The sequence below is a fragment of the Haliotis cracherodii genome, unplaced genomic scaffold (genome assembly GCF_022045235.1).
Source record: "Haliotis cracherodii isolate W230 unplaced genomic scaffold, xgHalCrac1.p SCAF_11, whole genome shotgun sequence".
NCBI classification, from domain to species: domain Eukaryota; kingdom Metazoa; phylum Mollusca; class Gastropoda; order Lepetellida; family Haliotidae; genus Haliotis; species Haliotis cracherodii.
The window spans coordinates 45,183,392-45,305,287 of NW_027266266.1; the positions used below are offsets into that span (position 1 = coordinate 45,183,392).

Sequence of the window (121,896 nt, forward strand, 5' to 3'; positions counted from 1 at the left end):
GACTGCTTGTGTGAGGACATCCAGTGTTAAGGACTGCCAGTGTGAGGACAGTCAGTGTTCAGGACTGCTAGTGTGAGGACAGCCAGTGTTAAGGACTGCTTGTGTGAGGACAACCAGTGTTAAGGACTCCTAGTGTGAGGACAACCAGTGTTAAGGACTGCTAGTGTGAGGACAGCCAATGTTAAGGACTGCTAGTGTGAGGACAGACAATGTTAAGGACTGCTAGTGTGAGGACAGCCAGTGTTAAGGACTGCTAGTGTGAGGACAGCCAGTGTTAAGGACTGCTAGTGTGAGGACAGCCAATGTTAAGGACTGCTTGTGTGAGGACAGACAGTGTTAAGGACTGCCAGTGTGAGGACAGTCAGTGTTAAGGACTGCTTGTGTGAGGACAGCCAGTGTTAAGGACTGCTTGTGTGAGGACAACCAGTGTTAAGGACTCCTAGTGTGAGGACAACCAGTGTTAAGGACTCTTAGTGTGAGGACAACCAGTGTTAAGGACTGCCAGTGTGAGGACAGTCAGTGTTCAGGACTGCTAGTGTGAGGACAGCCAGTGTTAAGGACTGCTTGTGTGAGGACAACCAGTGTTAAGGACTGCTAGTGTGAGGACAGCCAATGTTAAGGACTGCTTGTGTGAGGACAGACAGTGTTAAGGACTGCCAGTGTGAGGACAGTCAGTGTTAAGGACTGCTTGTGTGAGGACAGCCAGTGTTAAGGACTGCTTGTGTGAGGACAACCAGTGTTAAGGACTCCTAGTGTGAGGACAACCAGTGTTAAGGACTCTTAGTGTGAGGACAACCAGTGTTAAGGACTGCTAGTGTGAGGACAGCCAATGTTAAGGACTGCTTGTGTGAGGACATCCAGTGTTAAGGACTGCTAGTGTGAGGACAGTCAGTGTTAAGGAAACCTAGTGTGAGGACAGTCAGTGTTAAGGACAGTTAGAGTGCGGACAGCCATGGTTAATGACACTTTTGTGTGAGGACACTTAGTGTTAAGGACTCCTAGTGTGAGGACAGCCACGTGTAAGGGTCTCCAGTATTAGGACATCCACTGTTTAATAAACCTATTGCAGCAGTATAATGGAATTATTTGAGTGTGGGTATGTGGTACTAAACGGATTTACTTTCATTGTCAGCTTCCTGTATAAGAGGGGCGGTCGGGTAGCCTAGTGGTTAAAGTGTTCGCTCGTCACGCCGAGGACCCGTGTTCGATTCCCGACATGGGTACAATGTGTGAAGCCCATTTCTGGTGTCCCCCGCCGTGATATTGCTGGAACATTGCTAAAAGCGGCGTAAAACCATATTCACTCACTCACCCCCTTATATATTACTTTATTTCATGGCGTTAGCTTCATCTGTCGCCAAGAGGAATCCCATGCTAAATATATCAATGTAATCGTTGTGAAAACAGGATGTTATTGCAGTTAAAATTACAACGCTCGGGCAATATTGTATTGATTTGGTTTTGTAAGCTATTGACGTTACGTTGTGAACTCGCCTGTACGTCATTTCCAATAATCAATCGATTCTAGTCGGGTGTAAATGTGTTATAATTACCACAATATTGTGACACGCGAGACACTGTAGGTGTCCTGACATTGTGGCTAATTATTGATTCCGTGGCATGCCGCAGGTCATGTGACGACGGCGGAACAAGTGCCCGACCACATCCTGTAAACAACGTTGTCCCTTTATAGCGTTACGGCGTTGCAACGGGTTATTAATTAGTTTTGCGATTGGACACCACCTATTTCAATTACGCCTCGTTAAGATCGACTATGGAATCTCGATAAAACGAACGCTTGACTTAACACGTAAGTCAAACTGAGTAATGAATTTCCGGATCTTACGAAACATGGAGTGGCATGAGATTATTTCTACCTTTAATCGTCAGAAGATTTGATTTTGGCTTATGTTCTTTTGTGCGAATTTAGAGATCGCTAGTAGTTTATTCTACATTAAATCTATCATCAATTAGATTATTTTTTTTCTTGATAACACTGTAAAACAAGTGTCTAAATCATAAACAAGTTCACCCTTGTCCAACAGCTAAACGAAGCATACGGACAGACGTGGAACAGTTGCACGGGGAAGCATACGGACAGACGTGGAACAGTTGCACGGGGAAGCATACGGACAGACGTGGAACAGTTGCACGGGGAAGCCTACGGACAGACGTGGAACAGTTGCACGGGGAAGCCTACGGACAGACGTGGAACAGTTGCATGGGGAAGCATACGGACAGACGTGGAACAGTTGCATGGGGAAGCATACGGACAGACGTGGAACAGTTGCACGGGGAAGCATACGGACAGACGTGGAACAGTTGCACGGGGAAGCCTACGGACAGACGTGGAACAGTTGCATGGGGAAGCATACGGACAGACGTGGAACAGTTGCATGGGGAAGCATACGGACAGACGTGGAACAGTTGCATGGGGAAGCATACGGACAGACGTGGAACAGTTGCACGGGGAAGCATACGGACAGACGTGGGGCAGTTGCACGGGGAAGCATACGGACAGACGTTTGACAATTGCACATGGAAGCCTACGGACAGACGTGGAACAGTTGCACGGGGAAGCATACGGACAGACGTGGAACAGTTGCACGGGGAAGCATACGGACAGACGTGGAACAGTTGCATGGGGAAGCATACGGACAGACGTGGAACAGTTGCACGGGGAAGCATACGGACAGACGTGGAACAGTTGCATGGGGAAGCATACGGACAGACGTGGGGCAGTTGCACGGGGAAGCATACGGACAGACGTTTGACAATTGCACATGGAAGCCTACGGACAGACGTAGGACATTTGCACGGGGAAGCATACGGACAGACGTAGGACCGTTGCACGGGGAAGCATACTGACAGACGTTTGACAATTGCACATGGAAGCCTACGGACAGACGTAGGACATTTGCACGGGGAAGCATACGGACAGACGTAGGACCGTTGCACGGGGAAGCATTCTGACAGACGTGGAACAGTTGCACGGGGAAGCACACGGACAAACGTGGGACAGTTGCACGGGGAAGCATACTGACAGAAGTTTGACAATTGTACACGGACAGACATAGGACAGTTGCACGGGGATACATACGGACAGACGTGGAACAGTTGCACGAGGTAGCAAACGGTTGGTTGGTTGCTTGGTTGGTTTATTGTTTAACGCCTATATGACGGCGATCTGTAAATAATCGAGTCTGGACCAGACAAGCCAGTGCTTGATATCATGAGCGTATACAAGCATAGTCGCCTTTTACGGCAAGCATGGGTTGCTGAAGACCTTTTCTACCCCGGATCTTCACGGGTCGAAAGCATACGGACAGACGTACGAGGGCTGGCTGAAAAGTTCTAAACCTAACTGTGAAAGACCCGTACCAAGTCGATGGTTTTCATTTATTTCTCCACATAGTCGCCTTCCAGGTTTACACACTTTTGCCAGCGATGCTGCAAGGCCTGGATGCCGGTCAAGAAAAAATTTTCTTTAGCCACCCTAAAAAAGTCATTCACAGCGGAAATGACGTCATCATTACTGAGAAAATGGCGACCGGCCAGTTCCGAGTTCGAAGCCACAATCATGGATCGCTGACATGGCAACCACCGATTTGTGAACAGGAGCATTGTCTTGGTGGAACAGGACCCCTTTAGTGAGCATTCCCCGTCGCTTAGCTTTGATAGCTTCACGCAACTGTCTCAGTAGGTCAGCATAATATCTTCCATTGATAGTTTGGCCTTTTTCAAGATAGTCAATCAGCAGAATACCCTTGGAATCCCAAAAGACTGAAGCCATCACCTTTCCAGCAGAAGGAACCGACTTGGCTTTTGGGGGGCTGGTGATTCCGGATGCTTCCATTGGTTAGACTGAATTTTGGTTTCTGGTTGAAAATGATGAATCCAGGTCTCATCCATGGTTACAAATCGGGCCAAAAAATCATCGGGATCTGCTTCAAAACGGCATAAATTGTCACGGGACGTCAGGAATCTGACACGTTTCTGATCCGCTGTCAAGAGCTTTGGCACCCATCTTGCAGAAACTTCATTCCCATTTCGTTGGTGATAATGTGCTCAACCCTCTCATGAGAGATGCCCACAACACTGGCAATATGTCGAGTGGTCAATCGTCGATCAGCCATCACCATGTCATGCACGCGGGTAATGTTTTCCGGAATGGTTGCTGGTCATCGTCAAGGCTCTCTCTGCCACGCTTGAATTCCGCAGCCCACTTCTTTACAGTGGAAAAGGAAGGGGCATCATCCCCTAAAGTGGAGACCTTGTCAGCATGTATCTGTGTTGGAGTTGGCTCTTTCAGTTGCAGGTACTTGATGACTGCCCTATAGCCAGTTTTGTCCATTTCTGGTGATTTCAATGGGTACGTTCACAAGATGGTCTGGTACAAAGACAATAATAACACTACAGTTGCAGTTCTTATGTCTATGATTCATTAAATGATTGTACTTGTTGGTGGCAAAAGTTTGTTTCAATCCGATTGAGGATACGGACAGACGCACGGAAGGACGCACGGGAAAGTATATGGACAGTTGCGAGGGGAAACGCATGGACAGTTGCATTAGCAGACAGACGCACTTTCAGATATAGGCACGACTGGACACACAGACGAGCTGGTGAATATATTCCGATTGTAAAAAAACAGCACACATTAAATAAGATATAGCAAGATTTAAGTGGTGCTTACAAACAGAAAATGACACTTAACATGTCAAAAGTAGTATTGACGTACACCCCTATCAAAACACTTCTGGAGTGACACAATTCACTCTTATCTTACTAAGTGTTTACGCAATATTAATCCATATCTGCAGCCGACACAGTAACAATGATGATAATGCATCACTCTGTACGGCCAAATTGCCACTTACGACTCATTGCTGGGGGACACAGGTGCGTGAACCAGCTTAATGTCACCAGGGTCAGAACGTGCAGGTTGTTGTGTCTGTTCGTTGGTATGGTATTGCAGTCGTTCTATTAAACCCAGATCAATGGTTGGTCATTAACTCCACAGGGAGGAAATGCGAGGTCATGCGGAATTGCATATATGTTAATCGATTAATCGATTATAATGTTTAAGCCAAAACAAATTGATTTGATTAAAAGTGGTCTTACTGAGTATTTTACGTGGCTTTTAGCTAAATACTGGGGATGGGTGGCACTATTGCAACCCTAATGCAAAACTTACTCTTAATGAAAACATAATGACATTTAGGCCTGGTTAATTCTTGATGTAAAAATTAATCTTTAACTAAGGGTTGCAACCGGGCACTAAGAATAGGCTTCACAAATGGGATCGAGTGGTCAGGCTCGCTGACTTGGTTGATGCATGTCATCGTATCCAGTTGCGTGGATAGATCCTCATGATGTCAATCACTGGTTTGTTTGGTCGAGAATCGATTATTTACAGACCGCCGTCTTACAGCTTGAATATTTCTGAGTGCGGCGATAAACAACAAACAAACAGAGAAATCACACAGTGTACTCCATGGGGGGATCGAAACTGGATATTGGCGGCTCAGGTAAACGTGTTTACCACTGGGCTACCAACTTGCACGTATTTTCCACTTGCGGCTACACGTTCCGTGATCGTTCTTGGGAACCATGCACGATCTGCACGCTTTTTTCTTAACTTGGATCAGAGCCAACGTATTACAGCTGCTTTGACGTGAACATTGTACACATTGGCAACAGCTGTATGTATTCAGTAGTTACAGTAAGTGTGTGTTTTGTATTGGTCTGTTGTCATCGTTATGTAAAAACACATTAGAATGATCCTCTTAATAACACTTATCTCACTTTTATGTCTCATCATATCAATGCTATTTGTCTCTCGAGGGCGCACGGGTGGCCCAGTCGTCTGTGCAGAGTTGCGTCCCTTGGGCACCCCAGAAACCTATGATCGTGGGTTCGAATCCCGGTTCGCCCCGATTATGTTTCTAGGTTTGTCAGCACCATACCCGTGCTCGTGGGTTTCACCAAAGTGGTAAACGTCTCAGACCTGCATTACTTGGGGCTTTCCTCCCACCTTAAGCTGACACGCCGCGTAATAACTGGAATACTGTTAAAAGCGGCGTTAAACCCAACTCACTCACTCACTAAACACAGATCTGCAGACATGTCACGTCAGAACGACCTGTCATCCAACCAATCGGGGAATCGTTTATCAGACTGGGCTAAAGCCCCGGGTATCTTTACCGTAGTCTCCATCGGTTACAGCAATTATATTTTCACGATATTTCACTTCATTTTATAAAGTGTTTCAGTTTTCTTTTATGTTTACATCTTAAATTCAAATTATGAAGTATATAAGTTTGTAAATGTTCTGAATTAAATAAATAAGGTGGAAGTGAGAATAAGTATAGCATTATTACTGATGCTGTACGTGTATTATCTCATTGTGATACCAGCTTTACCGTATTTATGATGATGTAATATTGGCATCATTGATGAAAAAGAGTATTTTAAGCGATCATGTTAGTTGACTACGTCAAATTGAATATATCAATGATGTAAGTTATTGAATGTGTCTCATTTTCTCGAAATTGCGATTTTTCTCTCGTTATTTCAAAAACTCGAAATTTCGAGAAAATAGCTGAAATAACGAGAATTATCTTTTGAAATTTCGAGAAAATTATTGAAATAACGAGAACAAATATAGAAATAACGAGATAACTATCGAAGCAAACAGAAAAAAGCTCTTTATTTCGAGAAGATAATTGACATAACGAGAAAATAATCTCAGTAACGAGAAAGAACTCGAAATTTCGAGAAATAATTGAAATAACGAAAAATGTCGATTTAACCAAAAAAATACTACTACCAAAGTGCCACTATTAGGCTTTCGTAATAACGTTGTATCGTAATGAGTTTGACCAGTTGATGAATGTATGTTTGTTGCCTTTTAGTAGAGTTTATTTCCTCCAAGTTTCAGGCCATAGGCCCATAGAACATACATGATATCAATATAGTGTAGGCATAAATACATGAGAGGAATATAACACATAAATAATATATCAGTGAATTGTGAGTGACTCGCGTAATCTAAAAGCGTGGTAGATATATTTAGCAAGTTGTGTAATAGTGTATTTACATTTAGAAGACATAAGATTTACAATTTTTTCATATGATGGATTAGTGTGAAAATATGTATCAATAAAATGTAAACGTAATGTTGAATATGAAGTACAAATAAGAAGGAAATGATATTCATTTTCAATGTAGTTGAAGTCCAATTTTTGACATTGTGGGCAAAATCTTTTGTTTTCTTCTGTATTGGTATGACGTCCAGTTTCGATCATAAGTTTATGGCAGCTGCATCTGAATCTTGTTAAGGTTTCTTTATGGATCTTCTTGTTTACTTACTGAAGGTACATTTCTATTGTTAATACCGATTTGAAAGTTAAATATGTTAAATATGTTTTGATTTTTGAGATAGGTTTTCAATCCAACGTTGTTGACCACAGTCCACGATACGTTGTTTGAACTGTGAAATGAATATTTGCGGATCTCCAACATCTTGAATTATCCAGACGTAGCCAAATCCATACTTGAAAAGAATGTTTTTTTTATATATATGTTGCCCAGTATATATGGCCAGCTTCTAATTTGTACATCATTAAATACGTTTGCTTCGGTAGACGATCAGGGTTCATAGAGATTAATTTTGTCCAGTATTTAATACATTTATTAATATAATACACATATAATCGTTGTCTTCCAGTTTCACCAAGAACAGCGTCATTGCTTGCATTATTTGGTAGGTTAAGAATCCGTTTGTAATATTTAGTCTCTACCATCTCTATAGTTTCGTAGTATTGGAACCCCCAGACTTCAGAGCCATATGTTAATATTGGTAAAACCATGGATTCGAACATCTTGATTGCAGTAGTGATTGCAGTAGTGATTGGTAATGACATACTTTTTCTGCTTGTTGTGCAAGTGTTGCCGTTGCTTTTGTTCATAGCAATTTAGGAGTGAAAAATAGTCCCAAATATTTATAAGATGAAACAGTCTCTATCTTTTCTTCTCTGTAAGTCCAATTTTCATAGTTCCTTAAACGTCCACCATTTCTAAAAACGATTATCTTTGATTTGTTCATATTAAGAGACAGTCCCCATTTTTTACAAAATTCACTTATACAGTTGATCTGTTGTTGTAATCTTCCTTCCAGTGGTATCGGCAGTGTTGGCAACATCATCGGCGTATAATAAAGAACAAATATTTGGTGCTTCTTCTGAGATGAATATTCCACGACAGTGAGATTGATTTAGTTCGTTGACCAATTCATTTATAAACAGGCAAAAGAGTGTCGAGCTGATCATGCATCCTTGTCGCGTTCCAATAAAACAGTTAAAATATTCAGTTAAACCGTTTTCAGTTCTCACACAAGCTTTTAGTTTCGAATACATATCTCGTAGAATTTTTAGAACGTTTCCATGGATACCATATTTCATAAGCTGATGCCAAAGCAAGTTATGGTGAACACAGTCAAACGCTTTGTTGCCTTTTCTTATCATACATAATGCATTTTCCTGCTTTGCCTGACATCATCTGTTTTTGAAGGCGTGGAGATTCCGGAGCTAATTCCAATGCTAGGTTATAACGCTCCTTAAATCAGAGACCCGTGAAGATTCCGGGGTAGAATAGGTCTTCAGCAGCCCATGCTTGCCGTAAAGGGTGACTATGCTTGTCGTAAAAGGCGACTAACGGGATCGGGTGGTCAGGCTTGCTGACTTGGTTGATGCATGTCATCGATCCCAATTGAGTGGATCGATGCTCATGATATTAATCACTGGATTGTCTGGTCCAGACTCGATTATTTACACACCGCTGTCATATAGCTGGAATATTGCTGAGTGCGGCGTTAAACAACAAACCAACCAACCAACCTTAAATCAGACTTTCAGTATTTACAAAATCATGTTTGCAGAGTTTACTTTTTAGACCCACACACATTTACACAGTACATACAAAGAGAATGATGTGATGGCGATCTATGTACAGATGCGGCACTGACACGTCAAAATTAGAAATGTCCTGAACATGTCTATCGTCATTTCTTTTTGAAAGCTTTACTGAGGCCTTGAATGTTGTAACCCTGAACAAATAACGTTTGACGCTTTTTCTGAAATCTTGGTAGAAAGAACCTACTCGAAAGTACCTTAAAAACTGTGTACTGAAGACTGGAAACACCAAGGATGAAACTGTTGGGATTTTGCTCGATATAAAGGGACTATTGAAAAGTGTCAAAGATTGATAGTTTTGATGCAAATGCACGTCCACATTGTTTCACACTCTATTCGCGATTAACGCGACCCGTGAAGGTCTTGGTTGATGCATGTCATCGTATCCCAATTGCTTGGATCGATGCTCATGATGTCAATCACTGGATTGTCCAGTCCAGACTTGATTATTTACAAACCGCCGTCATATAGCAGTAATATTGCTGAGCGCGGCGTTAAACAACAACCAAACAAACGATTAACGCAGCATGGACAAGCATGCACATGCTACTGTAGTCAGGTGTATATACAGTAAAGTATGGTTAAAACAAACACGCTTATAACGAACTGACGGATATAACGAACTTACTTTTTGGTTTTGGTCCTGACTACTTGCCATAGTCATGCTGTAGATGTACTTACAACGAACTACGTCTTGGACGCGACGTTAAACCCCATTTCACCTCACCTTACAACGAACTACGGTTATAACGAACTAAAATTAGTAGTCCCTTTGAGTTCGTTATAACCGTAGTTTACTGTATACTACCTTGTGTTTCTGTCATCTTGTTTCAGTCCCATCCCGCCAGATGTCGCGTGTGAAGGTTCTAGACGCGGGAGGTGATGCGCTCCCAATGTTTCAGCACCAGGGCCAGAACTATCCCAACTACGCCCAGGCAGACTCCATTGTCAACATACACAAGGTTCCTATCAGGGATGGCGATATCTGCATCTGCGGCTTCCCTAAGTCAGGTACAGAATCCGGGCCCTGTTCCTCGCAGCCATCGTTGTGCTGAGATGATCCTAACTCCCATACTTTAACAAAGTGTGTGGGTGAGTATGGTTTTACGCCGCTTTTAGCAATATTCCAGCAATATCACGGCGGAGGACACCAGAAACCTTAACATAGACCCACGACAGTCGTAGCGATAAGGGGCTAGCCAGTTGATATTCTGTGGGTACCTGGGGTTTTATCGAAAAAATAAATTGACCCCGAACATTCTTGAAGAAAATAATTATGCTTCAGACTGTGGAAAATAACAATAATTGCCTGCCACAAAACCTACATTGTTGCAAGTTGTCTTTTTTAAAGAAATGCTGGGTAATAGTATTAAATAAACAATTATCTGGTTTTGTACCTGAAGCTGAAAAAATATCTAATACCGATACAAAATCCCGATAACCATTCCTTGTCTATTTCATTTTTTGCCACCACCAAACATGGCTGTATACTTTCTTTACCCCAGCAGTTTCCATCTTCCAGAGTCTGAGGAGTTAACTGACTGTAAAAGTCCAGTTTCCACCCTTGTCCACATTCGTTGTAAACATTATATCTTACGCAGTAACAATTTGTATCTATCGATGTGCTTATTTTGTAATTTCTGCTTTGAAGTTTCATACGGGTCGTGGTTTGACTTCGTCTTGGACTGGGAAGAAGAAAAACTAAAGCATCCGGAGTTACCTGTCCTTACTCTTCACTACGAGGACATGAAGGAGGTACGATTGATGAATGTGATTGTTTCCAGGCCGCTTTCGTATGGCGGGAGTACAATATTACTTTTTAGTCCAAATTGTTGGGAGTAATTCAGCCAATAACCACATACTTTTTATACAAATTGTGTTAGTGGCGGGTTCTGCCGGCAGAGCGGGACATGCTTGCCCTTTCGAGAACACCTGTTGCCTGCGATCCATTCATATAATTTTCATCACCCAATGCAATTTGTTTCGGCAGAAAATAGAGACTGGTTATTCTATTTAGTTTCACACTTTATCCATGTCTGTATTAGAACTATTCCGGTACACGAAAATGACCTACACAATTGGCTACATTCACACTAAGCCAGGGTGTACGGGCGGCCCAGTCGTCTAAGGCGCAGCTATTAGCTGTACAGAATTGCTTCCCTTAGGAGTGCCAGAAACCTATGATCCCACATCGGCTATAGAAATGTTCCAACGTTTGTCGGGGCGGTCGGGTAGCCTAGTGGTTAAACCGTTCGCTCGTCACACCGAAGACCCGGGATCGATTCCCAACATGGGTACAATGTGTGAAGCCCATTTGTGGTGTCCCCCGCCGTGATATTGCTGGAATATTGCTAAAAGTGGCGTAAAACCAAACTCACTCACTCACTCACCCTACGTTTGTAGCCCTGTCTGTCTATCAGAACAGAAGTACATTTTCGTAATTTGGGCCTAAGTGCCAATGTTACTGGTGTGAAGGCATGTTGGATATAAACAGCTGTGAACAAGATACAATGTTCATCTTCTTTTTTCTCTTCATTTTCTTCATGTTCTTTATCTTCTTTGTCTCTTTTTTTATCTTCTCTATCGTCTTCTTCCTCTTCATCTCCACCTTAATAGTAAAATATGGGCGGTTGGGTAGCCTAGTGGTTAAAGCGTTCGCTCGTCACGCTGTAGATCCGGGTTCGATTCCAGACATGGGTACATTGTGTCCCCCGGCGTGATATTGCTAAAAGCGGCGTAAAATCATACTCACTCACTCACTCTTCATCTCCATCGTCTTTACCTTCATCATCTTCAGTTTCTTAATCATCCTCTTCTTCATCATTTTCATCTTCTCTATCTTCATCATCTTTATCTTCCTCTTATTTTTCTTCAGTTTTTTCTTCATCGTCTTCTTTACCTTCTTCTTTTTCATCAGGACCGCCTTCGTGGTCTAGTGTTAGAGCGTCCGCCCGAAGTGCGGAAGGTCCGGGGTTCGATTCCCCGGCCGCGTTATACAAAGAGACGTTAAAAGATGGTACTTGTTGTTACCCTGTCTGGCGCTCGGCATTAAGGAGCTAAAACAAGGACTGGTCGGCGCTCGGAGTAGGTAAACTGAGTGGGAAATTCATGTTAAACTGTGGCATGGTATCTCAGTGAGCTGGCACTATACCTCGGCATCAGTCCGGACACATACAAACAGCCACACCCACATGCATGCACGTCGCTATATATAAGTGCAATAATCTTGGACGCCACATTAAACCCAATTTCACCTCACCTTCACCTCTGTTTTATTCACGTTATCTTTGTTATTATTATTATTATTATTATTAATAGTAGTAGTAGTAGTAGTAGTAGTAGTAGTAGTCGTAGTAATTTGTTTGTTGTTGATTCATGTCATCGCATCCCAATTGCGTGGATCGATGTTCAAAGTATCAATCATTGGATTGTCTGGTCCAGACTCGATTATTTACAGACCGCCGTCAAATGGAATAGTTCGGCGTTAAATGAACAAATCATATAATTCGTTTGTTTCAGGTACTGTCGGGGACTGGAAGAACTGGTTCAATCCGGAACAAAATGAATGGTTCGACAAATATTACACGGACAGAATGAAAGGGAGCGACCTGAATATAAGATTTACTTTGCCCTGACGGGCGACTCTCTGTATCACTAGCATTTGATTCAAACAAATTGGCGGCGCCAAGTCAAGACGATAATCAAGATCTATATTGTGATAAAACGGGATTTACATCGCAAATTGCATCAAATCACGGGAGCACCTTGTTTAAAATCATGAAAAGATTTGAAAAATGTCTGTTGACAACGTGTTAGTGGTTCACATGCTTTGCAAACCCTGCAATCGACCGAAATCAGCACGACAGTTTACGAACCGCGATTTTGATTGGACTATGCATAGACTGGTTAGTCCAGCCAAAATGTAACTCCATAATACCAGCCTAGTTCGGCAAGGGTGGAAACTGGACTTTTATAGTCAGTTAACTCCCTTGCCTCGGGAAGATGCTCCGGGTCATGCTGATGTGGGTGTTTCAGTCAAGTTGAAATTAGCAACCCAGCCGACGAATATCCGGGTTAAACTTAGTCCTCAGCAACCCATGCTGATAGTGAGGTGGTCAGACTTGGTAACTTGATTGATAGCATATCATCGTACTCCGAGGGCGTGGCTCGTTGCTCCTAATATCAATCACTGGATCATCTGTTCCAGACTCGATTATTTGCAGGCAACGGTCATATAGCTGAAATAGTGCGGTTTTGATATATTTGTTTGGTTGTAGTTGTTTAAACAGCACTCAACACTATTCCAGCAATATGACAGCGAACTGTAAAGAGTCGAGTCTGGACCGGACAATGCAGTGATTGATACTGTGAGAAACGACCACGCGCTGTCAACCAAGTCACTGAGTCCAATTGGTTGCCACTGACGACCAGCCTCTGACGACCAGCCTCTGACGACCAGATTCTGACGACCAGCCTCTGGCGACCAGCCTCTCACGACCAGCATAAGTGGCTGGACACCAGGATTCCACGCGAAGCTCTTAATTAGCAGTTTGCACTGGCCAGATATTGTAGAAATATAAGACCATTATTCTGACGTCCCGCAGTTGTTGCAGTCGATTTGGAGCCAGGATTACAATGGCCCTTAAGGAAGATAATTTTAACAAGTAAAACTGACGCAACTATAGGTCATTGTTTAAAATTATATATCAACAGTACCGTGGTGTAATAGGAGAAATCCCTTAGGGCAAGTTAGGGGCTCGTTGATTCTTCTAGAGTGAAAAACAACGCCTAATCTGACTGGTCACTTACAATAGGGGAGTAAATATCCCGAAATTGCCCGAATGTTTGGTGACTCAAAAAGTGAAATTTCTCCATTGTGGGGCAAGTTCCATCAGTGAGTGAGTATGGTTTTACGCCGCTTTTTAGCAATATTCCAGCAATATCGCGGCGGGGGACACAAGAAATGGGCTTCACACATTGTACCCATGTCGGGAATCGAACGTGACGTGCGAAGGCTTTAACCAGTAGGCCACCCGACCGCCCCACACGTTCTAACAAACAGGCGTGGTTGCAATAAGACTTGATTGTAGCAGGCGTAAAAAACGAAACCTCCACAAGATCGTCTCATTACATTAATTGCACTACGCAATACAACTAAATCTGCTCCTGTTATCAACAGAGAATTCCGTACAATATAAGAAAGGCAAATTTCAATCGTTGAAAACCGGCCCCATGCAGCCCCCCTGATAGCAAGGCGTCCTATAAAGGGTGTGACCCCAACACCTTCCCAGAGGCAGCAACGATTAAGGTCGGCAAGGCAACACCAGTTACGGGATGTGGGGAGTGGTATGCCAGGGTAACATTTCTTTTATTATACTGTACATTGATATACCACAGGTATCCAGATACTAGTACCTGCTCCCCGTGAAGATCCGGGGTAGAATAGGTCTTCAGCTTCCCATGCTTGCTGTAAAAGGCGACTAACGGGATCGGGTGGTCAGGCTCGCTGACTTGGTTGATGCACGTCATCGTATCCCAGTTGCGTGGATCGATGCTCATGATGTCAATCACTGGATTGTCTGGTCCAGAATCGATTATGTACAGACCGCCGTTAGTCGCCTCTTTAATAAAGTGTTTCAGTTTTCTTTTATGTTTACATCTTAAATTCAAATTATGAAGTATATAAGTTTGTAAATGTTCTGAATTAAATAAATAAGGTGGAGGTGAGAATAAGTATAGCATTATTACTGATGCTGTACGTGTATTATCTCATTGTGATACCAGCTTTACCTTATTTATTATGATGTAATGTTGGCATCATTGATGAAAAATAGTATTTTAAGCGATCATGTAAGTTGACTACGTCAAATTGAATATATCAATGATGTAAGTTATTGAATGTGTCTAATTTTCTCGAAATTGCGTTTTTTCTCTCGTTATTTCAAGTTTATTTCAAAAACTCGAAATTTCGAGAAAATAGCTGAAATAACGAGAATTATCTTTTGAAATTTCGAGAAAATTATTGAAATAACGAGAAAAAATATAGAAATAACGAGAAAACTATCGAAGCAAACAGAAAAAAGCTCTTTATTTCGAGAAGATAATTGACATAACGAGAAAATAATCTCAGCAACGAGAAAGAACTCGAAATTTCGAGAAATAATTGAAATAACGAAAAATGTCGATTTAACCAAAAAAATACTACTACCAAAGTGCCACTATTAGGCTTTCGTAATAACGTTGTATCGTAATGAGTTTGACCAGTTGATGAATGTATGTTTGTTGCCTTTTAGTAGAGTTTATTTCCTCCAAGTTTCAGGCCATAGGCCCATAGAACATACATGATATCAATATAGTGTAGGCATAAATACATGAAAGGAATATAACACATAAATAATATATCAGTGAATTGTGAGTGACTCGCGTAATCTAAAAGCGTGGTAGATATATTTAGCAAGTTGTGTAATAGTGTATTTACATTTAGAAGACATAAGATTTACAATTTTTTCATATGATGGATTAGTGTGAAAATATGTATCAACAAAATGTAAACGTAATGTTGAATATGAAGTACAAATAAGAAGGAAATGATGTTCATTTTCAATGTAGTTGAAGTCCAATTTTTGACATTGTGGGCAAAATCTTTGGTTTTCTTCTATATTGGTATGACGTCCAGTTTCGATCATAAGTTTATGGCAGCTGCATCTGAATCTTGTTAAGGTTTCTTTATGGATCTTCTTGTTTACTTACAGAAGGTACATTTCTATTGTTAATACCGATTTGAAAGTTAAATATGTTAAATAAGTTTTGATTTTTGAGATAGGTTTTCAATCCAACGTTGTTGACCACAGTCCACGATACGTTGTTTGAATTTGAAATGAATATTTGCGGATCTCCAACATCTTGAATTATCCAGGCGTAGCCAAATCCATACTTGAAAAGAATGGGTTTTTTTTATATATATGTTGCCCAGTATATATGGCCAGCTTCATCTAATTTGTACATCATTAAATACGTTTGCTTCGGTAGACGATCAGTGTTCATAGAGATTAATTTTGTCCAGTATTTAATACATTTATTAATATAATACACATATAATCGTTGTCTTCCAGTTTCACCAAGAACAGCGTCATTGCTTGCATTATTTGGTAGGTTAAGAATCCGTTTGTAATATTTAGTCTGTACCATCTCTATAGTTTCGTAGTATTGGAACCCCCAGACTTCAGAGCCATATGTTAATATTGGTAAAACCATGGATTCGAACATCTTGATTGCAGTAGTGATTGGTAATCCTCCACATAGATAGTTTATTTTATAGATATAATGACATACTTTTTCTGCTTGTTGTGCAAGTGTTGCCGTTGCTTTTGTTCATAGCAATTTAGGAGTGAAAAATAGTCCCAAATATTTATAAGATGAAACAGTCTCTATCTTTTCTTCTCTGTAAGTCCAATTTTCATAGTTCCTTAAACGTCCACCATTTCTAAAAACGATTATCTTTGATTTGTTCATATTAAGAGACAGTCCCCATTTTTTACAAAATTCACTTATACAGTTGATCTGTTGTTGTAATCTTCCTTCCAGTGGTATCGGCAGTGTTGGCAACATCATCGGCGTATAATAAAGAACAAATATTTGGTGCTTCTTCTGAGATGAATATTCCACGACAGTGAGATTGATTTAGTTCGTTGACCAATTCATTTATAAACAGGCAAAAGAGTGTCGAGCTGATCATGCATCCTTGTCGCGTTCCAATAAAACAGTTAAAATATTCAGTTAAACCGTTTTCAGTTCTCACATAAGCTTTTAGTTTCGAATACATATCTCGTAGAATTTTTAGAACGTTTCCATGGATACCATATTTCATAAGCTGATGCCAAAGCAAGTTATGGTGAACACAGTCAAACGCTTTGTTGCCTTTTCTTATCATACATAATGCATTTTCCTGCTTTGCCTGACATCATCTGTTTTTGAAGGCGTGGAGATTCCGGAGCTAATTCCAATGCTAGGTTATAACGCTCCTTAAATCAGAGACCCGTGAAGATTCCGGGGTAGAATAGGTCTTCAGCAGCCCATGCTTGCCGTAAAGGGTGACTATGCTTGTCGTAAAAGGCGACTAACGGGATCGGGTGGTCAGGCTTGCTGACTTGGTTGATGCATGCCATCGATCCCAATTGAGTGGATCGATGCTCATGATATTAATCACTGGATTGTCTGGTCCAGACTCGATTATTTACACACCGCTTTCATGTAGCTGGAATATTGCTGAGTGCGGCGTTAAACCTTAAATCAGACTTTCAGTATTTACAAAATCATGTTTGCAGAGTTTACTTTTTAGACCCACACACATTTACACAGTACATACAAAGAGAATGATGTGATGGCGATCTATGTACAGATGCGGCACTGACACGTCAAAATTAGAAATTTCCTGAACATGTCTATCGTCATTTCTTTTTGAAAGCTTTACTGAGGCCTTGAATGTTGTAACCCTGAACAAATAACGTTAGACGCTTTTTCTGAAATCTTGGTAGAAAGAACCTACTCGAAAGTACCTTAAAAGCTGTGTACTGAAGACTGGAAACACCAAGGATGAAACTGTTGGGATTTTGCTCGATATAAAGGGACTATTGAAAAGTGTCAAAGATTGATAGTTTTGATGCAAATGCACGTCCACATTGTTTCACACTCTATTCGCGATTAACGCGACCCGTGAAGGTCTTGGTTGATGCATGGCATCGTATCCCAATTGCTTGGATCGATGCTCATGATGTCAATCACTGGATTGTCCAGTCCAGACTTGATTATTTACAAACCGCCGTCATATAGCAGTAATATTGCTGAGCGCGGCGTTAAACAACAACCAACCAAACGATTAACGCAGCATGGACAAGCATGCACGTGCTACTGTAGTCAGGTGTATATACAGTAAAGTATGGTTAAAACAAACACGCTTATAACGAACTGACGGATATAACGAACTTACTTTTTGGTTTTGGTCCTGACTACTTGCCATAGTCATGCTGTATATGCACTTACAACGAACTACGTCTTGGACGCGACGTTAAACCCCATTTCACCTCACCTTACAACGAACTACGGTTATAACGAACTAAAATTAGTAGTCCCTTTGAGTTCGTTATAACCGTAGTTTACTGTATACTACCTTGTGTTTCTGTCATCTTGTTTCAGTCCCATCCCGCCAGATGTCGCGTGTGAAGGTTCTAGACGCGGGAGGTGATGCGCTCCCAATGTTTCAGCACCAGGGCCAGAACTATCCCAACTACGCCCAGGCAGACTCCATTGTCAACATACACAAGGTTCCTATCAGGGATGGCGATATCTGCATCTGCGGCTTCCCTAAGTCAGGTACAGAATCCGGGCCCTGTTCCTCGCAGCCATCGTTGTGCTGAGATGATCCTAACTCCCATACTTTAACATAGTGTGTGAGAGAGTATGGTTTTACGCCGCTTTTAGCAATATTCCAGCAATATCACGGCGGAGGACACCAGAAACCTTAACATAGACCCACGACAGTCGTAGCGATAAGGGGCTAGCCAGTTGATATTCTGTGGGTACCTGGGGTTTTATCGAAAAAATAAATTGACCCCGAACATTCTTGAAGAAAATAATTATGCTTCAGACTGTGGAAAATAAAAATAATTGCCTGCCACAAAACCTACATTGTTGCAAGTTGTCTTTTTAAAGAAATGCTGGGTAATAGTATTAAATAAACAATTATCTGGTTTTGTACCTGAAGCTGAAAAAATATCTAATACCGATACAAAATCCCGATAACCATTCCTTGTCTATTTCATTTTTTGCCACCACCAAACATGGCTGTATACTTTCTTTACCCCAGCAGTTTCCATCTTCCAGAGTCTGAGGAGTTAACTGACTGTAAAAGTCCAGTTTCCACCCTTGTCCACATTCGTTGTAAACATTATATCTTACGCAGTAACAATTTGTATCTATCGATGTGCTTATTTTGTAATTTCTGCTTTGAAGTTTCATACGGGTCGTGGTTTGACTTCGTCTTGGACTGGGAAGAAGAAAAACTAAAGCATCCGGAGTTACCTGTCCTTACTCTTCACTACGAGGACATGAAGGAGGTACGATTGATGAATGTGATTGTTTCCAGGCCGCTTTCGTATGGCGGGAGTACAATATTACTTTTTAGTCCAAATTGTTGGGAGTAATTCAGCCAATAACCACATACTTTTTATACAAATTGTGTTAGTGGCGGGTTCTGCCGGCAGAGCGGGACATGCTTGCCCTTTCGAGAACACCTGTTGCCTGCGATCCATTCATATAATTTTCATCACCCAATGCAATTTGTTTCGGCAGAAAATAGAGACTGGTTATTCTATTTAGTTTCACACTTTATCCATGTCTGTATTAGAACTATTCCGGTACACGAAAATGACCTACACAATTGGCTACATTCACACTAAGCCAGGGTGTACGGGCGGCCCAGTCGTCTAAGGCGCAGCTATTAGCTGTACAGAATTGCTTCCCTTAGGAGTGCCAGAAACCTATGATCCCACATCGGCTATAGAAATGTTCCAACGTTTGTCGGGGCGGTCGGGTAGCCTAGTGGTTAAACCGTTCGCTCGTCACACCGAAGACCCGGGATCGATTCCCAACATGGGTACAATGTGTGAAGCCCATTTGTGGTGTCCCCCGCCGTGATATTGCTGGAATATTGCTAAAAGTGGCGTAAAACCAAACTCACTCACTCACTCACCCTACGTTTGTAGCCCTGTCTGTCTATCAGAACAGAAGTACATTTTCGTAATTTGGGCCTAAGTGCCAATGTTACTGGTGTGAAGGCATGTTGGATATAAACAGCTGTGAACAAGATACAATGTTCATCTTCTTTTTTCTCTTCATTTTCTTCATGTTCTTTATCTTCTTTGTCTCTTTTTTTATCTTCTCTATCGTCTTCTTCTTCTTCATCTCCACCTTAATAGTAAAATATGGGCGGTTGGGTAGCCTAGTGGTTAAAGCGTTCGCTCGTCACGCTGTAGATCCGGGTTCGATTCCAGACATGGGTACATTGTGTCCCCCGGCGTGATATTGCTAAAAGCGGCGTAAAATCATACTCACTCACTCACTCTTCATCTCCATCGTCTTTACCTTCATCATCTTCAGTTTCTTAATCATCCTCTTCTTCATCATTTTCATCTTCTCTATCTTCATCATCTTTATCTTCCTCTTATTTTTCTTCAGTTTTTTCTTCATCGTCTTCTTTACCTTCTTCTTTTTCATCAGGACCGCCTTCGTGGTCTAGTGTTAGAGCGTCCGCCCGAAGTGCGGAAGGTCCGGGGTTCGATTCCCCGGCCGCGTTATACAAAGAGACGTTAAAAGATGGTACTTGTTGTTACCCTGTCTGGCGCTCGGCATTAAGGAGCTAAAACAAGGACTGGTCGGCGCTCGGAGTAGGTAAACTGAGTGGGAAATTCATGTTAAACTGTGGCATGGTATCTCAGTGAGCTGGCACTATACCTCGGCATCAGTCCGGACACATACAAACAGCCACACCCACATGCATACACGTCGCTATATATAAGTGCAATAATCTTGGACGCCACATTAAACCCAATTTCACCTCACCTTCACCTCTGTTTTATTCACGTTATCTTTGTTATTATTATTATTATTATTAATAGTAGTAGTAGTAGTAGTAGTAGTAGTAGTCGTAGTAATTTGTTTGTTGTTGATTCATGTCATCGCATCCCAATTGCGTGGATCGATGTTCAAAGTATCAATCATTGGATTGTCTGGTCCAGACTCGATTATTTACAGACCGCCGTCAAATGGAATAGTTCGGCGTTAAATGAACAAATCATATAATTCGTTTGTTTCAGGTACTGTCGGGGACTGGAAGAACTGGTTCAATCCGGAACAAAATGAATGGTTCGACAAATATTACACGGACAGAATGAAAGGGAGCGACCTGAATATAAGATTTACTTTGCCCTGACGGGCGACTCTCTGTATCACTAGCATTTGATTCAAACAAATTGGCGGCGCCAAGTCAAGACGATAATCAAGATCTATATTGTGATAAAACGGGATTTACATCGCAAATTGCATCAAATCACGGGAGCACCTTGTTTAAAATCATGAAAAGATTTGAAAAATGTCTGTTGACAACGTGTTAGTGGTTCACATGCTTTGCAAACCCTGCAATCGACCGAAATCAGCACGACAGTTTACGAACCGCGATTTTGATTGGACTATGCATAGACTGGTTAGTCCAGCCAAAATGTAACTCCATAATACCAGCCTAGTTCGGCAAGGGTGGAAACTGGACTTTTATAGTCAGTTAACTCCCTTGCCTCGGGAAGATGCTCCGGGTCATGCTGATGTGGGTGTTTCAGTCAAGTTGAAATTAGCAACCCAGCCGACGAATATCCGGGTTAAACTTAGTCCTCAGCAACCCATGCTGATAGTGAGGTGGTCAGACTTGGTAACTTGATTGATAGCATATCATCGTACTCCGAGGGCGTGGCTCGTTGCTCCTAATATCAATCACTGGATCATCTGTTCCAGACTCGATTATTTGCAGGCAACGGTCATATAGCTGAAATAGTGCGGTTTTGATATATTTGTTTGGTTGTAGTTGTTTAAACAGCACTCAACACTATTCCAGCAATATGACAGCGAACTGTAAAGAGTCGAGTCTGGACCGGACAATGCAGTGATTGATACTGTGAGAAACGACCACGCGCTGTCAACCAAGTCACTGAGTCCAATTGGTTGCCACTGACGACCAGCCTCTGACGACCAGCCTCTGACGACCAGATTCTGACGACCAGCCTCTGGCGACCAGCCTCTCACGACCAGCATAAGTGGCTGGACACCAGGATTCCACGCGAAGCTCTTAATTAGCAGTTTGCACTGGCCAGATATTGTAGAAATATAAGACCATTATTCTGACGTCCCGCAGTTGTTGCAGTCGATTTGGAGCCAGGATTACAATGGCCCTTAAGGAAGATAATTTTAACAAGTAAAACTGACGCAACTATAGGTCATTGTTTAAAATTATATATCAACAGTACCGTGGTGTAATAGGAGAAATCCCTTAGGGCAAGTTAGGGGCTCGTTGATTCTTCTAGAGTGAAAAACAACGCCTAATCTGACTGGTCACTTACAATAGGGGAGTAAATATCCCGAAATTGCCCGAATGTTTGGTGACTCAAAAAGTGAAATTTCTCCATTGTGGGGCAAGTTCCATCAGTGAGTGAGTATGGTTTTACGCCGCTTTTTAGCAATATTCCAGCAATATCGCGGCGGGGGACACCAGAAATGGGCTTCACACATTGTACCCATGTCGGGAATCGAACGTGACGTGCGAAGGCTTTAACCAGTAGGCCACCCGACCGCCCCACACGTTCTAACAAACAGGCGTGGTTGCAATAAGACTTGATTGTAGCAGGCGTAAAAAACGAAACCTCCACAAGATCGTCTCATTACATTAATTGCACTACGCAATACAACTAAATCTGCTCCTGTTATCAACAGAGAATTCCGTACAATATAAGAAAGGCAAATTTCAATCGTTGAAAACCGGCCCCATGCAGCCCCCCTGATAGCAAGGCGTCCTATAAAGGGTGTGACCCCAACACCTTCCCAGAGGCAGCAACGATTAAGGTCGGCAAGGCAACACCAGTTACGGGATGTGGGGAGTGGTATGCCAGGGTAACATTTCTTTTATTATACTGTACATTGATATACCACAGGTATCCAGATACTAGTACCTGCTCCCCGTGAAGATCCAGGGTAGAATAGGTCTTCAGCTTCCCATGCTTGCTGTAAAAGGCGACTAACGGGATCGGGTGGTCAGGCTCGCTGACTTGGTTGATGCACGTCATCGTATCCCAGTTGCGTGGATCGATGCTCATGATGTCAATCACTGGATTGTCTGGTCCAGAATCGATTATGTACAGACCGCCGTTAGTCGCCTCTTACGACAAGCACAGTCGCCTTTTACGGCAAGCGTGTGTTGCTGAAGTCCTATTCTACCCCGGGTCAGATTTTTTCATGAATACAGGGGCCAGAAAATCCAAATGTTTCTCCTTTTCTTTCATAACATTCACGTCACTGACATTGTTTTAGATAATTGAGCCTTATATTCTCCCGAGGACTTGGTAGGTTTGTTAGTTTATTGTTTAACATCCCGTCATTATTATTCAAGTTATATGACTGCGGCATGTAAATAATCGCGTGAGGATTGGACAATCCAGTGATTATGAGCACCGTATCACACCATCGGGGTACGATGACACGCAATTCACTGAGCATGACTACCCGGTCCATTCAGCAACATATGACGATCAGCATGGCTTGCTGGGGGCCTTACACGGTATCGGGGTCACAGGTGGCCTTGCCGTCCAAGGCGCTGCAGTTCGCTGTGCAGAGTTGCGTCCCTTGGCCACACGAAACCAACGATCGTATATTAGTTTACCGCTTCCAACCGATTAGACTTCTATGTTTGTCAGCGCCATACACGTGCTCGTGGGTTTCACCAAGTGGTAAACGTCTGAGACCTGCATCACTTCGGACTTTCCTCCCACATTAAGCTGACACGCCGTGTTATAACTGGCGTTAAACCCAACTCGCTCACTAATTCGGAATCGCCAGAGGTGGTACGAACATCTTGTATTTCCCGCTAAGTAATTCAGAATCTTGATTAGAAAAAAGCTTATCTGGAGAGCATCATCATCGATGGTGATTTCACTTCTTTAGGATCTGGGGAGGTCGGGTAGTCTAGTGGTTAAAGCGTTCGCTCGTCACGCCGAAGACCCGGGTTCGATTCCCGACATGGGTACAATGTGTGAAGCCCATTTCTGGTGTCTCCCGCCGTGATATTGCTGGACTATTGCTAAAAGCGGCGTAAAACCATACTCACTCATTCACTCACTCTTTAGGCGTCCGCCCGGAGAGCGGAAGGTCCAGGGTTCGATCCCGGGCCGCGTCATACAAAAAGACGTTAAAAGATTGTACTTGTTGTTACCCTGTCTGGCGCTCGGCATTAAAGGGCTAAAACAAGGACTGGTCGGCTCGGAGTCAGTATACTGTGTCTGAGTGGGGTATTCATGTTAAACTGCGGCATGGTATCTCAGTGAGCTAGCACTATAAATCGGCATCAGTCCGGACTAGTACAAGCAGCCACACACACACATACACGTGCATGCACGTCGCTATATAAGTGCAATAATCTTGGACGCGACGTTAAACCCAATTTCACCTCACCTCACTCACTCTTTAGGATCTATATTTTATGTTTTCCAAATCCTAATTTTGTAAAAAAAGATGTCATTATTTGAAACGCTGGTTAAATTTTAACATGTACTGTACTTTCAATATCACCGTTTGTTGATGAAGTGTTTAAGAACATTGTGTTTAACTTTTCTTACAGCACAAATATGTTCAGTCAGTCGGTCGGAAAGGAAACTGGGTCGATTAAAACTCGACGCACTATTGACGTGCGCTGTACGTACCTCGCCCGACGAATGATTGATGGGGATATAATCTTAACATCCGAGGTCCTGGCTATATAAGAAATATCATTATGTGCCCCGGAAAAGTATTGTATTGGGCTTACCGCCAGCTTATGCCAAACAAAACTTGACACGAGATAAGGAAATCATTAGATTGTGACTTCGTTATTAGGTATAATTACTTATATCGATTGTTATATATTTAGGATAGCATCTAAAAGTTAAAGGGAAAATATAAAGTACGTATCAATAATTGATAGGGCGTGGCATAACTGAGAAGAATGTCAGATGTAGTTTGATCTATTTAATAAGCAATATGTCTTAATTATAGGTCCGCCTACGTGGTCTAGTGGATAGATTTACTGGAGAGAGGAAGGTTGTGGTCCGTTACGAGGCCGCACCAACCAAAGAGAAGTTGAAAAATGGTACTTGTTGTTACCCTGCCTGGCTTCGGTATTAACGGGATAAACAAAGACTGGTCAGTGTGTTGTGTGTGAGTAAGGTATCCATGGTAATCTGCAGCTTGGCATCAGCTTGGAGTAAAAGGCGACTATGCTTGTCGTAAGAGGCGACTAACGGGATCAGGTGGTCAGGCTCGCTGACTTGGTTGATGCATGCCGTCGATCCCAATTGCGTGGATCGATACTCATGATATCAATGACTGGATTGTCTGGTCCAGACTCGATTATTTACAGGCCGCCGTTATATAGCTGGAATATTGCTGAGTGCGGCGTTAAACAACAAACAAACAAACAAACATCAGCTTGGTATCCTGTCACGTCAGGTTCAATATTATTGCACTCATATAGCGGAGTGCATGCTCGACTACGAGCCGACAAGTCTTGGTTTTATCCCCCTAATTACGAGCGCCAGGAAGGGTAACAACAAGTACCATCTTTGAACGTATTTTACGACGTGACTTTTTTGGGAATGACGCGGCCGGGGATCGAACCACCGACCTTCCGCTCTGCGGGAACACGCTCTCTCCATTAGATCGCACATGCGGTCTGACTGCAATATGTTTCAGCATTTTCAGGTTTAGGACTACACCCAATGAAGAAACGGCCCATTTGAGTGATTTCGGGTGTTTTCTCATATTTGAACATTAGCAGGTCTTTGACATAGAATTGCTAGGCTGTCTTCCCTCGTTCTGGCTATACTAGATCGTTGATCATGTTACATATAGGAGTCAGTCCTCGGTCACAAGAACATGTCCAGTGAAAATCATAAGACACGTTTAATACTTTGCCATTTGCCATTTCCAGTTGGTCAAAGAGTCAGCCACGCAGACCAGCAAGTGACACAAGGCTTCACACGATCCCCATTCAGTCAGCTAGTACGGCAATCAGTCTTTATTTCCCCACTGAAGATCGAAAGAAGATAAATATTATTATTAAAGAGTAGTAGAGTCTATAAAAAGCATCATGGTTTGATGAATAAATATTGACAATTGTTGCAAAGATACACTGCAAGAGGAATTTAACAGAGTCAAATTAAAACACATTGGGATGGACATTTTTTTCTCATAAACTGCCTGTCAAAAGAAACAATACAGTTAAAAATTGGATTTGACCTAAGCAACACAAACGTTATCGGAACGTTAACACTGCAAAGTGAAGGTTCAAAACAACCGTGAACCTGTTTCAAATACATCACGATCGATTAACCAATTTCCTGCTTGTTTCATTTTTAGCCACAACAAAACATGGATGTTTACTTTCTTTTGCCCGGCAGTTTATATACTTTATTCCTACTTTGCATGAGGCAGAGAGACAATAAATATTCACGGATTATAAAAATAAATACCATGGACGTTTTCCTTAATTAAACAAATGGCCATGAACTATACCAAATGCGTAAAAAATCATGTCTTTCAGTCCACGCACAAACGCCTCCGTGGTCTAGAGGTAGAGCGTCCATCCGGAGAGCGGAAGGTCCGGGGTTCGATCCCCAGCCGCGTCATACCAAAAGACGTTAAAAGATGGTACTTGTTGTTACCCTGTCTGGCGCTCGGCATTTAGGGGCTAAAACAAGGACTGGTCGGCTCGGAGTCAGTATACAGTGTCTGAGTGGGGTATTCATGTTAAACTGCGGCATGGTATCTCAGTGAGCTAGCACTATATATCGGCATCAGTCCGGACTAGTACAAGCAGCCACACAAACACACACACGTACATGCACGTCGCTATATAAGTGCAATAATCTTGGACGCGACGTTAAACCCCATTTCACATCGCCTCATATGGGAGATCTCTCCCGAAAACAGCCCATCGTACGATTCCAACTGTATCAAATTGTGATGATGCCAGGTGTTTGCGAAAAGGTGAGCGTGTCCTGCTCTACAAGTTTCACCCATCACCAACACATACAAAGACAAAATATATGAAAAATATAAGCAGGACTTCCTGATCCCGTTAGTCGCCTCTTGTGACAATCATATTTCTAGCCTGGGTCTTCACGGCGGTTACTAATATTAACTTGGCTGAAACAACCACACCACTGTGGTCAAAACATGAGTGTGAGTGAGTGAGTTTGGTTTAACGCCGCTTTTAACAGTATTCCAGATATATCACGGCGTGTCAGCTTAATGTGGGAGGAAAGCCCGAAGTGATGCAGGTCTAAGACGTTTACCACTTCGGTGAAACCCACGAGCACGGGTATGGTGCTGACAAACCTAGAAAACATAATCGGGGCGAACCGGGATTCGAACCCACAATCATAGGTTTCTGGCGTGCCCAAGGGACGCAACTCTGCACAGCGAATCTCGGCGCCTTAGACGACTGGGCCACCCGTGCCCCCCTGACCCAAACACAGGGAGGATGGACAACCAGGCAATGACATAGTTCCAGTTGACTTTTGGTCAAGAGTTCACAATTGAGGTCCGTATAAATATGTTAACCGTCCCATGTTAAGTCAATTTGATAACTGTCTTCAGTTGAGCGATTCTTGGCATATGTGATGTTTTCTCAGGTCGAGTTGCCTATGGTCGCACGTCAGGGCAATGTAAATCTTATATTCAGGTCGCTCCCCTTCATTCTCTCTCTGTAATATGCGTCGAACCATTCGTTTTGTTCCTGGCTGAACCAATTCTTCCAGTCCCCGACAATACCTGAAAGACACGACATGAGATAAACCGAACCGTACCGTACCGTACCGTACCGTACCGTACCGTACCACTGGTCCTTAACAATTTCGTCCTGCATATCAGTAGTTAACATAACCGCCGAACGCTACCTATATTACAGGAAGGGGTAATCAAATGCAAAAACAATATGTTTTACCATTTACTTTTACTTTGATCCAAAATTCACCTTGTTTAAGGGGGCACGGATGGCCCAGTCGTCTAAGGCGCAGCGATTTGTTGTGCAGAGTTGGGTCCCTTGGGCACGCCAGAAACCTGGGTTTCACCGAAGTGGTAAACGTCTTAGACCTGCATCACTTGGGGCTTTCCTCCCACATTAAGCTGACATGCTGTGATATAACTGGAGTACTATTAAAAGCGGCGTTAAACCCAACTCACTTACTCACTCACCTTGTTTTAAGAAATATATGATTATACATTCAGAACATGTTGACATTTTAATATGCGACAAGAATCAGAGATACCCTCCTTTACCCCTGACTCCTTCCTCATCAACAATGACCTGAATCTAGGAATAAGCGCGCGTCAGGATTTGTCACCCTGCCGGATATGGCAAACAAATTTACGCTGGGGGAAAATTATTAAGTATTTATGAAACAGTGCAAAACTATGGCAATTGTTGCACATAATTATATTGCAATAGGTTCAAAATTATATTTTTTATCTATCTTAATAGCATTGTTGTTCGGTTGTTCGTGCAAAAAAGTGATCACTAAGATTTGTGACCTAATATGCGGGAACACACAGTAGGTGTTGACCTCTTGATCTCTTGATTGACCATTGGCTCTCCAATGGAGGAGTTCCGAAGCGAGACCGGAGCTAGGCTTTCTCTGGCTTTGAAAACCAATACAAAACCCATGTATTCCATTCTGACAGCGACCTTAAGCCAGTGGACCGGAGATATTTTAAACCAGGATACTGGGTTTCCAGCAGCGTGTTAGTCTCCACATGGCCCACCCCCCTAGCTCAGATAACTGGTATCTGGTAATACCTCACATGCAAGGGATTCCATGCCAGTTGATTGGCTAACAATGCAAATTTGTTTGTGAGTCCATAAAAGCGAAAATACTTAGGCCACGCCTATTAGCGGACTACTGTTTCCTAATTGGCTGATTATAGAGTGGACAGGGCTTGGCTTGACATCATGAGCATCGATCCACGCAATTGGGATACGATGACATGCATCCAACAAGTCATTGAGCCTGACCACCCGATCACGTTAGTCGCCTCTAACGACAAGCATAGTCGCCTTTTATGGCAGGCATGGGTTGCTGAAGACCTATTCTACCCCGGATCTTCAAGGGTCTGTTGACTTATTTTTTATAGAATTGGGTGTGTGCACACCGGTTTTCACGTATAGTAGTATGTTGAAGAAAATTCATAAATGAATTAAAAGACCTAAATAAATTCTCACAATTTTCTATTTATAAACTGGTAAGACAAAGCCTCGATTGGATGAGTTGGGTTTTACACAACTTTTAGAAATATTCTAGCAACTGCTCGAAGGAGGACACCAGGGAGGGTCTTCAGCGTCAAGATTGAACCCCTATACTTCCCTACGCCAAGACATAACACAGTAGGTAGTATGTATAACCTCAAGTCCAAACCAAAGTATAACTCAAGCCCCGGCTTCTTGAGTATATGTCGTTATTTTATGTAGATGTGTCCATGTAACACACATTGATGAATAAATGGTCAGTTGGTTGTTGAAGGAAAGACCACATTATACTGTCATCGTGTTAAATTGTTATCGACATCCGTACTCTGGTTGTCATAGAAACATGTAAATATTCTACCTTTGCGGTACAGTCCAGGAAACGCGCCCTGGTCAGAAGATGTCCGTGCCTTTCGCTGGTTCATCCCTGTGAAGTTTGTGTGTTCATACAACGCAGTCAAGAAGTCTTCACCCCGGTCGGTCCCAAGAAACCGGTCGAGTTTCCTTAATTCACGTAGATTGTTCTGATGGTAAAACAAAAACGATAATTATCTCAAGGTATTTTTCACATGTGTATATTGATAAAGCTCCAATTCCACACCCTAAAGCCCTATATTGTTATCCCGGCCATTAGAAGAGTGTCCACTCGAGTCTCATTTTCAGCTCCCTGGGGAGTGTACAACCCAACGTTATGAAGGTTACCAGTCACACATCTCATCCTACTGGGTATCCTTTACCTGTTAGGTGAAACAGAAGCATATTTCTCCTGCCTCTGGAGATACCACACATAACACCAAGCTCCTTCCCAGCCAGTGACACCTTCGTTACACTCTCGGTAACATCGCTGCCACCAGTGTGGGCGCGGCCATTACAAGAATCTTGAAATTTGCCCTCTAACCCCATATGTAGTAACGTTTATACTTTTGTTTATGTCTTTGGGAATGCCATCATATTTCATTTTGAAAAGGTTCATGACTGACCATGTTTTCGAGATGAATTTACTTTGTTGTTTTAATAATCAGATTGGGTCGAGATTGCAGACTAACGGAAAATCAACCAACTTCTCCCTTACATTCTTACTATATCAATTGAAGATGATCGTTTTAATGAAATAGAAATTCAAATTGACAAACAAAGAAAGTAATTTATCAGCGGTAATTGTATTCGGCGTGACGACAGTCGTCACTTGTTTGTAAACATAACGGTCATTCGGTTGCAAGTTCAACTCCAAGCATGGTTGGGGACACCTATAACAGTGGGGAGTTTTGACTGGTGGCAACGATAGTATAGAGACTTCAGCGAACGGACTATCGCTGTGAGGAGCTTGATATAACACATGTTTCATTATGGGTCACGACCGAAGCCCCAGAAACGCTCGGGCCACTCTCCTACCCAGGGTTCCATGCGGCTTGTCACCACTGTTCCGTAGTGTGCTCTCATGCCTAACATATACATAAGGCTATATTCTCTTTTTAAGTCATAATTACAATTTGTTGACTATTATTGTACAGCTGCAATCAAAACCTTTGATAAACTCTAGGTGAACATTTAGGATACATTAGCCTTTGAGAAAAGGTGAATTTATTCTGCAAGAAGAAACGTCAGCTATTTTTGTTTGTGAAAAATAAAGATCCCGTTGGTTTCTGGCCCACTTAAGGGAGGGGAGGGGCACCTCTGTACAGTGAATAGCGGTAGCTTAGACGACCCGGCCATCCGTGCATTGTAATAAACTGATTGTGAAGGTCATTTTCAAGTACTTGAATAGTTTAAATAAAGACATGGGTGAACATGAAACGATACAAATACACCACTCGTACCTCCTTCATGTCCTCGTAGTGAAGAGTATGGACAGGTAACTCCGGATGCTTGAGTTTTTCTTCCTCCCAGTCCAAGACGAAGTCAAACCACGACCCGTATGAAACTTCAAAGCAGATATTACAAATAAACACATCGGTAGATACATATTGGTACTGAGTAAGATTTAATGTAATACAACGAATTTAATACAACGAATGCATTTCAAACGTATCTCACGAGTTGTAATAGAATATGTGGTGTATAAATTATACGTCTTTATATATTTCCCATGCTTTAATAATGAAATAAACGACGTAATGACATATGCCTATTACATTCGTCGTTCATTTACTTCAACCTACCGACCTATTTTTTCCAACAATAAACCCAGTAAACCAAAAACAACAATGGCCTGAAAATATCCTCAAACTTCACTTTTACTCACACTTTCCAAGCACATGGTATTTCATGAAGTTGTCCCACTTGCCCCTGTAGTTGTAGTAGGGGAGTTTGAGCATGAAGTTGTAGTAGCTGACGGCGACGTCCTTAGGGTTCCGCAACAGGTACACGATCTTGCATCTCTTCTTTACAATGTCCGGTGGGAGTAGACTTAGCTTGAAGTGAGTGTTGAGGAGGCGTGGGGATGACATTGCCTGAATGGCGTCATGGGGAGCATATTCCATCATCCCGACTCCCTTCTCCACCACATCGTCCATCTGATGGCCTGCCAGAAGCATTCGCGACGCCTCCCAAACCCAGTGTGTCCCTGCAGCGACAATAATGATAATGATAATAATAATAGTGATTGACAACATGCTGGAAAAACATTGCAAATATGCGGACCTCGCGTTCGAAATGTCACGCTTGCATCCCAAGTACCAAGTTGTCCGACTCCCCATTGTTCTCGGTGCCTTAGGTTTGGTACCTCCCAATCTGTTGACTGACATTGGGAGAGTACACGGGTTTGCTACCAGGAATACAGCCCTTTTGACAATCTGGGTAATGCAGAAGGCTGCAGTGTTTGGGAGTCTTCACATTCTCCAAAATGTTTTTTGTGGGTTCGACTAGGAAACGTTTCCTGGGAGAAGTCCCATTCGCTGTCTGGCCTGCGTGTAGAGGGGGCAAGGGCCCTGAGCAGATGATGAGCCTTACCAGCCTGACTGCCAGGATCAGCCAAACCCCCTTTGCTGCATTTCTTAAATTTTAATCTGTATATAATTATGATGATAATAATGACGAATTCATGGGATGTTCCTCCCTTGGTTAGACAGATCGCAAATGTCAGCCACCAAAAACATTCCGTCTTATCACTTGTTTAAATGTACACAATACGGAATATTTACAGGGTGTTGAAAAACTCTTTTCTTGGTCATCGTACTATTTTTCTAAACGGAGTAATATTCTAGCTGAATGACGGCGGTTTGAAGAAAAGCCAGTGATTGACATCATGAGCATTAATCTACGCAAGTGGGATACGATGACATCATCGAGTCTGACCATCCGATCCACCGGAGTCATCATTGGCTGCTCAAGACCAGTTCTAACCCCGAACTCCACGGGGTGAAAATAGCTGTATACAGAACGTTATTTTAAGAGGCAGAATGAGCATTTGTAATTTAACAAAGTGCATTTAAAAAATTTAAAAATAGAAATGTACAACGATAATATTGTAATTAAGCACAGCTGCGCAATTTCTGTTTCAACATGCATATGTACATAGACCAATTATATGCGAATACACGTCCTTCATGCGCCAGATCCATTATCAGTGTGCAATAAAACACATCTTATCAAGAAATCATTAAACAACATCTGGAGTTGTTAGTAAGTGAATATTTTTCACTGCACTCAGCAACATTACAGCACTGCGAATGTCAATATTCGAGTCTAGGCCAAGTCAAGTGGTCAAGTCAAGTGGTCAAGTCAAGTGGTTGACTGTACGGACAATGGTCAACGTCGTTGGTGCCCGACGCACAATTATCAAGACATTGTATCCAACCAATCCACTTTAGTGGCCTTCTACCACAAACATGGGTATTGTCTCACTCCCCCACCATTGTTACAGGTACACAGCTGTTCGTAACAGTCAATATCACGGCGGGGGACACTAGAAATGGGCTTCACGCGTGAGGGGAATTGAACCGGGGTTCGGCGTGACGAGCGAACGCTTGAACCACTAGACTACCCCACCATCCTTTTCATAATGGATAATGTGAGCTAACGTTCATTCCTTTCAAAACGGACTGGCTCCGTTGTCTAGTGGTAGAGCGTCCGCCCGGAGAACGGAAGGTCCGGGGTTCGATCCCAGGCCGCGTCATACCAAAAGACGTTAAAAGATGGTACTTGTTGTTACCCTGTCTGGCGCTCGGCATTAAGGGGCTAAAACAAGGACTGGTCGGCTCGGAGTCGGTAGACTGTGTCGGAGTGGGGTATTCATGTTAAACTGCGGCATGGTATCTCAGTGAGCTAGCACTATAAATCGGCATCAGTCCGGACTAGTACAAGCAGCCACACAAACACACACACGTACATGCACGTCGCTATATACATGTAAGTGCAATAATCTTGGACGCGACGTTAAACCCCATTTCACCTCACCTCCTTTCAAAACACCTAACATAATTACAAGCATACCCGTGCCTCAAAGCGATCTCAGCGCTACGACTATCGTCAGCCTATGTTAAGGTATTGGAGTTAGGATTTCCTTCGCGCTAAGATGTCTTTGAGGAACGGGACTCTGATTCTTTACCTGACTTAGGGAAGCCGCAGATGAAGATATCGTCATCCCTGATAGGAACCTTGTGTATGTTGACAATGGAGTCTGTCTGGGCGTAGTTGGGATAGTTCTGGCCCTGGTGCCGAAACATTGGGAGCGCATCACCTCCAGCGTCTAGAACCTTCACAAGCGACATCTGGCGGGATGGGACTGAAACAAGATGACAGAAACACGCTGTTTTTTATACACCTGACTACAGTAGCATGTGTATGTTTTAAACGTTAATCGTGAATGAGAGTGGGACACAATGTGGACGTGCATTTGCATTATAATGAAACACGCGTGACAGCTCGCTTTGGACAGCAGCCTGAAATTAGTATACAAGACTGGCTGGAATATTGCTGAGTGCGACGTTAAACAACAAACAAACAAGCAAGACGAATGGAATATCTTCACAAAAGGGGTAAGTGTCAGAACAAAACTGAGTTTTTTTACACGGTTTTACAGCGGCACATGGACATACATTTGGATGGGTGAGTTAACATTTCCAGTCACATCGGCAATATTTTAGCCTTATCGTGATTGGAAATACAAAATAAAATATCCATGTATAAACATATTCAAACACAGACGTACATGTTTGTACAATATGTATACAAAATACAGTTTTAAGATTTGTTTGTTGTTTAACGCCGGCGTTCTGTAAATAATCCAATGTGGATCAGGCAATTCAGTGATTGGTATCATGAGCATCGATCCACGCAGTTGGATACGATGACATGCACCATGCGAGCATGACCACCCGATCCCATTAGTCGCCTCTTACGACAAGCATGGGTGAGTGAGTGAGTTGGGGTTAACGCCGCTTTTAACAGTATTCCAGTTATATCACGGCGTGTCAGCTTAATGTGTGAGGAAAGCCCGAAGTGATGCTGGTCTCAGACGTTTACCACTTCGGTTAAACCCACGAGCACGGGTACGGTGCTGACAAACCTAGAAACATAATCGGGGCGAACCGGGATATGAACCCACAATCATAGGTTTTCTGGCGTGCTCAAGGGACGCAACTCTGCACAACGAATCGCGGCGCCTTAGACGACTGGGCCACCCGTGCCCCCACGGCAAGCATGGGTTGCTGAAGACCTATTCTACCCGCGATCTCCACGGGTCACATTTTGAATATACTACTGTAAGCGAGATTCTGCTTTAAAGTGTTGATGATGGCACATAAAGTATGTCACTTAATATAGGTATAATCTGACGACCCGATACACTTACGCTTCTTACAGTTGAATGATCCGATGCATGAAAATTAAAATGATTACTTAAGTCTTGAAACCTGCATCCCCATCCCTTCCCTCACCATCCTACATATACTTGTTTTTGTTTTTTTGTTTGTTTGTTGTTTAACGCCGCACTCAGCAATATTGCAGCTATATGACGGCGGCCATATACTTGTGAATTGTTGACATCCTCTAAAACACTATTTTAATTTGTAAAAGCGAACCCTGCCAGTTGTATAGTAAAGAACCCTACTATCCGGAAGTGGTTCTGCGGATGCGCGAAGGGGGCATGCTGGGTAATGCGTGTGCATCCAAGATGGCCTTCAAGATGGTGGCACTTCCGGTTCCGGGAGGCGTGCGCCTCCAAGAGGGCGAGGAGAAGGAGAAGCGCACGTACAATTATCCACTGAAGCAAGGAAGGCTATCATGGGCATCAGGGTGTTGGCAAGCAGAGTGAGGAGGAGGAGGAGGAGGAGGAGGAGGAGGAGGAGGAGGAGGAAGAGGAGGAGGAGGAGGAGGAGGAGGAGGAGGGAGGATTCTTTTTTTCTTTTTTTTTCTTTTTTTGCAAAGCAATGATGAAAGTGTTTTTTCGGGAGAGTTGGGTGGCCCTGACAAGAAGAAATAAAACACCAACACTGGAACTGGAACTGGAACGGAAACAGGAACAGCCACCGTCGCCCCATCTACACTTTGAAAGAAGACTAGCCTCGTTTGAGGGGTGGCCGATGCAGATGAACCAGACCGCTGAAGAGTTGGCCCATGCGGGCGTCGTGTACACGAAAAGTGCCGATGGCGTTTACTGAATTCATTGCGGCGTGCGGCTGAGAAGATGGGCTCCCTTGGCTGGAACACCTCAAGTGGTCCTCTCCCTGCGCCTACCACAAGCTGGCCGGGCTGGTGAGACACAAGAAGAAGAACGTGACAGCTACTACTTTCTGGCACTATCTGTGCGAGGAGAATGCGAATCAGAGCAACGCGAATGAGGAAGCTTCCCCCACCTTCCTAGGATGAAGTTTCCGTTCCCGTTCCCGTTCCAGTGTTGGTGTTTTTTTCTTCTCCAAACGGCCCTTTTCAGGGCCACCAACTCTCCCGAAAGAACACTTTCATCAATTATTTATAAAACTAGTGATGCGGTGGGACATTCGAGTATGTCACTTTGACAGCTGTTCCAGCATTTCTATACCGACTATTCCGCATCCCGGTCCGGAACCATATTTTTTTCCCTTTTGCCCAGCCCTTACTGTAAGGCATTGTTCTGGAACGACTGATCATAAGCGTCAAAGGCCATTTCCATATTCAGCATTAATGCGATGTATTTCCATGTTTCCATATTCAACATTGATGCAGTGCACACAAAAAACAAAGTATCAGCCGTATTCATCAAACTCACAACAATGAGTTGAGTTTCCAGCTCAGACAAACACACAACAATATGAGCTGAGTCCAAGCTCAGACAAACGCACAATAATATGAGCTGAGTCCAAGCTCAGACAAACGCACAACAATATTAGCTGAGTTCTAGCTAAAACAAACGCACAATAATATGAGCGAAGTCCCAGCTCAGACAAACGCACAATAATATGAGCGGAGTCCCAGCTCAGACAAACGCACAATAATATGAGCGAAGTCCCAGCTCAGACAAACGCACAATAATATGAGCTGAGTCCCAGCTCAGACAAACGCACAACAATGTGAGCGAAGTCCAAGCTCCAACATACATAAGGTAAGCGAAGCTCCAGCTCAGACATACTTGAGGTGAGCGGAGTTTCCAGCATGAAATTAATCGGGCATTTCTCTGACAATGATGTCTCCAGCAAGAAATATAGATTGATTACCTTTGTATTTCGGAAGTATCCCGGGTTATCTGTTGGTCTTCACACACACACACGAGTCCATCTTTGGGTCCACAAGACTTTTATTGAAGAGTTAGACCAAATACATAGTTGTAACAGGACACTGATGGATAGACGGCTTCTTGGAATCGTAAGTTACCCAACCTGCCGAGCCGCTGCCCCAAGGTCAAGTGTATACTTATAGTATAAGAACTAGGATATACCGTATTCGACGTAATAAGCGCCCCGCTCTAATAAGCGCCCACGGCGTTATTTGCTAACATATTGTCTAGTGAACAATCCCAATTAGCACCCCTTCCGATTGATCAATGTACACAAAACTTATTTATTCGTGTATAATACGCACTCGTGTGTTATATGCACCCTTAATTATGGGCAATTAAATTCTGGAAAAATATATCTGTCGTATATAAACATTTCAGGCTGTCAGCATAAACCACGAAATTTATCCTTTAACTCACCAAAATAATATTCTAATAAGAGCCCCCTATTTCTAATTTTGGGGCTTATTACGTCGAATACAGTAACTGTATTTGACCCAAAGTGAATCAAGATCAGACTGCCACGCATTGTGTTAAGATACCTGTATAGTAAGCCTGCAATTCCCCGCACCTCATCCACAACGCCAAACATCAGTGCCCACCTGACATTCTCTTACGTAAATGACAGCCAGCTGACCCGCGTATGACATGGTAGACCTACTCAGTCCACTTGATGATGTCTTGTTACGTTGTGCTGATTGTGTTGGGAGTTACAAGAACACGCTAGTTTACTGTGGTTTCAATCAGTGTCTCAGTACTACCGTCTTAATGGGATCCTCACATGTTAGAAATGCAGCTGTAGGGACGATAATTTAGTCCACGCTAATGTTGCTTTAAGAGTGAGTGATTTACATGTAACAGATGCAGATATTAGGACGATGAGTTGGTCGACCTGAATGTTGTGTTTAGAGTGAGTGAGTGATTTACATGTAACAGATGCATACGTAAGGACGATGAGTTGGTCGACCTGAATGTTGCGTTTAGAGTGAGTGAGTGATTTACATGTAACAGATGCATACGTAAGGACGATGAGTTGGTCGACCTGAATGTTGCTTTTAGAGTGAATGAGTGATTTACAATGTAACAGATGCATTCGTTAGGACGATGAGTTGGTCGACCTGAATGTTGTGTTTAGAGTGAGTGAGTGATTTACATGTAACAGATGCATATGGAAGGACGATGAGTTGGTCGACCTGAATGTTGCTTTTAGAGTGAGTTAGAGAGTTACGTGTAACAGATGCAGACGTCAGGACGATGAGTTGGTCGACCTGAATGTTGCTTTTAGAGTGAGTGAGTGATTTATATGTAACAGATGCAGACGTAAGGACGGTGATTTGGTCGACCTGAATGTTGCTTTTAGAGTGAGTGAGTGATTTATGTGTAACAGATGCATACGTAAGGACGATGAGTTGGTCGACCTGAATGTTGTGTTTAGAGTGAGTGAGTGATTTACATGTAACAGATGCATACGTAAGGACGATGAGTTGGTCGACCTGAATGTTGCTTTTAGAGTGAGTTAGAGAGTTACGTGTAACAGATGCATACGTAAGGACGATGAGTTGGTCGACCTGAATGTTGCTTTTAGAGTGAGTGAGTGGGTGGGTGGGTGAGTGAGTGAGTGAGTGAGTGAGTGAGTGAGTGAGTGAGTGGGTGAGTGAGTGAGTGAGTGAGTGGGTGAGTGAGTGAGTGAGTGAGTGAGTGAGTGTAACAGTTGCAGCTGTAAGGACGATGAGTAGGTCCACCTGAATGTTGCTGTTACAGCAGAATGGCGATGTCTAATATATCGCTATGACCTTCAGCGCCTTTGTATACCCCCAAAGTCTAAAGTAACAGTGGTTATTAAAATTGATCGATGATAAGTGAGTGAGTAAATGTTTAGCGCCACGGTAAGCACATTTCACAACTGCCTGTACTTATCGACTGTGTGCCAGAAACATTCGTGGCTAGAATTTAATACAGAACACTTTAAAGAGAGGCTTTAGAATAATGTGCTTCTGTAGAACCTAAATAGATAAGAGTGAGATTGAACGTGCGCTTTCCGACTGCAAGCGTATGTCGCACACGGCCCGATCAGGCCATATAATGTGTTTCCGAAAAGGGAAAAGGGAGTTTGTGCAACCCAAGAGGGGGGGGTGGTGGGTGGGGGGGGGGTGGGGGGGGGGGGGGGGGGGGGGGGGGCGACTGTCACAAAAGTTGATCTTTTATATCACTCTCCTCAGATTATTACACACGCGATGGAGAGACACGTGACGTCATACGGATGTTTAACCGGTGAGGTGAAGAGGTCGTATGAGCGCTGCTGTTTTTATCCACGAATTTTGGAACACAAACCGCCGACTATAATGTTACGCTCTCTTTGTATAGAAAACTGAGCCGCCCAGGTATGTCAATAGAACACTGTACAGTAACGTTGTACAGAGGACACACTGCCGTCTCCCGGGAAATAGCTCCCATTTGGGAATGAAGGATAACACGGGCATCTCCGTTCCGGGACGTTTGAAACGCAGCATATAAACTGTACACAAACACACACACGATCAGCGTATATGCGAACTCACACGCACAACAATGAGCGGAGTTCCAGTTTAGACAAACAAACAATATGAAATGACTCCAAACTCAGATAAACGCACAATATGAGCAGAGATTCCAGCTCAGACAAACGCACAATATGAGCGGAGCTCCAGCTCAGACAAACGCACAATATGAGTGGAGTTCCAGCTCAGACAAACGCACAATATGAGCAGAGTTTCCAGCTCAGACAAACGCACAATATGAGCGGAGTTCCAGCTCAGACAAACGCACAATATTAGCTGGAGTCAGACAAACGCACAATATGAGCGGAGTTCCAGCTCAGACAAACGCACAATATGAGTGGAGCTCCAGCTCAGACAAACACACAATATGAGCGGAGTTCCAGCTCAGACAAACGCACAATATGAGCAGAGTTTCCAGCTCAGACAAACGCACAATATGAGTGGAGTTCCAGCTCAGACAAACGCACAATATGAGCAGAGTTTCCAGCTCAGACAAACGCACAATATGAGCGGAGTTCCAGTTCAGACAAACGTACACCAATGTGTTTGTAGGTGATCGTGGCTTCAGAGATACATCAGGTAAGCGGAGCGTCATCTCAGACATACACGAGGTGGGCGAGGTTCCAGGTCGAACAAACATTAGATAAAGGAAGTTCCAGCTCAGACATACATTAGATAAACGGAGCGTCATCTCAGACATACGTTAGATAAACGAAGTTCCAGCAATGACATACATTAGATAAACGAAGTTCCAGCTCAGACATACATTCATTAGATAAACGAAGTTCCAGCTCAGACATACATTAGATAAACGAAGCTCCAGCTCAGACAGACATTAGATAAACGAAGTTCCAGCTAATACATACATTCATTAGATAAACGAAGTTCCAGCTCAGACATACATTAGGTAAACGAAGTTCCAGCTCAGACATACATTAAATTAACGAAGTTCCAGCACAGACATACATTAGATGAACGAAGTTCCAGCTCAGACGTGCATTAGGTAAACGAAGCTTCCGCTCAGACAGACATTCATTAGATAAACGAAGTTCCAACTCAGACATACATTAGATAAACGAAGTTCCAGCTCAGACATACATTAGATGAACGAAGTTCCAGCTCAGACAAGCATTAGGTAAACGAAGTTCCAGCTCGGACAGACATTTAATGAACGGAGCTCCAGCTCACACAGACATTAGCTAAACGGAGCTTCAGCTCAGGCAGACATTAGATAAACGGAGCTCCAGTTCTAACATACATCAGAAAAGCGGAGCTTCATCTCAGACAGACATCAGATAAACGGAGCTTCGGCTCAGACAGACATCAGATAAACGGAGTTTAAGCTCAAACATACATCAGATAAACGGAGTTTAAGCTCAAACAAACATTAGATGAACGGAGCTTCAGCTCAGATAGACATTAGATAAACGGAGCTTCAGCTCACACATGAGGTGAGCGGAGATCCAGCTCAGACATACATGTGGTGAGCAGAGATCCAGCTCAGACATACATGTGGTGAGCAGAGATCCAACTCAGACATACATGAGGTGAGAGGAGATCCAACTCAGACATACATGAGGTGAGCGGAGATCAAGCTCAGACATACATGAGGTGAGAGGAGATCCAAATCAGACATACATGAGGTGAGCGGAGATCCAGCTCAGACATACAAGAGGTGAGAGGAGATCCAGCTCAGACATACAAGAGGTGAGAGGAGATCCAGCTCAGACATACAAGAGGTGAGAGGAGATCCAGCTCAGACATACAAGAGGTGAGAGGAGATCCAAATCAGACATACATGAGGTGAGCGGAGATCCAGCTCAGACATACAAGAGGTGAGAGGAGATCCAACTCAGACATACATGAGGTGAGAGGAGATCCAACTCAGACATACATGAGGTGAGCGGAGATCAAGCTCAGACATACATGAGGTGAGAGGAGATCCAAATCAGACATACATGAGGTGAGCGGAGATCCAGCTCAGACATACAAGAGGTGAGAGGAGATCCAGCTCAGACATACATGAGGTGAGAGGAGATCCAACTCAGACATACATGAGGTGAGCGGAGATCCAGCTCAGACATACATGAGGTGAGAGGAGATCCAAATCAGACATACATGAGGTGAGCGGAGATCCAGCTCAGACATACAAGAGGTGAGAGGAGATCCAGCTCAGACATACAAGAGGTGAGAGGAGATCCAGCTCAGACATACAAGAGGTGAGAGGAGATCCAGCTCAGACATACAAGAGGTGAGAGGAGATCCAAATCAGACATACATGAGGTGAGCGGAGATCCAGCTCAGACATACAAGAGGTGAGAGGAGATCCAGCTCAGACATACATGAGGTGAGAGGAGATCCAACTCAGACATACATGAGGTGAGCGGAGATCCAGCTCAGACATACATGAGGTGAGAGGAGATCCAAATCAGACATACATGAGGTGAGCGGAGATCCAGCTCAGACATACAAGAGGTGAGAGGAGATCCAGCTCAGACATACAAGAGGTGAGAGGAGATCCAGCTCAGACATACAAGAGGTGAGAGGAGATCCAGCTCAGACATACATCACACACACAGGATGTTTGTGCAGGTGAGGGGAGAGGGGAACCTGACTAAACATAAAGCCTTGCAATGCAGCGTTTGACCGTATATACTTAATGTCACAACAAAGTGAAGCAAGTTCAGAATAGCTTGCGTAAATTGAGACTTACCTCCGTCGTTGTATCTTCAATCCACGTCTCCACTGTGAATCAGTTTAAAGTAGAGTTTCCCTGTGATGGACTAGAAGTTTGCTTTACCCTGTGACAGATCACTCGCCCACCAAACCCAGAAACATTTTCTAGTACTACTCTTTATGAACAGTAGTGACAATACTGAGCCTGCCAATGCGACACATGAACAGCTGACCTATGAATAACTGCGTGTATATATATAGTATGTAACCATTTCTAGGTTGCAATACAAAGACATCAGCAAGATTATGTGCCCATTATGTCACGGTGACCTTATCCTTGAAATTCTCTGCTCCAGTGGATGAGGCACAATGGAGTTTAACGTCGAGTTCAGGATTATTGCAGTCAATGTGTGTGTGTGTGTGTGTGTGTGTGTGTGTGTGTGTGTGTGTGTGTGTGTGTGTGTGTGTGTGTGTGTGCGTGCGTGCGCTTGTACCAGTCCGGAGTAAAGCTGGTTCTTCAAGACAGTTCATCCTGCAATGCCTATGTTTCATTGTTATTTAACGTGGTACTCAGCAATATTTCTGCTATATAATGGCAGCCTGTCTTGACTGAGCGAGTCTTGATTACACAAACCTGTGATCGATATTATGAGCAACGATCCACGCCGTCGGAATACGATGATACGTTATAAACCAGGAAACCTAGCCTGACCATCCGGCGACCTCGTAAGACCAGCATAGGTGGCTGGGTAACAATTCTAACCCGGAATCCCCACGGGTAGTGCTGGGAATTACTGGAAGCTACCTTGGGTAGGTTTCTTTATACGAACCTACCCTGCCATAGGTAGGTGTACTGAAATCTAACCCATACTTTGGTGCCAACAGTCGACATCATTCTTGAGCGAAACCGTGTTAATATTCTTTCTTTCGGTAGCTACAAGCAGAATAAAATGACGTCGGGCAAGAAAACTCCCGTGGATTAAAACGGCTTGTCATTTCTCTATTATATCTCTGTGTTTAGAATTGCAAGAATTGTTCTCGGGAGACGAGAAGACTTGACAAGAAGCAATTGTAGATTGTACACATAAAACGTCATCGCCCGAGAATAATCAGTCTCAACTATCAGCCGAAACAGATTCCTTTGTGCGTAAAGTCAACATCGTGGTGAAACAAATGAATGGATCACTGAAATGAATGAATGAATGAATGAATGCTGACACCAGGTGTAAGTACATATCCCAAAAAGGCTTAATGTAACATGAACGGGCATATTGAAAATGCTTTTCTTTCCTCTTTCACGGTTCTGTAATGACATGATCATTACAATGGTTGTGTGTGCAGTCATTCGGGCGATACGATACACAACACATTTTACATAATCACCACGAGATTAGATAATACATGCATACACGTGGAAGTGCAGCTGGCTGAAGATACAAGATTCTCCATGCCATACAAGAGTCTCTCTCTCTCTCTCTCTCTCTCTCTCTCTCTCTCTCTCTCTCTCTCTCTCTCTCTCTCTCTCTCTCTCTCTCTCTCTCTCGAACACACACACACACACAAAATATATACGAAATAACAAACCTCAGACCTGCCCCCCAATAAGACAAATACACATACCAAAAAAGCACCCGTAATGTTGTTAGTCAAACCTATAATTGGAATACCCTGCGCTGTATCGTAAGGACACCCGAAGGAGGAAAGTTGACCAGTTCACTGCCTTTTTGTGTTTTTCTGTATTTCTACTGTAGAGTTCTCACCGCTTCATGAGCAACCTTGAAACTTCGATCATAGCTCAATCACGACCACATTGTGAACCATGTTTGCACATACATGTATTGCAAAAACATTAACAGTTGTATTCTCAACATAGGCACATTTTGATTAAAAAGATTGTTATTAAACTGTTATCCTCCAGTGGCGCCAAAGGAATCTGTTTCAACAGATGATAGAGGCTGTTCTTATATAGGTGACGTTTCGTATTAAAGGGGCACTGATCTAAAGCAATTCCCCGGGACTGTTTGTTGCCTTTGTTATTGTTTTCCCCCGTGAGTACTTGGATGATATAGCAGAAATCTAGACTAGTTTGCGACCTGTGCTGAGCAATTCGTAAGCGCATTTGTCACTTTTGTTGATAGTATAAAAGCGTATGGTCACATTGATCAACAAAATGATATACAGTTTGGGAAATAATAAGGAAATGTAGGTCTTTTTGTGGGTAGCATCGGTAATGGTGACGAAGTTTTGATAAGTCACTTGCTTGGTAATTGGGCGATTTTCGTTAACATTATTATGACTTGCAACACAAAGTAAATATTTCACCAGAGCATTGCTTATTTTGATCGTGTTTATATTTTTACAGTCAAAATGTGCAGAATTTTCACTTAGGACATTAAATAGTCATTTATTTTATAAATTGACTGAAAAATATGTCCATCTGTATTATTGTGACAACGAATTCCAAACATTTTTGTTTTTCTCATCACCAAGAAACTGAAAATGTTACGATGAAAAGTACATTTCTATATTGTTTGGCTTCTAATCCTACATAATAATCTACTGTGGTGTTTTTAGGCCCTTTTGATCGTCTTTATCATTTTTAGTCAATCTGTTAAATAAATGGACAGATTTTTCAGTCAAAATGAAGGAAAACAAAATGCAAATATCATAATTACATAATGATATATATTATAACTACATAAATAGTTCTTTTTGCATTATTATACGCCGATGACACAGAACTAATAGCAAACTGTAGGGAAGACCTACATAGATGGATTCACACAATACTGTAAACACTGGAAATTGAAAATAAACCTAAAAAAGTCCCAAGTAATAATTTTTGGAGGAATCAAGAAACACTACGAAACCAAATTCTCTCTGTGCAATAAACATTTAGAAAACGTTAAATCATACAAATACTTAGGTATTATATTTAATAAAAACTGTACATTTAATGTAAACAAGAAAGAACTGTGTGAGAAGGCAGCAAAGGCAGTCCATTTTATCTTAACAAAATCTAGATATTATAATTTATCTATAAGTTCTACCAATTTTAATATATGGATGTGAAGTATGGGGTTTTGAAAATTTATCAATGATTGAAAATGTACATTTATCTTTTTTAAGAAGACTAATTCCTGTAAAGAAAAGTACACCTTTATATATGATATACGGCGAAACAGTCCGAAAACCTCTGTATATTACTGTCATGACAAGGATCATCACTTTTGGGGAACAGTGCTATCTGGAAAAGCCCCCAAACTTTCATTAATTGTGTATACAAATTTGTATTATAACTACACTTTAAATAATCAACACCAAAATTGACCAAAGTTTGTTAAACATATTCTTGTTATGACAGGTAATAACAATGTTTGGGTAAATCACTCATTTCATCAGTTGCTTGGCTTACATGTGTGATTAGAACTTGTCTGGAAGATCAGTTTACACAACGGTGGAATTCTGATGTCACAAATTCAAGTAAAGGAACATTTTATAAAGTCATAAAAGATAATATCTCACTGGAAACATATCTGTGTAATTTACCAAAACGTGTGTACATACAACTACTACTTATCAGAACTTCTTGCCATTATTTACCGATTGAATGTGGAAGATGGAATCACACCCCTTTATTAGATAGAAAGTGTACTGTTTGTAAAAGCCAAGACATTGCGGATGAATATCATTATATTTTGAAATGTGAATATTTTAAAGAAGTAAGACAATTATACATACCAAAGACTCGTATTTTACATCCATCTATGTTTAAACTTCAACAGATGTTTCATTGTAAAAATAATATCTTCTTGAAACAATTATCCAAATATTGTAAAATAGTAATGGCTACATTTAAAACGCCACCCTGGTCGTATCCATTTCAGCTGTTGAACATGATAGTCATCTGTTTTCTAACCCGAACCTCCCGGTATATTTTAACCACTGAATAATTACTCTTAAGTTATCATTCACATTGGATATCGATATATTTCTTTGGATATTTAGAGGTTATTACATGGCCGTTTTCATATCATACACCGTATCAACACCGAAGGCCTGGGGGCTGATGGGGTCGAGGGTTGATGTGGGGTGGGGATATGAAAACTGCCATATAATAATCTTTTTAGCAAGAATAATAGCATCAAATTGTAAAATTATCTATTTGCAAGTGAATGCAATACATTTTCACCTTGTTTGGAAGTCACGGGAAAGCTCGCCGAGCAGAGGAGCAGACGACACACTAAGGGACGTAACTCTAATTTCTTAAAACCCGGAATGATATCGACCGCTTATTAATAAATAATACGTTGACAAGCCATATCATCCCTGCAGGGCGTGTAATGTAATACGGGCGTTATTATTACACCCTCTGTGATATGACCTTCTCCGTGATGGCTCTATCGCATATGCAAAATGTCTCATACCATTGACAGGTATAATATAATATAGGGTAATTTTAAAACCAATGCCCATGCTTGCCGTAAAAGGCGACTAACGGGATTGGGTGGTCAGGCTCGCTGACTTGGTTGATGCATGTCATCGTATCCCAGTCGCGTAGATCGATGCACTTGATGTCAATCACTGGATTGTCTGGTTCATACTCGATTATTTACAGACCGCCTTCACAGAGCTGGAATATTGCTAAGTTCGGCGTTAAACAACAAACAAAGAAACACCTGCAATACACCATATGTTTAGTCCTACCAAGGATGCATCCTATATGCGAATCACCTTCTTTGACAGTTAATGCACAAAGACGCCGTTAATAGTTTGTTTAAAAAAAACATAGAAAAAATGTTTTAAAAAATGCTTCCCCTCCGCTTTTTGTATTTTGTGGGTGTATGCACGCGACACTGAAGGGCGTTAAATAAATCTTTTACGAGCGCCTCGCTCAATAAAAGGTTTTATTTGCTTCAAACGATTTATTAATACATAATCAACATTGGATGTTTGCTTTGTGATCAGTTCACTTTTACTATGTACTGCATGTATATATTTTTAATGCGAAACATGAACAAGGATAAGATGCGTGAACAAACATGAACGTTATGTGCTGACGTGGTGGTACATGCATGAAGCGAGCATCTAATGGAGCGTTATGGCTGATCCAACTGTCGGGGCATACTAATTAGTAACTGGTCAATTGCAGTACATCGATGGCAGAACACACTATGATCAGTTAACATCAATACCGCTATTGATCATAGTAACGATTGACGTAATAAAATAAATAAATTCCGTCTAAGTCCTCTTAGGCGCCGCGATTCGCTGTGCAGTGTTGCGTCCCTTGGGCACGCCAGAAACCTATGATTGTGGGTTCGAATCCCGGTTCGCCACGATTATGGTTCTAGGTTTGTCAGCACCATACCCGTGCTCGTGGGTTCCACCGAAGTGGTAAACGTCTGAGACCTGCATCACTTCGGGCTTTCCTCCCACATTAAGCTGACACGCCGTGATATAACTGGAATACTGTTAAAAGCGGCGTTAAACCCAACTCACTCACTCACGCGATTCCAGTGGTTAAAGCGTTTAACAAATTTACAAGAAGTCAAACATGGTAGATATTGGGGTCATGTGCTGATAATTTCATTTCTTATCCCAGTCTTCACTGAACCAATTAATATTTACACAACATTACCCAGCCATGACTGACTGCATTTTACAAAGTGTTGAAAAGGGATGATCGATGGTTAAATAGAACTTAAATCAAATTTAAGTTTTAACCACTGTTGTTTTTTTTCTGCAATAAGATGAAGAGACAAACTCGGTATGCTTTTTTCCCCTACTCAGTATATTTCATAGTTCATATAGGAGCGGTCGGGTAGCCTAGTGGTTAAAGCCTTTGCTCGTCACGCCGAAGACCCGGGTTCGATTCCCGACATGGGTACAATGTGTGAAGCCCATTTCCGGTGTCCCCCGCCGTGGTATTGCTGGAATATTGCTAAAAGCGGCGTAAAACCATACTCACTCACTCATACATAGTTCATATGTTCATTATTGTATGTACATAATGATATTATCTTCTTCTCTGGATTGTTTTCTCTTATTTCTCCTTTGCATTTTTTTTGTATATATGTATTACTCAACTTTTGATTTCTAACGTTTATTACTAGTTCTTAAATGAGTTTGACTCTTATCTCAAAGAGAAAGATACAAAATTTACTTCGTCCAAACTTGGTACATGCTACAGAAACGCGCAAATGCAACAACCTTGTAAAACCAGTTTAGCATCTCGAGCACTTTAAAACTGGCATCGCTAGTGCGAAATATTTGCCGAAACAATATATGTAGTTCGTTCCATTCAATGGCACTGACCATAAGACTTGACAATTCCGTCACCACAAATCGATATAATATTTTTAGATAGCATTATAATCTGTTTCAAATTGTCTATCGAAATACATCTGTGTGACATGTTTCGTTTTTGTCGTGAGCGACGTTTTTTATAAAGTGTCATCTATATTATGGCTGCTTCCGTGTTAAGATTTGGCGAGTGTTTATTCACATGAAATATCTTACGAAATGGAAAAAGTCGGCGTAAATCCAAATTCGTGACGATAGCAGTCATTAAATGAGGTGTACGACCGTGTGCATGGGTATGCACCATGCCATTCTTTAGACGGAAAACAGGTAAACACTGCCCTCTCGAATTCGATCGGTAGGCGTTTCTCGTACTATATGTCACCTGTGTCACAGGTCATTTGTTGACCAGCGTCCAAATCTAATATGTCGGTTTCTGAATTAGACACCCGTGTTTACATACATGTGTGAGATCATCAACACAGACAGATATTACTTTGATGAGAGCTATTTCTATTTGAGAGTATTTATTGTCTCAGGCATGTTAACAAGGCATGCCAAAAATTTGGGCCTAAAGTTTGAAAGACAAACATTTTTTTCTTGAGATAATCCTGAGACTATCTTTCCATCTTGATGTCAATGAAAAAACTGAATGAGCATTTCAACAGTAACTAATAATTTGTATGAGAACTCAACACGCTCAATACAGTGTGTCAACATATCCTGCTTTGCCAGTCCCAGCCTTGATCATATTGATAATTATCATCTGTACATGTTGTAAGAAATGTTTAAATGGAAAAGTAGGTAAAACCTCTTAAACTAACCACTTTCAGACATTTGTCTAGGCATTCTCAGGGTCTAATATTCAGCCCCAATTCTGCAATTAATTGCAGTTAAAGATATCCTAGTTTCCAGATGACATAATTTTTAACCAGATATGTTGTAACTTTGCGTATATGACTTAGTTTGATATTCTTGCGAATGAAACGAATGAACTGTACATAAATTCCCAATTTTGAACAAATAATTCTTTCTCAGTTTGTCTGCCAAGGGCACTTTAAGACCCAAGATAAATCTCTGCTCATATATATCATATATTTACATCAGCATGTGAGCAATGATGAAACACAGATATGATTTATAAGCTTCAAAGGCATAGACTCTTTGTTACATTGCAAAAGATAGGGACGACAATGTACATTAACAACATGACTATTTGGATATTGTAATATGTGTAGTGTTTGTTTAAGAAGTACCTTTGAGTAAATCGCTAATGTCCTATTGTTACATCTCAGCAGACACCTGCAGACTCTCACAAATCACACCATGGCACACATGGATCCCTGTCTGCTATATTTGTTTGAAACTTCTGACACAGTTGCACATGAAAAAAATGAAATAGGTATCCGTGTCTTAAGCTAAGAAATGGCAGCCAAAATTAATCAGCATGTTCTTGTTGGGTTAATATGATTAAACCTTAATTGTTTATCATTGTTTATCATTGTTTATAGTATCTATAGCTCATATAAATCTCCTTTCTTCTATGAAAATAATGAAGTTGGAAAATATCTTTATCAGATTTAATCAAAGGTTTCAAATCCCAATAATGGGCCTTCACACTAAGGCTAAAACATAATGGAGATATATTTTTACACTATGAACATGATGAACCGTAAACAACTTGTATCATTGCAATGTGCGAGACAAGGCGAAGATCGTGAGATTGGCCGAGCGCGCTCCCCCGCCTCGGCCTTGGTTAAACCGCTCATCGTCTATAACGCCCACCAATTATTTGGACCCCATTGGTAGCGTTGTAGCGAGGGACCACTGTATCACTATCACAGCCACATCACAGCAGAAGCTTATATTTATAGAAAATCGATGCATTTTTAAGCATTGTCAGTAGTCATTTTGAAATAAATATGTGTACAGTTTAGGGCTGGGATGGGTAACTCGTGTACTCTGGTACTCGAGTCAGGTGGGTACTGAGTTGGACCCAGGTTCCCAACAGAACTACATGGACCGGTTAGTCACATAATATATTGTTTAATGACAAAAATTATCTAAAGCTCTATGGTTACAGTACATGTCACTAATGTTCATGTTTCGTTTTGCCTATGGTCCCACTCCTGTCTTTGTTTGTTTGAATTAAGATAAAACTTCAGTGTATGCGTGACCAGATTGTTTTATACATGTATCTGAAACCATTTTGCAGGGGTTCAGTCAAACTTTTCCCAATCAAACAGTTTGTACCTATATCTTGAGACCTACAGCGGGTACCCGGGTAGGGTAATAGGGGAGTGGGTACCGGGGTAGTAAATTTAGACTCGTCCCAGCCCTAGTACATTGGTGGGTTAGTATATGCATAATTGTGGTTACTGCATGTTCACTTTCTAATCAATCTGGTGGGGTTAAATCCTCAAGTAACTTTCTACTACATCTATCTAAGGTTGATTACAATCATAAACAATTTTTGAGACCGTAACATAATGTAGGTGTGTATTGCTTGATGCATTTGTTTAGATATATTGTGTATTGCTTGATGCATTTTTTTAGATATATCCATGAACAAAAGATTACACTGATGTTTCCTATGAAGTGTAATGTTCTGAGTCTAGATAGATGTAAATATAATTTCATTTAAATTTTGTTTAAAACCAACTGGGACAAATGTTTTTTTGTTAATATATAATGTGAAATAGGTAAATGTCTCTTGCTGGATGATCTATATCATGACATGAGTAATGTGCTGTTAAACTGACAACTGTTCATATCTATTACATACATCAACCAAGTCAGCGAGCCTGACCACCCAATCCCCACTAGTCACCTCATATAACAAGCATGGGTTGCTGAAGACCAATTCTAACCCGTATCTTGATGGGTCAAATTTATGTAAACTGACAACATTTGGACAAATGTCATGTGTTTTGTATTAATTTGATTGTTTTCACAACCAAATGTGAAAGAGAATGTCTCTAATGCAATTAATGAAAAGTTGGTAGCATAACATTTGAACTGACAGCGAGTCGTAGTCTCATACTCACATATTCCTAATTAGGCTTCAGGTGGTCAGTTTTTATTAAACTTGAAGTAACCACTAGGCTACCCCTGATGGCTTTACAAAAGCATTTACTTTCGTATTCAGTGTTGAATATTCACAAAACAACTAGCAGGCAGCCGGACTGGCAACCCACAAACGTTACCTGGCCAGTTAAAAAAAAGATAGTCCAGATTTTGTAAACTGGACGGACTATCTCTTTACAAGTGATAATATAATGACAGTCATTTAAATGGTTTGATATGAACACGCCATTTGGCGGCCTCGCCTTGTTATGTCACACGCTTACTATGCAGTGATGCAGTGTTGGGAGTACACGTCAAAGCTTCATGCATTTCTCTTAACGCTAGCATTGGTAACTGTAAGATATCATGAAGTTGCAAATGAGTCACTTAGCTGTATTCGTAAACCATACGGTCAGCTAATATGAGTTTTAAACAAATTTGTATTTACATATACGTTTTAAAAAATCAACTCGACCATCAGGCGTGCATTTTCTCAATCTCATTCAAATCAGATCTCAGTTCTCGCTACCACTGCCGGTAAGCAAAGTTGTTGAGTGGTAGCTAGAAGTAAAATTTTCTTTATAGGATTAAAGGAATGAGTGGTTCTTTATTCATCTTGATTCATGTATACATTCATTTCCTTGTTTTTACAGATAAGGCTAAACCTGAGCCACCTGCACCACTGACAGTCCCCACAGCAACGCCAGGGGGGGCAACTGTGAAGCGAACCCCGTCAAACCGCAGCGACCACAGTCCCCTCACACCCAACTCTCTAAATGGAGATATCGGTAATTCCTCCTTGGTGCTATGTTTGTTTTGGGGGTTTATGATTAACCATGGTTTATTGTGAGATGCAGTGGGGTTTCAGGTCATTTTTAAGATAATTGTACTTATATCAGCGTTAGTAATTGGCACTAGTCCTATAGTCCTTGCCAAACTGCCAAATAGTTAAGGTATCATGAGGACTAGTAGAAATTTGCCCATTTTAAGGGTTTTGCTATATGTTATCATTATAAGGACTAGTGGACTGAAACTGTTAAGTTTCTAACACTGTATATAGTGACATGCATGCATGTGTGAGTGTGTGAGTGGCTACTGCTACTAGTCTGGAATAATGCTGGTGTACCAGGCTAAACCTTCCCCTGACAGTTCTGCCCAAAGGAAGGTTTGGCCTAGGAATCGGGAGGGTTTGGGTCAGGTCTGGCCAGGGTCGGGGAAGAACAGGCCCAGAATATTATTTCCTGGGGGAAGAACTGGCCAGGGGGATGTTTCAACCTTTTGCACCAGGCAGGGTAACAAGAGGTATCATATTAAAATGTCTTTTGGTATGACACGGTCAGGCATTGAACCACTGACCTTCCACGCACCAGGTGGAAGCTCTATCCAGTAGACTACGAAGGCAGTCCTTAAAATATCACACTTAGTTCAGTGCGCTTTTACTGATGACTTGGAGTTTGGTTAAGAGTGAGTGAGTTGGGTTTGGCGCTGCTTTTAACAGTATTCCAGTTATGTCACGGCGTGTCAGTTTAATGTGGGAGGAAAACTCGAAGTGATGCAGGTCTCAGACGTTTACTACTTTGGTGAAACCCTAGAGCACGGGTATGATGCTGACAAACCTAGAAACATAATCGGGGCAAACCAGGATTTGAACCCACAATCATAGGTTTCTGGCGTGCCCAAGGGACGCAACTCTGCACAGCGAATCGCGTTGCTTTAGACGACTGGGCCACCCGTACCCCCTTTGGTCAAGAAGTTGGTTAGTGAGAACTTGTTGGAGTGAGGTTCTTAATAAGGCCAATAGGGTACATTGTATCACAAGGACGGTACTGATACACTAGACCCATATTACACCGCTTTCCAGGCTGATATGGCTTGTCAATGCATTTTAAATAGGGGATTGATCTCGGCCCAGGTGGTAAGAAATTGGACTTATATCATTTTGGGCGTCGTCTGTTCGGCTAGCTTTCCCATGGCAATGTCTTCTTAACAAGGTGAAACCGTATCGATTTCACTTGCTAATAGATACCTTTTTCAATTTTATGTGAGAGTATTTGATAAAAAGGGTTTATTATATGGCAGTTTTCATATCATAAACCATATCAACCCTCAACCGCCATATTAGCCATCTGGCCATTCGGCCCTGGGGCTGGTGTGGGAAGAATGTGAATGCAAAATGCAGCGGCAAACCCATGCAATTGGAGGCATCACTTAATGAAGTCATGATGCAAGTACTAAAGATTGACTACTTTCTTGTGGGTGGCCAAGTGTCGTCCTGTGCAGGATCATCTGGTCAGGTGTTCGGATCCTGATTTCCCTGTGCAACTATTCCTGGTTTTACCTTGATTAACAAAACTGAAGGTCCAGCGGACCCCTGATAATTAATTTCTAGGGCTGTTACAGAAAATATGTGGGTCCTGTAATGACTAAATAGTGTACTGTAAGATTTTATAATTATTTCAATTACATGATCTTTTATTATACCCCCGACCCTTTAGGTCAGGGGAATATAGTTATACCAAGGTTCCATCCGTCCGTCCATCTGTCCGTCCCTCTGAAAACTTTGTCCGCACGATTTCTCTTAAACTATTCAGTGGATTCATCTCAAACCTAGTACATATAATCTGTTTCATATGGAGGGGAGCAGTCAAAAGAAAAGAATTGTTTTTATTAATTGTCCATTTTTTAATGAATTTTTCAAACCCTAACGTCCGTCTGAAAACTTTGTCTGTGCGATTTCTCTTAAACTATTCAGTGGATTCATCTCAAACTTAGTACATATAATCTGTGTCATATGGAGGGGTGCAATCAAAAGAAAAAAAATGTTTTTATTAATTTTCCATTTTTTTATGAATTTTTCAAACCCTAACCCTATCCCAGCTATTTAATTTGAAACTACTGAAACACTAGGCATTTCGGGGGTATTAGTGAGCCACGCTAACTTTTGCAATTGTTTTTTTTAATTTGGTACAACAAATATTATTGTGTGTCCCTCGGTTGCAGTCTTTTTTTGCCTGCCTCCTTTCGATACATTTTTGCGTACTGGATGCATATTTTTGCATCATGTAAAACCCTGAATTGTGTTTCATCCTGTTCATTCCTTCAGTTTATACTTTCCTGTCATGGGGGCATGGGTGGCCCTGTAGTCTACGGTGCCATAAATCGTTGTGCAGAGTTGTGTCCCTTGGGCACTCCCGAAACCCATGGTCATGGGTTCGAATCCTGGTTCGCCCCAATTATGGTTCTAGGTTTGTCAGCACCATACCCGTGCTAGTGGGTTTCACCAAAGTGGTAAAGGTCTGAGACCTGCATCACTTCAGGCTTTCCTCCAGCATTACTCTGACCCGCAGAGATATCACTGGAATACTGTTAAAAGTAGGGCTGGGATGATACACCAACTGTGCCATCCGATACGTATAACGATACCTTGCCCACGATCCGATATGTATCACAATACTTGCACATGCTCTTATCTGTGGAGTATCAGCCATCTTTTTCATAGACAGGATGGCCAAATACCTGGCATATTAATGAATAACAGTTGGTAGTGTCAAGTATGGCGCAATGGATGAAAATATTTACGTTTTCACTGCTCATTTTCACTAGTAATTAGTGTTTGGTGTAACATTTATTCAAGAAAACATTTATGGTAAGAACCGATACTTTTTACATGAAGAAAAATCGCGATCCACTGATGCATCGGTGTATCGTCCCACTACTAGTTAAAAGCATGTTAAGTTCCTGACATTCCTGTCAGACAGTGTGAGTATGATGAAGGTTGACTTGAGATGTTGTGTTGTTGTAGGTGTGCCAGAAACGATGCTTGATGGAGGTGTCCCGGGGAAGAAGAGACCCAAGAGTCTACTGTTGCAGTCAGCATCACAGCAAGACTCTCAGACAGGTGAGATATGGAGATAGTTGCATGGATACCAGACAGGTGAGATATGCAAGAGTGAGCAATCTCATTAAAATCTTACCTTAGTTCTCTCTACCGCTAAACAAAGATCTGAGGACATCCCATTACAGGTCACGTCAGACCAACCTTGCGCGAACTTTGACCGACCAATGGATTGACCAATCAGAAGGCAGCTTTCTCGTGCTTTACAGCACAAATTTCAAATTGGCGACTACGCTTCGAAGCATATTTTGACAAATTCTCAATTACAAATTTGAAACCTGAACAAAAAAACATTCTGGAATGACTAATAGATGGTCTAGATTGTAAGGATTCAGTCGTTAAACCCGTAACTATCGTTTGGAATACCCCATGTTAAAGTTTTCGAGATTGCATGATTAGAAATCACATTCCGACTGTCACTTTCATAATCTGGTAAGCGACGCCCTGATTGGTCAGATGAAAGGTCGTTCTGACGTGACCCCTAATGGGATGTCTTCAGATCTTTGTTTAGCAGTAGCGAGAACTATTATAAGATCTGATTTTAATGAGATTGCCAGAGTGAGGCACCTAGTCACCAGCACACAAAGTCAGCCACCGAGGCTTCCACAAAAACGAAAGTCCGACAACTGGTCAGCCCAAAAAGTACGAGAATCTGTAATTTACTAAGAAAGTGTTATCCCAAATATAACATTTGTTACAGTTAAGATTGTTAATAATCATGTATTGCAATCTTTTTCAAAATACATTTACATGACAGAACTGACATGGACCTCTCGACTGCCTGATCATGTGTATTTCACAGGAGTATGTAGTGTCTTTTATTGTCCCTAGGTGGCAGTGTACAAGGTCCTGCATCACCGATGCGGACTTCGTCACGACTGTCGAAGACCCTGAGGGAGATGCTGCACGATCAAAACGGTGTGGCCTGCTTCCTCTATTACATGAAGGCTCACAAAGCCGGAAACGTCATCCAGTTCTGGCTAGACGCCGAAAGCTTCCATGCATCGACTGTGATGCGCGTGAGGACACATTCTTTGAATTCCGTCGCTTGTAACCATGGCAACTCACATGTCTCTACCAAAAATATTCAGACTGGCTCTCAAAGTGACTCTCACCGAGTGCAAGACGTAAGAAGTATATCAGACCCGAGTGTAAATAGTGGTGTGGAAAGTAGTGTAAATAGTGCTGTGGAAAGTAGTGTAAATAGTGCTGTGGAAAGTAGTGTCAGTAGTGTAGCAGGATGTGATGACCGAGTGGGAGGATCTAGTGATTGTAGAGGAATGACCGCCGGGTCTGGCCGAGATGGACTCAGTCAGGAAGACAGTGTATTTAGTGCTAGTGACCCCTCTCAGAGACTCGGTGACCCAACGGTCATCCCTGGGGGTGCTGGGACAGCCAAGAGTGAGGACACAGGGGGTGGGGGTAAGGAGGCGGGCGTGGCAGGAGGGTCCAGATCGCCAGATCAAGTGGAAACAAGCAGGGCTAGTACAGGACTTTCAAAAGAAGACTTGAAGGAGAAGTTAAAAAAGAGTAAGTCAAGTTTTGAATTGATCTAATGTTTTTGAAACACTTTTTTTGGAAGAATATAAATCATAATGCTGTCAGTTTTTTTTGAAAACCTGTAATAATATACTACTCAGAAGAAGTTAAGGACCGCCTAATTCATTCATTGGACGGTCCTGGACTTCTCTTGATCATGTTGAATAATATAAATGTTTCAGTTTAATTTATTTTTTTATTTATTCAGAACTAGGACGCGTAGGACAAATGATTTTTTACAACTGAAAAGAATGGTCAATGATATATTTGTTATGTTTTCACAACATATATAGTAGGGTTGGCATATTGGCACATAAATCATTTTGCAATATAAAGAGCTATATTGCGATACATATTTTGTAATACCTATTGGTGCCTAAATTATATGTATGAGTACTGTTCTAAAGATACTTCTTCTTTCAATAATCCAGGTTCTGATTACAAGATGGTAGAATGGATAAACGAGACTACCTATTACGTCATGAATATGGAATCTTAATGTAAACAGCGTGAAGCGTGTGCTGTTTACATGGTTTAGATAGGAACACAGTCCATTCAAATGCCTCAAGATTATAGATATAACTTATATAATTATATATTAATTCTCCTGTGATTGTATCGGAAAATACCGATACACAAGGGTTGTATTGCGATACATGTATTGTTGACAGCCGTATTGCGATATACAGTAAACTACGGTTATAACGAACACCCCTAATATATAGCATGAATAAAATATCCTTATGATATCTAGGTATTGCGCCTGAGAAAGGGGCCTTTATCTTAAATGCAGCTTAAAATCACTATGCACACAGATTCACTTTGGTTATTTTAATTAGACGTTATTGTTTAATATTATCATGATGATGATGATGATGATTCCTCAGGTATACAACATGATGCCGTCACAATATTCACCAAGTACATATCCCAAGATGCAACACACCCTATTGGTGTCACTGAACAGATCCGCAATGAAACGATACGTAAGTAATGCCACTTTTTTTTTTAAAAAATATCATGTCTTACAAGGCATATAACATGTACAGGACCGCCTCCGTGGTCTAGTGGTAGAGCGTCCGCCCGGAGAGCGGGAGTTCCGGGTTTGATCCCAGGCCGCGTCATACAAAAAGACGTTAAAAGATGGTACTTGTTGTTACCCTGTCTGGCGCTTGGCATTAAGGGGCTAAAACAAGGACTGGTTGGCTCGGAGTTAGTATACTGTGTCTGAGTAGGGTATTCATGTTAAACTGCGGCATGGCATCTCAGTAAGCTAGCACTATAAATCAGCATCAGTCCGGACTAGTACAAGAAGCCACACACACACTAGTTCATGCACGTTGCTATATAAGTGCAATAATCTTGGACGCGACGTTAAACCCCATTTCACCTCACCTTAACATGTACAAGACTAGCATGTCAAATCAATCCTGGACCAATAATGAGTAAGAAGTCTCTTGTATGTTTAGTACTATTCAATGTTTTTGCATTTAATGCCTAGTTTATCCATGGTAATTGCAGATTTGAATTGGTCCCAAGCAAGGTATACAGGTTGTTTGAGGCAACCAAATGGATCATGTGGTCCGGCTCGGTGACTTGGTTGATTCTGTGTTTTTGTACCCCAACAACGTGGGTAGTGGCTCATAATATCAATCACTGGATTGTTTGGTGAAGACTCGGTTATTTACTGGCTGCCATTATATAGCTGGAATATTGCTGAGTGATGCATTGTAGTACCTATGAATGATTAAACATGATAATGCTTTTTTTCAACTCTGTCTGACATGGACACTAAATATCCTTAGTTTGGACTTCAAGATAAGTTCTTGTCTACAGTTACCAAGGTTACCTGTCTTTTGTTTCCAGGCCGTATATGTAAGGAAGATGGTCACGTGGATCCTGACTGCTTTGTAGACTGCCAGGAATTTGTCTTTCACAAGATGGGGAAGGAGTGAGTGCGATGTAGAACCTATCGAAACATGTGTTTCTTGACTCTCCGGGCTGTGTGAACACAGCCTCTAAAGAGCCTTTTTCCATCAATACTACCGTATTCGACGTAATAAGCGCCCAGAGCGCTCTCAAAATTAGAAATAGGGGGCTCTTATTAGAATATTATTTTGGTGAAAAAAAAACATTTTTCCAGAATTTAATTGCCCTTAATTAAGGGTGCATATAACACACGAGTGCGAATAAATAAGTTTTGTGTACATTGATCAATCGGAAGGGGTGCTAATTAGGATTGTTCACTTGCCAATATATTAGCAAATATCGCCGTGGGCGCTTGTTACAGTGGGACGCTTATTACGTCGAATACAGTATTTTTTTTCTGCGTGTTGGCAAGTCCCCTGTCCAACTACTCCAAGCAGCCACATAAGTTGTCACATGACTGTCCTCTACTCCAACCAGACACATAAGTTGTCACATGACTGTCCACTACTCCAACCAGCCACATAAGTTGTCACATGACTGTCCACTACTCCAACCAGACACATAAGTTGTCACATGACTGTCCTCTACTCCAACCAGACACATAAGTTGTCACATGACTGTCCTCTACTCCAACCAGACACATAAGTTGTCACATGACTGTCCACTACTCCAACCAGACACATAAGTTGTAACATGACTGTCCACTACTCCAACCAGACACATAACTTGTCACATGACTGTCCTCTACTCCAACCAGACATATAAGTTGTCACATGACTGTCCACTACTCCAACCAGACATATAAGTTGTCACATGACTGTCCACTACTCCAAGCAGCCACATAAGTTGTCACATGACTGTCCTCTACTCCAACCAGACACATAAGTTGTCACATGACTGTCCACTACTCCAACCAGCCACATAAGTTGTCACATGACTGTCCACTACTCCAACCAGACACATAAGTTGTCACATGACTGTCCTCTACTCCAACCAGACACATAAGTTGTCACATGACTGTCCTCTACTCCAACCAGACACATAAGTTGTCACATGACTGTCCACTACTCCAACCAGACACATAAGTTGTAACATGACTGTCCACTACTCCAACCAGACACATAACTTGTCACATGACTGTCCTCTACTCCAACCAGACATATAAGTTGTCACATGACTGTCCACTACTCCAACCAGACATATAAGTTGTCACATGACTGTCCACTACTCCAACCAGACATATAAGTTGTCACATGACTGTCCACTACTCCAACCAGACACATAAGTTGTAACATGACTGTCCTCTACTCCAACCAGACACATAAGTTGTCACATGACTGTCCACAACTCCAACCAGACACATAAGTTGTCACATGACTGTCCACTACTCCAACCAGACATATAAGTTGTCACATGACTGTCCACTACTCCAACCAGCCACATAAGTTGTCACATGACTGTCCACTACTCCAACCAGCCACATAAGTTGTCACATGGCTGTCCTCTACTCCAACCAGACACATAACTTGTCACATGACTGTCCTCTACTCCAACCAGACGCATAAGTTGTCACATGACTGTCCACTACTCCAACCAGACACATAAGTTGTAACATGACTGTCCACTACTCCAACCAGACACATAACTTGTCACATGACTGTCCTCTACTCCAACCAGACATATAAGTTGTCACATGACTGTCCACTACTCCAACCAGACATATAAGTTGTCACATGACTGTCCACTACTCCAACCAGACATATAAGTTGTCACATGACTGTCCACTACTCCAACCAGACACATAAGTTGTAACATGACTGTCCTCTACTCCAACCAGACACATAACTTGTCACATGATTGTCCTCTACTCCAACCAAACATAAGTTGTCACATGACTGTCCACTACTCCAACCAGACATATAAGTTGTCACATGACTGTCCACTACTCCAACCAGCCACATAAGTTGTCACATGACTGTCCACTACTCCAACCAGCCACATAAGTTGTCACATGGCTGTCCTCTACTCCAACCAGACACATAACTTGTCACATGACTGTCCTCTACTCCAACCAAACATAAGTTGTCACATGACTGTCCACTACTCCAACCAGACATATAAGTTGTCACATGACTGTCCACTACTCCAACCAGCCACATAAGTTGTCACATGACTGTCCACTACTCCAACCAGCCACATAAGTTGTCACATGGCTGTCCACTACTCCAACCAGACACATAAGTTGTCACATGACTGTCCACTACTCCAACCAGTCACATAAGTTGTCACATGACAGTCCACTACTCCAACCAGTCACATAAGTTGTCACATGACAGTCCACTACTCCAACCAGACACATAAGTTGTCACATGACTGTCCTCTACTCCAACCAGACACATAACTTGTCACATGACTGTCCTCTACTCCAACCAGCCACATAAGTTGTCACATGACTGTCCACTCCTCCAACCAGCCACATAAGTTGTCACATGACTGTCCACAACTCCAACCAGCCACATAACTTGTCACATGACTGTCCACTACTCCAACCAGACACATAAGTTGTCACATGACTATCCACTACTCCAACCAGCCACATAAGTTGTCTTCTGTTCCAGGAACTACTCGGGGTTTCTAGACAGCGAGTATCACTGCAAGCACCAGGTGGATGTCCTGACTAGTGGCAAGGTGTACCTCGCCGATGTCCTCTACAATGAGCTGGCCCTGTCCTATTTCATGGAGGTGGGCAGTAAATTCCTGCTTCCTGTAATGTCACCCATTTCATCTTTTGTTTGCGGTGACATGTTAACATATGAATGATATGTCATAAGAACTAGGGGCGGTCGGGTAGCCTAGTGGTTAAAGCGTTCACTCGTCACGCCGAAGACCCGGGTTCGATTCCCGACAAGGGTACAATGTGTGAAGCCCATTTCTGGTGTCCCCCGCTGTGATATTGCTGGAATATTGCTAAAAGTGCCATAAAACCATACTCACTCACTCATAAGAACTAAATTTATGTTTGAATGAAATAAGAATATCTTCAATAAATTCAATTCAACAAAAATGTCACACACTAAGTAATGTTATGTTTCACCAGAGTTGTGAAATGTTTCACCAGAGTTTTGTCAACATCATCATCACTTTGTGCTTTCCTAAACACATAAAGCTGGCATACAATGATATACATGAGGCTTAAAAAATATAAAAATGGTTCTCAGTCAATGCCTTTTGAAATATAGTGTGGGCGGGTGGTGTTTTTGGTTTTTTTTGCTTGTTCAAACTAGTATGTCCTCAGATAAACAGCAGTGAACCATTAACCTGGGGAAGGGCCTCCCTACATAAACAGACATACAAACTCCTATTTTTAGGATACTACAGACTTTAGGATAACGTGGGCAGTGTCAGAAAAATAAAACTAATATTTTTCTAAGCCTGAAAAACTACAAAGTGGCTTTAAGGTCGTTCACCCTTAATCAGGTTCCTTGTGACCTTGACCTAGTTTTTTCCTTGTCTGACCCAGTTCCTGGACAATGAGGATGCATGTCACCTGCTGCAGTTCTGGCTGGCGGCAGACAACTTCCAGCAACACCTGGCCAGCCAGGGCGCCGAGTATAACGGTCTGCAGGCACAGGACGACGCCATGGTGCTCTACGACAAGTGAGTTGATGACGCGAAGGGCCCTAAAGACACCAAGGCCTTGTTCAACAATGGGATCTTAGCTACTAGTATTATACGTCTGGTAAAATTTGGGATTTACGATCTACTGATTCCGGGTCTTATTGAGGAAAACAATCCCAGCGCTAAGACAATAGCAAGTGCAATACTTAAACACAGACTTATGATGTTTGTAGTGTTAATATCGCTTTTTCTCTTTGTGATTATGATGTTAGGATTGACATGATTAATGTTTTCTGCCTCCCATTAGTTACCTACCTTAGTTGTGACAGGATCCTCTATCACTGTTGAAATAGAATCTGCCCTGATTATGATCATCAATCCTATGCTTAATGTAGTACTTATCTGTGCATATTCTCTTTAGGTTTTGCTTCCACATTGGGCTGCCATGTCATGAAAAAACTGAATAATGTTAAAAAGGGCCCAACTCAATCATCACTTGCTCGTAATGCGAAAAAGAATATTTTTCTGCTTTCTCGATGGTCTTATGGTAGAGCGTCCGCCCGGAGAGCGGAAGGTCCAGTGTTCGATCCCTGGCCGAGTCATACCAGAAGATGTTAAAAGATGGTACTTGTTGTTTCCCTGTCTGGCGATTGGCATTAAAGTGGCTAAAACAAGCACAGGTCAGCCCAGAGTCAATATACTGTCTGAGTTAGGTATTCATGTTAAACTGCGGCATGGTATCTCAGTGAGCTAGCACTATAAATCGGCATCAGTGCAGACTAGTACAAGCAGCCACACAAACACACACACGTGCATGCACGTCACTATATAAGTGCAATAATCTTGGACGCGATGTTGAAACCCCATTTCACCTCACCTCACCACATACAGGAGTACAAGTACTGATGTTACGGAGAATGGATTCTTCTAAATGAATTGTCATGTTCTGGTGTCAAAGTGAACTTTAATATGTCGGTAGGTATTTCTCCCTACAAGCCACACAGCCATTGGGTTTTGATGACAAGATTCGCTTCATGGTGGAAGGAAATATATGCCGAGAAGGAGGCCCTCTACCTGACTGCTTTGCCAAACCTAGAGATGTAGTACTGAATACATTAGAGCAGGTATGTACTGGCCTCATTGATAGTTGGTGTGATCTCTATAGTACAGTGGAATCTGTCCAAATCGGACTCTGTCAAATTTGTGTTCGGTGAAAACCAGACTTTTTCTCCAGTCCCTTCAGTTTGAATAAATCATCATTACTTAAACTGACCTATACAACTCTGTAATTCAGACTTTTTACTCTTCAGACAAAAATTATGTTCCTGACAACCAATTTACTATTGAAAAGATGCTGTCTAAATCGATTGGATCAGATGTTCTCTCACACTGAAGTAGGTTCAGTCATAGTCAGCTAAAGCAACAATTATTAGAGTTATTAGAGTGTTCAAAGCATGGTATTGTAAGCTGCTATTAAAATCACTTGAGTCTCGAACAGACTCTGTGTAAACCAGAACATGTCTTAAACCAGACTTTTATATCAGTCAAATTGGACAGATTCCATTGTATTTATACTTGTCTGAACCTTTTCGTACAGTTTCTAACAAACTGATTTCAGCATATTTGAAAGAAGTCACACTGTAGTACCAGGGTATTACCTCACCTGTTCAAAAAGCAAGTGAGGTAATGTCATGGCCAGTTTGTCCATCGTCCACAGTGTGGTGTGCCTCATCTGTAAACATCTTTGTCTCCCAAACAGCTGCACCTAGGAAGCTGAATCTTGGCATGTTCCCTTCAATGATGACACAAAAAGTTGTTTGGGAAATTTTTATCTTATTTTCAATGTGGCCAACATATTCTAAGGTGCCGCAGTTTGCTGTGCAGAGTTCCATCCCTGGGCACGCCAGAAACCTATGATTGTGGGTATGAATCCCGGTTCACCCCGATTATGTTTCTAGGTTTGTCAGCAACAGATTGTGCTCATAGGTTTCACCAAGTAGAGTCTGACACCTGCCTCACTTTGGGCTTTCCTCCACATTAAGCTGGCACACTGAGATAACCAGGATACCTGGAATACTGTCCAAAGCATGTTAAATCAAACTCATTCCCTCACGCTTCGTCCCCGTGAAGATTCCGGGCTAGAGTAGGTCTTCAGCAACCCATACTTGCCTTAAAAGGAACTATGCTTGTCGTAAAAGGCGACTAACAGGATCGGGTGGTCAGGCTTGCTGACTTGGTTGAAACATGTCATTGATCCCAATTGAGTGGATTGATGCTCATGATATCAATCACTGGATTGTCTGGTCCAGACTCAATTATTTACAGACTGCCGTCATATAGCTGGAATATTGCTGAGTGCACGCGTTAAACAGCAAACCAACCAACCAAGCTCATTCTTCAGCCGCCAGAGGTATTGATTGACCTTGGCCAGGATGTTGTTAATGGCTAACAACCTTGCCCTATATCAACACGTTTTCGCCTGAATTGCAAAAGAAACCAAAACTGACCATGACAATGTCATTGCGGTTACATAACATTCAGTGATGACCTCGTCAGACACAGGTGTTTCACCAAAGCGTTTTGGCACTAGTTTGTTCAAAATGTAATGAAATTTGGTATATGCTTAGTTAGTACTTGTAGTTGCATTTAACACATTTGTTCCATTTCTTTGCAATATTTAGATTTAGAACTCGTTTCAGCTGGAATATTGCTGAGTGGGGGGTTAAACATCAAACAAACAAATCAACCTTTCTGTTTTGACCATGCTCTTAAGTCTCTCAGAATGCATAATTGGCTCTGTAAACTTCTCTGAAAATGACGGACTGACAGCGTTAGAAATTGGCACTAGTCCTGTAAGTCCATGCCAAAATATCAATTGTAACAGCGACTTTTGTTAAGTGACAATGAAACCCCAGTATTTCTAACAGAATGGAGATGTTAAACACTGGATGACACTGGTTGTTTCAGTTCTACTTCCCGGGCTACCTCCAGAGTGACATGTATTACAAGTACCTGTCCGACCTAGTCAGCACAGTCCAGACAGCTCAAGACATCCCGGTCAGACCAAAACACAGGAGAACAGGTGAGCTACAGGGACGAAACACTAGAGGAAGTCTTTGTATTTATCCATTCCTGAAAAGTATGAGACTGAAGGGCATCTCTGTTTCTTTTAGGGAATGGACAGATACTCTGCCTTGTAACACATGCCTGCTTTCAAAATTTGGTAAACATTTTGTGAAAATATTGAGTCGCCTTTGCATGATGTGACAGACAGATGATGCACATGCGCCCAGCTCTATCGCAAGTTGATTCTTACAATGCATGGTACAAGGCTCTTTACAACTTCATGGAGCCCTAAATGAGTATGGGCTCAATCACTGACACATGTTGAGAACATGATGACTGGAATTATAAAGTAGTGAAAAAGGATATAACAGGTTCCATTGGATTTTAGGAAAATTTAAATAGCGGTGAAAATGTTATGAATAGATCACGGAAAATCAGTGATGATGCCAGGTGTTCGCGAAAGGGTAAGTCTGTCCTGCCCTAGTGGTAGCACCTGCCACTCACAATTTGCATAAAAAGTAAGTGTTTGTTTTTTGCCTGATGCAGGATAATGACATGTTTTTTTTGCTGGCAGAGAGTGACGCGTCGTCGGAGCACAGTGTAGGGAGTCAGAGCGTGGGGCCTGACAGCATCAAGAACACGCTGCTAGCCATGGATACCAGCCACGTGAAGAAGGCACTCACTCGCATCGAGGATGACATGCGGATTGACTCCATGCTTCTCAATCCAGATGAATTGTGGAAGCGGCCAGAAGCAGGGTAAGATTACTTACTTTCTACAGCAAGGCTTGTTCTAACCTCTAGGGTAACCATGTAGGACTGTGATGGGTAATCGAGCAGGGTCGGGTTGTGCTTTGAGTCCTACATCAAGACTTGAGTACTAGACTAGGAGATACACATTGTCACTTCTCAAACACTCGTGTTGGAGACGTGGAAAAGACGTGGTAAAGTGTCTGGATGCAATTTAACTTGGATGATGCAAGGAAAACAGACATAATGTTGATAGTGTGCATTTTACTGCTGAAATTGGGTATGTGATTCAGGGTAGGTCTTGAGACATGGGTACGTGAATCCATTTTGTGCTGAAGTCAGTTGCTGATCGTGGCCGTCTTTGTTTTGCTGTGATTTTCATCTTTGCCTAATTCATATTTACCATAACACAAGACAAGTTTTTTTATATCATTTTTATTATCAGTTTTGGTTCCAGTGCCATGACCTTGGGAGCTGTGGATGACCTTGGTCAGTTCAAGTCCATGTTTGCTCCTGAGCCAGATCATGAGAAGAAGAAAGGTGAGATGGCTAAATGATTGATTTTACTGATGAATGCGTGATTGATCATGACGTCTGTGCTCAATTGGAATTCAGTTGTCATTGATCAGTTGAATACTGGCAATATTCATTTTATGCATTTATGCCTACAAAGGACATAAATTACCCCAGGATTGAAATTGCATGTTACAGGTCAAGTCACTTAAAAGATAAGCCTTTAAGGTTTGATCTCTGAAAAACACCTAAGTGGTTTAATTCTGCACATGGAATTATGGCTCCATACACTGCGCCACCAATGCCCCACCTTTAGTACAAGAAGCAACTGAGCATTGACTAAGATACCAGATCAAAGTTATGGTGGTTATATTTTGTTACAGACAATGATGATATATATTAGGCATTGATAATAATGATAACAACATGCTATATACATGATAATTTTGTTTTCAGGATCAAGATTTTTCAAGAAGAAGAAAGATAAGGAAAAGGTAAGTGTGAGGGGTGGGGACTGAATATGTAATTTTTTTAAACATTTTTATCCCCCTGGTTTGAAAAACGGGGAATATAGAGATCACCATGTCTGTCTGTCCGTTTCCGGAGCAGAATACCAAAACCGTTAAGTATTTCTTGTTGGAACTTTCTATTTAGATCAGTCTAGTGTTGAACTGGTGAGGGGCGGTCGGGTAGCCAAGTGGTTAAAGCGTTCGCTCAGCACGCTGAATACCCGAGTTCGATTCCCGACATGGGTACAATGTGTGAAGCCCATTTCTGGTGTCCCCAGTCCTGATATTGCTGGAATATTGCTAAAAGCGTAGTAAAGCTAAAACTCACTCACTCACTCACTGAACTGGTGACTTTTGATGGTTTTGGATTTTTGTTTGTATTCTTTATTTTTTTCCATGACGACAAGTTGGACTGAAAATGAGGGTAGTGCTCCTTTCCAGAGAAGAAGTCCAAAACAGTTGAATATTTCTTGTTTAAACTTGCTATACAGATCAGTCTAGTGGTGAGCTGGTGTCTTTAGATGATTTGGGATTTTGAAAATTACTGAACAGCATTATTTATTTCTGCACTGAACTGAAGGTATCCAATGGCGATGAACCAAAAGTAGGGTATTAGTAGCCAAACTCCATTTCTGAATTGCACCAGACCGGGGGATATGTCACCTCAAAATCTCGCAAGACTCTTCAGTAAACCTTGTTCATCTTTCACAGGAGCAGGAAGACATGGCCTTGAGAGTTGCCCAGATGATTATCAACGACGTGACTACGATGACTCAGACAGGCGATATATACGCCGGTATCGTGTCATCCTCGCCAAGACTGGCTCCTCGTAAGGTGCCAGACAGTGCAATAGACACCAGCAAGGGAGGTAACTCCTAGCAGTATTAACCAATGTTGCAATGATGTGTCTGGTTACTCAAGTATGCATTGATTGACAGATTGATTACTGATAGAGTGATTGACATTGATTACTGATAGATGGATTGACAGATGGATTACTGATAGAGGCATTGACAGATGGATTACTGATAGAAGCATTGACAGATTGATTACTGATACAGATTATAGAAACAATACCTAAATCTTCCATGCAGCACATTAAACATGTGAGATGAATGATATTTTTCTTAAAATGTGATATTTGTTTGCTCTTGGCTATGATATTGTTTTGTTGTGTATATCCTTATCATTCCATGGTCCAGCAGACTTCGAGAGGTTGGTTCTTGGCTAACCTGCTAACTGGTTTGATTAGTTCTTGCTAAATATTTCCAAATGTGATGTGAGTTGAACGGAAAGCATTCTTACCTCACCTGACTGAAAGACAAGTGAGTTAAAGTCATGGCCTGCTTGTCTGGTATCCAGTGGCATTGATATTACAATTCAATTATGCCTTTTATTCTCTGAAAATGCACTCTTGGCTCTGCATCCATCATCTCCTCAGCAAGCTCTGGACCAATGAAGTTCAAATTTCACACACCTGAATTTGTTCAAGATGTTTGAATCCGATTTTCAATATGGCTGCTGTTCCATTACTCAGTCATTTTCATTTCAAAATGTAATATAATTTGGTACATGTGTAGTTTTTTGTGGGGCTCAAAATACATGTTCCAGTTTTTTTGGCAATATTTAAAATTTTGACTTTGTTTTGAACCTTCTTTAATTCTGTGTAATTGCATATACAATCTCATTAAAATCAGATCTTAGTTTTCGCTACCACTAAACAAAGATCTGAGGACATCCCATTAAGGGTCACGTCAGAACGGCCTTTCGCAAATTTTGACCGACCAATGAAATAAGTGACAAGAAATCGACATTAGCCAATCAGAAGGCAGCTTTCTCGAGCTTTATGACACTATTTCAAACTTGCGACTAAGCTTCGAAACATATTTTGACGTATTCTCGATTAAAAAATTTAAAAGTGATAAGATGGACATTCTGGAATGGCTTATTGATGGCCTAAATTGTATGGATATAATCATAAAACCCATAACTGTCGTTCGGAATACCCCGTGTTAAATATTTCGTTGTTGCATGATTAGAAAACAGACTGTCACTTTCATGATCTGGTAAGCTTTCTCTGATTGGTTGGATGAAAGGTCGTTCTGACGTGACCCGTAATGGGATGTCCTCAGATATTTTATTTAGCAATAGCGAGAACTAAGATCTGATTTTAATGAGATTGGCCATAGCACTGCAGAGGACACCAAAAATGAGTTTCACACTCAGATCTTTGTTTAGCGATAGCTCTGTAGACTTCTTCTCCCTTGAAATGGGCAGACAGAGGGAACTGAACTCTGGCATGTCTATTTCTCCGTGTATTGACACCATATTTTGTTTAAATCATTTGATTTTAATGTTAGTTTTCAGTCCTCCTTATTTCTGCAGAATATGTTTGAATATCAATACTGACAGCGACTTTTTTTAATGGATTGTCTTTCTTGACATTTCAAAGTAAACCTACCTATCCAGGTGAGCTACAGTGCTTTTGCACTATTTTGCTCTTGCTTAAAAAGGTATCCATAATCCGTGACATTTGTTAGTCGTCCAGAAACAGGAAGAAGAAACACATAAGTCTAGCAGTTGATGATGCTGATTGTCACGTCAACTTCATCTCATTACTGTCTTCTGTTTGACACGGGTGGCCCAGTCACCTAAGGTGCTTGCAATTTGCTGTGCAGAGTTACGTCCCTTTGATTATGGGTTCGAATCCCATTTCACCCCAATTATGTATCTAGGTTCACTCACTCACCCTATTTATACTTTTGTAAACATATAGTGCGGTTCCATTGTGTTCACTATCACATAAACAAGGATTAGGCTACAAAGATAAAAGAATTGGTTCTCAGGCAATGGCTTTTGAAAATTTGAAAATATTGTGTGGTTGGGCGGGTGGTTGTCTTTTTGTTTGAGGGAGGGGAGGTGTTCAAACTAGTATGTAACCAAATAAACAGTCATACTACCACATAAACAGTCGTGTAACGAAATAAACAGTTGTGAAGACCCGGGTTTGATTCCCACATGGGTACAATGTGTGTAGCCAATTTCTGGTGTCCCCAGCTATGATGTTGCTGGAATATTGCTAAAAGCGGCGTAAAACCCAACTCACTCAGTCATGAATATTCAAAATACTATTAGTAACTGTTGTATTTTAAACGGTTTAACGAAACACTGTCCTAAAGTTATTAATAGTAATTCAGGGTTGACACATTGATGGGACAAGAACAAGGGGCATGAAAACTAACGCTTGAGGCTGAGGCAGAGTTACGTCCCATAGCCTTGCCAGGATCTGCTGATGGGTTTCAATCTACAGATTGTACAACACAACATTAGGGTGCACACATTGGGGAATCCAACCCAGGTCTTCTGCAGGATGAGTGAACACTTTAGACTACCCTCCACGCCAACACTAACTGAACGATAAGTAATGCAGCACCCATAGACTTTATAAAACAAATAAAAGAATTGGTTCTCAGGCAACATAGTGTGGGTGGGCAGTGTTTTTGTGTGTGTGTGTGTGGGGGTGGGGGTGGGGGGGGGTGTTCAAACTGGTATGTAACCAAATAAACAGTTGTGTACTATCAACCTGGGAAAGGGCCTCCCTACTTAAATGTATTCCTTGATGAGTAAATACTGGAATACAGTATTTGACTACCGTGGACTATTAGTCCATGCATAATACACGCATAAAAAATCTGCCTGAGAACCAAGACTATTATTTATTTTAGTTTTATACAAGTCCATATATGCCTCAAAGCCAGTTTTATCTGAAATGTCAAACCAAATGTTGGCAATATTTTTTATAGGAAATATCTTCCAATGTTCATTTGTCTAGAGCAGTTACCAAATGATTTATACTCGTGTTGATGCACAGTTACGATTGGCTGCAATCAGGATCCGTCATTGTCATGGTCATGGTCATGTTTCACATATTATGTTACTGGGCCCCGTTCCACAAAGCCATCTTAGCGCTAAGGTGATCGTAAGTCCCATACTTTAACACTGGCTTACGATAAGATCGCTTTGTGGAATGGTGCCCTGGTGTTCCCTGATATGGCAGCCAAAGTAAGGAATTTCTTACTGAAAAAGAAAATATTGAGAACTCTTGATTATTTTTCCCACTGCGTCTGTTTATTAGTTTCAGTCGTCATGGCCATGAAAAAGATAGGCCAATATTCATGATGTTGTGTTTGTAACCATGGTAACCCTTGACATGTTTTTAAAAAAGTATGTTAATTTTATAAATGTTTCTTTATTTAACATGTCCAGTAATACATTCAAGGGTTAATTTGGTTAACATGTTTATAGAAGTATGTTTTGAGTGTTTTTGTATATTGTTATTTCAACAAAATTGTTTAGCGAAAAAAATCTGTTAACCAAATAACTAAACAAAAGATGGCTGATGATGTCAGTAGAGAAAGGGAAAGAGAGTCAATTTTTTATAGATGACCATGTGTGATAGGGCTTGGATGACACACCAACTGTGCAATCCGGTACGTGTGATGATACCTTGCTCACAATCCGATACGTATCACAATACTTCCGTGTGCTGTTATCAGTGATCCGTAAGCCATCGTTTTCATAGACAGGATGACCAAACACCTGGCACACTGATGATCTACAGTTAGCAGTGTCAAGTATGGCACACAAAGGATGAAAATATTTACGTTTTTAACTATAAAGGTTCATTACTAATTTGTGTTTAGCGTAACAGTTATTAATGCAAACATTTAAGGTAAGAATTGATATTTCTTACTTCTGTGCGACTGTGATCAGTATTAACAAATCGTGATCCACCGATGCATCGGTGTATCGTCGCACCACTAATGTGTTACCAGTTGATGTTGCATGAAGGACGACAGTTAATCAGAGTTGACTCATATCATCTATACGTCTCTGTGTATAGGGCAGCATCATGTAGCATCACGCTGATGTGACGGAGACTGTTCAGAGCAGTATTAGGACCAGTTTAAAAGTATTCTTGTTTTTTATGACTCTTTTCTAAACTATCTGAGGTAGGATTTCTTTTCCATTATTTTTTCTGTAAACCAGACATTTTGTATTTGCGGTTTGCAGATTTTGATAGTGAAAGAGTGGTTGGAATTTAAAAAAAAAGGAAAAGGTATCTGATGTATTGTACAGGATTTTTTTTATCATCGTTGATTAAAATCAGTAGGTGATGGGAAAAGAAAAATATTCTTGGCCTGGTTTGGGTCCGTATAAATTTTATAAATCTGACAGTGGCATTTCATTGTCATTTTTATTGCCAAAGCAATCTTAATTGTCAGCGGTATAAAAAACCTTGTCATTGTCATTTTATGTTTTCTAATTTTTTTATTTTTAACGTCGGTGGATCCGTAAACCAAGAAAGCAAAACTTTGAGGCCTCATGCTACAAATCCATAAATCTAAGCCTCATTCAAATGTTGCACAAGACTGTGATGACATCTTATGGCCATGACCCCTGCTCGAAGCATGATAAGATCATCATGGTGACCATACCTATGTTGCCATGCCAATCTGACAATATGCATGTATGGCATGTACAAAAAGTTGGATTATAAGGCAAAAACGAAATTAGAGTTAAAAAGGCCCTTCTTTGCAGTGTTTCAAAATGTACAAAATATTAATGGTAGGAGCAATTTTAGTGTTTGACAGGTCTTGAGTGGCAAGAATAATATTTTAATGAGCCTTAGCCCTGCATGACTATCAACGAAAGGCATAGTACCTGTGTTGCTAAATTGTACTTAATATCTACTTTGTGCCAAATTGTGATAGATAAATATTCAGTGTCACATAACATGCTCAGAATTAGATACATGTTCAGATATTCTGCATTGTATATTATATATATAAATATATATATATGTAAACACGGATTGTAGAAATGAAACAATTATAATTGCATTTATTTTTGTTTGGATTCATAGTATTTTATCAGTATCAGGTACATTTTTTAACTTCACAATTCCTTTATGCAAGTTTCTACCTATACACTGAAACCTTGTTAATTTGGATATTATTGATCCTGGAAATTGTCCTGATTAACAAGTATCTTGAATTAATTATTGGGGGCACGGGGGCCAGTTGTCTAAGGCGCCACAATTTTGGCATGCTAGAAACCTATGATCGTGGATTTGAATCCCGGTTCACTTGGATTATGTTTCTAGGTTTGTCAGCATGTGGGTTTCACCGAAGTGGTAAACGTCTGAGACCTGCATCACTTCGGGCTTTCCTCCCACAGTAAGCTGATACGCCAAGATGTAACTGGAATACTCTTTAAAGTAGCATCAAACCCACCTCACTTACTAAATCAATCAGCAGATAACACATGTCCTTCCCTAGACTTCACCTTTAGAAATTGTCACTAGTCCTGTAGTCCTTGCCAAACTGCTCATTAGTTAAGGTATCATAAGGATTAGTAGAAATATGCCCTTTTTAAGGGTTTTGATATATGTTATTATTATAAGGACTTGTGGTCTAAAACTGTTAGTTTCTATCACTGGACTTCTCGATGAATAACTGATCTGTGAGACATCTTCCATTCCAGTCTAACTGTGACACTTACTGGGGAGAAATACATACCACTTAATTAAGACAGAGGCAGTCTGACAAACAATACAAAGTACTGCTTGTACCAGTCATTTACTTTCATATCTGTGTGCAGGAATCCTTGATTTTGTTGTAATAATTAACATAATACTCATTTGATTTGTGTTAACTGGACAAGGCACTGACCAGTCAATATTTGGAGGAGCTGGATGTTTTTTTGACAAAACTGGAAAATAAATGATTTGTCCTCGTGTTTTGCAAAAAATACTTCAGTAGTTCCTTGGGCCTGCTGGATGTCTGTATGCTGTGAATAAGAATTAATTTGTTTGGCTTCTTCTATCGCAGAATGGAGTGGCCGAAAAATGGTCTGTTTCTAACAAAAGTCCCAGCCAAACCCTCCCACCTTCACCACAGAATATTAAATGGTGAGCCCCCAAAGGTAGCATCTTAAGTTTGTTTTGTCTTCATGTGGAATTCTTCCATTGCTGTCCAACATGTATGTTTATGTTGAAATGGGGCAGTGGGGTAGCCTAGTGGTTAAATAATTTGCTCGTCATGTCAAAGACCTGGGTTCGATTCCCCACATGTGTGAAGCCCATTTCTGGTGTCCCCCGCCGTGATTTTGCTGGAATATTGCTAACAGCTGGGTTAAGCCACTCACTCGTATGTTGAAGTGGATGTGATGGTCGAGGGATACCTTTATGTGTTGGGGGATATTTGGTCATATTTCACAGATGAGAAGGAGATGTTTAAAAGTATATTTTGTGTCCATCCAGAAATGCGTGAATGTTGTTTGAGATATGTACTGATATATTTTATGTGAAGTCCCATTTTGTCTAGAAAAAACTGTAGAAACAGGACAAATCTCAACATGTAACTGACTGTGAGTTAGAATTTCTGTTAACTCATGTCAGCTTGATGTAGGGGTTCGATTCCCGACATGGGTACAATGTGTGAAGCCCATTTCTGGTGTCCCCCCGCGCTATTGCTGGAATATTGCTAAAAGCGACGTAAAATCAAACTCACTCACTCACACACTCACTCACTCATGATGTGAAAGTGTATCTGAAGTGTTGTTCAAAACTATACTAACACTCGCACACACAACCAACCCGTGAAGATCTGGCGTAGAATAAGTCTTCTGCATCCCATGCTTGCCGTAAAAGGCGACTATGCTTGCCGTAAAAGGTGACTATGCTTGTCGCTGGAGGCGAATAACGGAATCGGGTGGTCAAGCTCGCTGACATGGTTGGTGCATCCCAATTGCGTGGAGCGATGCTGATCATGTCAATCACTGGATTGTCTGGTCCAGGCTTGATTATTTACAGACCCCCGTCATAGAGCTGGAATATTGCTGAGTGCGGCATTTAACAAATAACTAACAAACACACACCTACTCAGTAATAATTTCAGAATAAACCATCTGAGTTTTGTTACAGACTGGGACATGTCCTGATTCCACTGTTTCATCATGTAGAAGTGGAGCTAGAGCTCTACTGCAGTTATACCAGATCTCATCTCATGTTAAATATGTACAGTTATTCGAGAGTTGCAGATTCAATAGCTCATACCTGTCCATTCATCAGCCGATTGTCAATTGTTACATTATTTTCACATATTTGATTTTTTTTGTTTATGATTTTGACATGTGGTCAGGGAAAGGTCATGCTTACCTGTTTGTCATGTTTATTGATGAAATTCATAATGCCTAGTTGATATTTTATTTTTGGACATTTGTATATACTGATATATGTTAATCTGGTTTTAGGGTGTTTTATTTTTGTTTGTATATATGCAGGTGATAAGACTGCACGGACACACTTAGTGTGGCTTACCAAAAAAAACACCTTTGAACATCAGGGTAATAATTAGTCTCATCAACCCATGCTTGTTGTAAGCAGCGACTAACGGAATTGGGTTAGTTTGTGCATGTCATCGTATCCCAACTGCAAAGATAGATAGATGCTCATGATGTCAATCACTGGATTGTCTGATCCAGACTTGATTATTTACAGACCGCCATCATGTAGCTGCAATATTGCTGAGTGTGATGTACAAAGATTTTGGCCTAAAATTCAATGTACCCCGGGTAGGTGGTCAAAAAAAATATTTTTTATTTTTTAAATAATCTTCAACTTCCAGATTTGTACATCATCACAGAAGCATGTTTATGAAATCAGGTTTTTTGTTAGAATGAAGATTTTTATACATATTGTTCAACATTTCTTACAAACAATGGCGATAATTGTTTCAGGAAAACAAGACATTATCAAAAGTCATTATTGTTTTTTCTGATTTCAATTTTTGGTTGGCCAGTCTTGTAAATCAACTGAAAAGAAATAAGGCTCTACCATGGTAACATTATCCCTTGGAGAGACAAGACGATGCAGGAAAGTCTGGATGTCTGAGACGAAGGACGAGCTAGTCACACCTAGGATACATTGTGCAATACGAGAGAAAGCTACAGTTAGAGGGGCCGTATCAACACGGGTTAGATGGGGGGCGAGGTGAAAAGGGGTGTAACGTCACATTCAAGATTATTGCAGTTACATAGCGATGTGCATGCCCGTGTGTGTGTGTGGCTGCATGTACTAGTCCGGACTAATGCCGGTTTTATAGTGCTAGCCCACTGAGATACCATGCCACAGTTTAACATGGATACCTCACTTAGACACACACTGACTCCAGTCTGACCAGTCAGTGTTTTAGCCCCTTAGTGCCAGGCAAGGTAACATCATGTCATATTTTTTATCGTTTTTTGGTATGACACAGACAGGGATCGAAACACTAACCTTCCATTCTCCGGGCAGTCACTCTGTCCACTTGACCAATGAGGAGGTCAAAGCAATAAGAGAGATAAGGTGATACTTTTTTATCTCAAGGGAGGGGCGGTCGGGTAGCCCAGTGGTTAAAGTCTTCACTCGTCACGCCGAAGACCCGGGTTCGATTCCCGACACGGGTAGAATGTGTGTAGCCTATTTCTGGTGTCCCCCGCCGTGATATTGCTGGAATATTGCCCCTTGAGCACGCCAGAAACCTATGATTGTTGGTTTGAATCCTGGTTCACCCCGATTATGTTTCTAGGTTTGTTAACACCATACCCGTGCTCGTGGGTTTCACCGAAGTGGTAAACATCTGAGACCTGCATCACCTCGGGCGTTCCTCCCACATCAAGCTGCGATATAACTGGAATACTTTAAAAGCGGCATTAAACCAGACTCACACACTCATACACTTGTTTATATCATGCATTCGTTTCCAGAGAGTCAATGTCCATATGCAGGAATAATTTACGGACGTTTTTGATGATTTGATCTTCATAAAGGTTACTGTGAGATAAGTTGAATGCCATTGCTTTTGTTTGCAATCCATACTTTTCTTATTCTACTTTTGTTTGAACAGGTTTCCATGCCAGTAGTGGTTATTTCACTCTGTAGGAAAATTCTGTACAACAAGGACCAGCTGGTTGTATCATTGGTTCAGTGTCGCAATCATTGTCAGCTCCACTTTATTGAAAGTCACTGGACTTGAAACAGATGCTCAAGTAAATGCTGATTGTTTGTAGTAGGTGTTCAGATTATTATAAGAGTCTTGGATATAAAGCGTTCTATTTTGCTGTCAATAGGTGTGTTGTTTTTAAATAAGCTCCAAAATTGTTTCAATATATTTTTTCTTTTATTCATCCAACTAACATTACTTTTAGGCTTTCACTGAAAGAAAGACGTCTATTTTTCATTTTCTTTTGACCTGACCTGACCTGACCTGACCTGACCTGACCTGACCTTGACCCTGACCCCTGACCCCTGACCCCAGACCCTGTGGTATGGTTTTACGAGCAAATGTATAAACCAAGTGATTACCAAAGAGTCCTTGCTAGTGGCACCGCTGGCTTAAAGGGGCACTGATCTAACGCAATTCCCCCGACTGGTTGTTGCCTTTGTTATTGTTTTCCCCCGTGAGTACCCAGATGATACGCAATGCAACTGAGCGTGACCAGAGACTGGGCTACCGTCTGCAAGGACAGCTAAATAAACTTGGAGGCTGGAGGCAATATTTGTTTTACGCATTTTTGAACACAGTCCCGGGGAATGGCTTTAGATCAGTGTCCCTTTAAGGCACTCAGCGTAATGTTTCCAGAGTTATGTCCCTTAGTATTTTTGCGTCAGCCTTAAATATTAGCCAATTCAGCACTGTATCCTTGCACATGGGTTTCACCGAAGAGGTAAACGCCTATGGCTGGCAGCACTTTGGATCTTCTTGGAAGCTGACATACCATGATATGACTGAAGTATTGTTCAAAGTGGCAGTAAACTAAACTCACCAGATGTAGACATGGTGAAGTAGGCCTGTTTTCATAGTGTGTGTGTGTGTATATGTTTGTGTGTGTTGATGTCAGGGAGTGTCAGTGGTATGAGGAACATGTCCTTTCTGTGCAATCTCTTCAAATATATGTGCAACACATATAGAGAGAAAACCGGTGGTATATTTACAACACTTCTACAGTGGAACCTTGTTAGTAGCACGGAACCATCCCTACTGAAATCGTCCAGATTAACAAGATGCAGGATTATCAAATTTCCAGATTAACAAATTGCAGGATTACCAAATTTCCACATTAACAAATTGCAGGATTATCAAATTTCCAGATTAACAATTTTCCACATTTGCAAAGTGCAGGATTAACAAATTTCTAGATGAACAAATTTCTGGATTACCAACTCGTGAATACAGTCATGTCCTTTGCATATATCAAGACGTTCTTGTCCAGTATGCAGAGTTTCTGGACTAACAAGGTCTCACTGTAGTTGATACACCTGCAGAGGTGACATATTGAAATTTACAGGTGTATTGGTTCAGTGATTACAAATAAGAATATATCTGTCAGTGTGAAGATGATGATGCAAGTTACTGTTACATATGTAGAGATATGATGTTAGAGTGTATATACATTGTCAGAGCAGGAACTGTATAGATAGCCAGATAGACATGTTGTTATAGTACCATGTATTGTACAAACAAACTGTTATGTATTATAGTTATGAATCAAAATAAAAACCTTTATTTATATGATGACATGTTGCCTGTCTTCTCTTAATCAATGGTGGAAATGCTTCATTTCGGACTGTCCTGCCACATTAGGCTGACACGCCTTGATGTGACTGAAGACCCATGAAGATGGGGGGTAGAAAAGGTCTTCAGCAACCCATGCTTGTTGTAAGAGGTGACAAATGGGATCAGGTGTCCAGGCTCGCTGACTTGGTTGATGCATGTCATCGATCCTAAATGCGTGGATCGAGGCTCATGCTGTCAATCACTTGATTGTCTGGTCCAGACTCGATTATTTACAGACCGCTGTCATATAGCTGGAATATTGCTGAGTGCAGCCTTAAACAACAAACAAACAACATTACACTGACACCCTTAAAACTGTTCAGAGACTGTATTCACGGACTCAAAGGCAGGATGATTGAAGCCATGAACAAGCATGGATACAGCTTTTTTGGAAAAGGTGGGGTGGTTTGTACAGTTTATTGGCGTTAGTGTGCTTAACTAACGATTATGTCATCTACTCTTGAGTAACGCCTCGCCTACAGAGGATCCTACTGGTAACTGTCAAAATATATTTTAAAGTGGGCATGGATACACACATGTGAAGTAGAAACATAAATAAATAGACAGACCGATTGCATTAGATACACTGACAAAGATAAACCAAGTGATAGTTTAAGGATTTATTAACACAAAGCAATTACAACCAAACTAAACCATCAAAGATTTAAGTAAGCAATTGACAGTTGGACATACATAGCTTGAGTACGTCAAACAGCAGATACACACAAGTTAGCACCACCGATAGTATCAGCTGACCAAATCTAAATACACAGAAGGTATTACAAATCTACACAGTTATAAGTTGCCACGATGCTAGTCTATAGATTAACAGACATCAGTAGTGTAGGTAATGATGGTTCTGGACCACTTCCACTGGAGCCAGATTTATATACCTATACCACCACTACAGATGGATTTTTTTATGTCAAAACGCTGATGCGCATCAACGATCGAGATTGAGTTAAATTGGCTCTAGCTCACCACTACCTGGAGCCAATCAATGATACCATAGAGGGAATCCTGTAGTACAAAAACGATGATGAGACTAAACTAAATTGTAATGAAAATATTCTCTTTTACTTTTACTCATACGTATACCATTATTTTTAACAAAGTGATATTCAACATTTTTACTAAGTTCTTCGTTCATTTTACTAGGAGACCAGACCATATACTCTTCTTGGTAATTGGAAAGAAACAATTGATGACCGTATTTGGTTGGTTTGACATCGCTGATATAATATATACCCTGTGGTAATTCTCTCCATTAGCATAAATGCTTCGATAGCTTTTTCGAGTTCTTGGATGCTGGAGTAGGCAACCTCCGCTGTGTAGTCTTTCAAGGTTTTTTAACAAACTTTAGTCCGATACCACGGACTAGCATTCTAGCTAACATATGTATTAAGATCATCATGGTAAGATGCAGCATTTGCACTTTAAAGATAAATACAATAAATGAATATATACAGTAAAGGCCCAAAGGGTTTATTAGTTACTACCTCAAAGGTAACTAAAAAATCCGAGGTAATTTAACATTTAATAAACGTAAGCTACAAAATTATTAATTTAACATTTAATAAACGTAAGCAATAAAATTATATTGATTTAACATTTAATAAACGTAAGCAATAAAATTACAAGTGATATGTCCCTCAGTGTCTAACCTCGTCACATGCCCCTGACAATTTGGGGAAATATCGCTTACAAACGTGTGCAATGTTTCTAGCACTAAATAATAATTAAAATTACAATAAATAACAGAAATATATTATGAAACAACCAGAGTGCTTTATGCACAATACATTGAGGCATTATACACAATTTCATTTCAAGCCAGTTGGATTTACTGTCCTGTTGGCACAAGACTTAATGAGGGGTAATACCCCTTTCACATGCGCCTCTATACATATGTGTAGTATGTATACGGGTGGCCCAGTCGTCGATTGCGCTGCGATTCGCTGTGAAGAGTTGCATCCCTTGGGCACGCCAGAAACCTATGATCGTGGGTTCGAATCCCGGTTCGCCCCGATTATGTTTCTAGGTTTGTCAGCACCATGCCCGTGCTCGTGGGTTTCACCGAAGTGGTAAACGTCTGGGGGCTGCATCACTTCGGGCTTTCCTCCCACATTAAGCTGACACGCCGGAATACTGGAATACTGTTAAAAGCGGCGTTAAACCCAACTCACTCACTCACTCATTCACTCATACGTGTGTAGCAATACATACGTGAGTATACTTATCATGTGAACGCGTTTAGCAAATTTCAGCATGTCTGGATCAGGTGCAAATGTAAATGTAAATTTGCACATGTGAACGTTTATGTTAAAGTAAGAGGATGATCTAATTAATATGTTCTTTTGCCAACACCAAACAAATTGTCAACAGTTGCCAACTTTTATGCGTATATACAGAGTTGAGTGGAGGGTGTCTTCTTTTGATTTCAAGGAGTCAAAACTTTGTGTACAAATTAAATCAAACACATGTGAACGCATAATAAATTTACATATACGCACGTATTTCAGAGATATAACTTAACACTAGCCCGCTAGTCCGGGTCATCCCAGGGCTTTCTGTTTGTCTCTTCTGATATGACGTGGCCAAACCTAATCTTTGTACAGTAAACTATGTTTATAACCTTACACGTTTCGTCAAATTGCTCCTTAATGCGACCCTGCACTTGATTAGGTGTTTCTAGCCAGCTCTGTAGCCTGCCACAGCCTATCTTTGATTCTGGACACACAGTTCAATCGTCAGAAGAGTTTTCTGCAACCAGCCATCTTTGACTAGTTTGAGGGGACCCGTAGGGGATGAATGAATGAATTTCTTTATTTCCTACAGAGTTGAATCAGAAGATTTTACATGGGCAAATACATTATTTACAATACATCAATGAAATTACTTGACTATATACAATGAAATCATGTTATACACTGCTATGAATAAATAATTTACAATGTACATTTTGAGAGCAGTAAGGTATCTAGTAGATATACATAAGGTGTTTCTTTAAATTCCATATGAAGTGGCAGAAAGGCATTATGATGCTTTGCCAAGTATCGTGATCAAGTTCGTTTGTCAAGTCATGGACATCTGCACCGAGAAAGAATGAAAGCATATCATCATCGTTCGTCAAGCACATCTATTTTCACGTATACATCTACATCAAGTTTATCAATCAGGCATGAGAAGAAATTATTTCTGTCAGGCATTAACAGTTCACAGTGCAAAATAATATGGCAATCATAGTCATAGCAATGTTTATTACAATGGTTACAGCCAAGGGACTCCTGTTTTGCCTCTAGCAGCAAACAACATATGCGTAATGCCTTCATCCAAATCCTTCTGATGTTCTTCAACAAAACACCTTGGCATACTTCTTAAATGTACCAAATGTTATATTTGGGATAACGCTTACTTTGTAAAGTACAGATTCTCGTACTTTTTGGGATGTGTCCCATCCGTGATGTGATTAGTACTTTTTAAGGTTTGATGAAACCTTTCAATGACCCCTTGATATTCCTGGTGATGGGCACTAGACCTGATGTAACCCTTGCAGTACCATGACTTGCTGAAATAGTTTAGATATGAAATATGTGCCCTGATCTGACCGAGTTTCGTCCCGGTAAACTACTGAATCAGTTCCTTAACAAGCAACAGCAAGACCATTGCCTCTGGAAACTAAGTATTAGTATACATGATTGACAACAGATACTGGTTACCCAGACAACTAGTTCCGTAGTCCTTGCCAAAATACCCAATACTTAAGGTATCATAAGGACTGGTAAAAATTTTGATCTTTTTAAGGGTTTTACTATATATTATCCTTATAAGGACTAGTGGACTAAAACTGTTAGTTTCTATCACTGTAACCCTGACTAGTCTTCGGTAGGGAATGGACAGAGTCTATTAACACTTCAGAGAATGTCTCTTCAGTGATAGTACTAGTTTGAGGGGTGCTGGAAGGGTAAGCTGGTTTGGTCTTCTCGCCACCAGACTTATGTTACAGGTTCTTCAACACTCTTCTGTATCATACATCCCCAGCCAAAAGAAGTCTGATGCAATGCGATTGTAGGTTATAGCACGACCAAAATGACCTGCGAAAAAGCTTTCATGGGGGAGGATTTCGTGCCTGTAGATTTCAAGAACTACTACTTGAAATCTGATACCTACATCCCACTCATCTAAGTTTTTCTGAGTAGATCTCTCATTAACACTCCCTAAAGCCCCCGTTACACTATCAAAAACTTTGATAAAAAACTTGGACAATTTTTTGATAGTGTAACATGCTGTCAAAATCTTTGACAACGTTTTTGACAGACTTTGATGGAATTAAAACCGATCCTATTTCTCGTCAAACTTTGATCAAAGTTTGATGACGTTGATTTATTTTAGCCAATCAGAATGCAAGGAACATTTACCCTTTGTCAAGCAGAAGTGCATAGAGTCAAGTCAAAATGAGCGCACTATTTTGGACTGACGAGATGTTGGAAGAACTAATGGATTTGGTTCAACAACGAGCTGCCATTCTCGCGACCAAATATGCCTCTGCCTACCCCGACGCCGCCTTCTAAACATAGCAATACACAAAATACATATGACAACAGCAAAACATTCTTCGTCAGTAGTATCGATCTTGGCAAGAAAATTCCCGCCCAAACTTTGACGGCCTGTCAAAACTTTTGATGAGTGTGAACAGCCCAACTTGGACCAAGAAATTTTTGTCAAAGCATCTTTGACAGTGTAAAGGGGGCTTTACGAATGGAGACGCATCCACTGTTGCTATCAGCCTCTTTGTCATTCACCACATTCGCCCAAGCTTTCTTCAAAGTGCTATCACTTTTCTGTTCCTGACAAACTCTCCTTATCCAATTTTACTCGAGGACATATGGCGTCATCAGCCTCGGATACACCATTTTCCCCTAACGACCGAGATACCCATTCTACCGACGTCTTGCTTCCCTCACTGTCTACCTTATGATCTATAGATTATGAGCTAACTCTATCCCAGACCGCTATCCTCTGATGTATCAAACACCCTAGACACACAAGTCTCTGTTTACTCAGTGACAAGACCCATGCTGACAACGGTCAATCATGTCGTTACCCAACGAAATATAAACACCTGGGTACAATGGAACACCAGTTAGACCCATGACTACCTCTCCACAAACAAACTCAGGCTGGATATTGAACCTATGCAGCGGAACAGTTCGGTAAATACAGCCAACCATCCCGTTAACTATACCGTGACCATTCGTCACCACTCGCCCCTTTCCGTAACCTGCAAGAAGACTCGTCCGATTATCGATGAATGTTATGTGCGAAAATACGACAAACCAATCAGAATTGGCGTATGACTTCAAGTACTTCGGTCAAAGAATCCCTCAGGAACAATTTTTGATTTTACATTTCTCTTGCATCTAAAAATATACCTAAGATACAGTTAAATGTTTTCAGTCATGCTGTATAAATACCGTAAGTCTCGAAGTGTTTTACAGCATCTGGAACAAACGTGACATGGGGAAAATATACGTGCATCATTACGCAACGAGTTGACAATTCTTTTAACTATGCTTGTTTGCGCTTAGACGGAACCCAGTCGCAAAAATGGCCACGGGAGGGGCACAAGGCGCTGTTCGGCTTATCCCGGAATAGCACGAGTTGGCCACGAACTCTGCCAGACTCCAATGACCACTGGAACTACCCGAGGATAACAACTTACCTTAACCTAAAAACTTTGACAAAAATTGTAAATTTTTGACGAGAATTGTCAACTCGTTATATAGTCTAAATAGGTTCTATAAGGCTATATACAGTGCTGAAGATTCCAGATTAGTCTTAACTCAAAAAGCATCTAAATATAGTAACTTCCACACCACTGCTTACAATAGATAGTACTACATTCCTGACAACTAACACAATGCTATGAACTTCCTTTAATCTCAACAGAAACAATTTAATACAATTACAACATTGTTTAACAATAAATTGCGCTGCCATATAAAACCTTACAGTAAGACATTAAGATATGTATGCCTGACAATGAATGATTCTAACATATCTGAATCTGAATTTGTAAATATTTCTTGACTTTGATTTTATAATTACCGTTTTACTATTGGCGCAACGAATAACATGGCTTTTGCAAGTAGAAATACGGTTCGAAAACGAAATCTGACTTGCATAAACAAATATCAGCGGTGAGACAATCTCAGGCTGGTCATGACAAGCAAGAAATATGTTTTAGTAAAAGCTCTGGAGTAATAAACCCATACAGTCCAACAGTTATATTTTGTAAATTTGAATTCGTTATGTAATTATTCACAGAAGACCTTTTACAAATGAAAGACACGAACTGGCATGAACACAGCTTAATTATAAAACTTATATCAAACCCTTCGATAGTTGAGGGGTGGCTTTGGGAGGGGGGGGGCAGAATGAATCATCGGTGCCTCCTATGGAGGAAGATCATTGGCTGACATATGCCTTGTCACGCCATTCTCCTACCCAGAGTTCCTTGCGGCTAGCCAGGTACGTCTGGCGTAGGGCAGCGACATGTAACACAGTCCTTACAACACATTACACATGTTTTTCAGTTATTTCATTTTTGAAAAATCTATTTAGACAAACATATGTTACAAAATGGTTAAGGTTCATTGAAAAAATATCCTAAAACGTGAAAAACTATTTCCGTTGGCTGATTTCTCATTTGTTAACATTGGTTGTACGGCTCCACCTGCTGTCGCTGAAGCCCAATGAAGAGCTGGAGATATGGTCACTTTGGTGTATAAAGATGTTCTGTCGTGCTACTCACTGTTGCAGAGGTAGATCATATCTATATTATAAAACAATATGTAAAGAGCCCTGAAAATCTTGCATTAGGCCTGTCTGCTCTGATTTAAGAATCGGGGGCAAGGTGGCCTAATCGTCTAAGGCGCCGCGATGCGCTGTGGTGAGTTGCGTTCCTTGGGCATGCTAGTTTGTCAGCACCATACCCGTGCTCGTGGGTTTCACCGTAGTGGTAAACGTCTGGGACCTGCATCACTTCGGGCTTTCTTCCCACATTAAGCTGACACGCCATGATATAACTAGAATAATGTTAAAAGCGGCGTAAAACCGAACTCACTCACTCACTGTTTCATGACTTTAACAATTTTCATGATTATTGGGGTATGGAGGCATGTCACATAAAATCTCTCTCTCACACGGACACACAAACACACACACACACAAACACACATACCACACACAAGCACACGTACACACACACACCACAAACCACAAACACACACATCGACATCCGACAACTTCTGAACTGCTCCCCGTGTGTTGAACAGTTAACCTATATGTTGATAGATAAAGACATAAGGTCATGTTTACACGCATCATGTGACATGGGTTATCAGTTCAAGTAGTACGTATGTAATGACCTTCATTGAACATTCAGCATATTCCTACAACCAACAGAAATGACGGCCTTATGGCAAACACTTCTTCTACTGGCCATTCCTTCCTCCTCCCTCGGAGTGCCTCAGGACTACTTGCAGCAGAGATGGGAGGAGTGGAAGGTGAAGCACGGGAGGAGGTACAGCAGCCAGGGGGAGGAGGAGGGGCGGAGGAGGGCGTGGCAGGTCAACCTGGATCTGGTGGAGGCCCACAACAAGAGGGCGGATGTTGGCTTCTCTCTGGAGATGAACCAGTTCGCTGACGGGGTAGGTATCAGTTATACAACAAGGGCATCCATTTTATTTCTTAGCCAAGCTTCAGAGGGACTACCGGGCGGAAATGTGTATAAATATAAATAAATGAAACATGCCTTGGTTGAGAATACAACTGATAAGTTGGCTGTAGTTAAGGTATGTTAAACATGATCAAGACTTCACCTCAAAAGTTCGAAGCTGTTAAATATTTTGAAATATTACAAAAAAACGGTCACATGTGCTGATGTACCTACGTTATCCTTAGTGCTATATTGAAGAGAGAGGGGGCATAAAGAGAGGGCGAGAGAGACAGATAGACACGCAAACACACGCACGCACGCACGCACGCAAGTCACTCAACATCTTTCTTCTATTTCATTTTAATAAAGGTTGCATTTAAGATCTAAAAGTAAATTGCTATTCGACAAACAATCAAATTCTGTGAACCAAGTTAGAATAAACATGGAATAAACATCTCCTAAGTAACCCCCGATGCACAGTCTTATCAGTTCGACCATTTTGTTTTGGCTCAGATCCTTCAAGAACGACATCCGGTCTTTCCCGCGGTTCAGCCTCATTCCTGGACAGTTGCGAGAGTAGACGACGCCAAGGTATCATTAACCCGACCCCCTTCTTTTGATTGGCGAAGTAAAGGGATCATCTCCGCAGTCAAAAACCAAGGAACAATCGGCAGTGCAGACGCCGTCGCATCAGAAGGTTGGCTTTATCCCACATGATGTGTGATGCTATTTTACTCAACTTGTGATGAGGATATACCTACCATTCCATACATAACCTACTGGAAAACACAGACGAGAATACTCCTCTGAATATGTAAGAGCGGAACAGTCTAATCTGAATATGTATGAGAGGAACAGCCCAATCTGAATTTGTATGAGCGGAACAGCCCAATCTGAATATGTAAGAGCGGAACAGTCTAATCTGAATATGTATGAGAGGAACAGCCCAATCTGAATATGTATGAGCGGAACAGCCCAATCTGAATATGTAAGAGCGGAACAGTCCAATCTGAATATGTATGAGAGGAACAGTCCAATCTGAATATGTATGAGAGGAACAGCCCAATCTGAATATGTAAGAGCGGAACAGTCTAATCTGAATATGTATGAGAGGAACAGTCCAATCTGAATATGTATGAGCGGAACATATGAACATATGAATATGAATATGAATATGTATGAGCGGAACAGTCCAATCTGTATGAGTATGAGAAGAACAGCCCAATCTGAATATGTATGAGCGGAACAGTCCAATCTGAATATGTATGAGAGGAGCAGTTGAATTTGTGTGAGCGAGTGGTTGTTGATGATCATTGCTGACACTGTTGATAAACATATTGATGATGATGTTCAGCTTCCCGCGGAGTAAAGAAGGTTTTGACTGAACGAATAACCCTTTATGTGTGTAATGATTGCAGCAATGTACGTTCCGAAACACGATGTTTGAATAACGCTATATCTAAGCCATAAATAGCGTCTCAACTGTAGGTTTTGATGCCAGTCAAGTGATTCATCACCTCACACACTCTATGTTCTTAGTCAGAGCAATGGCAATTTCATATTTTGGTTCCAGAATGCATGGAAAGTTGGAACATGATAAATACCGGGAAAATGGTGAACATCAGCTACCAGGAGATCGCTGATTGTTGTCGAGCCCAAAACGACACCGTGTTCGACTGCATACACAACATCGGCGGCGTCTGTAGCGAGGGAGACTATCCGGTTACTACGGGGCAGTGTCAGAATAATACGTGTCACCCTGACCTACAGGTAAGATCAAGGTCAAAGTGTAATGGTCGCTTTTTGTTCATCCATCCATGCTAAAAGCTTATCAATGATTAGTAACCTCGCAGTCAAAAATAATATACTTTTGCCGTGGTCTCACATCAGACAAATCAATGGTTTATTTTACGCAACACACGCTTCATTGTATCCATCGGATCCGCGTTTTAGTCAGACAAGCATGTTGCCTGGCAACGCGATCATAGAACCCATCTGTACCAAGAGTGAGTGCAATGTTGTTGTCTCAGTCATGAAGGGGCGGTCGGGTAGCCTAATGGGTAAAGCGTTCGTTCGTCACGCCGAAGACCCGGGTTCGATCCCCATATGGGTACAATGTGTGAAGCCCATTTCTGGTGTCACCCCGCCGTGGTATTGCTGGAATATTGCTAAAAGTGGCGTAAAACCCAACTCACTCAGTCATGAATATTCGAAATGTTATAAGTAACTGTTGTATTTTAAACGGTTCAACGAAACAGTATGGAAAATGGACTTACATTGTAAAGGATTGTTTAGAATGATCTTCAATACGACATCCAAAATATTTTGCATGTAAATTTGCTATTTTACCTTCAGATACAGGGCGGTATAAAACTTCCGCCAAGACGCCCGGATCTAATGATCACAGCCCTACTTCAGCGCCCCCTACTGGTGTACGTAGACGCGAGTCACGTGACCTTCCAGCTGTACGAAGGCGGTGTCTACAGTGATCCCAACTGCAGTACGGAGAGAGTGGACCACGCCTTGCAGCTCGTGGGGTACGGACAGAAGGAGGGACAGAGCTATTGGATCTGTAAAAACAGCTGGAGTGAGTATTCCCACGCTTTCTCATTAATAGGCGCGCGATTGGCCCAGTTGTCCAAGGCGCCTCACTTAGCGGTGCAGAGTTGCTTCCCTTGGACGTTCCAGAAACGTATGGTAGTGGGTGCGTGTCCCAGGTTCTCCTTGGGTATGTTCAATCACAATTCCCGTCGGTTTCACTTAAATGGTAATCATACAATTACCCGTATCACTTCGGGGTTTCCTCCAAAATAAACCTGTTATATTGAGTAAATAGTGTTGAAAGCGCCGTTAAACTCACACAATCAGAAAGGTAGAATTTAACTTGTCTGGTTTGTTTGTTGTTTAACGCCGCACTCAGGATTATTCCAGCTATATTACGGCGGTCTGTAAATACTCGAGTCTGGACCAGACAATCCAGGGACTGACATCATGAGCATCGATCAACGCAATTGGGATACGATGACATGCATCAGCTAAGTCAGCGAACCTGACTTCCCGATCCCGTACGTACGACAAACATATATAGGTTGCTGAAGACCAATCCAACCCGGAATCCCCTCGGGGACACTTGTCTGGTGATGGCATGAAAGTGTCCACACACACACACACACAAACAGTGGGAGACGTACACACGTACACCTACACACAGACGACGCGCACACAGACACACACATACATACACACACAGATACACAATAAACACAGATACACATAGACGGAGACACAAATGCACACCGAGAGACACACACACACATAGACGGAGAGACACACAGACACACAGAGAGACACGCAGACACAGACACACACAGAGACATACACACAGACACACAGAAAGACACACAGACACACACATAGACGGAGACACACATAGACGGAGACAGACACACAGAGACACACACATAGACGGAGACACACACACAGACACACATAGACGGAGACAGACACACAGACATACACACAGACATACACACAACTGTGTGACAACCTTGTATTCTACATGTTGCAGGTTCCAGATGGGGAATGGACGGCTATATCTGGATACGGAGAGGATCTGACGAATGTGCCATAGAGTCGTATGTTTCCTATCCCTACTGACCTGTACCACGCCCTGTAAATAAACACTTGAGACACTTGAGTCACATTGTTGTGTTCCAACTAAACATATAAGTAAGGATAAGAATTTATGGATGAACAACTTCTTTATTACAATTAAGAGCGACGTTTCGGTGTAGGTTCTAACACCGTTATCAAGCAAGTTCTGTTAGAACCTACACCGAAACGTCGCTCTTAATTGTAATAAAGAAGTTGTTCATCCATAAATTCTTATCCTTACTTAGTACTCCAACTTCTAAATGCCTATCAAAGAAGTTAACTTATAAGGACTCGTCAATTACATACAAGGGATTGATGGCGTTGGGGTGAGAGAATCTACAGCATGATGCAAATGAATATCTATAGCGGTGTGTACCATCTTCTCTTATCCGTTCACCCGTGCTGAACGATGCCACTTTAATCGTTTCTTGTGTTAACGATTAAATAAGCAGTCTGTGAAGTTTTTTTTATATCAATATATTGAATAATTAAACTTCAATATGTTTAGTGAGTCCTCAACATCAATCAATCCATCAAAAGTACGAGGGCTGAAAAAACGTTCTAAACCTGACTGACTTTCAACTATGAGCCATAACAAAGTGAACTAGTCAATGTAGTATATTGTTTGAGTGGTTCATTGCAAGTGTATTTGGTCTGGTGAGGCCGTTTGTATATCATATATGCCCTAGCTATTCCAGTGTTAAACGTTTGATAGCAAAGTTTAAGGCTGGGAGAACAAGGCCTGATGATGACCCAAGGTCTAGACGTCCCTCAACTTCCATCAATGAAGATTCAATCAAGGGGATAGGAAAACTTACACTGTCAGATAGACGTAAAACCACTGCTGAACTTGAGGAAGACACATGTCTAAGCCATGGATCCATTAATTTATTATTCAAGAACATTTACAGATGACTAAGACATCTGCTCGTTGGGTGCTAACGTTTCTAAATTCTGATATTAAGGAAAAATGAACTGACATTGCCAGATAAAAGAGCTAATTGAGGAAGATTTCCTCAAATTCATTAAGAGATAAGTAACGGTTGGTGAAACATGGGTCTACCACTATTATCCCGAGTCAAAACGCCAGTCCATGGAATGGCACCATTGCACTTCTCCGGCTTCAAAGAAATTCAAGTCTTCAAGATCAGTGAAGAAAGTTATGGTCACTGTGATGCAAAGGGTGTAATCCTTGTTGATTACTTAGACATTCAAAAGACTATTACCGATTCTATCAAAGAAAAACAGCGATGAGTGCTGACTGCTGGAGTTCTACTACTTCATGATAATGCCTCTTCTCACACCTCACGACTTGCATAGGCGGGTTCGAAGAGCTTCCTCACCCTCCATACTAACCAGACCTGGCACCAAGCGATTTCCACCTGCTTCCTAAGCTGAAAGAACACTTTCGTGGAAAACGCCTAGCGACAACGATGACCTGAAAGCTGCCGTGAATGGGTTTTTCAGGGTGGCTTCAGAAAACCTCTTACTGACTGGAATTTAGAAACTTCACCATCGATATGAGAAGTGCATTGAAAAGCAGGGAGATTAAGATGAAAAATTAAATTATAAACACTTTCACAATTGTTTGTTTGTTAGGCTTAGATTTTTTTACCAACCCTCGTATTCATATATTATGGTAGTGGTATATCTTATCTGACACAAGATATCACGAGCATGTAGACATACTGATAGATAACAATTTGCTAAGGTTTCGTAGGGTGTTATTTTATATTGATTCGGATTGGTAAGTGTAGCTGTTATGCAAACAACGTTTCAGCTTTGTTGTCCGTCTGACACCGTAAAGGAAGATGAAAACATTTTGAAATAAAAATTCAATTCACAAATAAAGACAGATGTTTCTAGTTAGACGCATGAATAACACTAAACCACCTACATGTTCGTGATACATAATAACTTATCCAGAGTTTCCTGACAAGAAGTCGAAGAAGGCAAATGATTTAAATGGCCGCTACCAACCCCGTGGGAATTCAGGGTTAGAGTGAGTGAGTGAGCTTAACGCCGCTTTTAACAGTATTCCAGTTATATCCCGGCGTGTCAGCTTAATGTGGGAGGAAAGCCCGAAGTGATGCAGGTCTCAGACATTTACCACCCACGAGCACGGTGTTGATAAACCTAGAAACATAATCGGGGCGAACCGGGATTCGAACCCACAATCATAGGTTTCTGGCGTGCCCAAGGGACGAAACTCTGCACAGCGAATTGCGGCGCCTTAGATGACTGGGCAACCCGTGCCCCCAATTCAGGGTTAGAATTGATCCTGAGCAACCAATGCTGATATTAAGATAGAACTTAATGAACTGGGTGGTCTTGATTGATATTCCGACGTGAATAGTTACTCATAATATCGATGATGGGGTTGTCTGGCCCAGACTCGATTATTTAATGGTCGTCAGCTGGTTTGTTTTTTTGTTTGTTGTTTAATGCAGCTCAACAATATTCCAGCTATATGACGGCATTCTGTAAATAATCGAGTCTGGACCAGACAGTCCAGTGATTGACATCATGACCATCGATCAACGCAATTGGGATCGATGACTTGCATCAACCAAGTCAGCGAGCCTGACCACCCGATCCCGTTAGTCGCCTCTTACTACAAGTATGGGTTGCTGAAGATCAATTCTAACCAGGATCTTCACGTGTCCGTCAGCTGGTTGACTGTGAATTAGCCGAACATCGATTATCTTAAAGGATGCATGTCATCATATAAATTATAAATGTCAGGGTAAAGGTTTGATTGAGTTTTGTGAAGATGTTTTTTTCAAACAGTTAGCCTGTCGTGGGTTTCCTTCCTTATGTAAACATGCGAGCGTGGGATTCCTTTATCGTGAAACAACGTCGGATTCCTTTGTCATGAAACCACGTCGCATTCCTTTATCATGAAACCTCGTGGGATTCCTTTTTCATGAAAACGTGATTATTACTTATCCTTGTAACATTCCTTTGTCATGAAACCACGACGGGTTCCTTTATCATGAAACCACGTGGGATTCCTTTATCGTGAAACAACGTTGCATTCCTTTATCATGAAATAACGTGGGATTCCTTTGTCATGATACCAGGACGGGTTCCTTTATCATGAAACCACGTGGGATTCCTTTATCATAAAAACGTGATTATTACTTATCCTTGTCACATGTGGATTATTATGAAAACGTGGGATTCTTTCGTCAAGAAAAAATGGACATACCTTTATCATGAAAAACGTGAGGTTCCATTATCATGAATACAAGTGGCTTCCTTTTGTATGAAAACAGAGACCATGAAATAAATGAAACGGACAGGTAAGTGGACCAAAGCACAAAGTTCTGTCTCGGTCAGTAACTGGTCACAAGCTGTTTGCATGCGGATATATCTATTATCTAGTGGGCGTGATAACCCTGTGAGGTATGATATTTTATCATGCATGTATACAAGATTAGTTTCTCGGCATGATAACACCAACGGATAAACACGTGTATCCATTTGGGGTCATTTACGGACAAATATGCAAATAACAAGGTCAGGTACGACTATCGGTGTTTAGGGGCCCGCCATGTAATATTCTCGGGGGGGATGGGGTGGGGTGGTGGGTGGGTGGGTGTTACAAAACGAGATATGCATTTATTTAAAACCGTGAGACTGATTTTTTTAAAAAGGAGGACAGCTTGCAACAATGTCATATTTTCTTGTGGCAAGCAATTTGTTATACTATTCAACAGCCTGAAGCATCAATTGTTTTTTCAAGACTTTTCGGGTACAATTTCTTTTCGGTGGACACATTACTGGGATAATAGTTATCGTTAACAAAAAATAAGATACCGATAACCAACTGAGGCGTAGCCTACATGTATGTATTGTATAAAATTGTACATAAGCAAATACAACTAGACATGATGGGATATGTCAGGGCCCTATGTTACTTTTATAAATACTCTACACACAATCTATAATGTCACACTGGTGAAGAGAAACCGGTAATTTACTTTTCTATAATTATCCATATATATACTGAACAACAAAAGTTACTGTAACATTGAATAAGATATAATGCAAAGTTATGTTTTTCACCAAATCTGAAGCAATTTCAGTGTGCAACAGATAAAAGACTCCTGTAAGTGTTCAAATGGTTTAATTTGCCATACTGGCTTCAGAAAATGCCTGATTTCATAAAAAAACAAACATGAACATGCCAAAATGTCAATTTACAAATCAATAGCGTGTGTGTCCACCTCTGGTTGCGATACAAGCAACACATCTTCGTCTCGTGGAATGGACCAGGCATCGCACATAGTCCTGTGGGATATCTGTCCATATCTGCTGGAGCATGTTTCGAAGTTTCTGGAGTGTCTGTGGAACACGTGATTGACGTCGAAGGCGCCGATCCATCTCATCCAACATGTGCTCGATTGGTGAGAGATCAGGGGAGCGAGCCGGCCAGGGGATGACTTTCACGTTGTTTTGTTGAAGAGAATCCTGAACAAGTTGAGCAATATAAGTTGTCATGTTGAAAGGTAATGCCTGGGCCATGACGACGCTAAAACTGTAGAACAACAGGGCCGATGATCTCGTCGCGGTAGCGCTGTCCATTGAGATTTCCCTCTACCACTATCAAACGGGTCCTCTGTCTTGCTGTAATCCATACCATAACGCTGCCGCCCCCGAACCGATCTTCTTCCATGACACAATGATTGACGTAACGTTCACCTCGACGTCGGTACACTCGAATCCGTCCATCGCTGTGGTTGAGGTGAAAACGAGACTCGTCAGTGAATAGAACTTTTCCCCACTGCATGGCCGCCCAGCGTGGGCGCTGTCTGCACCACTGTAGACGTGTTTGACGGTGGTTTCCTGTCAAAAGGGGACGTCTGGCGGGTCTTCTGGCGACAATCCCTGCACATCTGAGTCGGCGACGTACGGTTTGTGAAGATATTCGTCGAAGGCCAGGGATGCTTCTTGCAGTCACTGTTGTTGGCTGGAATCGATTTAATAGGTGTGTTGTTCGAATCCAGTCGTCTTGTCGATTATTGGTTTCGCGTGGCCTGCAGCTCCGAGGATGGTCTCTGACTGCATTCGTCTGTTGCCAACGTTGCCATAAACACAAAATGTGGACGTTAAATTGTCTTGCAACAACACGTTGACTCGATCATGCTTCAAGCATACAAATGGCTCTCAGACGCTCATTTTCGGACAGGCGTGGCATTTCGTAATGCTGAATAATTGGGTTATTTTGTTGTTTTTCTGAGTGGTTGTTGTCAGCACGATGCTCAACAATGCATATGGAATCACGTTAACGCACATGGTTTTTTTTACCCATTCTTGGGTAGTGAAATGCATGGGGCTTGCAACTTTTGCATGGAATGCATGCTTTTCTGTAGCAGTTGACTGTTACTTGATTCCATACATGTACTACAATATTGTAAACCAATCTTTACTTGTTTGAAAAATACACTAAAATATTAGTGTCACAGGAACTTTTGTTGTTGAGTATAGATAGGGGAGGTGAAATGAGATTTATCGTCGCGTCCAAGATTATATAGCGACGTGCATGCCGATTTTATAGCGCTAGCCCACAGAGATATCATGCCGCAGTTTAACATGAATACCCCACTCAGACACAGTATACTGACTCCGAGCCGACCAGTCCTTGTTTTAGCCCCTTAATGCCTAGACACCAGGCAGGGTCCTTTAACGTCTTTTGGTATGGAGCGGTCGGGGATCGAATCCCGACCTTCCGCTTTTCGGGCAACCGCTCTGCCAGTAGACCACGGAGGCGGTCAATGAAATGATACATTCAAAAAATATTCTTAAAATAACCACCCAATACCCAACCATTTTCTTGCATAATACAAAATCGCTATAAACCGTCATTATTATAAGAAATATTAAGAAAAAAGGTCTCCAAATCACATGTGAAAACAAAGGTTTCGAAACATGGCTCCTTTTACATAAACCGCCATCCAAAAGAATGTATTTGCTTGAAACTTGGATTTCAAAAAAAATTACACACGTTATCAAAACGTTACCAGGCTTACCTGAAGAGTGATACTCATTGATACGATAATGTAATATCGCCTATACATATACATACCCGACCCGTGAAGATCCGGGGTAGAATAGGTCTTCAGCAACCCATGCTTGCCTATGCTTGTCGTTAAGAGGCGACTAACGGGATCGGGTGGTCAGGCTCGCTGACTTCGTTGATGCATGTCATCGATCCCAATTACGTGGATCAATGCTCATGATGTCAATCACTGGATTGTCTGGTCCAGACTCGATTATTTACAGACCACCGTCATATAGCTGGAATATTGCTGTGTGCGGCGTTAAACAACAAACAAAACAAAAAAACATCTACATACCCGAATGAAATACACCACCATCGAATAACTATTTCTTGTTTATTTGTTTGTTTTTAGCCACCATCATATATACGTGTATACTTTCTTTTCCCCGTCAGGATACATATACTCTGATAGACAGATGATCACAAATTATCGACCGGGTGGAGTGTTATCTTGCGTACGTGAAGGTCTATTGCACAACACGTGACGCTCTCTCGTGTATTGAATGACTTCCTTTACGGTAGTCACATGACCACGTGACACGCGTTCTGTCTTGTGATAGAATTCTTTATCTGCCTCTACAGTCAATGGATAGGATTGATCGCAGCATATATAACAGAGCTGACCACAGGAACACAACCACTTTAACCAACAAACATGAAGGTAGCGTGCGCTGTTCTTCTGCTGGCCCTTACTTCCTCCTCCCTCGGAGCGCCTCGGGGCAACCTGCAGCAGAGATGGGAGGAGTGGCAAATGAAGCACGGGAGGAGGTACAGCAGCCAGGGGGAGGAGGAGGGGCGGAGTAGGGCGTGGCAGGTCAACCAGGATCTGGTGGAGGCTCACAACAACAGGGTGGATGCTGGCTTCTCTCTGGAGATAAACGAGTTCGCTGACGGGGTAGGTATCAGATATACAAGACCACCCCTTTACAGTTTATTTTGTCAAATTATGAGTACTTGCCTATATTAATCAAATTGATACTTCACATCATTTTGTCAAATTACTAGTACATGCATATATTAATCAAATTGATACTTCACATCATTTTGTCAAATTATCAGTACTTGCATATTAATCAAATTGATTCTTTACATCATTTTGTCAAATTATGAGTACTTGCATATATTAATCAAATTGATACTTCACATCATTTTGTCAAATTACTAGTACATGCATATATTAATCAAATTGATACTTCACATCATTTTGTCAAATTACTAGTACATGCCTATATTAATCAAATTGATACTTCACACCATTTTGTCAAATTATCAGTACTTGCATATCAATCAAATTGATACTTTACATCATTTTGTCAAATTATGAGTACTTGCATATATTAATCAAATTGACACTTCACATCATTTTGTCAAATTATGAGTACATGCCTATATCAATCAAATTGATGCTACATCATTTTGTCAAATTATGAGTACTTGCATATATTAATCAAATTGATACTTCACATCATTTTGTCAAATTATGAGTACTTGCATATATTAATCAAATTGATACTTCACATCATTTTGTCAAATTACGAGTACTTGCATATATCAATCAAACTAATACTTCACATCATGTTGTCAAATGTTCAGTGTATGATATATAAATAAATTTGATTATCTCCTTTTACATATCGGTGTATTCATATTTTGATCAAAATATGTGTCTTCTGTTGACGACTGAACGTTCACACAGTCACGAGAAAGTCATGGTAAATTCCATGCATTGAAATACAATGTAAATATCACTAAGATTTTTCGTATGATCCCTTATGCAAAAAGCTAAGATGTGGACTTCCATCACATACACCTGATATTTGGTCCAAGGTCAGTACTATTGATAAGAAAGATATCAGCTTACAGTCTAGGTCAGTCGGTACATCGCACCGTGGATATCCAACACTACACGACAAGTCATAATGACCATGTCGGATCGAGATAAAACGTCTATATACTGATGGGCAAAAGAAACTATGCACCCACGTTTGTTGATGAGGTATCATAGGCGATATTAATGCATTATAGCAATGATCATCTCACAACGGGTTGTGTTTTAGACCTTGAGTTTTTCAGTGTTTCGGCGACTGTTTTCAGCCTTCTAACGTTGTGGTAACGTTTGAAATCGTTTGGTCAAATCCAATTTTCAAGGTCATCCTTTCTTTATCCAGCAGGTTATATTATACGTCAAGTAACTCTTCGTGGTTTTCTTCCTAAGCTTCCAAAAGTTTTGAACAATGTTTAAACAATAAAGCAAATTAAAAACAAATTCATGTGCTGAAACGATCATTAATAATTCAAGGGCCATTATATGAATCATTCTAATTCAAATGGCTGCGTGGTGCAATCTGATTGAATCACGTTGTTAAGGATTTAAAGTCGAGTGTCTTACTCTGTAACGGGTTTCAGGATATCTTGGCTTTCGTTAATTGTTTAAAAAGTTCTGCGTGAAAACCTATACCATCATGTACTGCAACATGACGTCATAGTTCTCAAGGATGACATGAATTCTGTCTCGAACCAGTTTGACTGCATAGGAATATTAACAGTTTAAAGATAAAATCCGAATAAAACACGATGTTTACGTCCTATATGATAAATATAACGAGCGAAGGGTTAGTGGATAAAGGGTCAGGTCATTTCGCCGGAAACCCGGGTTCTATTCCTCAAATGGGTACAATGTGTTAAGCTGATTCTTAAGTCCTCCGTCCTGATGTAGCTGGAAAAATGCTAAAAGCACCGCAAACCATGCACTCACACACCCCCTGCATTATGTAAACCCTCTCCTTTAGACATCGTAAGAAATATTTCATTTTCAGATGCTTTCCGGACGTCAGCACCTCAAACATTCCCCCGTAGTGGACATTCCCCAGGACAACCACCTACCATCAGCTCCCCCAGCGTCGTTTGACTGGAGAACCAAGGGAGTTATCTCCCCTGTCAGCAACCAAGGGCAATTGGGCGACCCTGTCGCCATTGTTGCGGAAGGTACCTGTATTTGACTATTGATAGACTTGAGGTCCATGCACTAAAATGACAATCGAGACTTAAACAGACTACAGCCCGTAGAGCAAAATGTTAAGTAAGAGAGCTATCTCTACTGGGGACACGGGTGGCCCAGTCGTCTAAGGCGCCGCGATTCGCTGTGTTGAAGTACGGTAAAGTTATTGTCCCCTTGTGTGACACGTAATCCTGTTATACGCCGCGATTCGCTGTGCAGAGTTGCGTCCCTTGGGCACGCAAGAAACCTATGATTGTGGGTTCGAATCCCGGTTCACCCCGATTATGTTTCTAGGTTTGTCAGGACCATACCCATGCTCGTGGTTTTCACCGAGGTGGTAAACGTCTGAGACCTGCATCACTTCGGGCTTTCCTCCCAAGCTGACACGCCGTGATATAACTGGAATAATGTTAAAAGCGGCGTTAACCAAACTCAACTCACTCACTCCCCGAATACCAACTAATTGCTGACAGAGAATGGAGTCAAGCAGTGCCCAGACGGGCTGCAATGTCTCTTGTCCGGCAGCGTGTTCTGTGTCGCCAGGCATCTCACGGACAGCAATTCGGGCTATCGGATTAGAAGTTTTCGCTCCGTTTACATAACTTTCTTTTTTTAACAGGTAGCTTATAGCAAATGTTTCTATCTGAACAGAATGTGTCGCGAGCTTACAGGCCATTAAGACAGGTGAGGTGCCCAAGTTGAGCTCGCCAGAGATTCAGGACTGTTGTCCGATGCCTGTAGGCGAGGTCTTTGACTGCATACACAACTTCGGGGGCCTCTGCAGTGAGTCTACCTACCCTGTACTTACAGGGCATTGCAGAAACAACTCATGTCAACCGGAAGTACAGGTAAGGTCGCAGTCGGAAGTGCATGTAATGTCAAGGTCAGATGCACTACAAGCAATACTAACAGTACTTTTTTCAGTGTTCAGAAATCGTCTGCTCCAAATCAATTTCCTAATTATCACCTGGGGAATTCCCCTTATCGACTTACCAAAGGTAATTAGGAGATTATATTTCCTTTTCCATAAAGACTACCTTTTGTTCAAGGTTACAGGGAAATATTCATAAATGGACCTGTGAACATCCGGGGTAGAATAGGTCTTCAGCCACCCATGCTTGCCGTAAATGGCGACAATTCTTGTCGTAAGAGGCGACTAACGGGATCGGGTGGTCAGGCTCCCTGACTTGGTTGATGCATGTCATCGTAGATCGATGCTCATGATGTTATTCAATGGAGTGCGGCGTTAAACAAACAAATAAACAAACACAATTCACAAATGAATATAATTGCTAAATCCTAGTTGGTCATATCACAATAATAAAAGGACATGTGGTTGCATAGTGTCCTCCCCACAACACAGGTTACAAATAAGGTACAGTTTAGCAAAAGGAGAGTAGGTGGATAGTCTGATAAGTTTGACTGCTGGAGATTTCCCGGGTTTCTGACCTAAATGCATTTATTTCTTTATATCATGCTGACTGACGCCGTGATATTACTGAAATATTGTTAAAAGCGGCGTTAAACCCAACTCTCTCACTCATGCTGACTCAGCACTGATTGGGCACCCGGTAGGATTTGATGGTAGATTATACGCCTTCTTCTCCTAACATAATATGCCACTCGCCTATAACCTCATTCTTGATTCTGATAATAGACCATTATAAATATGAATATGATATAGGTTTTTGGGGGGGGGGGGGGGGATATATAGATTTTCTCGTGTCTTTTGATATGAAAGTTCTCTTGGGTGAGATTCTATTTATCATTCATACTTCCAACGTATTCAGTTTTTAAAAAGTAATAAGTGTCCTGTGTGTAAAAGGGGGGGGGGGGGGGGGGGGGGGGGGGGACAGTTTCACTGGAAGAGAGATTACTGATGTCATTGTATTTTGACGTCATGGTAACCGATGATTCTTTCTACAGATCCAGGGAGGGAAAGCCGTGCCAGCAGGCCAAGTGGACCAAATGGTGAACGCCCTGCTCGAACGCCCCCTGGCGGCATTTATCGATGCCAGCAAAGCATCATTCGAGTTGTACACAGCTGGCATCTACAGCGACGCCGACTGTAGCAAGACTGCGGTAGACCACGTCGTGCAAGTGGTGGGATACGGGGAGGAAGATGGACAGGAGTTTTGGATTTGCAAGAACAGCTGGGGTACGTTCAGAGCATTGTCTGTAAATGTGACCCATCCTACCGCGATCGTGTTTGGCTTTTGACGAATACCCTGGCACATTCGTTGCAGGGGGCGGTCGGGTAGCCTAGTGGTTAAAGCGTTCGCTCGTCACGCCGATAACCCGGGTTCGATTCCCGACATGGGTACATTGTGTGAAGCCCATTTCTGGTGTCCCCCGCCGTGATATTGCTGGAATATTGCTAAAAGCGGCGTAAAACCAAACTCTCTCACTCACTCACATTCGTTGCATCAGGATCACCATGGTGATTTACCTTTACGGCTGTACAGAATCACCCGTGAACCAATAATTAAACACTTATAATTAAGTTGAACTGTTGTATTAAAAATCATCCCACTGATGTTCCTCTCACAATGGCTGACGTCCTCACCATGGCAGAGATGATAAATCTGTGTTGGGCCATCAGTTCATGTTTCACGTGTTCTGATTAACGCAAACATTTAGTGTACACTAAGACGTTGCTTCCCTCTTGTCCTTACTCTGGGGAAAATGAAATTCATCGTTCCCTATGCAGGTGCATTCTAGCATTAAGAACCAGGTGAGCTACAAAGCCCACGGATCTATTTCATATCACTAAAAATGTATGTAAGTTGGACTGATGGTTTAAACGGAAGGGACACCTCCATATTTGAAGCTAGACCACAACTGAAATGTTTCCATTACAGAGCCTTGCATTCAATCATTTACAGGCCCAATTTAGGACCACAGAGATCTGTAGTTCACCTGAAATGTCCTGGAATATTGTATTAGACCAAGATCAAACAAAGTGATGCAAGGCAAAAGAAGAACATATATATACATGCATAATTAGCTGAACTGGCATATATTTATCGTGACTATTGGCAGACAAAGCGTTACATAAAGGTCAAAGGTCGGAGCTGTGATAGGTATGTCAATACAAAACAAAATATACAATGTGTTAGTGGGGATGATCAATAAAGTACTGCATATGTTAATTCAGATTAATAAACGCAAAGGGCAAAAGAGACGTTTCCAATATGGCTGCTATGGAGGCCATGTTTTAAATCAGATCGCAATTCTGTGGACAGCTTTAGATTCAGAGACACCATTGCTTGGATTACTTTCAGCTTCATAAATCAGAGCAGGTTGACAAAAATGCAGCAGAACTAGAAATACGGGGGTCCAATTCATAACGATACATTCACACATAGCTTATTAATGAGCAAAAATGACATTTCAATATGGCTAACGTGGAGGCCATGTTTAAAATAGGATCGGACGTCTAGCAAATTTTAGATGCACCATAGCTGGGGTCATCCACGCAAAGCTTCATTGGTCTTGTGCTTTTAGAGGAGAAAAGCGTAATTATCACCGACGGACAACGTATCACGACATAAGCTTTATTGAGTTTCGGTTAGGTATGTTGAGGTGACGCGGCTGGAGATAAAAAATGACGTTTGTGGTGAAACTTAGTTGGAATTATTATGAGACGATGTTCCTAATCCACCACTGTATATTAAGGATGCGCGGTGTTACCGGTATATTGGTAAATTCAGGTTTGTTCTTTCCATGTCACGTATCACAGTATCATGTTTTAATGCTCGGTATATCGGGTGATTTCCAATAGCGATTTTTATCATGTGTCAAATGTGATACACTTGCCAAATACCTTCGAAATGTTTCGCATTCTTGAGTTCTTCTGTGGCATCACCATCCCCGAGCGTGCATCCTTGTGTATTTATTGAATGAATAAACATTATTCTGTTCCAGCATCTTGTTTTGTTCCATTTAAGAACTTAAATTCCTCCATTGATGTTTTTGTTTGCTTCTGAATTTAAAAAAAATGAATTATACAATATATTATGATACGTAACGGAATACGGCCTTGTGCATTGTAAAATATAGTGATACACTCTAAACATCCAATGCCCAACCCTACTGTATATAGAATAATGTTATGTTGCAGGAGCGTCGTGGGGAGAGGATGGCTACATCCGCATCAAGAAGGGATCAGACACTTGCGGCATTGAATCCCATGCTAGTTACCCCTACTAACGTGTGTTGTCTTAATCCCAGTATTACGTGGACTGAAATATTTACATTGATTTACCGCTAACCTTCAAGGGGTTAAGGATCGACAAATCACTGTGTATATTTCTTCTCCAAATAAATCCCATTCTTGATGTCCCTGTCGTTATATACCAATCATTCATTACGAAAATGTATATATTTGTAAATAAAAGTTAACACTGACGATTTGTTTGATTGTGTTTTACCAAATGGGCAAGTCGTATGTGCTCAAGTGGACATGTCACTTCACGTGCACCAGTTTATTGTTCACGTCATCCTGACAGCATTGTTGACGTCACTGGAATCTTATTCTGATGTAACATCGGAATGACGTCACAGTAAAAATGACGTCATAACTGAATATTGTTGACGTCATCCTTAAAATGATTAAAAAATAATAGGTAATAAAGAAATTATTGCACTCGCGTGTGTGTCACGCTGTTTTTATGATGCAGAAACTTTTACGAATAAAAATAACCGCATAGGGATCTGTACAAAATTAATAAGGATGCTTGATTCATGTTCAGCCAAAAGATTATAATATGTTAATTTATTTCGAACATATAGGAAATTACAACATGGGATGATATTCTTGTGTTGTTGTTTTCAGATGGTAATGTTTTTTTTTATTGTTGTGTGTGCTGAGACTATGAAGTTTTGTTTGTTTGTTGTTTAACGCCGAACTCAGCAATATTCCAGCTAGATGTCGGCGGTCTGTAAATAATCGACAATCCAGTGATTGCCATCATGGCATCGATCTGAGCAGATTGGGAAAGGATGACATGTATCAACCAAGTCAGCGAGCCTGACCATCCGACCCTGTTAGTCGCCCCTTGAAGTGATATTGTCTGATATCAATGAGACATGGTATTATTTTGGCCCTTTTTTACTAATTAATTGATTCGCAAACACCTGGTGTCATCAATTTGTTGCAGTGATACATTCATGAAATGGGGTCACGGGTGGCCCAGTCGTCTGAGGCGCCGCGATTCGCTGTGCAGAGTTGCGTCTCTTGGGCACGCCAGAAACCTATGATTGCGGGTTCGAATCCCGGTTCGCCCCGATTACGTTGCTAGGTTTGTCAGCACCATACCCGTGCTCGTGGGTTTCACGGAAGTGGTAAACGTTTGATACCTGCATCACTTCGGGCTTTCCTCCTACATTAAGCTGACGCGCCGTGATATAACTGGAATAATGTTCAAAACGGCGTTAAACCCAACTCACTCACTCACTCATATAATTTTCACCCCTAGTTTGCCTTTTACGCCCAATCGAATCTGTTTCATCGGATAACCCAAACTGGTTATCTCTCGGCGTTGACGTATATTTCTGTCCCAAGCGTGATGTTAATTTGTTTAGCAGTAGTTTAAATCATATCAGAAAGAAAGGTGTCAAACCCTGATTTACATGCGCATTCAAAGTTATCGGTGTCCAGTGTGATAGTAGACAACCCGAGTCGTGGGAGATCCGATAGACAAACAAACAGAAATTACCTACCAACGTGCAGGTCTAAACCACACCACGTGACACCAGCTTCTGTATTGACTGAATACCGTTACACTAGCCAGGTGACACGCGCTCTGTCATGTGATATAACCCCTTTATCTGCCTGTAAATAGGCCTGTGTACAGACTGTTTATAATAGTGATCGCAGCATATAAACAGAGTTACACTAACCACAAGAACACAACAACTTCAACAAACAAACAAACAAACAAACATGACGGCAGCATGCGCCGTTTTTCTACTGGCCCTTACGTCGTCCTCCCTCGGAGCGCCTCAAGACTTGCAGCAGAGATGGGAGGAGTGGCAAGTGAAGCACGGGAGGAGGTACAGCAGTCAGGGGGAGGAGGAGGGGCGAAGGAGGGCGTGGCAGGTCAATCAGGACTGGGTGAAGGGTCACAAGAACAGGGGAGATGCCGACTTGTCAATGGAGATGAACCAGTTCGCTGACGGGGTAGGGATGTCCATGTTAACATGTTTTAGCACTATTCTAGACGTCCAATCCTGAAGAGGATCCGAACACATTTTTTAATCATATTTATTTCCATCCATTTTTCAACGAATTACGCACGGCACTCACTCATTCACTCACTCACTCACTGTTGTCAGACGCAGCCTAGACGTCAGCTCCTCCATCCAAGTGCTCATTCCCCCACAGTGGACATCCTCCACAACAACATGTCACCAGACAACGACGTATCACCAACTCGTCCAAAGTCGTTTGACTGGAGAAGCAAGGGAGTTATCTCCCCTGTCAACAACGAAGATCAATTCGGCAATAATTTCGCCGTCGTTGATAGAGGTACCTGTATTTGGTATTTGACCATTTAAAGACTTGAATTACGTACACTTAAATGATAGACAACATTTAAACAGGAATCAGGTAAAGCCTGTACCGTAAAGTAGTAGTAAGTGAGTTGGGTTCAACGCCGCTTTTAACAGTATTCCAGTTATATCACGGTGTGTCAGCTTAATGTGGGAGGAAAGCCTGAAGTGATGCAGGTCTCAGACGTATACCACTTCGGTGAAACCCACGGACACGGGTATGGTGCTGACAAACCTAGAAACATAATCGGGGCGAAACGGGTTTCAAACCCCCGACCATACGTTTTTAACTGCGTCCAACTCTGGGACATATTTTGATATATTGCTGTAGATATATTCGTGAGACAAGACAAAAAATACATTCGAAAACATCTAACGCTATTGGGCAAGAATACATTCGTAAAACAAAATAATAATTTATAAATTAGAAATATCTTTCAAGAATAGGAGGTCTCTTGAGCTGAAAGCAATATCTGTAACAACACATGACGCTGTAAGACAACCCCCATTCGAAGGTTGAAGTGAAAAAAGAACAGAAGAATTTCAAAGAGAAAAACATTAAAATATATGTAAGTTCACAGTTCAAATATTTTTTATTTTTTTTCTAAATTTGGACTCCAAATCCAAGACAGCACTTTGGACTGACCCATACATCAGTCGTATTCGACGTAATAAGCGACCTCAGTATTCCAATCATATCAGGGCGTCCATTACTGACAGAGAAACAATTGGATTATCTATTAGCACCGTTTATATAACTGTCTTATGTTACTGGCAGCTTAATACAAATGTTTCTATCCGAAAAGGGTGTGTCGAGAGCTTCCAGGCCATAAAGACTGGTAATCTGGTCGGGTTGAGCACGTGGGAGATTGTGGACTGTTGTCCTTTAGCGGAAGATGACTTCTTTGACTGCATACACAACCTTGGTGGCCTGTGCAGTGCGAATGCTTACCCTCTTTATACAGGGCAGTGCAGAAACAACACGTGTCAAGCGGTAGGGATGGTAAGGTCAAGGTCAAATACGACAAATCTTACCGCCATTACTATTTGTCCGATTCTCGACATCAAACATTCTTATTCGACTTCCACTAGGAATATGAGACGATTATATCCCTGGTGCTAGATCAGCCACGACAAACCAGGTGACACACCTAGTGGACATAATCATAAGCTTCTTCAATTCAAGTTCGACTAATCCGTATCTAATTAAAACACTTTTGAAGGTGATTAAAATACGTGGTAGCATGTGGTGCTCCTTAAAAGAAAGCCCAAAGGTACGGTTTAGCAAAGTTTGTTTGTTTGTTTGTTGTTTAACGCCGCACAGTCTCCCAGCCATATGACGGCGGTCTGTAAATAATCAAGTCTGGACCAGACAATCCAGTGATTGACACCATGAGCATCGGTCTACGCAATTGGGATCCGATGACATGCATCAACCAAGTCAAAGATTCCCGATCCCGTTAGAGGCCTCTTACGACAAGCTTGGGTTGCTGAAGATCAGTTCTACCCAGGATCTTCACGGGTAGCTTAACGAAGTAGTATGATGCTTCTTGGTTAGTTTGATGTGGTTTGATAAGTTTTATCCGGATTCCTGCTACGACCAACATATTTTGAAACAATTATGGTCTCTTTTTTCACTGACTTAGTACTGACTTAGTATACGTTAGGATTAGATGATATTTAATGCACTATGCAATATTAATTCACATCGGCCTATTTTCGAGGACAAAATATGCCATGTGTCTTTAGTATGCTTCTGGGTCCTGATATTATTATTATTATTATTATTATTATTATTATTATTATTATTATTATTTTAAATTATTTTTTTGTTTTTTTTTAAGAAGAAATAAATGCAGCAAAGCGGGTTTGGGTGATCCTAGCTCATAATCAGCTCAGGGCCCTTGAGGGCCAATTCCAAAGAATTATAATTATGATATATTTATATCATTTTCCATGACGCCCTCTACATATTCTGGGTCATACCATGGATAGAGTCAAAACCACGAGCATGGCGAAGAAAATAAAAGGATCGAGCCACTACATCAGGTCGCTTAAGATACTGTGTTTGTGCTCATTAAAGTATAAATTTTATATTTATATTTTGATTTATCAAATACATATCCCCCATTAAGTATGTATTCAGTCTTACCTCCCATGGTTGGCATTGTGGTACACAGATCCAGGGAGGGAAAGCCGTGCCAGCAGGCCAATTGGACCAAATGGTGGACGCCCTGCTCGAGCGCCCCCTAGCGGTACTCATCGATAGCAGCGCAGCCTCGTTCGAGCGGTACCAAAGTGGTATCTACAACGACACTGACTGCAGCAGGACTGAAGTAGGCCACGCCATGCAAGTGGTGGGATACGGGGAGGAAGATGGGCAGGAGTTTTGGATTTGCAAGAATACCTGGGGTACGTTCAGTGCATTGTCTGTAAATGTGACCTTATTAAATCCATGTTGGGTACATCACCAACAAACACATCAACGCTGAGATTGCATCATGCTATTCATGGTTATTTGTTGCAACGTAGCGTAAAACTGGAGTGAATGAGTATGTTTTTACGCCGCTTTTAGCAATATCCAAGCAATATCACGGCGGGGGACACCAGAAATAGTCCGCCCCTGAAAAACTGGAATATACTCTCAGTGGGTATCATCTGCCGTTGACTGTGAAAAAACGTTGTTCCAGAAGAAATATGAAACATTCTAAGCCTCCTCGATTATCCAGCATATTAAGTCTCCATTCTATTACTATACACACCCGAACCCATTCGCCGCCTTAGTTTCGTTGTGAAGCCGGTTTGAAGGACACGACGATATAAACAGACGACCAATCAAATCGCACTGTTCTTTCATAATCTAAACAAGCAGCTGTTTTACCAGTACTCGTCCCGCCTTTTGTAAGCCGTCTCAAATACATATGGTGCGTTTTGCCGCATAGGACTAAGAAGGGGCACGCTTAATACAAAATATATGCAGAAATGACTGATTAATTAGATAAAAATGACATTTACAATATGGCTGCAGTGGCATCATCACTGTATCCTGTCTTGTTCCAGGTAATACATGGGGAGACCAAGGCTATGTCCGCATGAAGAAGGGAGCAGACACTTGCGGCATTGAATCCCATGCTAGTTACCCCTACTAACACGAGACGTCCTCAAACTGGTGTCCTATTGCTGTAGACCTGTGGGTTCTTTGTACCCTGTTTAAACGTGCAAATAGTCACATTCACATTCGTTTACCGCTCCTATTGGATACTAAACTGCCGCGCCAGTGAGAGTGTACACCCATGTTCGATGGTGGCTAAAAAAGTAACAAACAAGATGGTGATGTATTTGATGTGGGTATCATAGTTGTAAGTAAGGATAAGAATTTATGGATGAACAACTTCTTTACGCTCTTAATTGTAATAAAGAAGTTGTTCATCCATAAATTCTTATCCTTACTTAGTACCCCAACTTCTAAATGCCTATCAAAGAAGTTATCATAGTTGTGTTTTAAACCTTAAGTGTGCAGTGTTTCGGCTACTGTTTTGATAACGTTTGTAATTTTGGTCAAATTCAATTTTAAAGTATCTACTTTCTTTTGCACGGCAGTTAATTATACATATACACACATTGGGAGGAGGCGACCTACTGGGTAAAGTTTGAACCGGTGTGAGACCCATTCTTGAGGTATTACCAACTGGCTCAATCATGCATGTGCACAAATGTATGTATGTAAATAAACGTTAACAGCGTGACCAGACTAATTGTGTTAAATGTTTTGAATTCAAAACGTCAACGCCAGAGAATAATCACTCTCGAATATCTGTTGAAACAGATTCCCTAGGGTAAAAGGCAAAAGTGTTATATGATGGGAACACTGAAAATCGGTAATGAAAGCAGTTGTTCCCGAAATAGGAAAGAGTGCCATGCTCTACCGGTATCACCAGTCAATAACGTAAGTGTCATTTAGACAAGGACGTGTGACGTGTAAATTTCTCTGAATATCAACTGCTAAATTTCTGGAATAACTTAAGCAGACTTTAGACAGTGAAACCGTGATTAAAAAGCGTAGTAGTCAGCAAAATGTGTCTTTCCGGGACGTTGGAATACAATGCACATGCTCTTATGTACTTAAGCTATTGAGAAATGTGAAGGTGAGGTGAGGTGAGGTGAGGTGAGGTGAGGTGAGGTGAAATTGGGTTTAACGTCACCTCCAAGATTAATACACTTACATAGCGAGTGTGTGTGTGCGTGCGTGCGTGCGTGCGTGCGTGCGTGCGTGTGTGTGTGCACGTGTGTGTGTGCGTGTGGTCCGGACTAATGCCGATTTTATAGTGCTAGCCCCCTGAGATACCATGCTGTAGTTTAACATAAATATCCCACTCAGACACAGAATACTGACTCCGAGCCGACCAGTCCTTAATGCCGACCAGGCCCCTTAGTGCCGAGCCATCAAGAACCATCTTTTAACGTCTTTTGGTATGACGCGGCCGGGGATAAACTGATATCGTCACGTGTGCTGACAATAAACTGATATCGTCGTGTGTGCTGTGACAATGAACTGATATCGTCGTCAGGCTGTGACATTGAACTGATATCGTAGTGCGTGCTGTGACAATGAACTGATATCATCGTGTGTGTAGTGACAATGAACTGATATCGCCGTGTGTGCTTGTGACAATGAACTGATATCGTCGTGTGTGCTGTGACAATGAACTGATATAGTCGTGTGTAATGTGACAATGAACTGATATCGTGTGCTGTGACAATGAAGTTATATCGTCGTGTGTGCTATGGACACAATGAAGGCATATTATTGTGTTTACTGTGACAATGACGGGATTTCGCCACGTGTGCTGTGACAATAAAGGGATATCGTCGTATATGTTGCGACAATGAAATCATATCTTTGTGTGTTGAGACAATGAAGGGATATTGGCGCGTCTTCTGTGACAATGAATTGACATTGTCAGATAGCCCGTGACAACGAAGTGGCGTTGTCGTGCGAGATGAGACAACGAATGCGCCTTCTAAGTCATCGTTGTCCAATGGGTTAGTAGACAACCCGTTTTGTGGAAGTTCTGACAGACAAACACAAATTATCGGCCGACTGTGTTATCATATTGTGAACGTGCAGGTCTAAACCACAACACGTGACACTTGCTTCAGTATTGACTGAATACCGTTACACTAGCCACGTGACACGCTGTCATGTGATATGATACTTTTATCTGCCTGTTATAGCCCTACATACAGTCTGGGGATAATGTTGATCGCAACAGGTTACACAAGAACACAAACACTTTAACCAACAAACATGAAGGTAGCATGCGCTGTTCTTCTGCTGGCCCTTATCTCCTCCTCCCTCGGAGCGCCTCGGGGCAACCTGCAGCAGAGATGGGAGGAGTGGCAAATGAAGCACGGGAGGAGGTACATCAGTCAGGGGGAGGAGGAGGGGCGGAGGAGGGCGTGGCAAGATCTGGATCTGGTAGAGGCTCACAAGAGGGGGGACACCGGCTTGTCAATGGAGACGAACCAGATCGCTGACGGGGTAGGGATTTCCATGTTAACATATTTCGTCACTATTCAGGACGTGTAATTTTGCTGTTATTCATAGGATCCGAACACTTATATGAACCACATTTTTTTCCTTTCACTTTTTCAACTGATAATTTCAAATTATAATTTATTTTTCTCCCCAAGTAAGACCGCATTCACAATTTCACAGTAAGCCCCCACCCACATGCACATGAATACAATGGCTATAGCACTAGATGTGGACGTCGCGGTTCAGCATCACTCACTCACTCACTCACTGTTGTCAGATGCAGTCTGGACGTCAGCTCCTCAACCCAAGTGCACACTACCCCGTAGTGGATACTCACCATGACAACGACGTATCACCAACTCGTCCAAAGTCATTTGACTGGAGAAACAAGGGAGTTATCTCCCCTGTTACCAACGTTGATTCATTTGGCAATACTTTCGCCATTGTTGCTGCAGGTACCTGTGTTTGGTATTTGACTATTGTAGACATGATTTCCGTTCACTAAAATGAGCTTTACAGCTTTGGTGAAACCAACGAGCATGGGTGTGGTGCTGACAAATCTAGAAACATAACGACCACAGGTTTCGAGCGTGCCCAAGGGACGCAACTCTGCACAGCGAATTGCGTGCCCCAATTATTAGTAAAGTTTAACGGCAAACGTGTGCCACGGGAACGATTTTTTATTTGCGTCTAACTCTTCGACATATTTTAACAGCTGGATGCAGATACATAGTAAAAGAAGAAACTGATTAATAAATAAAACTCATTAGTATACCTCTATTGGGTAAGAATACGTCGTAAAACAAGAAATTACTGATATATTAAATAAACCATTTAAGAATAGGAAGGTTCTTAAACAAGAAGCAATATCTCTGACATAATATGCAATTTGTGAGTTTGGGTTTTTTTCCGCTTTTAGCAATATTCCAGCAATATCACGGCGGAGGGCGCCAGAAATTGGCTTCACACATTGTAGTTTGGTAGGGAATCGAACCCGGGCCTTGGGTGTGATGAGCGAACACTTTAACCACTCGGCTTCCTCCCCGCACCTATGCACTTATGGCAGTCTTCAAAAAAAAGGTTTGAATATGACAAAATGACAATCCTGTTATTGACATCAACATCACCCAAATCACAGAGCCAGATCGCTCGATCCCGTTAGTCGCCTTTTGCTGAAAACCTATTCTACCCCGGATATTCACGTGTCGGGTGGAGTTAAAGTTTTAGCATGATGGTTACTTCCCATGTCATGGCCGCCCAGGAAGTCCCTGTCTTGCTATTAATGTTGTATCCGGGTCTCTTTATATTCCTCAAAACGTCTAGAGCATACGTACTTTCAAGCACATATTTCCACGGTATTTTCATTGAAGAACAGATGCATCCACGTTGCTAAAATATGGATTACAAAAGTTCACCAATCGTCATGAATAACATTTTAGGTAGATCCAATTTCTGCAAATTTGATCTTTACCGGGCAACTTATTTCCTGAGATCTTCTGACCGCCATAACTAGGGCAAGTAAGCGGAACAGTATTCTAATTGTATCATGGCGTCCATTACTGACATCGAAACAATTGGATTAGGTTTTAGCACCGTTTACATAACTGTCTTTTTACTTGCAGCTTAATACAAATGTTTCTGTCCGAACAGGGTGTGTCGAGAGCTTCCAGGCCATAAAGAATGGTTATCTGGTGGATTTGAGCACGTATGAGATTGTGGACTGTTGTCCGTTGGTGAAAGATGACATCTTTGACTGCATACACAACTTCGGCGGCCTCTGCGGCGCGACGTCGTACCCTCTGTTTACAGGGCAATGTAAAAACAACACATGTCAAGCTGTCGCGAAGGTAAGGTCAAGGTCAAATACGACAAATTATACCGCCATTACTTTTTTCCGATTGTCGACATCAAACATTCCTATTCGACTTCCAATAGGTTAAGCCGTCATATGGCTGGAATATTGCTGAGTGCGGCGTTAAACAACAAACGAAACGAGTCCAATAGGTTAATTAAACGATTATATGCCTGGTGGTTTCAGTCACGACAAACAAGGTGACCATCCTAATGGAAATAGTCATAAGCTTCTTCAATTCATGTTCGGCTCATCCGTATTTAATGCAATATTCCAGCTATATGTCGAGACTGGACCAGACAATCCAGTGATTGACATCATGAACATCGATCCACGCAATTATGATACGATGACATGCATCAACCATCAGCGAGCCTGACCATCCGATCCCACTACAAGCATGGACGCCTTTTACGACAAGCATGGGTTGCGGAAGACCTATTCGAACCCGGATCTTCACGGATACAGTTTAGCAAAGTAGTTTGAGAATGGTTAGATGGTTTCATCACTGGAGATTTCAAGGGTTTCTGCCATGTCCATCATGGTAAATACATAAGTAGTCTTTCTTTCTGATTGGCCTCTTTTCGAGGAAAATAATATGCCATGTGCCTTGAGCATGCTTAGGGATAATTATTATTATCATCATCATCATCATCATCATTATTATTATGTACCGATTAAAATAAAAATGCAGCAAAGAGGGTTTGGGTGATCCTGGCACAGTCAGGCTGGTTAGGCTCATCATCACCTCAGGGACCTTGCCCCCTCTACACGCAGCCCAGACAGCGAATGGGACTTCTCTCAGGAAGTGCTGCCTCGTCGAACCCACCCAGAACTTTTCGGAGAATGTGAAGACTCCCAAACACTGCAGCCTTCTGCATTACCCAGATTGTCAGAAGGGCTGTATTCCTGGTAGCAAACCCGGTAGGGCTGGGACGGGCAACTCGGGTACCCGGGTCGGGTGGGTACTGAGTAGGACCTTGGTACCCACAGGACTACCCAGACCCGTGGTTAGTCACATGAGTGATATATTGTCTAATGACTAAAATTATCTGGAACTCTATGGCTACACTACAAGTCATTAATGTTCACTTTTCTTTCTGACTATGCACCCATTCCTTCAGACTTTTCATATGGTTGAATAAACATATAACTTAAGTCAACTTCAGTGTTTGCATGACCAGATTGTTTAATACATGTATCTAAATACGTTTTTCCAGGGCTGTGCTAAAAAATATCCCAATTTTGAGACAACTTCTGAGACCTATAGTGGGTATCCTGGTAGGGTAGGGTAAGAGGGGGGCGGGTACCCGGGTAGTAAATTTGGACTCGTCCCAGCTCTAAAACCCGGGTACTCTCCCAATGACAGTCAACAGATTGGGACGTACGAAACCTAAGGCACCGAGAACAATGAATGGGGTGTCGGACAACTTGGTTCTTGGGATGCAAGCGAAATTTCGAAAGCGAGGTCTGCATTTTCCTGAGTCTTGTCAATCACATTAGTGTCAAAAGGGACAGAAAATTCAATAATATAAATGATTTCATTGGATTTATGAAAAAGGACACGATCAGGTTTGTTGGCCTGGATAAGTTTGAGGCTATTAACGGGCCAATAGTAGTAGTAGTAGTAGTAGTAGTAGTAGTAGTAGTAGTAGTAGTAGTAGTCCATATCCACCATTAATTATGTAAATAGTTCTACTTCCCATGGCTTGATATTGTTCACACTTTCTACAGATCAGGGGAGGGAAAGCCGTGCCAGCAGGCCATGTACACCGAATGGTGCAGGCCCTGCTAAAGCGCCCCCTAGCGGTACTCATCGATGCCAGCGCAGCCTCGTTCGGTCGGTACCAAAGTGGTATCTACAACGACACTGACTGCAGCAATACTAAAGTAAACCACGCCATGCAAGTGGTGGGATACGGGGAGGAAGATGGACAGGAGTTTTGGATTTGCAAGAACACCTGGGGTACGTTCAGAACATTTTCTGTAAATGTGATCAATTCTATCTCTTCTACTTGGGAATATCGCCAACAAACGGACCCGAGAAGATCCGGGGTAGAATAGCAATCCATGCTAATCGTAAAAGGCGACTATGCTTGTCGTAAGAGGCAACTTACGGGATCGGGTGGTCAGGCACGCTGACTTGGTTGATGCATGTCATCGTATCCCAATTGCGTACATCATGTCAATCACAGGATTGTCTGGTCCAGACTCGATTACTAAACAGTATTTCAGCTATATCACGGCGTGTCAGCTTAACGTTAACGTGGAGGGAAAGCCCGAAGTGATGCAGGTCTCAGACGTTTACCACTTCGGTGAAACCCACGAGCACGGGTTTGGTGCTGACAAACCTAGAACCATAATCGGGGCGAACCGGGATTCGAACCCACAACCATAGGTTTCTGGCGTGCTGGCGATACGTACATGTTTAATAACGACACAATGTTCCTAACCCACCACCGTATCTAGTCCATTGTCTTGTTCCAGGTCCTACATGGGGAGATAAAGGCTACGTCCGCATGAAGAAGGGAGCAGACACGTGCGGCATTGAATCCCACGCGAGTTACCCCTACTAACATGAGATGATGAAGCCCTGTGTTAACGTTTAAATATTCACATCCATATTGGTTTACCACTCTGGCAAACTTTTTGATGGTGGTTAAAGTGAAACAATTAGGAAATGGCTGTTCAATGTGCATGTATTTGATACGGGTTACAGTTATTTTGGACATAAAGTTTGCAGTGTTTCAGCGACTGTTTTCAGCCTTGTAGCATTTGATAACGTTTGTACGTGTACAGTTTCTTTTGCTTTCAGTATATTATACAAATACACACACGGTAAGGTGGTAAAGCTTTCACTCGTCTCACAGGAGATTCGACTCCTCCTAGGATACTAGGTGTGAGACCCATTCTTGGCGTACTACAAACAGGCTCAACCATGCATGTGCACAAATGGTTAGTTGGTTGGTTGGTTGTTTAACGCCGCACTCAGCAATAACCCATATATATGACGGCGGTCTGTAAAATAATCTAGTCTGGACCAGACAATCCAGTGATTGACATCATGAGCATCGATCCACGCAATTGGGATCGATGACATGCACCAACCAAGTCAGCGAACCTGACCACCCGATCCCATTAGTCGCCTTTTACGACAATCATAGTCGCCTTTTACGACAATCATAGTCGCCTTTTACGACAATCATAGTCGCCTTTTACGGCCTGCATGGGTTGCTGAAGACCTATTCTACCCGGATCTTCAAGTGCACAAATGTATGTATGTAAATAAACGTTGACTGACAAGACTGTTTGTGTTAAACGTTTTGAATGCAAAACGGCAACGCCAGAGACTAATCACTCTCAAATGTCTGTTGAAACAAATTCAATAGGGTGAAAAGCAAAATAGTCAAGAAAATTATATGACCCCGGCGGAACACTGAAAAGGAGTGATGACACCAGGTATTCGCGAAATGGGGAAGCGTGTCCTGTTCTACTGGTAGCATCAGCCAGTCACATGACTCATTAAAGAGGCGAACAAACGGATCGGGTGGTCATGCTTGGTGTTTTAGTTGATTGCATGCCATCGTACCCTGACGTGGGTCGTTGCTCATAATATCAATCACTGGGCTGATTACCCGACCATCTGTAGCGGTCTCTCGCGACAAACATGACATGCGCGTAGGGGAATGTGGGAGCGTAGTAATTCCATCCCATGCTTGTCGTAAGTCAAGAAATAAATGACGATCGAGTGGGAGTGGTTTATCGTACAATAAAACACTGCTGGAAGAATAAACCACGAGGGGCGATATCGCTTGTATCGATATAAAACGAATTCGTTGACATCGGGCGAGAAAATGACCACGTGCCGCATGCAGACAACTGAAGTCAGTCACGAGTAATATTGAACCCCTTTCATCAACGACCCCGAGTATTTAACCGACCCGCAAGGACAGCTTTTGTGTTTCCTTCACGCTTTCCATGAGCCTTAGGAAACGGACGTAAAATATCTCTTGATGGCGCACATGTACTTATAATAATAAGAGATTCTTTTTGTGGCCTATCAGCACCTCTGTAGCCCAGAGTTTCACTCCCAGGGCAACGAATACGAAGGTTCCAGGTTCGAATCCACTGAAATATAAGTAACAGTCGATTTTACATCGTTCCGAATATTTGCTTGAGTCAGAATTATATTTGTTATATGGATTGTGTTAAAAAATTAATGCAAAATATATCTAAGGGACAGACGAACTGTCCTCTCTGGGACAGAGGGATAATCTGTAAAATGTTACTGCAAAGAGAATATTCCACGAGAACAAGGTCCTGAAAAAACATTAGGATGATGTCACTAGAGGTTTGTCGAAGATGTAAAAACCTCAAATGACAATGTTGGTCACGTCACTGGAGGCTAAACTCACCTGAAACTCGTGAAGATCCGAGGTAGAATTCTTCTTCAGCAACCCATGCTTGTCGTAAAAGATGACTATGTTTGTCGTAAGAGGCAACTAACGGGATCCGGGGTAGAATAGGTCTTCAGCAACCCGTGCTTGCTGTAAAAGGCGACTATGCTTGTCGTAAGAGGCGACTAACGGGACAGGGTGGTCAGGCTCGCTGACTTGGTTGATGCATGTCATCGTATGCCAATTGCGTGGATCGATGGTCATGATGTCAGTCACTGGATTGTCTGGTCCAGACTCGATTATTTACAGACCGCCATCATATAGCTGTAATATTGCTTAGTGCGGCGTTAAACAACAAAGAAAACGACCACGTCCTAGATTTAACACACTGTGTGTGCAGGCGTTGGGATTCCGGGTTATAATTTGTCCCCAGGATTCCATGCTGGTCGGAAGAAGCAACAAAATGGTTCGGGTGGTAGGTTCCCTGACTTGGTTGATGACGTGTGTTTGTACAACGACGGCATGGATCGTTGTTCACAATATCAGTCACTGGACTCGATTATTTAATGACCGCCATCATACAGCTGGAAAACTGCTGTGTGCGGCGTTAAACAACAAACAAACACATATTTTAAGTGTAGAACAGTTTCTCATTATGATATCTTCAGGGAATAAAGCAACAAACAAACAAACACAACTACCATGACAATACCCAACCACGTATACCAGTCAAAGACAATGTTCACACTAGAAGCCGGGTGAGCTTTAAGTTAACCAAAGATCGTGACATTTTGAAACCATAAATAACTGAAAGAAAAACACTACACCAAAATTTTTAAAAATAAATTTATTTTTGTTTTTCTTGGGGTTTTTTCAAAGTGTAAGCACGCGCTTGAACATCATGTTAGGATGATGGACAGGAAAGGGTAGACTTGCTTTGTTCTCACAGGAAATGTACAGGCATGTGTTTGAGGCGCTGGTTTCAGCAGTGATTTGTATGGCCTTCTGCTTGGTAATCATACTCTATCTGGCGCAGCGTGGTTTGGTAGCTTGATGCCACTTGTCCTATTATCTAGTGTGTCAACTTCACATACATTTCAGTCTGGTCATCTTCGGTCATAGCCATTCTTTGGTCATCAACCAAACTTGAGGCATCTGCTTCATTGGTATCAGTTTTCCTTACCAGAAAAGTTCATTTTGAAAAAAGATTCTCTGAGCTAGAAGAATCTTTTATATTATTATCTTATATATTAATAGTCCCCGTCTCGTGTCATTATGAATAATTCAACAATGGGTATTTCTGGTATTCTCTCAGATTACAAAGGGTTCCAGGATCGTGACAAAGTAATGAAGAGTGATTTAGGTATTAAAGTATTAGAATGCTGGAATAGCATATTTCATCATCCAATTACTTGGAAAGATGTTTTTCTTACTGTGTTGGATAATCTGCAGAAAGAAAGAATAACTTATGATCAACTTAGTTGATGATGATATTTGTACATTCTATATGCTGTGGATCTAATAAGATTTATCACATATTTATTATGAATGTAAACAAGTGAGGGGCTTCTGGTTACAGGTTGAAGCGGTTATCAATAACAATCTAAATATGGAGCTGGAACTCACAAAATAAAATGTCATACAATTTGTGGTCCCTTTAATAATTTGAGTTCGCTATAACCGTGGTTTACTGTATTTGGATGTTGTATATACAACGTGTAGTTGACCGTATTACGCCCTCAGCAAAAGATCCATTCATTTATCAAGTATTAAACAACAAAAACTAGCCTTTCATGTATTCATTTAAATATTGAGTGGTATTTTTCAAACTGGAAAATATATTTCAAACAAAAATAGAACCCATTGCCATCAGAAGAAATGGAAGAAGCAATTGACTTCTACCCGCTGTCAATCATTCCAACAAGTGAAGCGTTCATAAAATATTTACTCTAGGTAATGAGTGAGTTGGGTTTAACGCCGCTTTTAACATTATTCCAGTATTATCACGGCGTGTCAGCTTAATGTGGGAGGAAAGCCCGAAGTGTTGCAGGTCTCGGACGTTTACCACTTCGGTGAAAACCACGAGCACGGGTATGGTGCTGACAAACCTAGAAACATAATCAGGGTGAACCGGGATTCGAACCCACAATCATAGGTTTCTGGCGTGTCCAGGATACGCAACTCAGCACAGCGAATCGCGGCGCCTTAGACGACTGGGCCACCCGTGCCCCCACTCTAGGTAATGAGTGAGTTGGGTTTAACGCCGCTTTTAACATTATTCCAGTAATATCACGGCGTTTCAGCTCAATGTTGCGGGAAAGCCCGAATTGATGCAAGTCCCCCTCAAGCAGATTTCTCCTTTTAAAACAAATAATTTTCCTTTGATTTGTGATTTGGTGGATACTCGTTCTTTCCTGATTTTATGCAGCCAAGATTGTTTTAATTTTTACCACTTCTGTCCAACACACTCTCTACTTTGACGATTTGCTAGCTCCGCCCGATCAAGATGACAATGTTCCAAATCAGTATCATGTCATGCTATCAACTGTGTAGAAATACACACATCTCTTAGCATGTTTATGAGAAATGAGTATCCTCCAAGAAACTCCACTGACATTTCTTACAGAAACAGTTATCATGTAGCCTCTAGCAATACACCTGTCTGCTCCATCACTACAACACGTCGCTCTATGAATGCAATAATAGTGCACGCGACGCTAAACCCCATTTCACCTCACCGCCATCCCTACAAATTGCTGCGCCTCCTCCATGAACGTCCCCATCACCAGCGTCCTCCTGGGTGGTTCGGGATGCTTCATTATGTCCAGAATACTCTTCCACGTTTCTTGGTCACGTCTCGATCTGATAGTCCTCCAACGGCTCTGTTTTTACTGTCACAGATGTGGGCTGGCAGTGAATCCAGTGGTTGGACTGGGTGTCCATTCTGGACAGCTCCCTGCTGACACGTGGGAACATCTATCCCGGTGCCTTGTCCCCCTGGAGCAGGTGTTACTCCTGGGTGACAGAGCTGGGTATCAGCGCGTGGTGACTCTCCGTTTCTGGTGTTACTGTATCGAATATCATTTTTGTTTGTTTGTTTGTTGTTTAACGCTGCACCCTGCAATATTCAAGCTGTATGAGGGTGGTCTGTAAATAATCAAGTCTGAACTAGATAATCCAGTGAATCGATGTACGCAATTTGGATACGATGACATGCATCAACCAAGCTTTTCGCGGAGATTTCTTATGAATATGGAAAGGGTATTGCCGCTTTTATTAGAAATGATTTAAATTTTAATCATACCGACAACTGAAATGAAATTTAAGGGTATGCATGGGAGGTAACTCTAGTAGGTATTTTACCTTTTACGCCCAGTGGAATATGTTCCGGTTATTCTCTGGTGTAGAAGGGCGATGGCGGAGAGTAGTGGTTAACGCGTTTGTGCGTCACGCCGAAGACCCGGGTTCGATTCCCCACATGGGTACAATGTGTGAAGCCCATTTCTGGTGTCCCCCGGAGTGATATTGCTGGAATATTGCCAAACGCGGCGTAAAAGAATACTCACTCACTCTGGTGGTGACGTTGTTTATTACATTGTTTGATTCTGGGCAGCAGATCTGCTGCATAAATCACGTAATGTTAAAATGTCTACTTAGATGCCTTTACTGTCACAGCTATTTCACTGATACCATTGAGCTAATGAGAAACCATTGACACATGAGCAGTCACTTGAACCCAGCTGTCTGATGACGTATTTTATTTTATTTTATTTTTTATTTTTTCTTTATTTTTTTTTTATTTTTATTTTTTTTTCTTTACTTAGTTATTTTTTTGACATTATCTAATCATGTTTATTGTCCACGATTTTACATGGTCGGATGACGTATGTGTACCATCGAATTGTGCGAAATGAGGTTATCTCAACAAACAATTACATGCTATAGACGTTTGTCAATTTTATCCGAAGTAAAAATATTACCAATTCTCAAACTGTATTGTCTACAATTTCTGTGAAACAGCATGTTGAAACCCGTTTGGTTGGCGGGTAAGAATTGGTCCTCAGCAACCTATGCTGGTCGCAAGAGGTGACTAAATAGATTGGTGGTCAGGCTCAGTGACATGGTAGATGGCGCCTCATCGCACCCGAGTGGACTGGATCGCTGCTCACAATATCACTCACTGGTTTGTCTGGTCTAGACTGTTTACGAATAAACCGTGACGTTGAAGCTAGAATGTAGCAGCGCCTATTTTATGCACTAACAGTGTCCATAGAAGTATCAGAATTCTTTACCACATTTGAAC

General features: G+C 41.7%; 6 protein-coding genes across 6 annotated transcripts; 5 read left to right on the plus strand and 1 right to left on the minus strand.

Annotated features, from left to right (window-relative positions):
- Positions 1–27,390: 27,390 nt before the first annotated feature.
- On the minus strand, positions 27,391–33,770 carry LOC139455862 (sulfotransferase 1B1-like). Its single transcript, XM_071237405.1, has 5 exons — positions 33,608–33,770; positions 31,304–31,624; positions 30,879–30,982; positions 29,423–29,585; positions 27,391–27,593 (listed from the first exon to the last, which is right to left on the minus strand). The coding sequence occupies exons 1-5, from the start codon at positions 33,768–33,770 to the stop codon at positions 27,478–27,480; spliced, it is 867 nt and encodes a 288-aa protein (XP_071093506.1). The 3' UTR covers positions 27,391–27,477.
- Positions 33,771–48,451: 14,681 nt separating this feature from the next.
- LOC139456548 (A-kinase anchor protein 10, mitochondrial-like) lies at positions 48,452–68,165 on the plus strand. Its single transcript, XM_071238320.1, has 14 exons — positions 48,452–48,597; positions 51,987–52,121; positions 55,136–55,231; positions 56,060–56,758; positions 57,655–57,753; positions 58,634–58,718; positions 61,315–61,438; positions 62,217–62,353; positions 63,294–63,438; positions 65,282–65,396; positions 65,955–66,138; positions 66,587–66,669; positions 67,099–67,136; positions 67,863–68,165. The coding sequence occupies exons 1-14, from the start codon at positions 48,573–48,575 to the stop codon at positions 68,028–68,030; spliced, it is 2,133 nt and encodes a 710-aa protein (XP_071094421.1). The 5' UTR covers positions 48,452–48,572; the 3' UTR covers positions 68,031–68,165.
- An 18,105-nt stretch (positions 68,166–86,270) lies between these two features.
- Positions 86,271–90,214, plus strand: LOC139455864 (procathepsin L-like). Its single transcript, XM_071237407.1, has 5 exons — positions 86,271–86,523; positions 87,045–87,228; positions 88,105–88,301; positions 88,887–89,118; positions 90,100–90,214. Exons 1-5 carry the CDS (start codon positions 86,281–86,283, stop codon positions 90,186–90,188), a joined length of 945 nt encoding a protein of 314 aa, XP_071093508.1. The 5' UTR covers positions 86,271–86,280; the 3' UTR covers positions 90,189–90,214.
- A 6,575-nt stretch (positions 90,215–96,789) lies between these two features.
- On the plus strand, positions 96,790–103,649 carry LOC139455865 (procathepsin L-like). Its single transcript, XM_071237408.1, has 5 exons — positions 96,790–97,147; positions 99,069–99,237; positions 99,902–100,098; positions 101,177–101,408; positions 103,374–103,649. The coding sequence occupies exons 1-5, from the start codon at positions 96,908–96,910 to the stop codon at positions 103,460–103,462; spliced, it is 927 nt and encodes a 308-aa protein (XP_071093509.1). The 5' UTR covers positions 96,790–96,907; the 3' UTR covers positions 103,463–103,649.
- Positions 103,650–105,097: 1,448 nt separating this feature from the next.
- LOC139455863 (cathepsin K-like) lies at positions 105,098–109,160 on the plus strand. The gene is made up of 5 exons (XM_071237406.1): positions 105,098–105,434; positions 105,590–105,782; positions 106,612–106,808; positions 107,986–108,217; positions 108,866–109,160. The coding sequence occupies exons 1-5, from the start codon at positions 105,198–105,200 to the stop codon at positions 108,952–108,954; spliced, it is 948 nt and encodes a 315-aa protein (XP_071093507.1). The 5' UTR covers positions 105,098–105,197; the 3' UTR covers positions 108,955–109,160.
- Positions 109,161–111,113: 1,953 nt separating this feature from the next.
- Positions 111,114–115,881, plus strand: LOC139455867 (cathepsin K-like). The gene is made up of 5 exons (XM_071237409.1): positions 111,114–111,347; positions 111,622–111,799; positions 112,995–113,191; positions 114,931–115,162; positions 115,684–115,881. The coding sequence occupies exons 1-5, from the start codon at positions 111,114–111,116 to the stop codon at positions 115,770–115,772; spliced, it is 930 nt and encodes a 309-aa protein (XP_071093510.1). The 3' UTR covers positions 115,773–115,881.
- Positions 115,882–121,896: the final 6,015 nt, after the last annotated feature.

What these genes read in the sequence shown, in the direction of transcription:
- LOC139455863 (XM_071237406.1), top strand. Translation starts at nt 105,198, where the DNA reads ATGACGGCAGCATGCGCCGTTTTTCTACTGGCCCTTACGTCGTCCTCC. An exon ending in TGAACCAGTTCGCTGACGGG is followed by an intron (nt 105,435 to 105,589) that starts GTAGGGATGTCC and finishes CACTGTTGTCAG; the next exon opens with ACGCAGCCTAGACGTCAGCT. An exon ending in TTTCGCCGTCGTTGATAGAG is followed by an intron (nt 105,783 to 106,611) that starts GTACCTGTATTT and finishes CTATCCGAAAAG; the next exon opens with GGTGTGTCGAGAGCTTCCAG.
- LOC139455867 (XM_071237409.1), top strand. Translation starts at nt 111,114, where the DNA reads ATGAAGGTAGCATGCGCTGTTCTTCTGCTGGCCCTTATCTCCTCCTCC. An exon ending in CATGTCAAGCTGTCGCGAAG is followed by an intron (nt 113,192 to 114,930) that starts GTAAGGTCAAGG and finishes CACTTTCTACAG; the next exon opens with ATCAGGGGAGGGAAAGCCGT. An exon ending in GATTTGCAAGAACACCTGGG is followed by an intron (nt 115,163 to 115,683) that starts GTACGTTCAGAA and finishes GTCTTGTTCCAG; the next exon opens with GTCCTACATGGGGAGATAAA.
- LOC139455865 (XM_071237408.1), top strand. Translation starts at nt 96,908, where the DNA reads ATGAAGGTAGCGTGCGCTGTTCTTCTGCTGGCCCTTACTTCCTCCTCC. An exon ending in TGTCGCCATTGTTGCGGAAG is followed by an intron (nt 99,238 to 99,901) that starts GTACCTGTATTT and finishes CTATCTGAACAG; the next exon opens with AATGTGTCGCGAGCTTACAG. An exon ending in CATGTCAACCGGAAGTACAG is followed by an intron (nt 100,099 to 101,176) that starts GTAAGGTCGCAG and finishes TTCTTTCTACAG; the next exon opens with ATCCAGGGAGGGAAAGCCGT.
- LOC139456548 (XM_071238320.1), top strand. Translation starts at nt 48,573, where the DNA reads ATGCCATTCTTTAGACGGAAAACAG. An exon ending in ATTCTTTAGACGGAAAACAG is followed by an intron (nt 48,598 to 51,986) that starts GTAAACACTGCC and finishes TTGTTTTTACAG; the next exon opens with ATAAGGCTAAACCTGAGCCA. An exon ending in AGAAGAAAGATAAGGAAAAG is followed by an intron (nt 67,137 to 67,862) that starts GTAAGTGTGAGG and finishes CATCTTTCACAG; the next exon opens with GAGCAGGAAGACATGGCCTT.
- LOC139455862 (XM_071237405.1), bottom strand. Translation starts at nt 33,770, where the DNA reads ATGTCGCTTGTGAAGGTTCTAGACGCTGGAGGTGATGCGCTCCCAATG. An exon ending in ATACCATGTGCTTGGAAAGT is followed by an intron (nt 30,983 to 31,303) that starts GTGAGTAAAAGT and finishes TCTGCTTTGAAG; the next exon opens with TTTCATACGGGTCGTGGTTT. An exon ending in ACTACGAGGACATGAAGGAG is followed by an intron (nt 29,586 to 30,878) that starts GTACGAGTGGTG and finishes TTTTACCATCAG; the next exon opens with AACAATCTACGTGAATTAAG.
- LOC139455864 (XM_071237407.1), top strand. Translation starts at nt 86,281, where the DNA reads ATGACGGCCTTATGGCAAACACTTCTTCTACTGGCCATTCCTTCCTCC. An exon ending in TGAACCAGTTCGCTGACGGG is followed by an intron (nt 86,524 to 87,044) that starts GTAGGTATCAGT and finishes GTTTTGGCTCAG; the next exon opens with ATCCTTCAAGAACGACATCC. An exon ending in AGACGCCGTCGCATCAGAAG is followed by an intron (nt 87,229 to 88,104) that starts GTTGGCTTTATC and finishes TTTTGGTTCCAG; the next exon opens with AATGCATGGAAAGTTGGAAC.